This window comes from Falco peregrinus, chromosome 9 (assembly GCF_023634155.1).
Source record: "Falco peregrinus isolate bFalPer1 chromosome 9, bFalPer1.pri, whole genome shotgun sequence".
In the NCBI taxonomy this organism is placed as follows: domain Eukaryota; kingdom Metazoa; phylum Chordata; class Aves; order Falconiformes; family Falconidae; genus Falco; species Falco peregrinus.
Genome location: NC_073729.1, coordinates 24,592,395 through 24,717,467, shown reverse-complemented (window position 1 = coordinate 24,717,467; position 125,073 = coordinate 24,592,395). Strand labels below are relative to the sequence as shown.

The 125,073-nt window shown below is 45.2% G+C and overlaps 3 protein-coding genes across 8 annotated transcripts; all 3 read left to right on the top strand.

Annotated features, from left to right (window-relative positions):
* The first annotated feature begins 10,031 nt into the window (after positions 1–10,031).
* ARFGAP1 (ADP ribosylation factor GTPase activating protein 1) lies at positions 10,032–35,069 on the top strand. 5 transcript variants are annotated; one of them, XM_027790139.2, is made up of 14 exons: positions 10,032–10,421; positions 13,935–13,998; positions 14,917–15,026; positions 16,570–16,741; positions 17,958–18,058; positions 18,806–18,892; positions 19,588–19,684; positions 22,408–22,464; positions 23,428–23,460; positions 24,824–24,853; positions 26,735–26,791; positions 28,791–28,850; positions 30,041–30,117; positions 30,584–35,069. In XM_027790139.2, the coding sequence occupies exons 2-14, from the start codon at positions 13,939–13,941 to the stop codon at positions 30,939–30,941; spliced, it is 1,299 nt and encodes a 432-aa protein (XP_027645940.2). In that variant the 5' UTR covers positions 10,032–10,421; positions 13,935–13,938; the 3' UTR covers positions 30,942–35,069. The 5 variants fall into 5 exon arrangements, with proteins under 5 accessions (XP_027645940.2, XP_013156692.2, XP_013156691.2 ...); XM_013301238.3 differs by lacking the exon at positions 24,824–24,853 and having other exon boundaries at positions 10,033–10,421; XM_013301237.3 differs by lacking the exon at positions 24,824–24,853 and having other exon boundaries at positions 10,034–10,421; positions 18,803–18,892.
* Positions 35,070–45,831: 10,762 nt separating this feature from the next.
* Positions 45,832–63,353, top strand: LOC101919090 (DEP domain-containing mTOR-interacting protein-like). Of its 2 annotated transcripts, none has more exons than XM_005239864.4 (9): positions 45,832–46,161; positions 53,787–53,965; positions 57,081–57,204; positions 58,469–58,647; positions 59,256–59,441; positions 59,811–59,951; positions 60,275–60,345; positions 61,798–61,902; positions 63,082–63,353. In XM_005239864.4, exons 1-9 carry the CDS (start codon positions 46,076–46,078, stop codon positions 63,205–63,207), a joined length of 1,197 nt encoding a protein of 398 aa, XP_005239921.2. In that variant the 5' UTR covers positions 45,832–46,075; the 3' UTR covers positions 63,208–63,353. The 2 variants fall into 2 exon arrangements, with proteins under 2 accessions (XP_005239921.2, XP_055670450.1); XM_055814475.1 differs by lacking the exon at positions 45,832–46,161 and adding an exon at positions 52,136–52,329.
* A 2,525-nt stretch (positions 63,354–65,878) lies between these two features.
* On the top strand, positions 65,879–118,825 carry COL20A1 (collagen type XX alpha 1 chain). The gene is made up of 40 exons (XM_027790337.2): positions 65,879–66,093; positions 69,591–69,675; positions 72,178–72,288; positions 74,032–74,175; positions 74,406–74,564; positions 75,510–75,707; positions 76,945–77,100; positions 77,810–77,929; positions 78,089–78,253; positions 79,783–79,947; positions 81,298–81,470; positions 82,132–82,261; positions 82,763–82,908; positions 84,241–84,364; positions 84,843–84,982; positions 85,588–85,717; positions 86,242–86,384; positions 87,483–87,615; positions 93,892–94,034; positions 94,666–94,795; positions 95,094–95,150; positions 97,996–98,034; positions 99,964–100,102; positions 101,822–101,964; positions 102,346–102,455; positions 103,222–103,380; positions 105,382–105,459; positions 106,171–106,257; positions 108,647–108,700; positions 109,680–109,775; positions 110,295–110,348; positions 110,695–110,748; positions 111,093–111,146; positions 112,626–112,697; positions 113,403–113,438; positions 114,762–114,828; positions 115,394–115,582; positions 116,929–117,006; positions 117,811–117,966; positions 118,465–118,825. Exons 2-40 carry the CDS (start codon positions 69,603–69,605, stop codon positions 118,476–118,478), a joined length of 4,419 nt encoding a protein of 1,472 aa, XP_027646138.2. The 5' UTR covers positions 65,879–66,093; positions 69,591–69,602; the 3' UTR covers positions 118,479–118,825.
* The last annotated feature ends 6,248 nt before the right edge of the window (positions 118,826–125,073 follow it).

Sequence of the window (125,073 nt, the reverse complement as noted above, 5' to 3'; positions counted from 1 at the left end):
TCAAAGCTTAGAATAAACCCAAAATACAGCGGTTCTTCCCATAAAAATTGTCAGAGCACGTGCACGTGGCAGACAAACTCAGAAAGGGGGATAAGACAAGGAATTCTTTAAGCACACACATTTGTGGGTATTTTAAAGTATACTACCCAGGCTTGTGAATGAATCACAGCTGACTAGCGGCAGAGGGATGTAGGAGAGCATCTCTCTTCCAAGAAAGGCTTCTACCTGAGCACCATCTGTGAGCCACTCACCACACCCTGCATCTGTAGAAGAGCAATTGTGGATAGCAGAGCAAATCCACGAGCACACAACCACCTCCTTTACATGCCTGAGTCCTTCCCATTCCCTCCCTCCAGAAGGAGAACCCAGGTCCCGAAGCGGTGGGGTCACATCAGCCTCCCTGCCGCATACATTTCTGCTCGGCCCGGGGAGCGGGTCACGCATCGCGCACTGTGATCCGGACAGACTTGCTGCTAAGCTCAACACAACAGGATAAGAAGCTTTGGGAGAGACTCATCTGATGACGATGTTGACTGTTTGCAATCTCCAGTCACTCCAATGCCTGCACCACAGTTTGCTCTGTTACTCTCGGGCTGCTCGTTCATACTCTGAAGCAAGTTAGGGTTTTGCTTCTGCCTCCAAAGCAGGGTGCGACCTCGTACCGTGGGTGACAAGATCCACTTTTCTGTTAAATAAGCCACACTCCTTCTTACAGTGGTGTGAGAAGGAGATGGTAGCTGAAATGATAAAACCACTATCATTTTTCTCAAAGCAAGCATTGCCTGACTATACCCCAAGGAAGCAGGATTAGTCCTAAAGTGCTATGAATGTTAAAACCCTTACATTAACATTATTGTTATTCAAATCAGCCACAGGGAGAAACAGAACAAACAAACAAGCAAACTCTGAATAACTGAAATGAGGAGACAGATTCTGAATTAGTAACAAATCCTACTGGTTTTAAATGGTCAAGTACATTGATTATCTGACTTGTGCACTGTGCACAACCAGGGCATCAATTAATGCAGTCACATACTATGAAACACATTTTATTACAGGTGAAAGGCATACACCCAGAGAAGAAACTGATTTATTTCACCCAGAAAACTGTGGACTGAAGAAGCTTTGGCAGTATTTTATTCCCAGGAAGGTAGGCTTTGGATGGTGGAGGCAAGAGGCACGCAGACCAGTTCACTCTTAAATAACCGCAGATGAAACGTTCCTTACAAACTGCACAGGGAGGCCTCACTCTGCACTGTTGGGTCAGGCAGCCTGACACCAGAATTACAAGTGGAGCTCAAGTCTGCGGGAAGCAGGCTGGGGTTAGGCTCCTTTGTGTTCCGTGCTCTGGGAACAGCTGCTGGGAACAGTGGGGGAAAGGTGGGGTTGCAGCCGTGCGGGCTGGTACCTGGCCTTTGTGCCATTTCTTCAGGTTCCTTGTATCTCTTGTATTGCCTCCTGCTTCTAAAAATCTCCAGTTAGCGTAGCTATTCTCCAACTCAGTTGTACTACAAAGAAGACGTCGTGTGAAACAGCAAAAGGTACTGCTGCTGAAATATTAAGTTTGACATAAACAGGAATTTTTCCACCTGCACTTTTATCTTGAGTAGAAAGGAACCATGTGTTGGCTGGGACTCCACCTGCCTCTGAAAGAAAACATACTGACCCTCCTTAGCTTATTAAGAAGAGTGAAACCACAGGGATAATGTAACCTGTATTTCAAAGGGAGACTTAAAACTCTCAGAGCCTGATGTTATAATCTTCATTCATATGATTTCTTATCTGCGTTGGTATAGCAGGTGGCCTGGACACAGAGGGGACCTGCCTTCAAGCATCCAAGTCCCTCACTGGGTTTAGCGGGGCTTCTCACGTGTTAAAAGTTGGATACTTGCTTCAGTGCTGTGGTCTCCAGCCTCTTTTGATTATGGACACCAGTGGAAGTGCACTGAGTTTGAATCTCAACAGGTTTGGGTTTTGGGTTACTCTTTGCAGGCCAGTTGAAGTGTCTCCTACAGACCTCCAGAAAATCCTTTATTTGTGTGAAAATGAAATATTAATTTAGTTGAATTTGGACCCAAGTGAATAAAACACAGAGAACTTAGATCCTGCGTTTATTCAGTTAGCAGGTGGATGAACAAGGCACCACGGGGTGAGGCAGCCCAGAGGCTGTCAAAACACAGCGCCATTGCTGATGTGTGGCGTACCACCAGTGATTCCCCAAGTGCCACTATACAGTGGCACTTGCCTTGGCACAGCCACAGCAGCCACCAGCATCTCCTAAAAATTGTGCAAAGTCCTGACCATGTGAATCCCTGCAAGAGTGCTTGCAGGACCACACACCCATCCCGAGAGTTTAACTCGTAAAACCAACTACAATCTTAAAAATTAGCAAAAAAGAAAAGAACTGCTCGGTATCCTGAATTTTTTACTTCCTGGAGTATAACCTCATCCTCAGCTTTTGAACAGGCAAAATGTTGCTTCAAGAGTCCTGTCTGGATGTCAAGAAGGATTTCTCTTGATTAAGGGTTTCGGATGGGGTCCAAGGGATTCTCAGCAGGGATATTGATCTCTGATGTGTGCACACAGATCAAGGCAATTGCAGGCAGCTCTATCCCCCCCTCTACCAGAGAGCAATCAGGAGAAGACCAAGAAAAGAGAACTGGTCAAGCAGTCATTACTGCAGTCCTCTCGAAATGCTGTGCCGCAGGTATGTTTAAACGATCCTAGTTGTTTCCTTTTTCCTCCTTTAATTCCTGGGGATGCCCCTCCACTTTAAGATCCTGACACACATGCTGGTCACATCCTGACTTCATGGAGGGAAGGAAATCCAGTTGGGAATCATCCTCAGGTTCATGTGATGCTCCGGAGACTGAATGTCCCTGTTCTCAGCCAGTGCTTCAATCAGGAACCTCTTCCCACCCCAGTGTGTTGTGCTGAGGGGGCTGCATGGATCCAGCTGCAGTGCTAGGGGAGAGCAACCTGAGACAATGGGACCTTGTTATTTTTGTACCGGGCTGATTACATCCAAATTACTTCAAGAAGTGACAGATTTACTTCAGAAGAAATAAAGAAATAAAGTTAGCAAGCTTGAAACAAAGCAGCAGTAGCTTACCAGAGCTTGTTATCTCTCATATCTGCAGCCTCCTCACTCTGACAGATCAAGATGAGCAATAGAGGCTAAAAGTATTAGCTGGGGACACGTTTCTTCACAGCCCAAACCCTGTAATTGTCACAGCCGCTGAAAGCTATGGATGGTCTTACATCCCACGATACATGTGGGGTGCATTAGTCTGCTCAGTTCATTTACATTCACTTCCTCTCCTTCTTAATAACCTCATCTGGCTCACAGTGCCTTTACAGACATCTGATCAAACGCAGTGGTGTCAGAGTACTACTCCAACCTCACCAACGCCACCTCCAAAAGGCAAAATGTGCCTATGCCAGTGCTTTATGGCCTCAGGAGCTACTCAGCCAGCCCGCTCCCCTCCTTCAGGGCAGGCAGCAGCCTTCCCAAGGTGGCATGGCACACCATATTTCTCTATCACAAATGAGAAGCAAAACCTGCTGCCAGTTGTCTGACCGATGGCAGCTTTCCACTGCGCCAGCAGTATTTCGCAAGGGACACATTGAAAATGCTCAATTGGAAAGTCTTCACCTAAGAGATGGGTGAGCTGTGAAGCTTCCTGCTGCAGGACACTGCGGATGCTTAAAACGTATAAAGGTACAACTGGATTAGGAGAAATCACCTTCCTGGGTGGGAGGAGGAAAGGGCACTAGCCTCTGCCCTGTCTCCTCAGAAGAGTAACATTGGCTGCAGTGACAGGACCTAAGTGCTGGCGAGCAGAGGTTCTCGCTCTCTAATATTCCCATGTCTCTTACTGAAGACCTTTTACAGAGCAAAGGATTACAACTAGAAAGAGAGAGAGAGATATCATGAAAAAAGGGCAAGAGCTTTTGACCTTCTAATTTTAAACTTGTAATTTTTAAAACCTCCCATTATCCTGGGGTAATAACTAGAGAGTTGTTCCAGAGCTCAGCTGCTCTGGGACTGGAGCCAGCTGAAGCCAAGACTATCAAAGCAGAAGACCTGAGAGGTGGCAATAGCACAGACATGTCTTCCTTCTCTCCAGAGGGACCAGAGAGGCAGAGAAGCCCAAACTGAGCAGCACCATAGTGGTTCAACCTCAGCAGGCGATGCCTGAAGGAACCACGCTCTGCTCTTCCCTTCCTTTCACTGCCTCACAGAGAAAAACAGCCCCGTGAGAGCAAAGCACAATGTTTTAAAAATCATTCTCATCACTACACAAGAAAGGAAACAATCTCAATGACTTTTGTGCTTTGAAATGGTTCCCCAGAAGCCCAGGGCAATCTGTAAAACTCATCAGGACTGGTGTGTGAAATCTGTCATTTTGTCTCTGATCCCTGTGAAGTCTTGGATGTTGGGGTGGGAAGGGGGGGGGCAGCTCCTAATCAGGCTTCTTTGCATTTCGACACCACCATCATCTACATTCTGCATTTGTAATTCCCTAATATTAACTTGCTCAGCTGCACAACAAATTCACAAAAATCACTCTTTGATGAGCAAGTGGAGGATGGCAGAGGTGGAAGGCAGATTCACTAAGCTCATCGGTATGTCAGAATAATAGCAAGGTGAACAATTTGTCCACATCTAGCTGATACATCTACCTCGTTTGTACGATCAAGGGCTTGAACAAAGGAAACAAGACTAGTATTGTTCCTCCCCTGGATCAAACACATAGGCACCCATTTACCACCACAGTGTGGAGTCAAGGTTCAAATTCACTTTTACAGCTTTACTAAGATGCCTTGACAATTCTGCCATAACATCCCACAGCAGCCTTTCAAATAACCTTTTTCTACGTCTCCGTGACTATAAAGGAAAAACATCGAGACAGAAACACCCTGCAAGCTGCCAGCATTTGTGTTAGTCTGATGGGGTGCCTTGTGCCACGGACCACCTCTCACCGGAGCCGCAGCACTGAAGAACCTCCCTTGTTCACTGCAATTCCCAGCCTGTCTTTTCTACAACCTGGAGACTGAGAACATGAAACAACTACTGAACTACTTTGGGAAGAGCTGCTCAAACTAGGGTCATAGCAGCTCTGGGGATGGCATGTCAGCGTTCCCAGGTAAACAGCGCAGATGCTTTCATAGGTGCAGCCTTGGGTGGAGAGGGGGGAGTGCCCAAAGGGTTAATTCACGCAGGAAAAGCAAGCTGTCACAGCTGACACCCCAGCATCTCAGCCCATGCAATCCGAGTAGCTGGCATGATGGCAGCCACATTTCCAGCTGCAATTTCACTAGGCAGTGTGACCAAGAAGTAATTCAACGCAGCTGCCAAGGTCCCTGGGTATTGATACCAAGTGATTATTCAACGTTTCCATGCAACAGTTGCATTTCTCAAATGATATGACAAAAAAAGAGCCTAAAGGGTGAGAGCAGTCTCCAGCTTTGGGCAGTGGTTTAGGGTGCTCGTTCCGACAAGCTCCTTCCCCCTTTGCTTAGGAATCATTTTCTCCTCTCAAGATGATTGGGAACTTCCCCAAGCCAGTTTAACAAGTCTCATGTGATACGACAGAGAAGAAATCACTAACAAGTTTCTTTCAGAGTGTCTTTTGAAGGGCATCTACAGCAAGCGTGTGCACGAGCGTATGGTGTCAGGAGCTGGCATATGAGTCCTGCCCCAAGGTAGGTGTGAAACCTGCAGTCCAAAGCTATTGACACACATGCATACACAAAACAGAGCTGCTGTTCAACCATGTTTTCAGTCTTTCCAATCCCAGCCAGTGAGAGCTAATATGTATTAAGAAGTCAGCAGTGTCAGGTGCCACCAGGCTGAAGGAGCATTTTTTACACACATTTACTTTAGAAAGACTTAATTGCCTTGGAAATAAGCCACTTGAACCAGCCTCCCAAAGTTCATTCTGAATATCCAGAGAGCAGGTACAGGCAGCTAGCAGCACTGCCAGGCTTTTTCATCCTGCCCGGACCATGCTAGATGGCCATTTCGATTGACAGTGATACAAACCGTGATGTGACACCCACGTATGTGACATTAACACAAAATCAAAGCTGTGCCTAGTAATAGCTGCTTGCTAAACAAAAGCTTTTGCTTTCCTATTTGCGGTTTTAATATCAAGAGGTAAAGGTTCCTGCTGTCTCATTGAAAACTTTCCAAATTCTGTCTCATTCCTGAAATGAAAAATGAAAAATGAAAAAACAAGTGCACAGGGAGTCAGTCTGATGGGGGTCTCTAAATACAAGCACCTGCTTAAGCTCTTCTTCATGTCTAGCTATGAGGTGCAGAAACATCATGAAAGGATGTCTTAGCAACCTGATTGATAGTAGAAATGCATGCATTATGGTGCACTCCCAGCTGCCCAGAGGAGCAGTGAGCTCAAATCAAAAGTGAATTTCCTGTAAATATGCAGTGGAAGGGTAAGAGCTGATTACTCTCCTGATCATGTCTGTGCTTTGAAGAGCTGGAGGTGAAATGCGGTGCCAGCGGTTGTGGCATGCAATCCACAGCGCAGGCAGGACTCCTTGTTTTAGCTGTGGGACAGAACTCCTGCCTGTGCTCCAGCTTCTCTTCCCTGACCAGCAGCAGGGCTGTACTGGTAATTAAATGAAGTTACAGACTTTGCCAATGTCGAGTTAACTAAGGAAATGTATCCCAAAAGCCCTTATACATGGATTTCTCAGCTTTAAATGAAGGGCAAAGAAACGTTCCCTTGTACAATGAGAGGGAAGTGATTATTTTATTCAGTGCACGTGGCATTTCTATAACCTAATGGCAATATTCATTGTTGCTGGGGAAGGTTGCGATGCTGTGGCTGCCAAATGCAATGAACACCAATAGCCCTGAATGCTATAATTAATAAAAAATTGATCTTATTTATTCAGCATAATAAATAATAATCAAAGCCAAACATTTAATAACAACTGATGTTTCATCCCATGGCAGAAAATATTTCACATATTACTTTTGTAATATTTTTTTAATATGACATAATGTTAGTAGGAATGAGCTGCTGTCAAGATTTACAAAAATAAGACACCTCTCCAAAGTCACACTGAGTTCTCAAGCCCATTGAGCTGAAAATGAGACCAGGCCTTTGGTGGCTCAGGTGACAACCTGCTTACAGTTCACAGGGTGCTACTCAGAGCATGCAACACGCAGAAGTACCAAAAAACCCTCCAAGAAAAGGGTGTTATCACATTCCCATGAATTAACGAGACTACTCATGGAGCTAAAAGGGCTGAGTTCGGGGTTTTATTATTATTAACACATTTATAGTTACATAAGTCATATGTAATGGCAGCGCAGAACTTGAACGGTGACATTTATCATGCAAACAGGTCTATTCCTTGCTCCTCGCTCTTCAGATTTATTAAATAAGATTTATCTAACTAGGGTATCTACGTTTCTTTTTGCTCCCCCTCAATTTCAGCATTGTGACATCCTGCACATTACTCTGATATAGTGGCTAATCTCAGGTGTGTTGGGAGGGAAAAGGCAATAAAAATCTATGGCTTCTCAGTCCACCACTGCTGCTAGTACCGAGTATTGTATTCAGCCCACATAGGTGTTAATAAACAAGTCGAAACAGGGGTTTGATGTTTTTCTTTTTTCTTTAATATTTGAAGCTCATGCTATCAGCTCTTTTAGAAAATAGTTTTTCAGGGTTTTTTTGTGCAATTTAAACTGAGTAATAATGATACTTCATTTATGTCAGGGACTGCAATATTTAATAGCCAAAATCAAGTATTATTAATAGATCAGAAAGGGGATGGGAAGTCTGTAAGAGGAATAAGTGAAAATAAATGCTCTTTGTTGTTCCAGGGATTATTTTTTTTTAACCTAAGTTTCAAAGCTATCATTCAAAACCCTTGAATTACAAGCAAAATTGTACACCGGGCAGGTTATCTTCATAAGCTTTCACCTGCTATTAGTTTTCTTCACTGTAATTATGATGCACGTTTATGAGCTCTTTGCAGAATTGGGCTCTAGTTGTTTTCTGTGCTCTCAAATCAGACTACCCGTTAAAAGTTTGAGTATTATCCTTTTGCAGCCAAGTAAAATTATTTCTATCTGAAAAATCTCAACATGGAAAACAGCTCAAGGAGACTCTGCCTGCCTTGTACTTTATTATGTTATCCTGTAATTTGTTCCTTATCACCACATTTCATATGTGCTTGACAGTGGGCATAACAATTATAACAATGGCAATTGTGCTAAAAGTATTTGTAATTTAGTTTCAAGCCAGACTCAGTTCATAACTAGAGGAAGGGAAGAAGCAGAGAGCACAATGCAGGATGCCTTTGTAAATGTTTCCTGTTGGCATTATCTATTATCTTAGAATAGATATTTGTCACACATTGCAGAGATGGGACGAGAGCTATGCACCCATCCCAAATTCCGGGAACAGTGCAAACTGGACTTGCCAGGGAATGGCGTGCATTTATTTGCTTGCTAAGAAGGCAAATGTCTGTGGCTTCCCTTCCTTCATTCCTACTGAAAAACAGATGGTCCCATCCTGCAGCCCTCACTCACATAGGTAAGTCTTTACTGCTCACTGTAGCACATCACAGGTTAAAGATGACTCCCGGTTCAGGGCAAACTGCAACAGTATTACTATAGTGCAATTACTACTAAGCACAAAACAGTGCTTCATTGGTGATAGTGATTCTGATCCCAGGAAAACAAACCTGCCACTGCAAGAGTTCACTGCCCAGACAAAATGTGAACATGCATATCTGGTGAATTAAGACCACGGGAGGCATCAAGCTCCCAGCCCTACACCACAACAGATGAAAAGCATTGCCCAACACTGCTCCTGAGGCTGTGAGCACAAGTATCGAGTGTGCACTGAACGTGTGGCCTTCCAGACCCGCTGCAGAGCCACCACCGACGCCAGTCACCCGACTATCTACAAATGATATGTGAAAACCTAAGATTAATATTCTCATTAGGCCCTACAAAACAACATTTCAGATTAATATTCTCATTAGACCCTGTAATATAGCATCTATATAATGGGCACCTTGTTGCCCATTAGTTCATGTTTACCAGAAAATAATGGTGCTTATCAGAAGAGACCACTTTCTCCTCAACTGGAATTGCAAATTAAAGCAGAATTTGCTTTGTATTTTGCACCCCTCCCTTTGTCCTTCTAATTGCGCACATTTAAGGGCCCATTATTTTCTCCTCGAAGCAAGGAGGCTATGGATGCAGCTACCTTTAATAATAATGAAAAAGGCTCCTTCTAATCTCTCCTGCGCCGATAGTAACAGCCTACTTATTAAGTACGAAGGCCAGACCAGGAGTCGCACTGAAGTGAGCAGCGCATTGTCTCTGAGGGGTTCATATGTAAACGTTAAAGCATTGCTCTGTGTCTACAGTTTATGACTAAAAAGGAAAAGAAAAAAAAAAGCCCTCTCCCGACACATGCCTCCAAGCACCACCGAGCAACTCCAGCCCCCCCCCCCCCGCCTTCGGTGGTCTCTGGGGAGCAGCGGGGGAACTGCCCTCCCCACGCGGCTCCGGAGGCTCACCCCGGCCCCTCACCCTGCCCTCCGGGCCTGGGCCCGACGCCTGGGCAGCCCCGAGCCCACGGGAGCCGCCGGGAAGCGCCGCCGCGGCTCGGTACAGCCCGATTCCCTCAGGGGCGGCCTCCCCTCAGAGCCGAGCCACCGAGCGGGTGCCCGTTCGGAACTAACGCCAGCGCCGCGTACGCCCAAGTTCGCTCTAAAGCTGAACCACGGTTTTGCTTGGCTGAAACAAATCAATGCATCCTCCGTTAGAAAATAAAAAAGTTGGATAATTCAATGCCCCGCGCGCCGGCTCCCCGCGCAGACCGCCGGCCGGGCCGCGCCGCAGCGGGTTAAGGCGCGCACCCACAGTGCCTCGCGGCCCTGCAACGTCGGGCCGCGGCGGGGGCGGCGGCTGCGCCGTGAGGCGCCGGGCGGGACCGGGGCTGGCGGTGCCGCGTCAGGAGCCGCCGGTGCGTTACCGGCCCTTCGGGCTGCGGCCCGCTCCGCCGGGGCGGCCCCGCTGCCGTTACCCCCCGGGTCGCTCCCCAGCGTGACGGGGCAGCACGGCCGAGCTGGCGGCGCTTGGGCCCCCTGGGCTGTCACACGGGCCGGGCCCCGGGGGCAGGCGGGAGGTGCCGGCGCCTGGCTGGCGGCGCGGGGGGGAGGCCTCGACTTCCCCTCACGACGGTCTTCCCCTCCCCTTTATTTATCTATCTCTTCATATTATTTTTGTCTAGAAAGGAGAGGCCAGGGTGCTCGCCGGGAGCCCGGCCATGTTCTGAGGGAGGCTTGGGGATTCAGCTGGGACCCCGGTGCCGCAGGTGTGCGTGAAGAAGTCGCTCTCCGGGTCTCCTGTGAGGCTCCAGGTAAGGTGGCTGCGCCTCTCGGCGCACACGGCGGCACGGCTTTAAAAGTGGGCAGCGGCCCCAGTGCGGTGTTGGAAAGCGAGCCTCGCCTGCCGGGTGCGGGGCTGGCGGCCGGGGGTGCGGAGCGTTCCCTCAGCTGGGGAGGCCTCGGTGGCCGTGCGGCCCTGGGGAGACCCGCAGGGAGCCCTCGGACCGCCAGGGCGTGTGGGCCACGTCACCGCTTCATCATTGTATACAGAACTGCAAAGCTCTTTACACCTGTGTGAATTTGCTGCTGCATCAGAGGAACAAAGTCCAGTTATTGCTCATTTCCACCTGAAAGTGGTGCCGCTTCTGCCTTTTTTGCTTGCTTTTAGCAAGCGAAAGTTTCCTAACGTGGAAGCTCATATGCTGCATATCAAGTTTTTGTTCTGGAAATAGCATGCTTGGGAAGTAGGAGTGTGAGATTGGTCTTTGTGAAGCTCTTGAAACCCTGGGTTCAAAATATTCATATTCTTCAATTAAAATTTATTCCTAAACTAAACATTTTCTTTATTGCTTCAGTCCATTTACATCAGATCAAAACAATGCGTATTTATTTATGGTGTCTGCACAGTTGATACTTCGGTATTTACTCATGAAGATTAAACAGCGTGGTGGCTACGTGCCCTGTCAGCTACTGGGGCTCAGCTTTTTTTGCATGGTGAACAATGATAATTTGATTGCTGAAAACTTTGTGGGCAAATATAGTTGAAAATAGACTAGACATCTCTAAGCTTTCCAAGACATAACATCTTTAGAGTGTGACTTTTTTTGTTGCCCCCGCTTCCCATGTTTCCAGTTGCTTTGGTGGATAAGCTGGCGGCCTTAGTTGCTTCTTCCTTGTCCTGGGCGATGCGGTGTGGATGAAGCTCTGTCTTTCCACTAGACATGATAGTGGTATGATTAGGGAACTTGCTGCTTCTGGAATGTGTGTATGTTCAGGTTGCATTTGGCCAAAGTCTTTTATTTTAAAGTTTTTATCGAAAAAAGCGGTTATGGCAGACCTAAGGGCAATTGCTTCCTCTGTTGACTTGAGTTGCAGATCTGAAACTCGTGCTGTATGTAAATGCTTGTAGGGTGTATGTTGTAGGATGGATGTCTCTTTCTGCTCTGTGGAAAATTCCTGACTCATGCAGAATTGGAGTGGGAAGAGGCTTTCCTGTTCAGCTCCAGCAATTTTTGCCATTGAGGCTGGAAGGCCTTCACATATATTCTGCTTCTGTTCGTTATTCTGAATGAAAACCTGGGGAAAAAAAGAGGGAAAAAGTGGTAAAGGAAGGCTAGTGGCAAGGGGAATGAGCAGTAAGCCAAAGAGAGGGACATTGTTAACCGGTACAAGAAGTTGCTGAGGAAATCCAGCCCTGAGGAGAGGGAGCTGGCATGCAAAGAAAATGTAACAAAAATGGCAGAGAGGAAGGCCCAAAGTCTGCACAATTGTCTGCCTGGCTGTTACTGCTAATTTATTAATTTCTGTACTGTGGAAGAATTTTTCCTTATGTTGCTAGTGAAAAATAGTGGAATTGAAGATGTGGACTTTATGTAAATGTGTTTATGATCTCCGTTTAAGATACGAGCGAATGTGTTTTAGGTATAGTGTTAACTCCCTCCTCCTGCAGGAGGAAGTTATGTAAAATGTTGCTATTGGAATACTATGGGAGAAAGTGTGTTTCATTATACAAAGGGTCACTTGCCACACTTTTGCTTTGCTTTTCTGAAAGTTACACAATTTCTATTTATAGATAAAGATAATTCTCTTCAGTTTTAATTTGATGCAGGATGACTGGAAGATTTTACTCACCATTAATTACAGTAACCTTTTCAGTCTAACCCACTTTTTTTTCACAACTTACCTGTTTTTTGTAATACATATTAATTAAGAATGAAAGGTAGCATATTCTAAATGTCAGTGAAAACCTTGTCCCTTAAATTACACAGAACTAAGTATTTGTCAACGAGATATTTATGAAGCAAGTAGTGCTTTAAAGGCAGTGAGTTCTGCCACAATTAACTTCTACTTTTAACAGTGATAATATGTAGGTACAATGTTGAACTTCTTTCGGAATCATGTTGTCTTAGCTGGTGGTGCAAATAATTGTATTTCTTGTACCGCTGTGGTTGCGGTTCCCAGGAAGGCTGTTCTGCTTTAGAGATGTCTAAGAAATTGACGTTGCTGCATTCATACAAATTTAATGTTTCCTTGCCTGTGGCATTTTTTCCTTTTAAAATAGCCTTCCTTTTCTAATTAAAGATATGTTCTCCCTCCATCTCCTACTGGCTTGCAGCAATTGTACATAATGCTCAATCTTTACCTTCTAAAATTATTGCAAGATTGTTAATCCTATTGATAATTGAAGGGCTTATAACTGTTTAGTCAAATAGCATAGTGAACAAGTGTCAAAGACTTGCGTAAAAGAATTTCTGCCTTTCAGACAAGTATTTGATGAAAACATGGACCTGTTTTTTTTGCTTTGTATCTTCACAGACCAATAAGCTTGACATGTAATAGTTGGTGCTGTTTCTAATGAGTTTGGTGACTTCTCTGTCTTCTGTTACATCTTAGAATTTAGTTTTCTGGAGTAGAAATGAAAAGATGGACTGGACATAAAAAGGAAGAAGATACATTGTGTAAAGTTAATTTAAATATCATAGTACCAACTTAGTTGGAAGTATCAATTCATTTTTTACCTACATTGCAGTCTTATGCTGCATCCTACGCTATATTTCTTTTAATCGTGAGCATTGTGTACTTTCAGTTTTTCCAGGATGTGTACTGTGTGTGAATCACATTTTTTTCTCTTAATGTAACTTTTACCTGTAGCTTGACACTGTTCCCTGCTGCTGCGTTTCATGCTTTGTAAAAATTAAAGAGTAAAGATGATGTGGTCTGCCAATGAGATGTGACCGTCGGGATTAGAATGCTATTTTATGTAAAAGGTCCCAATAATTGCCTTATTTTCTTTGAATTCGATTTACAAGCAAATTTCAATCTTTCTGGAAAATCATAATTTTCCTGCATCTTCTAGTAAAAAGCTCCTTTAGCAATGTGTTCAGCACTTTGAAGTGTAGGGGGTTCTATTTTTTGCTTAGGTCTCTAGTTGTGTGCATGTCATTCCATGTAATCATGCATGATTATAAAGTGCTTTCAGAAATGGTAGTGGGAGCCACATCAAGTAAGAGACTGTTTTCATACCACATACGCCATGGAAGGGTTTCCATGTTTTTCACCCCCTGCCCCCTTTTCAGCTATGGCTGAATTGCACCTTTCCTGTGGATGATTTAAGATGACTAAACGCCTCAAAACTTACAAAGTAAATGGAAAAGTAAGGTGATGGGTTTGGTGATGTTTTGTTTGTTTGTTTTTCTCCTGCAGTTGGTTGTGATTGAGTGGTTTAGATTGCAAGCTCTTTCTCATAGAGATATACTTGTAAGGTACTGAACGTCTTGCCGATATCAAATCCTTGAATATGACTTTTTTTTTTTCTTCTTTTGTAGAATCATGGCAAGTCCAAGAACAAGGAAAGTTCTCAAGGAAGTCAGAGCAGAAGATGAGAACAATGTGAGAAAATTATAATCTTCTTTAGATTAGTTGCATAGACTTGAATTTTCTTTTTACCTAACCCAGATATATGTTGTGGTCTACTACAGCTGTCATCTTTATAGCACTAGGATGGCTAATTAATGACAGCGTATAAATTTGGCTATCTCATATTTGTGTTAGTTCCCGTAACTTTTATTCATTTACGTATTATAATACATTGCTGTGTATTTAGCATGAGTCTTTCAGGAGTTGTACTAACACTGTAACCCCTGGAGTCTACTAAACAAGTGAGTCTTGGGCACAGCTTAACTAAAACTGTCTTTTTGTGGTAACTTGATTATATGCTACCTTAAATGTGGTAGCACATGGACAGGTTCAGCTTTATTTATATCGATGCATTAAACCTTGAATGGTGATTCCAGTCATAAGCACTTAAGTTGTTGCACTGTATGAGCAATAAAGCTATTTAAACAGAGATTTTTCTTTAAGATCTGCTATCATTTACTGCCAAACTGTAGTATGACTGAATAAACGTTCCAAACTTTAAGTGCTGCATCTTTATTTTGCCAAGGAAATCTCAGGAATTCAGTTTGGTTACTTTCTCCTCCTACAAGGCAATATGGAAATGAAATCAAGTTTGCTCATTAATTTCAATTTGCTCATCTGTATTTTCTCACTGGTTTTTGGTAGCTGGTACACTGATTTTTATAATCCGAGTCAGGCAAGTTAACGAGTATTTTTTTCCATGCAGCATAAATATTTATTTGAAGGGAGCTTATGCTGTCAGGGGAGGTGTTTCCAAACACTGAAAACTCTCCCTTCTGAAATTATTTTCTGTGTGTAACGTCTTCATGATTTGACTTTTTGAGCTGTACTGTGAAAACTTCATGAACAAGTGATGGCTGAGTGCTAGAGATAATTGTTTTTCTCTCGCAGGTCTGTTTTGAATGTGGTGCGTTTAACCCCCAGTGGGTGAGTGTGACCTACGGAATTTGGATCTGCCTTGAGTGCTCAGGAAAACACCGAGGCTTGGGAGTTCACCTCAGGTCAGCCTTTCAAGCAGACTATGGACTGAGTTGGGTTACCCCAGGGTGATTTATGAGCTGTGAACAGCATGTATTGTTTTGGAAGGGTATAGAATGTCTCAAATCTGACATTTCACTGGCAGTTTTGCTTCATACTCCTCCCCAAAGCAAGCTTTACTCTCTATGCCTTGTCTGTAATTAGTCAGGGTGTGTGCTGCATCAGTGTGGTGATGTTGTGCCCAGTTCTAGAAAGCAATGTCTCCAGCTACATCCTGAGGTTGTGTGGTGGTGTTTGGTAATACTGCAGTAGTCCTTGCACTCTATTCTTGTAACCTTGTATAAACTTCATTGATGAAAACTAGAGTAGCACTAGAGCAGCTTGAGAGTCAACCAAAGAAAGTCACAGTATGCTTACAGGATGGTTCTGTAGTGTATGCAACTGTGTAAGACACTTTATTCTGTTTGGGATATTAATTTTTTTAAAATATAAGTGATCGGGTTTGCTTTTTTCCAAGAAACATACTCAACTGAGATGGGAATCTATGGAATAAGAACTGCTATGTGTTTCAGGGACTCACTGTGTATATGTTGTGTGCATGTATATATAACGGGGGCAGAACATGGGGTAGTTACTGCAATGATAAAGGTGGAGAAAGTCCAGGAGGGAAATGGCCAAAGCAAGGACGTCATTCGGAAGTACATGCTTTGCTTTTCAAAGAGTGATTTGAAACTCATTAGTGAATAGAAATTGCGTAGGAAATGAGAGTTTGGAACTATTCTGTATGTTACATAAAAGAAAAAAATTAAATTACTGATGTGAGGATATGATGAAGGGTATTTCTTTAGGGACAAAAAGAAAGAAATCAGTCAAGATACAAGTTTTAAAGAGCCTTCTTGATGATGATGATGTCTCACTTTTTTTTTGCCCCTGTGACCTTGTATTTAACAACAGGGCACTGTTTGTTTTTTTGTGGGTTTTTTTTTGTTTGGGTTTTTTTTTTTAATATTGTTTAATGAACAGTAGCAAGAATTTATGGCTCAAAGCAGAGCTGAGGTGCTGACTGCAGTCAGAAATGCCCTGGGATGAGGTCAGGTTAAAAGGGTTGGCTATTTCAGGCAGTGAGCTGTCACTACTTGAGGGTTGTTGTGAGCAGAAGCATGGAGTGGGACAGGAGATGTCCTAACAGGTCACTTAAGTGTAACTGTGAGAACACAGGAAAAGAAAATTGCACAGTGAAGAAGTGTGAGAAAAGTTTCTTTAATATAGTGGGTTAGATTAATTTCTGGACTTGAAGAAAGCTGTTTTTTCTGTCACTTGACTTCTGTTGACTGTCTTCTCTAAGTGCCAATAAATGGCATGATTTTAGCTTATTTCAATGAGGATCTGACCACTTTCTTGTAATGATGTATCTGTACTTAGAGAGTGTTCTCTAACACGTTTATACTCCCAATGCTTGAGATAGATTGTAATAAGGTGGGAATAGGGTTTTTGTCCTTGCTGATATAGCAGGAAATTATAGCAAGTTGTGATTTTAATTTTGTTAAACCCTCCGCTGTGTTTCAGTTTTGTACGTTCTGTAACCATGGACAAATGGAAGGATATTGAGCTGGAGAAAATGAAGGCTGGAGGTAATAGCAAATTTCGAGAGTTCTTAGAGTCTCAAGATGACTATGATCCCTGCTGGACAATGCAAGAAAAGTACAACAGCAAAGCTGCAGCTCTTTTTAGGGATCAGGTAAGTTACAGTTATGTGGCTGTGTGCTCATCCCCTACCCTCTGAAAGTATCAAAGTACTTTGTAAACAGTTGTTCTTGAAGTGGGGGCTGGCAGGGAAGTGAGTAGCGTAGTAACCCTTTGAACCACTGCAGTGGTTCTTGAAAGGGGTAAGTCTTAGGGTGCTTCTTCCCAATTCTTGTAAGAGTTTTCATTAGAAACTTCCTCCTCTGCATTTGGTTGAGGTGACTCAGATTTTCACTGCTACAGTTTGTCGCAACTATTTAGTCAGTGGAGCTGTCGCAGTCCACAGTAGACAGTTTACTACTTCAGCAGTACAGTTTTAGCTGAAATGACTGTTGATCAATCTGTTGTGGATGCAGTAAACAAAATGGTAGATTAATTTGCCAAACACTAGCAGGCCTATAAACAAGTCAGTAATGGTAATGGCATTATCATTTTGTGGAGGTTTGGAATTTCCAGAAATGAAATAACAAACAACTTGAACTCAGGAGCTTAGAGACTTACAAAGATACTGTATTTTTATGCTGACGCTGCCATGGAAGGGGTAAGAAGGTACATTCTGTGCTCACTGGGATATTCATGCAGCTTTGAAGTTTGTTGTGAGTTGTCTCTTTGCATCTTTAGAAGTTGCTAGGAATAGGAGATGGTTGGCTGAAGTGGACTATCATGATGATAGCGAAGAAGTTATAAGTTGTGTGCTGTAGGCCTTTTAGTGTGTGAAACAGGGAACTGTAGGATTTCTGGGGCAAGGCCTTCGGAAATTTATATTAACTTGCTGAAGTTATGACTTGGTTGGGGGAAGAGTATGGGGTGAAGAGATGAAGTTCAGGTCCTTTGTTTGAAGAAGGCAGAGAGCTTTTAAATTCTGTGCGTGTGTTTTAGCTGCCCTATGCCAGAGTATAAATCCACCTCTTTCTATTGCTCCATTATTCTGTCATTAGTGCTTATATCTCTTAATTAATCTAGTCTTTTCAAACCAGATTTGCCTGTTTGAAGAAGTTTGAAGAACTGCCAGAAATAAAATCAGTGTTCAATTCAACTTTGCTAGCCTAAGATTCAGAAAAAAAATGGCTTTATTGTGGAAACAAATTAATTGATCTATGCAGCTGGCAGCAGATTGGGAGAAATGACTTGTCCTCACTTTACAGGATCTGTGTATAACTTGCATGAAAACTTTGACCTAGGATTCTTGATTATTTTCCTACCTCTTCTAGGTAGCTACCGTAGCTGAAGGCAAGGAGTGGTCCATTGAAACTTCTCCTGCCAGGAACTGGACCCCACCTCAGCCTAAAATGTCCCTCTCTTCAACTCATCGGTATGTATTTTTGTTATCTGATGTTGATCTGTCTGCAGCAGGATCAAAGCCTGATGTTCTAGCGTCTTCTGGTTTTGTTCTGTTGATGGTGATGTCTGAACAAGCATTTCTTTTGCTGAAATTCAGGAATATGAGGTAGCAGGGTTCTGTAGTAACTCCCGCCGCCTCCTCCACCTGAACCTTAAACCATGGCAGAGACAAGTGAGCAAGAGCGGAGAACAAGCCACGCTGCTTTTATCTCAGCTTGTAATACACCTTGGACTAGTCATTGTGTCAATCACACGTAGTGTGTCACAGCCTTACCTTAACTACAGTGCTCTTCCAGTTAGTGATTGAATGCCAGGGAAGAAACAAACTTTTTCTGTGTGGTGGTAATTACTCACAGGGGTGTCGAAGCTGGACTGCAGCAGTTCTGTTTTTCTGCTTTTGCATGCAGTGTTTATTAGTCTTTCCACTAAAGAATCAAGTTAACTGAAAAAGCGTAAATCAAGAGAACAAGCACTTCATTCCTAGTTGTCATCTGGCAAGTTCAGGAGCTAGCTATAGCCTGCATAGCATTGTTGGGGTCTGCTGTTGCTTTATTCATTCAATACTCCAGTGGCTTTTAGTGGTTGCATTAGAGTTCCCTGCTTGATAGATAAAAGAAATAATCAATTTTGCACCTGTATTATGATGATATACGTCAGGCTGCACTGCTGAGCTAGTGGGTTTTGCTTTACGCAGTTCAATTCTTAAATCTTTCAGTAGTTCTGCTGGACAATCTCAGACTGCAACTGCCTCTTCAGACAAGGCTTTTGAAGACTGGTTAAATGATGATGTCAGCTCCTACCAAGGGTAATGCAGTATTTATTTTTGAGTGCCTGGCCCCCTAGCATAACAAAGGCTTGGATGTTATACTACAGCTACACAACTGTGATCCTGATTAACTAGTTAAGTTACATCTTGTTTATTATTAAAAATATATTTTATTTTTATATACATATATAAAAACACATGATAAGGGATAAGATGAAGAAGGTACCTTTTAAGCATTTGCATAGCAAAAATGTTTGAATAGCATTGAAGAAAGAGCTTGTAGCTCAAAATGTTGCTGTGGTGGGCTCCAAACGATGGAATTTTTAGTGCATATAGTATTTTATAGTGATATGAGTTAAACAGGGGTTTTTATAAAGCTAACACTGTTTTCTTCTTTCTTTTTCCCATTTTCATGTATTGCTTTATTAGGATTTACTCAGACTTCTGATATCAGTGATCTGTTAAACATGGAGAATCATTAAGACCGTATCAGCTTTAATAGGGGACATTTTAATTTGCAAGGATTCCCCAGTGGATCCTTGTTGGTGTTATGTCTTTATTAAGTGAGTGGTTTTGTATTTCGGGTGCTGGCTGCTTTAGGACTTTTTTTTTTTTTCTGGGTGTATTTTAAAGTCCGTTAAATAATTGTCATTTTTTTATGTTTGTCAGGTTTTTTAATGGTTTTAATGAACACATGCAAATACAGATGCTGTTTATTCATTTTCTTGTGGTAGTGGCCAAGAGAACCGCTACGTGGGGTTTGGAAACACAGTAAACCCTCCAAAAAAAGAGGATGACTTCCTGAATAATGCTATGTCTTCACTGTACTCGGTAAGAAATCATGTCAAACTTTCTGTGACCTGAATTACCGTTTTCTTCTTTTCTATCCCCTGTTGTGGGAGAATGTAAGTGGAGAAGAGAAACTAAAGACTGCAGGTAGATAGACACATGCAGGGTATTGGTTGTATTCTCAAAGAGTGAAGAAGATACTGGTGGACTTCCAAAGGCAAAATGAAGGGAGAAACTTGAGAAAAACTGAGGAATTATGTCTGGTATCAGCTCATAGAAATAAGGAAATGAGAATATAGGAATGGATTAAGAACTAATACTGACAGGGCTTGGAGAAAAACAAAAGAGAAATAATTACCTGTTGGGAACAGCAGTTAGGCTGCTAATGCTCTAAATGGATTAGCCATATTAGCGTGTTCAGTGGAAAACAACTGAAGTGTGTGTGTATAAGGGTGCCAGAAGCCCTGAGCAGTGATGAAAACATTTGAAATACTTGTGACAGGTTGTGAAAAGATAGCAGCATATGGTTGAGCAGTTGTCATGATTAAAGTATAGATAGTGAAAGATGCGTTGTTGAAGGAAAATGGGAATAAAGTTGGAGGCTGTGAGGGACAGACACATTGGTGCTTTGATAGGCTGCAAAGTAACAGTGCTGAATAATATTTGGGATTTCAAGTCACGCTGAAGTAGAGTAAGGTTTTCTACCAGGTTTAGCAGCCAGTAGTCTTCTGTAGGTCCTCATTGGTCTAAATATCCATACCAGGTTCCATTGTTTGGTTGGTTTTTTTTGTTTGGTGTTTGTGGTTTTGTTTTGTTTTGTTTTGTTTTTTTTTTTTTAAACATAATAATTTCAGTAGAACAGAATAGAAAAAGGTAATGCCTGAATCTTTGAAGAGCGTTCCAGGTGATCCCACAGGGTGCTTAGTATAGGTCTGCTGAATATTTTCTAGGTATGTCATAGGTTGTAGGCCAGAGCTCGTATTAAAAGCCACATCTGTAATGTATTGCAGATGTGCTAAGACAGCGAAGGAGAGGTGGCACTCTGTTGTCCGGGTTACTGTCAAGCTTTATTTGAATACATGATGTCATTGAAACCTGTGATTAAAATGCCCTCTTGTGACCACAGATACATACTGCAGTGCAATTTAAAGTCGTTTATTATAGTGAAACTGAATATTTGCATGCATATTCATCCTGGTGAGGAAACCAATTTTCCTTCCACAGTGTATGACTGTTTTTCCCCACACATGCTACATTTATGTACATACATTATTTTCTGCTGTTACATATCGGAAGGAGCGTTTTCTGTAGAATTCACACCAACAACGCTATCCAACTTGTTCTGTAAAGAGCAGATGTAATTGCAGTTTAAGTTTGTCTGGAGCCTCTTGAGACTATTCTTGACAGAAAAACTACAAGACACATCACTTTTGCCTTTTTTGCAGTTGGTGATGTAGTCATCTTCCAGTGTTTCAGCATAGGACAAGAAGGGCAATTAATGAAGAGATTTGAAAAGGATAGGCAGAAAATTGTTTGCTTTTTTAAAAAGACGTTTCCTCAACCTAAATATGTGGTGTAGTCAAATGAAATAGAAGGGGTAATGAGAAAAAGATTCTACAATTTACAACCTTTGTATGGAAATCTACCCAAAAGGTAACATATTACCTATATATACCAAAGTATCCACGCGTTAAACAGAACTTCTACACTTGAATGGAAATCAAATTGATAAAAGGCAGTGGTAGACATGGATATTAACCTTGCATTCATAATGCTACATTTAAAAGATTCTGTACCACAGTTTAAAATTAGGTGGCGATGATCTGCAAAGAAAAAACCTTGTATCTGTTTCTTCATTCATTATTATATACAAGGAAAACCACAGATATATTAAAGGTTGTTTCTGGTTTTTATCCATTAAAGTAGGGTGGGTTTTTTTCCCCACTTCTTTTACTGGGCAGATTCTGGATAAATGAGTTAAAAGAACTAAAATCTAAACAGTAGTGAAGTGGGTTTTAATGATTTTGTTTAAAAAAAAATAATTATTACAACCACTCTCCTGCTCTACTTTTTAGCTAGTTTTTTTAATCAGTATCTGGCAAATCAGTAGTTAGAAGAAAACTTTTCGGATGCATTACAGAAAACTTTTTAAGAAATAGCTAATGGTTTTCAGATGCTCCAAGAATCAGTGAGGAAATAATTAAGATTTCTTTTGTTTTTAAGGATAAAATTTGCAGGGAACAAGCAGGTTGAAGCTTTATTATGAAGTGGAAAACTGCTGAATAGGCATTTTGTGTATTGCTGCCTCATATTTTTGAGCACCGATTCTTCTTTTCAGCTTTTCCAGGAATACATTTTAGCTGCTCATTGATGTGGTTCTTTTGGTTTTGTTTTTTTTCCCCATCCTGTTGAAGCACCACTATCTGCTTACTAAGGTTTTAATGTCGTCTTTTTTTTTTTTTTTTTTCTTGAGGGGGAGAGGGGAGGGATTTTTTTTTTTTCATATATCCATTTTTAGTAGAATAACATCTAAAGCACTCAGGTTTGTTAAAATTGCAGGTGTTTGGACACAAATAATGGAAGTTCATCACTACATTAGTTAAATGAGAAACTGATTTTTGCTTTTATTAGCACGTAGTTCTTGTGACTACAGGACAAGCTATATGGGAGGACATTTTGACTTAATTTAACATGTAATACTGAACACGTGGTTGTTCATTAGTGTTATTCACACATAGCTTGTGACATTCTCGCTTTCTTTAAAGGGATGGAGCAGTTTTACGACTGGAGCAAGCAAAATTGCCTCAGCTGCTAAAGAGGGTGTAAGTAAACAAAATGTATTTCAGTGTAATTCTTGTAAACTCAAAGGTTCTGTTAGTGTTCTAATAGTGATGTATCTTTAAAAAATATTACCAAGACAAACTAAATTCTGCTCTTTGTGTATCCTTGCCTATAAAATGGATGCATACTGAATGCAGATCTCTGCCTTGACTATTTCTTATGTTTCTGGATGGACACTTTGTAAATTTGTCCACTGGACGTAAGCATCAAGAAACAGCTCAAAAAGAATTTTTATTATAAAGCAGAAATTTTGGTCTGTGCCAAATAAGATAACATTGCATTCTTCAGCAGGAATTTAATACCAAGTTACAAACTGCTGATGGTTTTATAATTTTTCTTTCCTTCTGACTTCTCTCTAACTACAGCATTTTGGTCAGTTTAAATAGAAAGCTTGGTGGGCAGAGGTTGTGCCCAGAGGGACACTGTGGGAAAAACAGGCATGGTCTTCATGCTCTGCATGTTCTGCAGATTTGCACACATAGATGACAATCATTCAACTAACTGTAGACTAAACCCAGAGGAAATAAAAATTTATTATGTTTTACGTAGATGATGGTGGAAACATTTTTTGTGGAAATAATGCATTACAACTTTTTTCAGCTTTGCTTAGTATTCTTCCAAACATTTATGAGTGTAACAGTTCTCTTTTACTTTGGGTGACATTATGAGAGACAAAAATACTGATAATCATCCACATTAGCCCACCAAGGTCTAGTCTATATTGACCCTTTCTTCCCCTGGCTGTAAGTTGAGAAAGACTGATGCTTCCCCAGAGCAATCTGGAATGCCAAAGGTGGTGAATATGGATATTCTCTGTTCACTGTCAAGTTCTGGCAAAGGTCCTTTCTTCTTGGAGAGGATCACACATTCGGAAACGCTGCATGAATTTAAAAATCAAAAGTTTTATTCGTAATAAGCTTGAATGCATTTGCTTCTTTTCACAGGCTAGCAGGTTTGGATCCCAAGCAAGTCAAAAGGTGATTATAGATTTAGCTCTGTCTTATTGACTGTAATTGGCTCGAAATGTCATGTATTTGCCTGCACCAACTGATTTAGACTTGATCAACAACAGACCAGTGTGTTTTTCCTTCATAGTGCACATAGTAATTTTTAGGTTCTAGCTTTTATTTCCATGGGAATTGCAGTCAACTGCAGTGATCAAATTAAGCAAGAAATAAAACAGTGGTACTCAGCTGTGTGTAACTGTTGGGTGTATTGGAGAGACAGTAGAATGAAATGCTTTAATTCATGCGTGCTGGCAAACTTAAAATACCCTTATTTTATTTTTGTGAACCTTAAATATGGTCTATCTTGAAGTAGTTTTCTTGGCAATATAATGTAATGCAAGCAATCTTTCCATTACTAAACACTAATAAGATATTACAAATGTGGACTGCTTGATACTGTTATTAAATTAACCTGTTTGTGTGTATTTAAGTAAGCAGCAATTGCAAAAGCATTTCTTCTTTCAAACTAGGGTTAAACAGAGACAGTCAGACCTGAATTACACAGAGCTCTGACATAAGCAAGATCTGTTTGCATGGAGAAGTTTTAAATTCAAATGTAAAAATGTGAAAAATAATAGGATGCTCAATGTGCCGAAGTTCTGAGTGAGAGGGGGCTTATGTATATTAATACATGGTATAGGGAGTGTTACTTCGAACTACAACTCTTTTTGTATGTGTAACATTAACCTCGCATGTGTAGGATGGTATTGCTCAAAACAAATGCAGAACTGCAGGTGTTGCTGTTCAGACGGATGTATGCAGTAGGATTTTAATATTCCAAATAGCAAGCCAAACTTCTGCATGTTTTGCAACACAAATGTCTTGTTAAAGCACCCAAACTTGCTACTTAGAAGCTTGAAGGTATCTGCTGCTTGGCTTATGAAAGAAAAACTTAAATGTTACACAAGTCTTCCTCTTTCACTCCTTCCAGCAGTTTGCCTTTTAGAAAACTGTTCTCTTTTTTTTTTTTTTTTTGGTATTATTATCAAATGTAAATATAATACTAAATGTAAAAGCTCATCACATCTACTGACGAGGACCACAGCAACATGGGGCTCTAGAGTCTAAGCTGTGTTACTGAAGCTTAAATTTTGTTCCTGAAACATCTCATCCTTGGCTCTGTAGAACAGATTTAACATCTTTTTGAGTAATATGTTGTTTGAAAATATATTTGGTGTCCAGTGACCAAACATATTCACTGTTTGTCTTGTCAGTAGATGTTAAAACTAGAAAAGGTTCATGCTACTTAACTTGCCTGAAAAAATGCTGCCAATTTTTTGCTAAAAGCTGCTTCTACCTTCCTTGCTCTTTCTCTTTTGCTGTCTGGGTAAAGTTTTGGGGCTACAAGCAGCAGCCAGAGCCGGTAACACCCTCACATATATTCTTGTGCATGGACTCCTTGTCACTATTCGTGCTGAATATGTGCATTTGCTCTTGAGCTGTCTTTTCTTTATTTTGCCTTAAGTCAAATCTGTTTAGAATAATGTTGTGTGTTTCATATGGTAGTATTTCTTCAAATCTGCTTAAAATAGGTTAAATTGGATAGAGGTATCCAAGCTCAGTGATCTCAGAAAATACTCTGTACTTTTGTCCATGCTCTTTGTAATCACAAATTGCAGGATTTCTGTTTGCATGTCTGATTCGGGAATGCAGCATACCAAGAACTACCCTGGGGTGGTGTTGGAAGGCAGACTGTAACAAATGCCCCATCGTGTAGGGTTTGTAATGGTACTTAGGATGTTATCCCAAATTTGACAACAGTAAAGAGGAAGAAGTGATTCAGATGGAAACGCAATTGTACCCAAATCTTTCTTTCCCATATTTACAAAATTATGTGGTTGAGTGAATGGGGTAACACAAGAATTCTTCCGAATTCTAGCAGTGATTCCACTTAGCATAGTTCAACTGTAAGTCGTAGTGTATTACAGTCTTTATTATATAACATAAACAGTTTTCCAGGTTTAATAGACTCTGAAGGATTTTTTCAAACATGTAAAATCTACTTTCTTGTTTTTCTTAAACACTTTCTAGCCTCACTTCTAATGATAACAAGCCTTATGTGATTTGATTCACATTTCTTACTAGGTGGAAATGGGGTTACCTTTTTGCCTTTGTCTTCTCAAATAACTTGCACTGGTAAGGAGTGGAAGTATTGGAGATAATGGTGGTTGGGTAGAGGGGAGATGCGAGCAGAGCTGTGGCGAAGGGGAAGGCTTGTTACGCACTTGGGAGTCTGTGGAGGAAGGATGTTCAGGGTGCCCCATCCCCAGGAAACACATGAATGAAGGAAGACTCACAGCCTAACCAATGTTAGCAGTAAGATATAAACTCTTAGGAAATTAAAAGTCATTAGTCTCTGCTAATGTTTAGGAATAATGCTTGTCTGGCAAGTGTATTGGCCCTTTTGGATTAATTGGGCTAATTCAGAAGGTAGTCAGTATAATGTGGCAATTCTGAAGAAAAGTTCAAGTCAATCAAGGCTTATTATGGTGGTAGGGAAAGGAATGATTTCAAATGAAACCTTTGCAAACCCTCTGTCCTTGTGAATACTGTCTTATGAAAGTAATTTTGTGATTTGTACTGTAGGCTTGCATTTTTGTAAGATGCCTCTGAAGTACAATATCCTTACGCATTTTGTTCTGGATTGGAATAGATTTCTGAAGTTCTTTATTTTCTCTCCCTGCAAACTTGGAGCTTTGAAAAAGATCACAAAAATCTCTCGCAGCTTTGGCTCTTGTGTATTGCTTAGAAACAATTGGGCTGTTACTAATAGATGACAGTACCAGCATTACAAGACAGAAGAATTGGTGAAAAATTGGCCAAAAAGATCTAATTCTACATGCAATTCCATTTCTAAGGAAAAATAAGGGTGAATGAAGTCTGTTCTTCCAAATATTCAGCTGCAGGCATTAGCCAGGTCCCATCTTCTAGGCTGTTGCTGGTTGAACCATTGCTTCTGCTTCCAGTGCAAGGTCAGACTTTGCTTGGGCTCTGGGCATCTTCAATGACCTATTGCCATTTGTATCTGTTTTTAATTTATTTAATGTTTTCTGCAGCACTGTGCTGTGTGTGCTTTTCAGCTCATTCTGCTAAGCTTAAGGCTTCACGTGTTTTTGGAGATACTGCTGAGAAATGAGCCTGCAGAAGATGTTGGCTGTGTTTTTTGGGTTTTGTTTTTTCTTGTTTTTATTTTTTATCCAAAGGAAAATATGACTGACTTTGTTTTTGTTTTGCTTTTAAATAGGCATCAGAGTTAGGTCAGACATTAAATGAAAATGTTCTCAAACCTGCACAAGAAAAGGTAACTTTGGAACTAGTTAAATTACTTGCAGAGCATGGTTATGCTGACTTAGGGAGGGATTGTTTCTTCCTGCCAAAATTGCTCAGTTTGTCAGTGCGTCCTTCTGGTTTTTCATACATGAACACAATAGCTAAAGGGAAACATCGAATAATTCAAAGCTAGTATGTTAGGAAAGAAATAAAATATGAGGGTAATTTCCCTCCACCGATCTTTCTCATGTCCACAAGGGTCTTTTTACATTCTTCCCTGTTAGATACTATTTTGTAGATTTCATGCTTTCAATAATGGAAGATGGGACAAGATGAAAACGCACTCTAAACGAATCTGAAAATCAGTTACTAAAAAGAAATATATTAGCAGTAGCATCTTTGAGTGTTAATTTCATAGTGTTTTACCCATCTGGCTGCCAGCATTGTTTTGATTCAGCTAAGCATCTTTGAGCCACTGTAGTTCATCTGCTGCCTCATCAGGGGCAGTAGAATTCAGGATAAAGCAGATGTTTTAAGATGAATGGGGACAGTTTGTCAATAAAAGTAACACATTCCTGCAACCTTTATTTGGTATTTGTTCAGGATACTCTGATAGTCAGTTGAAACCAAGTTCTGCATGCATTCAGACGAAAAGTGTGCCAGTAACATTCTGATTAACTGTTCTAGGTAATGTGTTGTTTCTAGGAAAATAGTTTGAAGCAGATTTTCACCTTCCCTTTAGAATTGTTAGTGACCAAAAATGTGTGGCTAAGGGCACTTCCAGCAGCAGTTGGAAGAAAGCGCACGTGCTGACCTTGGTCAATACACATAATCGCTGGTGGGCATGTGAAAAAAGAAGGCAGTCCTCTGAAGTGACTGGTGATCACGGATACTACAAATTTTAGTCAAAGATTCTCCCTAGTGTGCACCCTGTTGCTTTCCTGTTTCATATGTTTTAAGGAAAATGTGCTTTTACAGCTTCCCCATTTGGCATGTGTTTGTTCTCTGCTTCTCGAATTTTGGATCAGCTCCAAAATTTTGATGAAGTCTTTTCTGAGAATGTGGTGCTTTACTTCCCTGTATACCTTTCCCCAAAATATATTGGTATTGATAAAGCAGACTACTTTTATTTTCATAAGAGAACCAATGCCACCACAAAATGGATTAATTTTCAATTTGAAAAGAATGTTTTTAATCACATTACAAAATAATATCTCTTGCGTTACCTTTATTAATTCAATGTTCTTTCCATAGCAGTTCAAATCACAAGCAAAGACACTAATTGGTTTCCTAGTCCCTAGAATTATCCACAGCTCATTTCAGAGTGCTTACATGCCTTATTTTCAGGGTTATTTTTAGGGTGTATTTCCTTGAGCTGATTTTTACTTTTTTAGGGCAATTTAATGAGGAGCGTTGCATTCTATATTAAAAAAAAGAAGTCTATTTACCTTATGATGTTGCACTGTTAGTTTTAAATAAGTTACTTTCTGAAGTAAGTATTCAGTGATCACTGCTTGCCACATACATGGTTATATGAAGTCATTGGCTTTGGAACAGTATTTTCATTATTTTTACTGAGTATTAATTGATGAAAGGCACCAGTTGTATTCTGGTTGTCCAACGTTTAAAGCCCCTTTAATATTGAAATAAGTATATATAAAGGACAGATAATAGTTCTGATCAGTTTTAATCTCCAAACTAAATCTTTTTATATTGTAAAATATATTCATAAAATGTCGTATTTTCAGGTTTTTTTTTGTACTGGTGTTTTTATGCTCAGCATTAGTGTAATGATTTCTTCCTCAAAACTGTATATGTATCAGTAGAAAGTTTCCACAAACTTCAAAGGATTGAGGTTCGCTGCATTATAGATCAGTGGACTTTATATGTCATTTTCTTAACTTGGTTAGTTTTGACTTAAGTATATTTTTATTCACTTTCAGTTTAGTTTGTTGTTTGGTTTTTTTTTTCCTACACTTTTTGTTTTTCAGTAATTCTTTGACTAATTACCAATACTTTGATTCACGTAGGTGAAAGAGGGGAAAATATTTGAGGAGGTCACCGTGGGGGTATCACAGTTGGCCAGCAAGGTATGAAGTGGCCTGCCTGTCTTAAAGGAGGCCAAACAGTAAGCCAGTCTCCATATTCTTATGAAAAGTTTGTAGTGAAACAAAACCACAATGTGGCTTTTAGTCTCTGCTTGCATTGAATACAGAAATTTTGGAAGTGTAATTTTCAGCGTGCAGTGCTTCTGTTGGGTTATCAAAAAGCTAATCGAGTGTGATGTCGTCCTCGTAATAGTTTCATCGAGGGCATGATGCAGTTAGGCAGCCCGTGTCCCAAACACAAAAAGAAAATGTCTGCTAGAGAATATGGAGACAGCTTGTGTACAGTTGTATGGTTAAACTTACTGATGTTCTGTACCTTTTTTCTTTGTCTTTTGCTGTCATTGCTTGGTAATGGGGTAAGTGCTGTCTGCAACTGCTCAGTACAGAATTCTTGCACAATCTAATACCAATTTTGATAACTTCTACGGTGTTACCTTGGAGGGTCTGTCATTCTAGCTCTGTGAGAGTGAGCACTGGAAGCTCTATCACGTACTAGTTCAGTTTCTTAAATGTTGGGATTATTTGAATAAAATAAGTAATGTTACCTGTTCTGTTTAGACCCTGGCAACTTGGAAGTCTGAATTCTGAGATCATCTTCCTTATCTGTGACTTAGAATGGTAACTTCTGTGGGTGATACTTCAGAATTTGTGTTTCTAATCCAATGCCAGTCATTATAACAACCTCCAAAGGATTCTCCTCGCAATCATGTTTATTCTAGAACTCAACTTTTGGCCTGTTTTACACGGGCAGTGAAATAATACTACTGAAATGGGGTGAGAGTAGTTTTGCAGAACAGTGTAAATATTAAATACTAGTTATATGAATCATAACATCAAAGAATCAGTGCTGTCATTAGGCTTAATTTTATGTAAGGAGTAATTCCAGCGTTTTTGTTACGGAAGTCTAGGAGAGAATTCAAAAGCTGTTATTGATAACGGTAAGTGAAAGAACTAAACTTGACCTACTTTCACATCTTCCAGCAGCATGATGGTGTCAAATGTTTGTTCTTTCCATCAACCATGTCAAAAATACGAATAAGTTGTGAGTGAAATTTTCTGGTTAAATGTGTTCTCTTTATCTGAGCAAGTAGAGGAATGTGTTGTGGCTCTTGCTGTTGGACTTGGAAAAGGTGTTGGTTCAGCCCAAATGAATGGGGTGTCTTCTTCTCTAGGTTCAGGGAGTTGGAAGTAAGGGATGGCGAGATGTCACCACTTTTTTTTCTGGGAAACCAGATGATAATTCTGAAAGGTATTTTTTTGTTATTGGTTTCTGTGTCTCTTTAAATGCATAATTTTATCTCCTGTGTGTTCTATGCAGTATAGTAGTAGCAGGTAATTTTTAAATATAGAGAAATTATTCTGTCTTTGCTAGTAGTCCTCCTGTATGTAGTACAGGAGGAATTCAGTTTAAGTATTTATGATAGTTGTTAAACTGAGAGTAAGATAGTGTGTGGCACCTTGATTTTAAAATTATTCCAGGTGCATACCCCCTTGCCCTGGGCCTATTAGTACTTAAGGTTCTTAAGAAAAATCTATGAATTGGAATATAAGTTTGTGCTATTTGGAGCAATATATTTATTTCTCCTGCCTTTATCTGCAGTTTTTGTTTAAACAAAGGCAGTAGTGTTATAGTTTCTTTTGTTTGTGATCATTTGTTTTTGTTTCTTGTAACTAATTTATTTCTAACTTTTTTTCTTTTTCCCCCCACCCTATAGAAGACCAGCTGAAGGAGACAGCTACCAGAACAGTGGAGGGGAGGGCTACCAGAACAATGCTGTAGATCAAAGCTTCTGGGAGACCTTTGGCAACTCAGATCCACCAAAAGCTCATAAATCTCCAAGCAGTGAGAGCTGGACCTATGTGGACAATTCCACAGAGAAGAAGAGCTCTGATAGCTGGGACGTGTGGGGCTCGGGAACAGTCTCCAACAACAAGAACAGTAACAGCGACAGCTGGGAAAATTGGGAGACCAACTGGGAAAACACAGGAGGGGAGAGCAAGACCAGAAAACCTCCTAAGGCAACAAAAAAGGCATCTTCAGCTGATGATGGGTGGGATAACCAGAACTGGTAGAACTCTTGTTAACTCTGTTTTGCACAGCTAGGGAGGGGAGGCTATGCTGGCTGATAGAGGGGAGAAAGTTTTACACGCAACTGGAGTATCGTGATTGACCTTACTGATCTGTTACTTTTGTGCTTCCCATTCGTTCTTCTATCCCAGTTTAGGAAAAAAAAGAAAAAGGCATCAGAATCTTTTATTACATAAAGGTGGCTCTCCCTTTTTTAAAGATCGTGATAACTGCATTCTCCTTGCACTATTGAAACTGACTACAGTGACTTTCTTAACATGAGTGTTCAAAGGAAAAAAAAATCAGTGCAAGCACACTTTCATGGCTCAACCTTGCATGTGTAGGTTAATAGGTATTCATCCAGTCCTCATACAATTTGAGATGACTAGAGGTGTTTAATGCAAACAAAGGACAGGGTGTGTCTTGAAAGGACAGCTATTAAATGAGCAAACTGCAGTTGAATAGATCCAGTTCAAATGCCTTATGGATTGCGCTGACCATATTATGTCTGGCAATTCAAGATGTTTTTTAAGATACTGTTTTATTAGAGTTTTGTTTTTAAACGTTAAGATTTTTTTTTTTTTGTCTTTTACAACTTATATTCTCCCCTTAGAATTATAAGGAATCTAGAGCTAGGTAATTATTTGTGTAAACTTAGTTTTGACCTGAGCTGTGATGGGATATCTAGAATGGCTCTACTTGCCCTTCCTGCTTAATGGGTTAAGAGTTAGCACAGTGCATCTCTCATACACAAAAGACAAAGTTGTGGCAATCTCCTTCCTTACCTATGCCCTTCTCCCAGTCTGAGTATTTTATATAGTCTGTTTTTATTCTGTCTTTTTTCCTTTTACCCATCTATTTTATCTGTTCTGATAAAAATGAAATCTTTCTGTTGCTTATGGCCTTTTGGATATGTTTGGCAACTTGGCAGTGAAACAAATTTATAAAAAAGATTCCAGTAAGAAAAAGTGGGTGGAAAATATGAGAACGTTTTGGAGAGGCTGGCAGCAAGCCCCTTTCAAGATAAGTAGATGTCTGGATTTAATAGTAAAATTTAAATTAAGCAGATGTTTTCCAAATGAATCTTTAATATGTCAGGCTGTATTTCTGTTTCTGTCATGTATCCCTCCCCATTTTCTTTCTGGATCTTGTTAAAGAAACACTATTTCGGAAACTTTAGAAACTCCTTGTCAGCATTAAGGAATGGAATAGAAGATTCATTTATGTCTCAGTTTTGACCCAACAAATTGCTTTGCATGACACAAACTGTAACTTCTACAGAAGAACTGTGACTTTAAAAACAAAGGTGTCCTTTGTATCCCATTGTATTTTTGAGGTTGGGTTGCAAATGTACACTTGGCCTGAAAACAATCAGCTCGCTTGAAAACTTCGAATCATGATGTTGTCATGTAGTCTGCTTTGCTACCAGCATGGAGTTCTTTACTGTAAATCTTCATACATACCTAAAAAGCCTTTTCTTTTTAAAATTAGTTCAAGCAAACAACTGACCTAAGTTACCTTAAATAATGCCTCTTCACGGAGGTTTTTGAGCTCGTAGTAATATAAAGATGTTAAAAAGGAAGGAAAATCATGAATCACGTCAAAAGTAGCAGATATTAAAGGCGGCTTAAGTCAGCATAGAAGTAGCTCTGTTTATAGCCCGATTCTGTATTTCTATTAGTAGGATCTTTCAGATGGTGAACAAAATATTTTTCTAGTCTTCTCTCACCCTGTCCTGCAAGAGTTGGGATTTCTTTTTTCACCTTGCTTCTCCTGACAGTGTGGTCTCTGAAGCTCATGCAGCAGGACCCGTTGCTGCTCGCAACCCAAGCACTACTTAGGCTGAGCCATCCAGGGCGCCCGAGGCATTCTTGCGGGCATGCTGACCCTTTGGAAGTGCAGAAGGCACGAGACATCTTGGTTTACAATGCTGCTTGCGGTACTGTTGGCGGACGTTTACAGCCTGACTGTAAAACGAGGATTTTTGTTCTGCTTTTTCTCCAGTTCCAAGTATACCTTTGTCATAGCTCAATTGCATGTCAAGCGTAACTTTGTATTTTTATGCATACACCTCTGTTGCCTACTTGTCACTTGTCTGCTGCCCGTACGAAACTGTAATGCATGTACCGTGAGGGCGGTGCCGTGTGGTGTGTGTGAAGTGGCACTGCCCCGTCCGTGACTAACGGGTAGTCTTTGTGAAGTGTTGCAGTAGCGGTGACGGCAAAACGCGCCCGATGGGTTGCACTGTCTTGACTGCTGGTGTCTGTCCAGAGTGATGTGAAGCTGATTGAGCTTCCTGTGTACAAATTTATTACAGTTTCTCCTTCATAAACCTCCTGAAATAGCTCATAGCAGGATAAACTTTATTTCAGTCCATTCAATCAACAGTATTGTGATGTGTACACGTACGTTTTCCTCAGCTGTGTGGTTTGCCTAGGAGAAAACTGGTTTATTTATATATCACTTGCAGCTACGATTGGCATGAGCCATTTGTTTTTTCTTCTGGTTTTATTTTTGTATCTCTTCAAACTTTGTTATAAATTAAACTCAACAGCCAGAGCCCTACTCAGGCAGAAGCTTTGCATAGTGATTTTTCTTCTGGTTGAGGAGATGGTGGCAGAACAGTTGCCGTCTCTCTTTTTGCAGTGCAGTAGAGATACAACAAAATGCTACAACTCCCAGAAAGGTGTTACTGGAAGATAGTAAAACCTAATATAATGGCAGAAAGCGTAACTGCAGCCACAAAACTAGTATACCAACCGGTCCTGGTTTGACAGGGAAATTACTTTTCTTATAATGACTTGTCTGAATCTATAAATATTTTGCCATGTCTTCCAGAGGAGAGGATGAAATGAAGACATTTTCTTTTGCAAAGCCTCTGTTTTATTGGATTTTACTTTTTTGGGGGGTAGGTGGCTGGGAAGTTTCTGCCATTGGGAGAAATGCATCCAGTGAAGTTGTGTGTGTGGAACGAGTGTTTATGATTTAGATGCTCTTTTTAATCCCCCCTTCTCTTCCCAAATCTTCTTCTTTGTTTCCGTTGGCCTGATCCCGAGCACTGTGACTGGGGGCATTGCGTGCGGTCTGCTGGAGCTGGGGCCACCTATCTAAGTGGGGGTACGGCCAGGAATCCGAGTGAACGCGAGGTTTGGCAAGGTGTCAGTGGCACCATGTGCTTCGTCTGTTTGCTGGATGACCAGGGCTCCGCTTTCCTTTCACTCCCACACCACATTAACATTTTTATGTTGTACAAGCCAAGTGCCAGGAGAGAGCACAGTAGATGAAATGACTGCTGCAACAATTGGACGTTACAATGTTTAGTTTAAATTTCCTGGTGTTTCGAACTCTTTTATTTCTTTGTATGGCTTCAGGTTTGGAAAATAGAGAGCAGCTGGATTCCTACAGGTAGTCTGGTATAAGAAAAACTTGAAGACATTCAAGCTATGTGCCACTTGCAAAAGAGTGAAAGTCTTGGGGAATGTTCCCAAACCAGGAAACTAATCCTAGGAGTTAGGAATTATTTTAAAATGTTTCATTTGTGATTTGAAACCTGTTAATAATTATTACATTTCAAGAACTGCTTGTCCAGCTCTCCCTTATGGTTGATACCTCAAGGATAATGCTGCTGCTTTTATTTTCCAGGCCAGACTGTAACATTCCATAGGTTCATGATGTATTTATCAGTGTAATGATCTGTGCAATAATTTAAGAAGTGTAGGTAAAACCTCTGTTGTTTAAACCAGGATACATTTAAAGATACAGTGGTCCTCTCGGAGAATGGCAGTCTACCAAGGTATTTCACTTCTCACCTTACTTTGGCAATATTAATGATCCTGTGAAGAAAGGTTTGGGTAATCAGTGATTTAAACAGAAATGAAGAGACATTTTTATGTCCGTTATTAGAGTTTGATTGTTAGGCTTAGTGACCTCTAGTAGAGCCCTCTCTCGTTTTCATGCCAGCAGAAACGCTCAGTATGGAGTACTGTATCTTTAATTTTCCTGACGTGTTTTTTGTGAAGTTCACAGGAATGGCAATTTCAGTGAACACTATTCCTTGTTCTGTAGAGTGGTACCGGACTTGAACTGCAGTGTCATCTTTTAAAGAGCATTACAATAAAGCAAAGAGATATGGAGCAGAATGGTGTTTAGCCCTTTTTCAGGAGACTTAACTTCAAACCCACGTGCATTAGCACAGCTTATGTGACCTTTTGAACGGTTAGTTCTTACTGTGGTTAGCGTCACAGAGTGAACGCAAACCAGGGTGCTTCATAATTAAGAAAGTAGGGGAGTGTTGTTTCAGTATGAGCATAAAATTATCATGTTGGAGGAGAGTAACTGGCACTAATGATAACACATATATTCATGCTGTTAGTTATTAATGTGCTGGTGTCACACGTATTCTTCACTGCCGGTAGTGGAGAAAAGAAGCTGCCAGTGTTGATGACAGAGCCAAAACCAGGTGTATCATCTCTATATTTCATTGGAGTTTCATCATCTACCTTTAAATGCTAATTTAAGATCCGTTTGAATTAGGAACAGTCTTAAGACAATATTGGTTGCCTCTTACTTAAAGAGAATTATAAAATAGAAATCAAAGTGGTTGCAAATAGATGGATGTATTCTGAGATTTTTATTAGCTTATCTACAAAGGCACTTATCACAGGAGAAAAAAAACTTTCAAAGCAGTTTTCCAAGAAGTGAGATTCCTCAGACGAGTCCTTCAGCTGGTGGTGAATCTTCACATTTGGATTCCAGTTTCCTTCGTTAGCCAGAGTGCCACGTGAGTACTCCAGATGATTAATGACTGCACTGAGCTTTATGTAAATTTAAATTATCTTGTATTATGTCCTTGGTTGGCAGGACTGAATCCTGCTTGCATTGTAAAAGCAATGTAATTGTTTTTCACACCAAAAGGTGGACGTTTGGGTTGGGTAACGTCACTGGTATTACTCCACTGATACCCTTTGTCCATTCTTGCCCTAACACCCTGTGTTCAGGGCTGCTCTGTGAGCTGGATGCAAAGTTTTCAGGTGGGATGACTTCCAAGTAAACAGGCTCTGCTCGTTCTGGAGGGAGGTTTTTGGCCCTGTGTTCTGACAGCATCTGGAGGCCAGTGATCTCAGGATGTACGAAACTCCCCAGAAAGCAGTAATGTGTGTCGTGAATTTCAAGCTGAGTGCAATCAGCAAAAGCTGATAGAAAAAGTGGAGTCTGTAGACCAGAAAATATCATAGCCCTTGACTTGAGGGAGAACAGATCACTACTACAGTTACGATGCCCCACTGGCTTCTGCTGGGTGAACATTTCTTTGTCCCTTGGCAGCTGGCAGCCTGGCGCTCTGATCCCACTAACGAGCTGGTGCAGTTGAAGCTGTTTTGCCGTTCTATAGATGTTCGCGTACATTCCGTAGCAGACGCAGGCTCAGAAGATGGCTGCCTGGCTTTCCCGGGGTTCACAGCTCACTGACTTTAAGGAACCCAACATCTGTCCCTCTGAGGTGCCTGAGCAGGCAGCGGGGACGCGGTGTGTCCTGGTTTCCCTTCTCGTGCACTCCACCTACTCCAGCAGGTCCATCACCGGCGCTCTGCCTTTCACAATACGCTTCTGGCTCCCTCGGGAGCTGCTGCCCACCATCGCCTTCCCCAAGCTCCACGAGCTCAGAGCAGTGCGCGGGTACCCCAGTACCAAGCGGGCATCGGGACAGGGTGAAGGCTGTTCCCCTCCGCTCTGCCAAAGGCTGGTGGGATGTGGCCGCTGGGTGAAATCTGGGAGTCCTGTAAGGCAGGTGAAGTGGAGCTGGGCTGCCCTGTTGGGAAGCTGTAAACCCTGAAGCTTGTGCAGCATGATCGTTCATCATCTGTAAAGGCACGAATCTGCACGGAGGCCAAGCCGTGCTCCGGCCTTGGCTCTGGCTGTTTGTGCTCTGTCAGCCAGAAGCTCCATCTCATCAGTACTGTGGGAAAAGAGAGGTTAGCCTCCTCTTCTCAGCAAGTCGCCAACGCTAAATTTAGGCAAGGTGAAACCGCTGTGTTTTTCTGTCCTCAGCTTTGCCTCCCATCTCTGAGTTTCACCAACACTGCCACAGCGGCAATGTTTAAACTGGCTAAAAATGGAAGAGATGAAATAAATACTGAAAAGACCTCCTAGAAGAAGCCTACTTGTACTTGCAATTGCTGAGAACAAGTGGGAGAGAGTCTCTCTGGTGGGGCTGATTACAAGGACAGCCAAGAATACAGCTGTGTTCTACCTTGCCAGGATCATGAGCACTGCTCCAGCAGGAAAATCCAGTGCTATCAGCTCTTCACAGTTTGTAAACCAGTTTTTTGTCTTCCCCTTCAAGCTCTGCCAAAGTGTGCTCCCTCTCGAGAGGTGGTTCTGCATTGCTGAGGCTGTTCAGTTTTACAGGAGATAAATCGGCTTCTGCCAGGAGATACAGAAAGGCTGGAGTGTGTCTTTGTGGAAAAAAAAAAAAAAAAAAACAATTTCCATTTCTGATTGAAGTGCTGCTGCATAGTATGGCAGTTCTTCACTGGATTGCTCAACTTGCCTTAAATACAAGGGTTTGACTACCTCGGGCAAAACCCACTTGTACATAGATTTTTTTTTTTCCTACTCTGCTGACATGGATGGTTAATAAATGTAAATTGAGGTGCCAGGCTATATAAAGGCTGTTGTGATCAAGGTCAAACTAGGAATTTGCTTTGCTGAAACCTTTCCCTGTTTATTGCATAGAGGCTTGTTACAGTTCAAGAGTGAATTGCTATTTCAACTCTGTGTTCACAAATTTCCTATTGACTCCAGCCATCGGCTGTCTCTTTTGGGGTGTATCACGATGCAATACACTGGATTTGAATTACAAATCCATCTCAACAGGGCTTAACCCTTCAACTCAAGCTCCCCGGTGTTACTGCAGTACAGGAGCACATCTGAATCTAAGACTGCCTGCAGGTCTCAAACTTCTTCCCCACGCCAAGGTGTGTCTCTAAGATAGTTATGTAACTTGGTATGGAGCAGAAAGCATATCAAAGAAGTGGAATGAACACTTCTTGTGTAACCTAGGCTGCTAGTGATAGCCCAGCTAGTTACATTAAACCTCTGCAGAACAGATTTATCTGTCTCCATATCTGTTAAATGTCTGCCCTCTCCGTGATGGTTATGAAGGACTTCTTTATTCACCTGTAAAAGGCCATGTACACCCTGGGCTTTGCCCATAGTGCAGTCCCGAGGGTCACCTGCCTTTCTCCAGTTGTGACCCATCTCCTTCCAGCACCCGCAAGGCACTGGAGGTGAAACGGCTCAGCCCTGGTTGGCTGCTGCTGCCAGTGGACCAGGAGGTGTGACAATAAAACTGAAGCTGATGTGTTCTGATGAATTATGGCTGAGCATCCATGCCAGTGGGAAGCACTTGTGCTGTGAGTAGCTGCTTCATGGCACCAGCTTAGGACCACTAAACCTTCCTTGGGCTGTTGACCATTTGCTTGTGTAATCTTAACACAAGCAGGGCTCTGCAGCGTGCGTTCCTTGGGCTGAAACTCCTCTGGATCAGTCCCAGTGCAAATCCTCTCTCACACTGGTTGTAACGAAGGAAGGACCGGGGCAGTGTACCAGCTCACGTGGAAGATGCTCTCTGGGAGCTTGTGGTCAGAGGGATGCTGCTGGTGAAAAGCCTCACTTCTTCCTTCCTTCCTCTAGAGGGGATTGTGTTACTGTGTGTGGCTGTTGGAGGAACACCTAGCTCAAGTGAGGTTTGACTAGCTTGGATGCAGGATGAGAAATGTGTTCCTGCTCGTGTATCTGCTTACCCGAAGCTGCAGCCTGCCCTCTGCCTTTGACTTCTGTGCTATCAAGCCTACATGATGCAAATTCCTCTCCTCCAACCACACGCAGGGACTCCTTTTGATTGTACTTGCTGCCTTGGGATTTCTGTGCTCCCTTCTCTGTGGCTGAGTGCACCAGGCTGACTGGAGCTCAGGCTGTTAAAGCTCAGGCTGTAACAAACACCAGGTTCTAGGCTGTTATGAGAACCCTCATTACCCTGGCCCGCGGCTGTTAAAGCAGCGCAACAGCCCTTTGTAACAAGGGAGCAACAAAGCCGTGGTACAGAGCTAGGACAGAGCTGTCCTGGTACAGGGGTGGCACAGCTGGGACAGGGCTGTGCTCTCCGTCGCTCCTGGTACAGGGGTGGCACAGCAACAGCCAGCAGTCTCTTCAGTGGATCATGGCAGGATTACCCTTCCCCTGCCAGAAGGGGTTCCTTCGGCTGCATTCAGTTGTAGGCTAGTTGTAATTAATGTGTTCCTATTACAGCATGAGACTGGAGACTTTCCCACCTCTGAAGCTTGAGGGTTTCTTCTCTGGGAGAAATGTGGGACTAGAAGTGGCGACTGCATGCCCCATGCAGTGCCTGATGTGGCCCTGGCCCAGGTGAGGGTTTCCAGACCGTGCCAGAGAGCAGCTCTGCAGTCTGCTCCTCCTGGAGCCTTTGTGGAGCCGGACCAGCGGAGGTGCATCTCGCAGACCCCGGAGAAGGGACCGGGAAGTCTCTGTGTCCCTCTCCGAACAATCTGCAACACCTGACTGTGATCTTAAAAATGCATTGAAGAGCCTCACCCTGCGGGCAAACTCACTGGCCCGCTTGGATGTCTCACACCCAAGCAGCAGTATGGGAGCAGAAAGGACTATTCCAGGTTTTTTTGTTTCTTCTAATAATTAACAATTTTGATATTATAATATTGACAATTAATAATTAATGTTTCTTCTAATCCCTGTTGAGGAATGAAGAGATGAAGATGATGTAGGTTCCATGTCTTGTTGCATAAGAGCGTTTCTTTTGCTGTTCTTTGTTCTTTTGTTTTCAATGAAAACTTTTATTAGTTCATTATGAAGGTAAGTGTTTGGTGGTGTTCTCATTAAAGCTGCAGGTCCTGAAGCAATGTAATTGTGGGAAAATTTAATTTTTTTGGCTTTTGGTTTTTTGTTTTGTTGTTTTCTTGTTTGGTTCTTTTTTTGGTTTTGGTTTGGATTTGTTTTAATTTTTTTTTTTCTTTTTGCAAGCTAAAGTTTTATTCTTTTGTATAGTTTTGTAGTTTTGTAGTTTTTTTTCTTTTGTATAGTTTTGTAGTTTTGTAGGTTTTTTTCTTTTGTATAGTTTTGTAGTCTTGGAGAACCATGACTGAACTGTGATTGTTTAAAGTTTTAAGGGAAACACAGTTCCCCTTATTTGCTGTTTTGAAGCCAGCCAGATTATTTTGAATTATGTTTGATTGCTCGGGGTTAGCAGTCCTTCTTTTCTGTGGAGAGAAGCAATATATATTGCTCTAACATCCAAATTTATTTTCTGGAACAAAATGAAGGACACTCAATGACATGAGAGCTCCGGCTTAGATTTATAACTTGCTAATGAGAAATTGCTGAATAACATGCTCATTTTCTGCCACTAGAAGGTAATAAATCTTCTCCAACTACTTGGGCTCGCAGAATGCTGCTGTCCAGTCTCGTTATCAGCTTCCAACACCAAAACGAAGGAGTGTCTGTGGAGCAGCACGCTTCCCTGGTGCCCAGCCATCTCGGCTGGCTGGCTGGCTGGCTTTAACGGCTATGAGACCGTTCCCCTGGGTGCTGTTGGGTGGGAGGTCTCCATGCAAGATGCCCCCACTATTGCTGATGTGCTATTTCAAGTGGGGTTTTTTGGGTTTGGATTATTTTTTTTTTTTAATGGAGGTGTTTGCTGTGCGGTGGCCTCCAGCATCTGCTGTGGCCCCGACATCAATGAGTTAAGCAGCAAATAGCCCCGGGGGTGGATTTCGAGCTTTGCAGCCAAATATGAGCTTTTTTTTTTTTTTTTCCTGAAAGGCTGGCTCCCGAACAATGCCCTACCCTCTGCTGCCCAGCCCAGCTGGCCGGGCTCCAGCCCAGGTGAACACACCTTGCTGGGGACCAGGAGTCACCCCTGGGGAAGGTGGCCTCAGGCAAGAAGAGCTCGCTGTGCCTGACCTGGGGAGGGCTTTCTTGCTCAAACGAAACACAGGCCCTGCAAAATCAGGGATTTTACTGCGCTGGTGTTGGCTGTGAACTTCTTTTTTCTTTTTCTCCCCACCCCACCCCTCCCCAGGCTGAATCAGAATCAGCATGTGGGGCAAGAGCCGATGGCCACTGGCCAGCTGCGGGCTGCTGGCATCGTGCGGCTGGCTCGGGGCAGGGAAAATCAGAATCTCAGCCTGTTGCCAGGCTCTCCTGCCCTGCACAGGAGACTTCTCCAGCTCTTCGCTTGCCTGCTTGGAATGGGGACCCTGAGCTGCTGGGGGGGGGACAAAATTTAGGCAAAGGACTAGGGCAGCTGGTGCACTCGTTGACAGGGGTGACTCGCCGTGTCCTCTGCTGCAGAAAAGGAGTGCTTTACAAACAGTATTTTACCTTTTGACAGCTTGTGCATTTATAATGTAAAAACAAACTCACCTAATTCCCTCCTGTCTCTCCCTCAGCCCTGCTTGGGGAAAAAGAAGAAAAAAAATAAATTAGCGGGTGCTGAACCTTCTACTTGACATTGTAACAATGTCAGGAGCTGAACACCAAGATCCCTGGCTGTACCTAGAGGTGCTTTGATCTCTTCTGAACACTTAGTAAGGCAAACTACTTGCTAATCTGTTGATGCAGAAACGTTCGGATGCTGGAGTTCCTCGGGAAGGGAGCCCTGGACGAGGTGGCTCTGCAGTGCTGTGTGCACGTTCGGTGCAGCCCTGGACTCCGAAGCCGTACCATGAATGGCGCTTTTCATTTGTAGATCTAGCTGATAACTAATCAAATCTAATTAATCCCTCCGTGTATGGGGAGTGGGGGAGACATGTCTAGGGTTTGTTTTTCCCAGCCCTGAAATACTGTCAGCTCCAGGATGGAGTTAACGGCTTGCTCGGGGTGTATGCCCTTTGGTGACCAAATGCTGCGGGGGGAAGGTGCCAGACCTGCGGCAGGATACCCCTGAGGTCGGGGAAGAGCTGGGTGCTGCAATTCTCTGAATTGATGAGATGCTCTTCCTACTAAATGCCACTGTAAAACCCCAAGGTTGTGGCATTCAGACTGCTGTGCTGTTGGAGAGCAGAAGTTTCTCTGTGTCTAGACCCTCCCTCTGATGTGGACCAGTAGCAGATGCCATGGAAAGAGGATACAAAATGGTGAGAAACCTTGTCATTAACATATTCTCGCAGCTTCCAGCAATGAAGACAGAAATAAGTACCTGGATTACCATGTTCAATACCAAGAGCTGTCCTTCATGAGTTTACCTAATCCCTTTTTTAATCCGTTTAGATTTTGAAGCTTAATATCCAGTGGTGATAAATCACACAATTTAATTTTATGCTGGTGAAGGGGAAAAAAAAATCCTACAGTTTGCCTGCTGACTCATTTCACGAGCTTGGCCCTGATCCTTGGGAGACATAGTCACCTTCTCTGTAACAGTTGTAATTTTACAGTGGTCCTCTGTCCTCTCATGAGAAAGTTTAGCCCATCGAGCTGCCCGTCAGGCCCACAGCAGCTTTCCAAGCACAACTCCACCATCCTCAGCAGACCTGGAGATTGCTGGCTGCTGCGCCTTCCTCTGCTCTCATAACTGAGTACTCTCAGGGCTTGGGAAGGGGAGATAATGTATTTTTAGTAACTTCTCTTCCTTGTTTTTGAGGCTTAAGTAGAAACATTAATGTCTAATTTAAAGGGTACATTTTACAGGTTATTTATGGAAGCAATAAGCTTTTTTCCTCCTGTGTTTTTTAATGAAAGAAGCTGGCAGGAGCTGAAATCCTTTACCTTGTTACTATAACAGCAAAATATTCACTCTCAGGCTTGGAGCTTCACTTGAAATACTCTTTTTCATTTATTTTTTTAAGGAAGACATTTAATATCCAGTGAATAAAACATCAGCAGTTCCTCCCTAGTTGAAGTAAAGAACACTCAACCCAGAAAAAAAGCAAAGGGGGAGCGGCTGGTCTCTTGTGCACCTCCACCGTGAGAGGACATGGTCGTGGGACCAGCCAGAGCAGCAGCTGAATCCTCTCAACCCATTACGCTGATAATGAGGTGACATTAACCTTACATCGTTCTGCTTTTAGCTCTGTGCTAGTGTTTCTACCATCCAAAGCAGCCCCATGCACACCGTGAGTGCAGGAGAGCAGCCGCCTCCAGGTGCTGTTGTGGGCAAACTCCGAGTTTGCCACGGGCTAGGAGGAAGGATGAGGTCTGTGGTGGCTTCCAGGTTGGATGGCCTGGGGGAGGATGGATGAGAGTCAGACTTCAGCTTTGAGGATGAGCGCAGTGCTCATCGCCCTGCTGTGTGCTGGTGGGGTGCAGGAGCCGGCTGCCTGCACTGGGATGCGCTGGGCAGGTTTTGGGGGAGCTCTCCCCCCCGCACACAGCCACGTTACGGATGGGGATGCTGCAGCAGTGGGCAGGGATGAGCCCTGCCTGCCCCCAGAGCACCTTAAAAGCCCTTTTGCTGAGACTGGCACAGACACAGAGGCATCAGTGACATCCAAGTGGATTCCAGGAAAGGTTCTGAGAGCTGCCCTGGGGCTGCTGGCTGAGCCTGCCTGTGTGCACAAGGGGGGCCTGTTTTCTTGCATTTATGGCATGGTGTGATCAGCAGGACGTGGGAGAGAGTACGCTCTAGGAGAGCCTGGATACAAGAAGCCTTGTTGGTGCAGCCCATCACTGCTGCTCTCTGTGCATCCAGGTTGCAGCAGCTGTTTGGCTTGGACAGCAGCGCTAAGACTGAGATTTGTTCAGCCCCGCTAGCTACAGCTCTGCTGCTCCTTCATCAGCAGAGCCAGCAGTGATGCTGGCCAGAGGACCAACATACCTCTAGCTACAGCCATGACTTTACCCTGAGTCGCTTGTTCTTCCTTGCTCTGTCCCCATCTCTGCATGTGCAGAAACATCTTCTCCCACCTTCTCTCCCGCTGCTCAGGCTGTGCTTTGTACTTGGCTACGTGGAGATGGGCAGTGCACACCCTGAATGCTTGCTCAGGGGTATGAATGTCTCTCCTGGTGTCAGGTGCCAGTCCTACCTGGGTCGGCAATGGTACCCTCTGTGGGAGGGCCTGTGCTTGCATTCTGATCGCCAAAAAGGATGTGGACGTGATGGAACAAATTGTGCAAATCAGTGAAAGCCTGATGTAGGGCTGTGTTATGGGGCAGAAAACCCAGAGGGTACCAGATGGAGTCAACCAAGTTTGCAGCCATCCAAGTAGGGAGAACGTGGCTGCCAGATGGGGAGATGAACCCCACTTACACCCATCAGCAAAGTGATTCTGCAGACTGCACCCTGAGGAACGAGTTGTGTGGCACGGACTCAACCCTTGCAAAGGTGTGCCTTGGCACCCACAGGACAGCAGACACAAGAGCTGAGTCTCTCCTGGGGTGGTATGAAAATCCTCTCCTGACTTTGCAAGAACTAGCAGTATTTGCCAGTGACAGTATCAACAGTGGGGTGTTACTGGGCTCAGCACCCCAGCCAGGACTCCAAAGAGCTTGCAAGGTACCTGTTTTCCCCTTGAAAGGCTTCAGCATCCATCTTTTAGGAATCCAGGAGCCCAGGGATCACCATCTCACTTCTTAAGACTTGGTGGCAAAAGTGTTTCAATAACTTGCTTTTGGGAGAGAGGTCCCAGAGGGTACGGACACGGGGGCACAGGTGGCCCAGGGCCAGCACAGCCAGGACGGCAGGCAGGCTGCAAAAGCTGGCCCTCCCCGCTCGCATGCCGTCCTGCCACCACGGGCAGCGAGCGGTGGTTTAGGACACTGAGCTCGTTCGGGAGTGCCAAGACTGCGTGGTCCCACGTGCCAGCTTGCTGCTCCTCCGGGACAGGAGGCACACAGGCTTCCCTTTGAGTTGGGACCTCGGCCCGGCCGCTGCGTGCTGTGCTTCTTTAAATGCCAAACTGAGCTTGTTTGGTGTCGTGTTATGGCAAGGGGGGTGTAAGCCTGGAGGGGTCTGCTTGTGCTGATGGAGGTACTGGCTAACTAGCTGCTGGCTGATGAATTGCTGCTAAAGAGGATGTAATTAAAGACAGCATTTAGTTTACTGCTGCTTTATTAGACTTCACACTGAATCAGAATCTTAACTGATACTAGTTCCTTCCCACCCCTCACCCCCATCTTCTCCACGTTCTCTTTTGGTGGGTTTCCCCCTGTTTTGTGTTTCTGAGGTCTGGTCCTCCATGCCAGCCAGTACTTTTCACTCCTTTAACTAATGGAAATACAAATGCACATGCATCTGATGGTAACAATGGATGTCATTAACCATCTCCACATCCCAGTTCCTCTGCTTATTTCTCTGCTGAATGCTATTGCTTTCAGGTCAGCTCTGGCCTGCTAGTCAAAATGTATCACACCAAATACCTCAAGTGATGGAAACGGCTGGTAGCAGCTGCGGCAGGTACCAGTGCCCGGAGGTCCGTTTCAAATGCTGTAGCTAGTAGCACCATACAGGCAAACAGCTTGGCATCAACAGAGTCCCAGACTCATCAGTGCCAGCTCTTGCTAATTACAGCCCGTGCTTCTCCAGCCAACCTCTGTGATGGCTGCTACAACGAGGAATGACTCAAGCTGCTCTAAGCCCGGTTTTTAGCAAGCGTTGGCCGTGGTGTTGGATGCATCTGGTTCTGGGGAGAGGTGGGAAGCCCTTGGGGAAGAGGATGAGAACAAGCCTCATGGCTTGCACCGGGGACTGGCACGTCGTGAACCCTTCATAGAGAACTTCAGCAGAAGGAAGTACTTTGTCCGTCTTATTGCTGATCAAACCACTCCTCCTGCAGCCTGTGTGTGCCTGCTGGAGTCAGCTGCGCAAAGCACGGGGGAAGGACACGGTCCCCAGCCTGCTGGAAAGGGACCTGCCACCTTCCCGGCTCCCAGCCGGAGCCCGGCTGGAGGCAGCGGGTGGGAAGCCCCAGAGCCGGGCTCAGCCGGCAGAGGCTCCTCCTCCGGAGGCTCCGGGGCAGGGGAGGAGGGAGCCGGAGCCGGCAGCTCAGGCTGCCCCCTGCCCCCTGCCAGCCGGTTGGGGACCGCGCTGCGGCGGCATCTCCTCACCCCGCATCCCACGGGATGTGCGGGGCCGCGGGCGCATCTGCCCGGCGCCGCCCGCCTGCAGCCCAGCATGGAGAGCCTGAGCAACAGCCTGAAGAAGAAAGCCACGGAGCAGCATTACAGGGCAGAGGTGATGATTGCTGGAGAGCAACTGAGGTAGGAGGTGATGGGGCCCTCCTCCAGGCTGGGGCAGGGCTGTACCTGGGGCTCTGGACTGTACCCTGTTAGCAGGAGGTGCAAAGTTTTACCCCTGAGCGAGCTCTTTCCCACCCAGCTAGTGTCCCCCACTCCCCAGTACCTGCTGATCCTTCCTTCGCTTCACCACTGGTGAACTAGATCCCTTCCCATATCACCTTGTCCTGCTGCTCCTCCCTGGGCATCTCCTGCCCTTCACCTCCCGGTGCCGGGCAGGGGTGTGTGTGTATGTTGGAGGTGCTTTGAGAAGGCAACAGGGTCTTTCTGCTCCTTTTGCATCTTCCCCCAAGTGCAGAGCCTGATGCGGTGACGCCGAGCAGCCTCCCCAGGGTTCCTGGTCCCTGGCTGGATGGGGACAGCACCACCTCCGAGGTGTTCGGACTTTTGAGGATGATTTGAGAGGTCACCTCATGGGTGCCAAGCACCCGAATTGTTTTGCACAGCAACATGTAGGATCTTCCCTCTCTGGAAAGTCACTTTTGGGAACTACCGCTGGTTTTCAGTCCCAGTCCTTGAGTAGCTTCTCAGTTTGTTTTTCTTATGAAGCCAGAAATATATTCTCCTATGCAAGAAAACCTCTGTAGTGGAGAAATCATGTTCCCTGTGTATCTGGGGTCAGAACCCTCCCTCCCCTCCCTGTCCCCCTTGCCCTCCACCTTCCCTTGCTTCTAAACATGCTAGTGTAGGCTTTTCTAGTTCTTGAGTAGAGTTTGCTTGTTTGTACCTGGAGCCCTTCTGTTTTGTTTTGAAATGTGGGTGGAAAATAGGAAATATATCCTGGAATAATGTAAAGAGTCCGGAGCCCAAGTGTGCTAGTATCAGATTCCTAAAACCCACTCTGTTGTCCATTCTCTGTGAGTCACATTAGCTTTTAGCTTTATTACTTGTACTGGATCAAGGATTGATAATTTCCAACTGAGGATTAGGGCCCCATCTTGAAAACACAGCCAACGTCCAAGTGGCTGGATTTTAAATGATGATTAGCCATGTTTCCAGTCTATTGTCTTTCACAAATATTACTGTCCTAGCTCCAGAAATTAAATCTTTTCCTTAGGTAGTGACTGGGGGAGCTGCTGTTGGGGGTGGAGGCTGCACCAACCATTCTGCCTTTGCAGGATTTGCAGTCCACGCTGTAAGCGAGGCTTTGAAAATGAGCTTAACTTTCTTACAGGCAAAAGCAGCCACTGACCTGAATGACTTGCCTCATTTCAATAACTCAGTGCAAGAGATGTAAAATTATGACTTTTTCCATCCCATGGGCAGGGTAGGCCTATTCATATTTATATTTCCAGTATTTTACTCGTCTGGAGTGATGGAGGTTTAAAATGAGTCCTATAGCCTGGGCCAAAGGAAGGAGTCAGATATTCAGAGAGAAAATAAAATAATCAAGCCATGTGCTAATATTGTGATTGGGTCCATGTGCCAGGGGAATGAAGTGGCTTATGCTCTTCTGAAAACCAGAAATACCAATTCATTTTTTCCTCCCAATATTTGTATGGAAACTTTACTCCTTATTGTCAGTGTGAATGTACCCTGAGCCTTTAAAAATGATGCTAAAAGCCTGAAGGGAGGCAAGGTTCATGCAGGGAGAGAGTATCTTTCCATTAGCACAACTGGGATGCAGTTGAATGGGAAACCCAAAATGGATGCAGTCTTGGGGTGCTGTCTTTTTCTGCTCCCCCCGCTCCGTAGCTGAAGTGCCTTGGAGTTTTCTGGTTAAGGTTAGGGAGCTCCCTAAACCTGAGAGTTTTCAGACCAAACCCATCACAGCAGGTTGCAATCACGAACTGCTTGCTCCTGTTCAGGTTGCTACCCCAGGCGCAGGTTATCCCTGCTGGAAGGGGTGACAGGAGGGGCAGGAATCACATATAAGTAGAGGGACAAGGTGAGAGCTCTCACCTCGGGAGCTGGCGCGTGCTACACCCGTGATCCTGGGAGACACGCTGTTTTGCAGATGCTGCGGCACAGGGAGCAGACCCAATCTGCCTCTGGGCAGCCTCAACTGCTTCAAGCCCCTGACCTGCTCTTGAAATGCTGGAGCTCTTTGTTGCACGGACAAGAGCAGGTGGATTTCATGCAGCAGGGTTGTTCTCCTTCAGCTGGGTTGTGAGTAATGGGTCGAAACGCTAAGGAGGGACAGCAGAGTACCAGCCCTCACAGTGATGGAGACGTGGGTCCTTTCGCTGCTGGCTTAGCACCAGCAGTTGCATCCTTCTGCTTGGGGCTGGGCAGGAGCCTGTTCCCAGTGCAGAAGGACTGGAAGGAGCTGCTGGCCAGCACGGGGTGTAAAACTCAGGGAAGAGGGTGATGGGATGGTCACCAACCTGGAGCTGGGCTCCTCCTTCCCCTGCAGCCTATCTGGCTGAAAGGAGAATGGAGTGGTGCAGAGCAGAACACACCGAGTGCTCGAGTCTGCCACTTGTATTTTGGGGATCTTACAGCCTGCCAGGTACGGAGTTGGTGGTATGAATCCTCCCGGGGCCTGGATGCCCGGTAGGTAGCAATGGGGAAACTGAGGCAAAGAAGCTGGATGCTGTCTCAGCGAGAGCAGATGAGGCAGGGCTAGCTCAATGTCTGTGTTGTGCTCCCTGGCTTTTCCCCACGTGAGGAATAAAGCAGCATGTAAAGGAGCCTCTCGGTCTGCCCTGACTCTGTAAGCCTCCATCAGCAAATAACGTTGCTGTGTCTACACAAAATCTCAAACATTTGTTTTTCCCTGTTCTCCACTTCCTGCCCTGCCTCCCCACTATTGCATTTAATCAAACAAACCTTTGCTCCATCTTAACAGTTCTTTGGCTTCCCAGCGAGTTTGTAAATCCCTCCGAGTTTGGTTTGGCCAGAGGGATGAGTCTGTTCAGTGTCAGGATGTGTTTCCCAGCCAGAAATAGCTGCACAGGCGAGGGGTGAGGGAATGCTGTGTGGGGATGGCTGGGAACAAACCAGATCCTAAAGGAATTGAGGGGAGACTGGCTGCTGTGCTTCAGGCTGTCTGTCTGCCAGGGTCCTCCTGCTTCCATGGGGATGCTAGCCCATGGAAGGGGAAGAGGAGTTTTGGGGCTTGAGTCTCTCCCCGTCAAAAAGATGAAGATAATTTCTGCTGATATCTTGGTCTTGGGTCTGAGAGAGCTGCTGTTGCTGTCTCAGCTCCTTCCTCACGGCTCCCGCTGTCGTTCTTTTTGTTTCAGACATACAAACCTGCATGAAAACCCCACTAGTTTTCCCTGGGTGTTGTGTGTTCCTGGGTGGCATTCTGTAAGAGAGGCCCAATTAGTCATTTCTAATTGCAACAAATGGCTTATCTGCACAGAGATATTCTGGAACAACTACCAGGCTTTGGATTCACACCCTGCTGTAATCTGAGTTTCTCAAGTACAGACAAGCCCTCCTGTGCTTTCTTCTGGGTGTTCCTCATGGTCAAGTGAACCAGCTGTTCTCTAATAACTCTGTTAAGCTGCATTAATCACTTTAAAATGTAAAATATACTTAGTAAATTTATGTCTCGGGTAGAAAAAGTGAGAAGAGAAAGAAAGTTCTCTTCTAATGAAGAACAAAACAGTGATTTCAGCCACTGTATGAAATTTTCAAACTTGCTGGGTGTTTTATTTAGATACTCAAATTGACTCTGTTAAATAAAGTGCTCATGCTTTGATGCTCTGGAAATGGGGCTCACTTAAAGGTCTGTAGCTGAACATGCCAAAATTTGTATTTCTGGCCAGAAATCTTGGGTCCACAGGAGGTTTGATGATTCTCTATTGACCCTGGGTCTCTTGAAGTGGGGATGTCTTCCTGGAGGAGTTGTGGGACACTGCTTGATGTGGCAGTCACCAGGTGAATGTTATTTGGAAGATGAGACTACATGATCAGAATGACCTTAAAAAGCCTATTACTAAATTTTCAGCACTGGTGAAAGTGAGGACTGGGAAGTAGGCTTGTGCTTGCCAGGATTTCTTTTTGAGATTGAAGTCTTGTTTTCCTAGACATACATTTAAATACAAGTAGAAAAATAAAACATCTCTGCACCGCTATGGGCTGCGACAGGCATGCAAAGCTCTCCCCTCTGCCCCCTGAACTTACTGGTGCTTTTGCAGACTGGGGGTGCAGCAAACTGGGTTTTGCCTAGCCTGTTTGCAGCAGTTGTTTTGCCTGAATGTGCCTCTCCAGCAGCTATTTTGCAGATCTGCTGTTGTGGTTGTTGCTGTCTTTTACTGAGCACTTAGTTGTTTGTTTGTTGGGTTTTTTAGTTGTTATTGGGTTTTTTTTTGATAGGAACAGAAAAGATCCTTTCGGTGATGCATCATTCCAGGGCCATTTGTTTATGCTTAACTGCTATGGGAATGTGAACTTGAGTTGATATCCTTGAGAGATCCACCTTGGCATTTGGGATGCTCAAGGTCTGTTTAAGTGGGTGGGGGTGATGGAGAGCAGCACAGGGAGACATTCCCACTCCGCACAGGCACGTGTGGGTACTGGGTGCAGAATGACTGTCACTTTGACACATGACAACTATGACACAATAAAAATAGTGATTTTTCCAATACAGGAAAGCCCTTTGCTTCAGCAAATGCCCTAATTCAGACTTGGTTCTGAAATTTCATGAAATGTGAATGCGCTGAAGTAACCAAGAGAGGATCTCCTGGGTTTGCTCTCCAGCAGTGGACGTCCATAACGCTGCTGGGACAACACGGGGCTGCCAGAGGAGCAGGGAAGTTGTGCTTGTAAAAGCTGAAGTGACTTGAACTCTTGATTCCCCTAGAGGTTTGTGGGTTGTTGGTTGGGGTTTTTTTGGGTTTTTTTTTTTGTTTCTTCCCTTCTATTTGCACTGCTGTGGATCTCCCTTTCAACAAGGTTACACAGGATGAATAATGATGCCTTTGTAGTGACCTTGTCAAAGAAACAATTCGGTTACCTAACACAGTCTACTCAAAGCAGCGTACCAAGTGCCAAGCCAGGAGTGTTTAATAAGGGTTGATTCTCATGTTCCAGCAAGCATTTTATCCTTGTGTTGTTCTGTGCTTTTCTTTTTTTTTTTTTTTCTTTTTTTCCCCCCCCCCCCTTTTGAAGAGGTAATGTGTACACGGGACAGGTTTTGGCATCTAGAAAACTCATAATTTTGTATTATACATCCATCCTTAATACTTTTTTATGTAGAAGCATGATTATAAACCACTCACAGTTTCACTGACTTTGTTTTTGCAACATCATATGCGGGCTGGTTTCTGGAGAGTGTCAGCTGAGCCGTTCAGAGGCGCAGTGGGTGTGATGTCCTTGTCTGCCTGAAGGACAAAATTTATCTCCTTGTAGTTGATGGGAAACAGTAAACAAGAGGAAAGTGAAAAGACCACCAGGACACTTGAGCTGTGCATCTTCCACTGCCCTGGGTCTGCAGGCAAGAGGGCAAACTTGTCACAACCTTAAAACAGCCCATGAGGGTCCAAGATGCTGCTGCTCCAGAGGTGCTTAAATACCACTTCATTCCTGTCCTAGCAATTGTGCCCGACGGAATAGTTTCAAAATATGTGTGTGTGTGTGTATATATATATTAAATCCTAGGTTTTAGTAGTATTGTTTACTGAAAATCTTTTTTCTTTTCTCCTTCCCCCAGGACCCGTGTACTTTCTGCAGTACTCTGAAATGTGATAAAAATAGACCTAGAAGGGAAATAATATTCTCCCAGCCAGTTTCTAGTCAAGCCTTGTTTGATTATGGTCTGTGTGTTATTGTGGGTGAAGGAGTGTGTGTATATATGTGTGTCTATATATGTGTGTGTGTGTATGAGTGTATATATATAGCCTTTATAGGCTCCTGCAGACTGTTGATAGCGATAGAATACTCTTGGTACATTTCTTATCTCTGCCAAACACACCTCTAAAGTGGCATCCCACTTGCTGATTATAAAGAAAGAATATAAAAAATGACTGACTGTCTTCTCCTGTAGCAGAGGGATGTTGGGTGGGGAGCCTCTCCGTTTGCTGACTCTGTCTGGTTGCATTTTGACAGTGAACTGTGAAATAAAGGAAGGGAAAATGCTAAAAACTCTAAAACCAGCAGGCAGCTGTCTGTGGGCTTTCTCTTCAGGTAAAACCCATACGCAGGGCAACTGCTGGTCACGCGTGGGAAGGAGCCTTCCAGGTAAAGGGAGTAAAACGCCGCGTATAGACCCCAGTATGTGAGGGAGGGCTCCAGAGGCAAGGCCAGGAGCTGGTTCTGCACGAGCCTTTGGGTCAGTGTTTCAGTTACCAGGAAGCTCTGACAATATCTGTTAAGAATTATATCGGCTCACAGTAGCCTTAACATTAATTACAACAATCAATTACTCATTCTTCACCCAATAAAAGGTTTTATCTTAAGACTTTTGAGACTCTGGTATTTGTAAATCCTACAATATAGGATAATCCATTATTATCTAAGAGATTTTTAGGATATTTAAAACTTCTTGTATGGTGCCTGAAACTGTTGTCCAATGTGCTGTGTCGTACGCATACCTGCTTCAAAAAGAACAAAAGAACTTGAAGCACGGAATAAAGAAAGGCTGCAGTGATTAATGCCGTTGTAAAATATATTGGCCCAAGGCAAAACGAGGAGTTGAAATGAATAATTTGAAACCAGAAACATCCTGGAGTTACAGAGGAGTTATTTAATTAATATCTCTGAGTCTGCTGCATGCACGGGGCGTTTTCCAAGGTTAGTATTTTGGGAACAGTCATGGCTACAGGGCAAAGGTTTGGCTCCCGGACAGATCTCCTGCCAAGTTGAGTTGGCTTTGGCTGGAACACATAAGATCTCTGTAGCTTGCTCGGTTGTTAAGGCCCTTTTAAAAAGTCAAAGCCGTACTCACCTGAGTAACCTTCATCCAGGTGTATCTTTCTGTTGGAGTCACAGGCTGGCTGTCACGTCAGGGTTTGCAGCATAGGGCGGTTGTTGTTTTGGTAAACTCTGTCCCAATCTATCCCAGTTTGAACCAGAAAATGTCAGGGCTGTTGTCCGCTGCTGTGGAATGGTAGGTACATGGATTAGTAGGTAGTGCATGGGATCAGCTGGCACTCGTCTCTTAGACACACGCGGGAGAAAGGAGTGCTCCCATCGCTGCTCCCGTTGCTGCTCCCATTGCTGCTCCCACCCCGAGCTATGACTAAGACTTTGTCCTGGGGGCAGCTACATTCCTGCTTTCATGGTTATTGGGAAGAACTAGACACAAAATCATGCCAAGATGACAAATCTATGTACTACTATTCCCCACCCCCTCCCTGGGTTTTGGCCCTTCTTCACAAGCTTCAGTTAGCTGCTGTGTATTTTTTAGAGGCTTGCTTAGAACAAAAAGACACGTATGGCTCAGACTAAGTCTGGTGCAGGCAATTACATAATCTGTGTAGTGATAAGGAGGCAAGAAGGGGATGAGGGAGAGGCTCCCTAGGATTAACTGATGCAGTTTTGCAAAGCCAAGAGGTTTGGTCGAATTTATAAGGCGCTGGGTGCTTGCCAGAAGTCCCAAATCATCCTTGGTTTCTCCAGGCTGGGCAGATGCTGGGCTATTGGACCCAAGTTCCCCTGTAACGCCAGCTCTGCTCAATGGCTGGGTTTCTCTCTAGGCTTCGCCTCCACGATGGGAAGCTCATTAAGGACCGACGTTACCATCTCCAAACGTACCCAAACTGCTTCGTGGCGAAGGAGCTCACAGACTGGCTGATCGACCACAAAGAAGCACCAGACCGAGAGACGGGCATCCGCCTCATGCAGAAGCTAATGGACCATTACATCATCCATCACGGTGTGTGGGTTTCTCTGCTGCCCGCGGAGCTTCCCTGGGGAGGGGCTCCATGTCTGGTCACCGTGTGTGTCCATCAGCCTGGGATATGGCAACGTGGTCAGGTCCCTGCTCACGACCCTCCTGTGGGCGAGGGCTCCTGGAGAAGCTGGGAGGTGATGGGCAGGCAAGAGGCTGTGTGGGGCTGTGTGAAGCTGCATTGCTTTGGGGGATGGGCCAGGTCCCTGCCCACAGACAGACCAGCATCTGAGGTGTCTTTATTCAAAAGCAAGTTGAGGAATGCCTGACCTGTATTGCCCTGCAGCAACTGCATTGGCAGCCAGTGGTGGATATTTTTACAGAAGGTGGTCTAGCTCATGTTTGTGTCATGCAGAAGTGGAAGTTGAATTATAGCACAGGCTTCGCATCTGCAGGAAAATTCTTTTTTTCTTACCGTAAGAACCCAGCACTCCTCAGTTTTCCCCATCCATGCTGAGGTGAGACAAGTAGGGGTGTGGAGCCCACATCACTTGAAGTGGGAAGTAATCCAGTACCTGTAAATGGGGCTGAAGCAGTCCTGTAGGAATGTCTCCTTTGGGATTTAAGTGTGTGATGCCATTTCAAAGGCTTGTCCATGGAACCTGTTAAAAGGAAAAATAATAATAATAATACTCCCCCCCCCCCCCCAAACGAAAAAAAACAACGAAAGGAGAGGAGTCAGGGGAAAGCAGCTTGATGCTTCAAGTATTCAGGCTTTTTTCTCTTTAAAAATTATTTGGAACTTTCAGCAGTGTTTGGATTAGCTCAGGTCATGTGGTGTGGCCTGTGCCTGTCCCGGAGCTTCAGAGCAATCCCCGAGGACCAGCCCTCGGTCCCGCTACAACAGCGGGAAATCCATGCTTCAGACCGGTGAAGAGCTGCTCCTCTCTGGGATTTCGAGGCCCAAACAGAATCAAAATCCCTGGATGACCAACCAGCCTCGGACGGTGCAGCCCTCGGTGGGAATTGCTGCTGACCCGTGGCTGAGCTCTGGTGCTCCCAAGTCCCTGGGACACGGGCGGTGGTAGCCTGGCACTGGGTGGCAGCTTGTCACCAGAGGATGCAGCTGAGGAGCCAGAAGCAGATGGCAAACACACCAAACCCAGCCCTCTCTTCCCCCCTCTCCTCCAGGGTCCAGAAATAGCTGCCTTTGACCACTGCAATGCAAACACTCTCTGTCGCCATCTGCTACTTGCTGAGGTTAATGCCCTTTACATTAAGCTGCCTTGAACAAAAATAAACTGCTGCTGTGCTTTATCACGAAAGCATAAAGCTGAAGCAGTGAGTTCTCAGTTAACCATTAACACTTAAAACTGATTATTTTTTCCATCTGTCCAGCCAACGGTTTCAAATAAATCCATTTAAATTAAACCTGGGCAGTACTGGATACCAGTGCTGTTTTGATTGCTTATCACGGACACATCCCTTCTGCTTCTGCGGTAATTCCTGGCAGGACACAGTAGTTGACTCTCCAACTTGCCTTGTGACCACGAATTTCTGTTAGTCCTGTGGAAACAGGACTGCCAGCTACCGCAGCACCGTGCAAAGTGCTTTGCAAGAGGCTGTCCCAGTTCTTCCCCTTTTCTCCACTGGGATCCAGGAGACAGTAATTATCTCATGGAGATCATTGTCTGCGCTGCCTCTTAAGGGTCTGATGTGGTTTGAGCCGTTATTCTGTTACGTGCTGGAAGCAGATTGAAATTGGTCTTCAAACAGCAAAAACACTTAGGTTTTCCATGGGCGCAGCCTTCTAAGGTTTTGCGCTTAATTCCCAATTGCAATGTCGTCTGAATCATTGCTCCTTGGAGTTAAGAAGATGCAAACTTTTGCCTTTTAAAACAACCTTCCAGACCTGCCTTCTTGCTTGGTGAGTCATGGGCTTCAGCATCCCGATTTCGCACCCAGACAGCCACTCAGGAGGAACGATGAACCTGAGATAGGCTGGCAGTTTATAGCATTTTGCTGCTCGCCAAAAGGGGGTGAAGCTTTGCCAGTCTGCTCAGAATGAACAAGTGTTAACATTTTCACAAGAAGTATTTTGTGTTTTTTGAATTTCACTTTACATTACTTTAGCGAGGAAATCTTTGTGGGTATTTTTTTTCATTTTTCTTTGTTTTTCCAGGCATATTCTTTACTCTTTTATTTATTTATTTATTTATTATTTTTTTTTTATTGATGAAGTTTCTCCTTCTTGCTTCAAACAGATGGACCTGAAGAAAGGCAGGCTGACTAATTTAAGAGCTGGACTGTGATGTTTTGGGGGCTGTTTTTGTTGGTTTGGTTTGTGGTTTTGGCTTTTATTGACTTGTAGTCTAGGAATCTGTTTCAGGCAAGCTTATCTCAAAGTTGTATCCCAAATATTTACCTGCTAAATGTTGCATGCACTTAACGGCCATGCATTTACAGACTCTGTGCTTATCCCCAAGGTTAAACAGAGGCTTTTCATACAGATTTGATTATTCCAGTTGTATGCATCTAGCTCTGAAGAAAAATTTCTCTCTTGAGGTCAGTTTGCCATGCAAATGTATTGAGCAGGGTTGGCACAAAAGGGTGTGGAAAAGTTGGTGGCATTATATGTTTTGGCTAACAAGTAATTTTGGCAGGGACAGAGGTGATTTTATAGCATTTTTGGATGAAGCGAGGGTTGGGTTTTTTTGCTCCTGTCCTCCAAGTCTACTTACATGTGGCTATGTCTTTCTTAAAAAGACTGATTGAGACAATTCTGTTTGTTCTCTTTTAGTCTAAAGCAAAGCATCACCATTTAAATTAAATTAAAAAAAATATCCTTGTTTGTTCTAATTAACATTTTAGTGTCTGGATCAAAATGTGGATGCAAACTCAGGCTTTCCCCTGTCTGTTCAGTGGGACTGACCTCTCCCAGCAGCACGGGCTGTAGGCACTCACAAGCAGCTCATATGGGGACCGAAGGCTCAGCTTCTGGTTGCTCCGTGATATGAGGGGCATAGAGAAGGACATCACATGCAGCCCCCAGAGCTTTTAACCTCGAATTATACCCTGCCGAGTCTGTGCAGCTCTGTCTGTCCCTTACGGACCGACAGCTGCCTGCAGCACTGACATCCCTGCTCTGAACCCCTTCCAGTCTGCGACGAGCACTCGGACTACAAGGATGCCAAGCTGCTGTATCGCTTCCGCAAGGATGATGGGACCTTCCCTCTCAGCAAGGATGTGAAGGTGTTCATGAGAGGCCAGAGTCTTTACGAGAAGTACGTAAGTCCTTCCCCTGCAAAACAGCTCTCTGCATGGGGCGCTGGGACTGAGCTTGGCTGGCTGTGCTTGCTGATGATGCTCTACGGCTGGGAGCCACCCCTACAGCTGCCTTTTCTCTGCCTTCTCGGTACCCCATGCTGTAGCACTGGGAAATGCTGTTTCCTGAGCCGTGTCGCAGCTGCAGGACAACTGGCTTCTTTGGGGCTGGGGCAGAAGTTGTACTCAGAACCTATGGATGCTTTCAGGGGCTCCAACCCAACTGTGGGTTCTGGGGTCCAGCCTGGGGAAGTGCTAGAGTGCTATCTGCAGTGTGAGTGCTCCTGGGATGGGCACAATGGCTGTTCCCAGCAGACCCCCAGCCTCCCTGCGTGAGCTGCTTCCATCAGCACTGCTAGGACTAACTTGCCACCAAAATCAGCAGGGTATAGCACCCTCAGGGCCCCCAGGGACCTGGATCCCGCCACCTCACTTAGCCTATCTGCAAAATCTGTAACAGAAAAACTAATTCTCAGACAGTAAGGAAAACTCCTTCCACCTTCAAGTGTTTAGTTTTCTTTGTCTTTATTAGTTCTGGTTCTAAATCCAAGCCGTCTAGCCGGGCATCTCATGAGTCATTTTCTTAGACTGGCTTCAGCCACAGACCAAGCTCCGGACCTGGTTCCTTTAGCATCCTCCTCACATCACGTCTGCCCTCAGACCCTGGCAATCAGATCCACAACCTGGCACTGAGGGAGAAGTCCTTCAGGCAGGCACGCGGTGATTTCGGATGTCTCCCTGTCCCTCTGGCAGATGCACATCCCTTCTACTTCGCTTCTGCTGGGCGGTGGTGGCCAGCGAGAGCATCCAGCGTGTCTCACAGCCGAGCCCGCTGCACCCTCTCGTGGAGACACTGGATTTAGCTCTCCCATGTTGCAAACTGAGTATGTGTTTACGAACAGACACCTTCTCCATCAGTTCGGACTGCCTGCCATTTGTTGCACGCACCGGCTGCTTGCTTGGCTTTCATCTGCGGTCTTTAGCTGAGGCTGCAGCTGAACTGGTTTTGCTGAAGCTGCTTCCTCTGCTGTCACAAGGATTTACAAAGCTGCCTGACTGCGGCACTGCGTTTCTCCCTTTCTTCCCACTGCTCCCAGGCAGCAGTGTTTTGGCTTTAACGCTTTACCCGCTTCTCTTGGCCTTGCTCCTTGCTTTGGCCGGCAGCAGCCCGCGGGGCCGGCAGGGCTGTGCAGCGTCACGGAGCTTGTCCCACCTCTGTGCCAGGCTGGTGAGCGTGGAAGGGTCAATTCTGAAGGTGAGAGAGGAGAATTCAGTCAAGTACCAGAGGACTTTCCTGGGCTGTGAAATGATCGACTGGCTTGTTCAGGAGGGAGAAGTAGAGAACCGAAAGGAAGCGGTGGAGCTGGGCCGGGCGCTGCTGGAGCATGGGATCATTCAGCATGGTGAGCGAGGGTGGAAAGCAAGAGATAAGCATAGCTGTCAAGGCTGTGCTAAGAACAAATCCCCATTCATGTCATGCAACAAGTGCTGGTCAAGTGCCCACTTGGAGATGGCAACGGGGCCTTTTAGTTCTATGTTTGGAGCTGGTGACCTTTGAAATTGGAGCAATCTTCCACCACCCACAAAGGCTTTGAGCTGAAATCTGAGCTATTGGTCTTCAGTTCTTCAAAGCCTCCGGCTGCAGGAGTGGGATGCACCCCTGGGTTTGGAGGGCTGGGTTGCGAGGACGTAATGTTCAGCCCGGCTTGGCTGGAGATCATAACCATCTGCAGGAATTAAGCTTTCAATTCCGAAGGCGGGGAATCCTCTGAATGGCTTGGGACAGGGGCAGGTGGAGGGCTGAGGCTCGGTGGTGCACCTCTGGGAGATGACATCTCTCGGGGAGGTGGCCCTGCTGGTCCTCCTTCCCTGCAAGGAGCATTCTCAAACAGTCAGAAAAACTGCAGCAGAACACACAGACGTTAAAAGAAATTCATCTGGGTCCCTTGGTATATTTGCTATGTATTTTTCACACCTCCTCAGCCTCTCCCTTCTCCCTGCTCTCTCCTAGTCTCCAATAGGCATCACTTCTTTGACAGTGACATCCTCTACCAATTCTGGATCAACTTTCGACGGAGGCGCCGTCTCACAGAGTTACTCAATGAGAACTCTTCTCGCACCCTCTCCGAGAGCCCGGACAGCCCCTTCTGTCTTCGCAAGCTCAACCCGGAGCCAGGCAACACCAGCTTTCTCTCTGGTAACTGTGGATGTATTTGTAGAGGGGTATGAAAGCAGGGGTTACGTTACCAGAGTACCTCAGAGCCGAGGGTGCTGCTCCAGCAGAGTGTAGGGTGTTTGTTCCTCCAGGGTTCCCATGGAGTGACCACCTATCCCACTGGTTTGTGGTAGATGTCCCGATGCAGCAACAGTCTTTATCACAGCTCCCCATCTAGGGAAAATAACTCAGCTTACCATCAACTCAGCTCTTGATCTTTCTTCGAAGCTATTAAATGCCATCTTCAGTGCATGCTCACCTTTCAGGTGTGGGCCAGGCTGGTGGAGGATGTTTGTTATTTTAAACTAGTCTGTTCCTTCCTTGGGTAATTGTTATTTCTGCCTCTTTCAGTCCAAACCAACAAGGAGATCAAAATCGTCTCAGCGGTTCGAAGGAGCAGCATCACTTCCCTCGCTGGAAACTCCAACCCCTACTTCAGCACTGCTCCTACGTTGGTATTCCCTCCTGTGGCTGAATGCAACCCCAAATCAGGTCTGGGCTTCTGCATTGGCCTGCTGTTGCACAGGACAGAGCTGTCCCTTCAGGGCAGGGGCTAGCTTGAGCCTCAGGTCCAAACCCAGCCCCTCTCGGCTTGGGGACTTGCGAGAGGCTCAGCCTCACCTCTGAGGCTTCATTTGAAAAGTTGTGCAAGTGTTTTGAAAAACATTGAGGTGCATGTAACGATTTCTCTGTGTGGTAACTGTGCTGGTTCTAACATCTGCTCTCCAGCCCATGGTAATCCCCAGGCTGCCTCGTTAGGCACTTTGCTGCATGAAACCCTTGGTTCTGACAGGATCTGTCGCCTTCTGCCCTAGTGTTAAAGAGACCCGTCACCAATGAAGAGCTCCTGTCCCCTGGGGCCCCCTACATCAAGAAAACACTGACTGTAAGTGACCCTGGCGAACGGTACTGCTAACCCAACGGCAGCGAGCGCGCTGCCTGCTCTTAGATAACTCTGCCTGCTGCTCTGGCCGCTTTGCGGTGAAACTTTGGGTGCATGTCACATCATCTCTTTCTCACTGAGCCTCAGTGGGTTGGTGCCTTCAGATATTCTTGTGGGTGAAAATGTGCGCAGCCCCTGCTTCAGTTTGATGTATATCAAAGGGCTAGATCAGGAAAGCGAATGTTTCCTGGACAGAAAACCTTCCATTTATGTCGCATCCAGCTCCATGCAAACTGTAGAATCGGTGAAGGCTGGTGACAATTGAGACTGACACTCGTCCTCTGTGTCACACAGGGTGGTGTGCAGCTTCATGCATCTTTCAGGCTCCTGCTGCAGCTTAGACATGTTGACATGATCCATCAGCATCTGACAGAGCATCGCTGAACAGGGAACATCCAAGGGCCACTCTTGCCTTTCTTATAATGGGCTTTTTCATGGATAAAACAGAGACAGTGCAAAATCTCCACGATGCTGCAGACAACCTGAGTTTTGAGATTTTACTTTTCTAGTTATTTCTAAAGCTGTAGGACTAGTCAAGGCAGGGCTGGTGGGTGCTGGGTGGGAATGTTGCAAGACAGTTCCTGCCCTGCGGAGCTTATTGTGCTTGTTTATTTTTGTGAAAAACTTCTCAGCCCTTTCCTGCCTGCCTTTGAAATGGGGAATCTCACAGCGGCCAGTTTAGGAAGCATGAAAGCTGTCTTGCCATACTGGTTTGACACAGGTGGGATTACAGAGGAGCTGTGGATCAGGTTCTCAAATTAACTGTGCTGTAGAAATTGGTGGGAATGAGCAAGAAAAATAAAGCTGGTGATTAGTGTGGCATGTTTGAGGACATGCCGTTCATTCTCCTCCTGAATGCTCTTGCCCTGCCCTTCAACTCTGCCAGCCTGGGCCCTTCATGGCTCATTTCCTTCTGCTTAGCTGTGCAGTTGCTGTTATTTATTTATATGGGTAATGCACAAAGTCCTTTGGGAATTCCTTTTCTCTTTTAGTCACATCAGATGGCCACAGTATCACAGCAAACTGCTCTGACAGACCAAGATCAGAGTGGGGAACAATGAAGAGTGGCTACTTCCACCCTAGAAATGCTCTCCTGGGTCAAGGAAAGGGCACCACACGCGTGCTCTGGAAATGTTCTCAACGTGTTCTTGGTGCATGCCTTGCACTTCAGCTTCATGCTGCCTGTGCTTGACTCTTCTGCACTTGCTCACAGGGACTATTAATCAGAAAGCAGCTTTGCAGAGGGCAATTAATCTGTGGTGCTGTGTCCCACTTGATGCACAGCCCTTTCCTACCCACTGCAGATCAGGAGCAAAGCTCTCCATCTCGCTAGGAACTGTTGCATGTTCTCTATCCAGTCCCTTAGTTCTTAAAAACCTTTTTTTCTGCTTGTAGATTGTGGGGGATGCGGTGGGCTGGGGGTTTGTGGTCCGAGGAGGAAGACCTTGCCACATCCAGGCAGTGGACCCAGGAGGACCCGCTGCTGCTGCAGGGATGAAGGTACTTCTCACTCTTGGTGACTGAACAGGAGGCAGAAGTTCTGTTCTGCTTGAGCCTTTTGAACTGAACACATCCTCTGTGACAATCCCACCTCCTGCAGTGGAGATCAATCCAATGGAGTCGGTGTGTGGAGCTCTGGCAGTGCCATGAGAGGTGGAGGGAGGGATGCTCTCTGCAGGCAGAGCGCCCTGTGTGTGGCTGCATGGTGGCACGTTTGCCTTTTGCCAGGGCAGCACAGGGGCTGTGGGCAGCTAAAACTTAAAAAAAACTGTCAAAATGAAACTGTCCCTATGGCAGACTTTGGAGCTGTTGAAACTGTTTGAGCTACTAAAAAGAAAAAACAGCAGAGAATTCCCAGTTCAGTCCAGTAAGTATATATAACCCCGGTGAAGCAGGGAAGGAGCAGACCCTTGCAATGCATTTTGTGTTTCTCTGCTATTAACAGTGTAGTTGTGTGTGGAACTGTCCTCCACCTACATGAAAGCTTAATAACCTCAGACTGATGCCTTGATTTTATTCATCAAGTAACTTCCAGTATTTCCAGCTCAGGTGAAATGAACTGAGGGCTTGAAACTCATTTTATACCCAGGCATGTACGGGGTTTGTGTGTAGTGCTTTAGGCGTGAGCGAAAGGAATGTTGAGTTTCACAGTTCCCTATGAAAACCCCAGCAGCAAGGGAATAATTTCTACAAGCTGATATAAGTCTAAAGTCAGATGGATATTTGAAATAATGGGATTCTTCAGAGGCAGAGTGTGACTCCTTGTTTGCTTCAGGCAGGATTGGAAGGGGATAGATGAATTTGTTTCATTTACTCAAGAGCCCAGTTAATTTCTCCTTACCTAATCTCATTTGCTACCAGATTGCTAGATGTTAATATTGTGCCTCATTTCCATCTGTGAAATGAACCACTGCTCATAAATTAATCTTTTTTTTTCTTTTTTTTTTTTTTTTCTTTTCTCTGTTAGCTCACAGTCTAAATCCCTTTGGTCCCTTTTTTATGATATAGTGATTGTAGCACAGTGATTATTAATGTAGCTTATGGAGTGGTAATGCTTTAGGGTTTGCAGAATTTTGTAGCAAGTTATTTGCAATTGCAGCTTCTGGCTGTAGTCAGTCACAGGTAGAAGTTGCCATGAAGACGTCAACCGAAGGTTACCTGCCCCTCCTCTCCTTGCAGGTGTGCCAGTTTGTTTTCTCAGTGAATGGTATGTATGTTTTGCATCTGGACTACCAGACCATCAGCAGCCTCATCATGACAGGGCCACGAACTCTTGTGCTGGAAGTCATGGAAGCCATTGAATGAGTGAAGTCTCATCCCACTGCTGTCTGGAAAGGCAGGGCGCTCCGTGGGCAGGGATGGACTGTTGGGGGGACCAAGCCTGACCATTCACTGTGAAATGTTAGCCAGGCATTTAATATATTTTCAAATAAATACATTCTAATGGGCAAGTCTCGGATTTTGATGTTGTTGAAATATTTGGCTCTACCTCATCTTGAGAGGGTCTAAGCTCTTGCAGCTCTTTTTTAACGCCAGTGGGAGAGTTCAGCACATCGTGAAACCAAGCTTTAGAACAGGTCTAAGGTGGTACAGCTGGTACAGCTGTTAAGCAGCAAGAAGTTTGATACCAAGCAAGTGAGTACGTCTGAGCTCCCCTGAGTTGTCTGCAGTCTACCAAGAACACAACGTGCTTTCCAGATGGTCCCATAAGCCATGCCATCGACTGTCAAGAAAATAAGGGAATGAATACAACAATGTATGCTTCCTTGTAGGGAGAGTACAAGGCTCCTTCTACTCTTTGGCTTGGCCACGCTCACAGCCAGGGCTGGTTGCTCTTCCCGGCTGTTTCCTGAAGAGGTGAGGCTCCCACCATTGTGCTTTTTGTGCCCCCAGCTCCTCGTAATGCTTAAATCCATTAAGCAGCTTCACCTCGGCATGGAGCCAGGCAAAGGTCCCAAACATCCTAGGCTGCTGCCAGCCTAGTGACAGGAGGCAGCAGGGGCAAGGGGAGCCTAAGCAGTGTCTGTCCAAAAGGAAATGTGTCCCAGCCTGAGCGTGGCTCTGGGAGGGACGAGAAATGGGCGAGATCCACCAGCATCCAGCCCCCCGGACCCTGCTGCTCCCAGGGTGATTGCGTTTGCAGGCAATGCAGAATATTCATACTCAGACTACTCCGAAAGTGAATTAAATTTAGAATAACAGGTAACAACAAGAAAGTGGGGAGTTTTCTTGCTTTCCAGTTCACAGAGCATCCTGCGTGTGATCCACCTGCAATGCTGTGCATACAGGAGGGTGATTTCCAGCACTCTTGCTTAGGGCAGGTCCTTCAGTGCAGCTCTTTTGTCCACCCACCAAGTCTTTAAAAAAAAACCCCAAAAAACCCCATACCAAACAACAACAAAAAGTAATTTTGATTTGTGTTAAAGTGGGAGCTGAATTTCTTGGAAAATCTGGTGTCAGCTGTATATTAGGTATTGCATTACTGCTGTCTGTCTCTTTTTTCCCTCGGTAGAAAGGGATGTGTGCTCCCCCAGCACTGGTGCAGAGGTGATCAGACTACTTGGAGCACAGCGTTCCTGGGACATGGTCCAAACAAGATGTTTGCATTGATAATCCACCGGGGTCCTCCCAGCCCCTAAGTGAAACCAGACAGGTTTTTAAGCTGTTTGTCAATATGCTTACAGTTGTTATTGCCAGCTATCCAGTGCACAAGCGAAGCAGCACCCATCTGCCTTTTTGCTTTTTAAATTCTGTTTTGTGTGGCTGTTCGGGGAGGGCTTGGGTGCCTGTGCTGGCTCCAGGGTTCAACCCAGAGCCCTGGGCTTGAACTGAAGTCCAAGCCAGGAGACTGCAGCCTTGTGTGGGCACCTTGGGAAAGGTGGGCCAGAAAGCAACAGCCTGAACATAAGCACTGGAAACAGCTCCAGAGTTTTCTGAGGTAAACAGGGCATGAATTTTAGCTCTGGATCTGAATTCCCTGCAAGTGAAATACAGGAGATCTGTGCTCTTCCCTTTCTCACCTTCTCTGAGCTTCAAATTGTAGCAAATCTGAGCAACTACTGACATCCGGTAGGAATTACAGGAGAGGTAATTTGTGGTGTTTACATACAGGGCAGCGACAACCTCCTCTCCACAGGGTACCAAATGCTCCATGTTTTGCTTTAATGAGATTTAAGTGCTTCATTTGGGTGTTATCCTTTGTGCTGTATATAGTGATGCTTTTAAATACTTACTAGATTACAAAACAAACCTGCAGTGAACTACCAAATGTTTGTTTATTGTGCAAAATATTTGAAAACTATGATTATGTGGGGTTTTTTTTCATCTAACTTTCAAATGTCTCTGTGTTTCCCATCAAATGGCAATTGCAAGTTTCTTGCAGCTCATCCTGTTGCAGTGGGGACTGATGTTGACGATCCCTGGAGATGCAGCTGAAAATTTGCCCTCCATTCGCAATGAGAAATGCCGCTGTCAGTTGTTCCATCCTGGCAGTGAGGACAAAATCTTCCAGGAAAGGTTCTGGCGTGAAGCTGGATGGCTCTTCCAGGCGCTCCCAGGGCCAGGGACCACATACCGGTGGAGGTCAGGGCTGTGTCCCACAGCTGGGAAGTCTGCAGCACCATTGAGCTCCAGTTCATGATTCAGCCTCTGGCCTTGCAAAACTTACAGATGTGCTTAATTTCCTTAAACAAATGCAATGCAATTTGCTTTCAGTGCAAACGCCGGGCTCTCAAAAATATTTAATGGGATGTGAATGGGGCTGGACTGACTTCATCCCTGGGAGTCTGACAGTGGGCGGGAGCCACAACTTGTTGCTGCGCTCTAGGAAATCAGTGTGCAGCTTCCTAGACATATATTTAGTATTTAGTTAGCAAAACCACTAAAAAAACCCTATTTACTGTTTTTCATAGAAGGAGTCTCTTGCTTTTTGTGCATGCTTTATTTAGCTGCACGTAGGAGCCAAGCAGTGCTCTCTGCTGCGTGGTGAGAGGGAGGTGGGGGAGCCGCTGTCCCTCTCCCCCTGCTCTCCCTCCCCTTCTTTATCCCTCCTGACGTCTGGGAATTGAAATCTCTGATCACGCTGAGGAACAGATGAGGCGCCAGGGCTGCTTCTCCCCCAATTTAAGAATGTAGCTGGATTCATCGCACCTCCCAGGCTGACTCCAGGGAAAACCGTGCCGCTCTGCAGAGGTCTGTGGTTCATTCCTTTTCAGGGCTCGGTTTGCGGGGATGCCGAGGAGGGGCTGTGTGGTTTTGGGGCACGTGTGGGTATTGGAAGAGCTGTGAACTTCTGCAGGGTTTTGCTCTCTGGGAAACTTGGAGCTAGTGCAGCTCAGCCTGGGCAGCACTGCTGATGCTGCACAGGGCTGGCAGGTCTCATCCTCTTATGGTGAAGTAGCTTCAAGACTTGCGTTCACTGCAGGTTGGGTCTAAATATTGCTGGGACTGATTTAGCAATTCTTTTGGAGTGATGGCTGTGAGAAATGCAATTTGTTTGATGGTTTGGTTTTTCATTCCTCTGTTTTGTGGTTAACAGTACACAAGTTGCTTGTGGAAATTGTTACTAGAGAGGACAGTACTTGGAGGGGTTTGTTTGCCATGGCAGCTGTCTGGGTGGGTTTTTCCCACCTGGAGGTGTGGAGTGGGGCTGTACCACCAGCTGTGGGGAGCTGCAAAGGCTCAGCCTAGAAGTGAAACTTGTGCCTTACTTTTTTGAAGCTGCTGCTGGAATAACTGTGAGTTTTTGTTCAGTAGTGGCACTGAAACACAGATTTCCAGGAGAAAATAGAAAACAGCTGATGAAGTGGTTTTTTTTTTAGTCTGTTTTAGGTGCTTTAGCTAGCAAAGTACTCGGAGCATGGGGCAGATCTGCTCCCTGCACTGGCTGCCGCGGGCAGGTGGCTGGTTCCTGCCACAGGGCTGTCCCGGCTGTGCGGTGACATTGCTCCTGCCAGCCCTCCTGCATGGAGGCGGGGATGACCTCTGGGATGAGCAAATCTCCCTGAACTGTGGCAATAATTCACAGTGCCCCCGAACCCCCACTTTTAGTTACGCTGATGTAACTATGCGGCAGTTTTTGATTTTTTTTAATATATATTTTTTTCTATAATTAAAGCGTTTTAAAATTTCCTGTACAAATAAGGGGATCCCTGACTGCCTTAACCTCCAAATCCCCTCTGAACATGCAGCTGGGGCAAGCGGGAAGTAGTGTGTCATCCCCCCCGACCCTTTTTCCAGGCCCTGGAAATACTCACCACATGCTGCATGTGTTGCTGGCTCCAAATTCCTTCCTTGGATGAGTAATGGGAGAGAGAGATCGGCGTGCCAGAGGCTCCCTGCCCGCCAGCAGGCTGATGTCACTGTGGTCCCCTCAGTCCCAGGGTCCACAGCTCAGCCTGTCTGGCTGGTGGCACCAGTGAGGGCAGAAATGGGTGGGAAGCGACCTCAGAGGCCCAGGGTGAGGGCTTGGGGTCCAGCAGACAACCTGTAGAGAAGGAGCTCAGCAAGGTGGGGGAAAGAGAGCTCCTCCAGCCGTGTATCTTCCACCACTTCAAACAGGTGCATTTGTTACTCCTGCTTTACCGCTAGGAAAATGACAGTTGGAGAAGAGGCAAAATAGCGATGGGTTTGCCTCTTGAGCTTGGAAGAAGAGCTGAAGTCCCTGTTCCTTGTTTTAGTCGCAGTAAAGATCCACACCCTGGGGACTTACTGAATTTTTATATATATATATATATATATATATATATATATATATATATATATATATATTTAATTATAAATGAAAGGTTAACACTGAACTCGTCCTTACTGGCACATAAGGGTGGGAGCTCTCGGCTGAATCAGACCCTAGTTCAGTGCAGGCTGGAGAAGCCCGTGTATTCCTTTCACTGGGCTTTGCATCCCATATAACCCTGGTTAACATAAAAAGATCATACACAATCCAGTGGTTTTGCCAGAGTTTGACATCCCGTTGGCCAGCAGAGCCACGGGGAAGCTGCAAGGAAATCAAGAGCAGTTTGGGTGGCATTGCAAAATGCCACAGATGAACTTTTGGTTTGGGGAATTTTTCAAAAATGCAGACTTTTTGCTGTTGTTTGGTAGACGTACCTCTGCAGCCAGGGCAGGCTTGGCTTTTCTGGAGGTGGCAGTCAGATTCTGAAAACCCACCTGTAAAATGTTTGCTCTTTTTTATAAGCAATGACTTCATTTTATTAGCTGGAAAAAAAGCACAAGTGTTTCCCATGGCTAAGGGCTTTAGTTACACTGCAGTTGTTCTGTATAACCTGATCTTCAATCAAAAAGATAAATAAATCACAGACTGAGTTAACATCTCCCTGTTATAACTTGCATATTTTTCCATTCGTTCTTACAGCATTTAGAACTGATTTAAACCCCAGGAGATCATGGCTGGGTCACTCATGTGCATATTTATTTTTCCTTGAAATTGCTAAAAAGCTGACGTATTTGAAGGGAAATAGGCATTTGCCAGGAGCTTCTAAATACCTGTCCATCACAATGAATAGAAGTGAAATGTCACTGCAGACAGCAGTGGAGGAAACCTGTGTATGGTCTGGTTCTGCCAAAAGCAATAAGGCTGAAATACGTAGCACAAAAATGACAGATGCCAATGATGCGTTGCAAAAGGCCAACAGTGTATGTTTAAAACCTGGTGTCTTGAGACTGAGACGAGGGAGAGGCACTGTTTCCATCAGGAGGGTTCTATGCTGAGCTGACATTTCCAACCCAAACTCAACAAAACTGAAAGCCAGGCCAGCAGAGATAGCTGAAGGTACTGGAGGTCCGTGGGCTGTAGGCTGGCTGGCTGTAGCCAGCCGGTTTTGTCAACGCTGCAGAAGTTACTTCTAAGCCAAACTGACCCTCTGCCATGATTAAGTCTGTAGCTGCATCTGTTTACAGTCTGTTCAGGTGAACAAGTTCAAACAGGACTATCCCAGCAAGTCCTGAATGCAGCTTCTCGGGAACTCCACCGTGAAATAAGAAATAAACCCCTCGGTTCTGAACGGCTGACATATAAACTGACCTACCCCTCCTGCAGCATAACTGCTTTATCACAGCGACTACAGGGTCATTACATCTGCGGTGTAAGGAGTCTGTCTGCCAAAGAATGCTCCTCTGAATGCTTTCCCCCTCATGATCAGTGTGTGCCTTGCGGGGACATGAGAAAGGTGCTGTGCGTTTGTATACCTATGTTGATTTTGGTCATGATAATTGGAATTCATTACTTGTATGCTTTAAATGAGAAGTTGTTCTGGAATCTATGTCTAGCCAGTGATTCGGCCAGTGTTGCCTGTTTCCACGGTCAGAGCAGAGCCCAGCAGCTGTTGTACCACTGTTGAGCCCATCCTACCGAGGGAGCAGTGCCCATCCCCAGGACCAAGCACGCTGAAAGCAAACAAAGCCTACTCCCCGTCAGGTTTCTAAACACAGTTTAGTACTAGTCCAAGGCATTGAACAGCTGTATTGGAGAGACCAAGAATATAAAAGAATATCTAGGAATTGTAGGAAAATTCATATGTGCTTCTCCATCCATCCTTCCAGTGCTGTCGGTGTGGCATAGAGCTATAGATCTCAGCTTGTGGTCCCTGAACTAAGAGTGCAAAAATCTGGGTTTTGACATGATGAAATGTAACATTTACTTCTCCTTCCTGATGTTTGCCCTCTTGTAGGTCCTGGTCACTATGCTGATCCACACTTGTTTCTTTTTTGCCTGCCTGCCTGTGGCGAGCCATGTCTGGGGACGAGTGGGCCAAGGTAAGGAGCCCGCCTGCCTTGCTCTGGGCCATTCCCGGTGGCTCGGCTGTCACCTGGGTTCACCCAGCCCATGCCAGAGCCCTTCCTGCAGCAGTGGCACCGCATGGGAGGGACATTCCTGCTCACACGCAGGATTTCAGGGGGATGCTGTGCGCTGGTGTCTGTTGGTGAAGCTCCAGACAGCCTGTTCGCACACACGAAGAGCAATGGGAGGTCAGGGGACCCATGTGGGGGGAGAAGCTCGATCCCTCCCCACCCTGCCAAGCCTGTGCTCATCACTGGCAGCAGCTCAGCGTGCCGCTCCCTCGCACCGGGGCTGCATTTCAGCCTGTGTCAGCAATGAAGGGTGTTTGTGTGATCTGCAAATGGAGCTTGAAATCAGGAAGCAAAAGGGCGTTGCTTCTGTTAGTCACTGCCTTTGTCCTGTGCCTTGAAACTTTGGATGTATCGATGATCTGTGGTGCGACATCTGGAGAAAAAAGCACATAAGGTGCATTCCTCCTGTAACCTATAGCATGCCCATAGTGCCATAAATGAGCAGAAAATACCGACAGCACCTCACCATAGCCTTTCTGGTGTTGGATTGCATTTGTATTCCATTTGAGCCTTCTGTGGAAGCGGTCAGCACAAATGTTTCTAGAGTGGTGATGGCACTTCAGAGTTTGGACAAACGTGTCTCCATGCTGTGTATCTTCCAGACCAGCCTCTGCAGCTAAATCTGGGCTTAACTCCCTATCAGCCGGAAAGCAAGGTCACAGCATGAAACAGTGCACATCCAACACAGGGCAGGGGAACAGTGGAGCTTTCATGGTACCGGGGTTCATTTGCATCCAGCACATAATGGTGCTTTAGAGGATGCTGTCCTCATCTGTCTGGGGACATTCTTGCCTTTTTAGCTTCTGGGCTCCTAGAGTGATTTCTTGAGGAGCTGGACCACACTCGGCCAAAAGAAGACAGCTTCATGTTTAATCTAAGTATGAATTCCCCTTATTGTTCAATGATCTTTTACCATTTCTTTTAGGCATGATTCTGGGATTTGATTTTGCCCCTCACCCTTCTTCCCCACGTTTTCTTTCTTCCCCTTCAGATTTGCCAGGGGTTAGATGTGAATCTCAGCTTTGTTTCCCCAAAATAGTTATCTGCTTGTTGGGCAGCCTGCAGGAAGTTTCTGCAAGGAAAGGTTAAGGCACAGATGTTGGGCTGAGATTAGCAAGTCCTCACTGCCAGCTCTCACTGCTTTCCTGGGCTGTGACTTCAGGGCAAAGATGTCAGGAGATGTCTGGACATCATGTGAAAACAGATTAGGGACCTGAGGAGTCCTGAGCAACACAGTTTGCCAGCACTTAGCCAGACACTCCAGGTCACCCTAAGCTTTTTTTGTGAGTAATGGTAAAGGGAAAGAGATTGGTAGCAACTACAAATGACGGGGGCATTTGAGTGCAGATGCTTCTAGTGCACAGGCGAAGAACGCACTCACTCATTGCAAATTAGGGCAGCCTGCTGGAAAGGCAGCTATAGGTGCAGTGTCAGGAAGGAGGGGAAATAAATCTGCTGAGTTGCCATCCTATATCCAGTCAAGTGAAAAAGTATCATATGGTGACATCTGCACGACAGTACAGCTATGTTTTACCAAGGAATCATTGATTCAAATAGTGACACATGAGTTCAGACATCTAGCTGGGGTTTAAAAGATATCTGTGAAATCTGGAGATGATAAGAGAATGTGCTCTTTCTTCTTTTTACTTCCTTGTCTGATACTATTTTTTTCCTCAGGATCTGTCATTTAGTTTTCTGCTCCCTGCAGCAAACTGATACAAGCTGGTACCCATGAGTTACGGTGCTGCCAGGAACAGTTATTTACACTTTATCAGGTTTTCTTTCTTTTTATTCTTTTTTTAATTTTTTTTTTTAATTTTTTTTTTCATTCTAAACCCAGCTGGTCCTTGGAGCTGCCTCTGAAATGGTCTTTCTGCAGAAGTATGGGATCCATCAGCTGGGGAATGTCTATTTCTCAGCAGCCCAAGTCCACTGAGGAGCTTCACTGAGCCCTTTGGGCTGTTTTCTGCCCTCCCGTTTCAGATGTTGGCACTAAACACACTTGCTGAAACAGAACAGTCTGCATGACATCTTCCAGGAGAGTCCTCCAAGATGCAAGGGGTGCAGAGAAAGCCTTCACCAATACGGGCAGGCTGTTTTCCCTGTTTGCAGCAATGTATATGGAGGTCTCATTTGAGCACCTGAGAAACTCCTGTTCATGTAGGGTGGAGGCTACAGGTTTGCAGTGACCTGTGGAGGGTTTCCTGGCAGAGGTGCTGGGGGATTGCAGGAGCTGCTGTGCAGCGTCAGGGGCTGCTGAGGACTTGCACGAGATGGTGAAGGTTTCCTCTACACTGCAACCATTCCCATGTCTGTAGAGGAGGTGGCATCTGTGGTGTCTGGTGGGTGCATGTATGGAGGGAAGAACTGCATCCATAACAGCACGGATCATCTTCTCCTCCCCAGGGTCAGGCCGGCTTAAACTCACTGTCCTTTCAGAAGACAGGCTCCAAATGAAATGGAAAGAGACAGAAGGGAACATCAATGGCTACAAAGTTCGGGTGAAGCCCATGGCAGGTATGTGCTGGTGCGCTGGACAACAGAACCAGCAGAGGTTTACGTATGAGTGAAGGACTGAGCTCCACGTTGTGACTGGTGGACAACAGGACTTTGGTGAGAGCATTACTTAGAACTTAAGGTGACAGGGATAAGGCAGAGAAAATTATCCTCTGGTTGTTCTGCTTGCAAGTGATTACCTAGGTCAAAACTTTCCATCGAGCTGTACACACAGTGCAGACAAGAAGTCTTTCAGGTCACCAGGAGAGCAGTCTGTAGTGCCACATCGCTGCAGGCACAGTCCCCCTGTCACTCGCTCACAAGAGAGAGATGGAATCCAGCTCTCATTATCCTACGGGAAAGGCTTAGCCAGAGAATGTTGCTCTTTGGAATTGCGTGAGAAAAAAGATGAGGAAAGGTTCATTGTCTGGTTCTTCTGTGGGAGCTCCCAGCTCTTCCCCCACCAGCAGGAACATGGGAGTGGAATTCCTTGACCCCATGTGTGGCAGAGCTCAGCCCCCTTAGCTCTCTACCCCAGCCCAGCTACAGCTTCCCTGACTTTTGACAACGAACCTGGTGGTGTTGGAAGGACATGATGTCCCTTGGTGGGGAGCGATGGTTGGAGGCAACCTTAGCCCTGGCTGGCATTTGGGTTTCAGTCTCTGCTGCTCTCCCAGCAAGCTGGAGAAGGGAGCTGCCAGGCAAGAGTGCATGCGGCACAGCTCTTGTGATCGTCCACCCGCTTTTAGCTTAGCCCCCACCTGTTTCCCGAGCTGGAGCAGGAGGTTTCTCATTCCTTCCCTGCCCTGCTCCTCCCCTGGTCTCAGCTCAGTAGAGCCATGAGCATCCCGGGAATGCAGGGAATCCCCGCCAGCACGCCCTGCACGTGCCTGAGGCTTTCCCTCTTAGCAGGCTGGGAGCTCCATCTCCAGCCCTAGGCATGAGCTTAGGGATGCCGGGGTCAGAAACACATCCGTCTCCATAATTTCAAGCCCGTAGACCTTTCCTAATCAGAGGGGTTTATGAGCTGGTTTGCCTCTCTCCGTTCTGTGCAGTGCAGAGAGCACAGTGCAGCAACTGGCTGCTGCTTTGCAGAGCTGCCTGGCTCCACCTGCTCACTGCAGTGCCAGTGCAGAAATCACCCAGTTCTTGGCTGGTCAAGGCATCACAGACCCAGGGCAGGTCCCAACACCGTGGGACATGGCTGGAGGGGTCTGGAGGCAGTGCTGACCCCAGAAATGAGCTGTCTCTTCCCAGAGAGCAGCTGCCCCTGGAGAGAGACAGGGCTTGCAGGGACAGCACAGCAAGAGTGGCTGGGATGAGTCCCGCATGCCAGTGATGATCCCAGAGACACCAAGCCACTGCCTCATTTTGTCACGTACGACCTCAAGCACATCAGTTGGTTGGATGTTTTTATACGCAGTATTTACTAACAATTGCCAAGTCTTTATCCTCTGAAGACTGACTGACTTTCCACTCAGCAACTCCTTGAGAAGTTGGTGAGAGCTGCACTAATGCTGGGCGCAAACTGGTTTTCCATTTTGGGCATGCATCAGGGATTTTAAAAAAAAAATATCCTAAACGTTCTCAACATTGGATCAGGAAAAAAAGCGAAAATCAGAGATCCACAAAATTTAAAAAAAGAAGTAAGAGTTGACTGAGGTCCCTAGGCAGACATTCCCGGCATTTCAGCGGTGCTTTTGCTACTGTCAGCTTAAATTTAAGCTCTAACAGGCTCTGAACTGTGGCTTCATCCCACCTCAGGGGACTCGGAGCAAGAAGTCATGCTGAAAACCAAGACTCCCAAAGCCACAGTGGGGGGGCTGAGCCCTACCAAGGAATATACACTGCAGGTCTACGTGCTCAACGGTTCCCAGGAAGCCCTGTTTGCCAAGAGGAAATTTGTGAGTAAGTAGTGTGTGTTACGTTTTACTATTCAGAGACCTCCTAAGGCTCTTGGAGATGTGGCTCCTCGGAGTTCTGGCATATGCCCTGCAGGCTCTGTGGCAATCACAGAGCCTGCTACTATTTTCATTGGAAGGTTAGAAAGGGTGATGGTGAAGAGCCAGGGGAGGAAGGGTGGACTGTGACTCACAGACCTGTCTAGATGACTTTCTCTGTTTTTGGTTTTCCTACAGTAGAGGAACTAAAAAATGCATCCCAGACTAGAAATAATCGAAGAAACTCAGGAGCTGCATCAGGAAAGAATCTCACCTCTTGGGGGAACTCAACAGCTGAGCACAGTGGGGTGGCAGAGGCCACCCCACCACCCCTGAACGCCCTCTTGACACAGCCAGGTGGGTTCAGTGACTGCCCTGGAGTCATGTTGGGTTGATTTTGAGCTGTGGTCTCTTCCATGCTCCCGTGGTTGGAGCATTAAGCACAGCTGTCCCTAAAACGACTCCCACCCTCTCCCTGCTCCCTTCATCAGGGCCGTTCCCTCAGTGAGGCATGCTAGCCCAGTCTTAGTGCTTGCATGCAGTTCTTGACTACAAAAACACAGTGAGCAACCTAAAAATACTTGCCCCTCCTGCCAGTCAACCTGAAATAGCACATCTGTGCATTCCCAGGGCTAACAGGTATTCAGATTCAGCAGGTACAGTCAACTGAGAGCCAATCCTTCGAGAACCAGCTGAGCACTGGGGTTAATGGTGCTTGACCTCCTCGGCTTGGTGTGCCAAGGCTGGCTGCAGAGAGTCTGCCAGAAGGTGTGAGCCCTCCCCTGTGGCTGAGGACTGTATATAACTGCATAGATTCTCACGTATCTGGCAAAAAGGTTTGCATGAGTTCAAAAGGCAGTTACGTGTGCTGATGGAAGAAAGATCCATCAGGGCCATATTGCAAAAAGGCTTGCACTAGCTCAGGGTGTTTCCGAGTCACAGATTGCTGAGGTCTGGAGAGTACAGTGGGTAACAGGTGTCACGGTATGTGTTCCCAGATTTGTATTTTATAAACATTCATTATATTTCATCATTAAAGATAATGGGAAGGACAAATTTTTGATGTGATCCACTACTAACATTATTATTAACTCATGAGCCCGCATGCAGCCCTCTCAGAGAAGCATGAATGAAGATTGTCTCCTTCATCTAACTACTGCTTTGCATAAAGCTTGTAGGACTTTTATCCTCCCTGAGCCCCCTGTACTTCTGTCAAATGTGGCTTAAATCAGTTGACGAGCAGAGCAGGTTGCATGGGATGACACAGCTAGGGACAAGGGGATTTTTCTCTTTGGAGCACAGCAAAGGACAGAGCTGAAACAAAAAGGCAGAAGGGGAACCAGCCAAAGGCCTCAGGAGAAACAAGAAACCAGCCCGGTGTGGAGGCCAGTGTGACAGAAGCAACACCAACAACCACGAAATCGTCCCAGCGCACTCCTGGAAATTCAGAGCGACAATCTCTAGGAAAAGAAAAAGCGACAAAGGATTCACTGAGGCGAGGTGAGAGGGCTTTCAGACATGTCTTGCTGCTTCTTCCCTACTGTTTTCCCTAACACTTGTTGAATACAAGCTTTCCATCCCACCTGTCACCAAGATTTTCAGGAGTACAGCACTGCTGATAGTGCCTTCCATTGCTAGGCTGCGCTTTGGGGAACTGTCAAGGATCACTGGGAGTTCTGTAGAACATCACTGATTTTAAGGCAAACTGAAGCTAGGCTAAAAATTCCTTCCAGATGATGTAACTTATCACATTCCCACTATTCTCTCTCTTCATGTTGCCACCCCCTCCTGCTTCAGACAGATCCATGTAAGAGTTTGTATTCTTGAACAGACCCCTTCCACCCATGGGCCTTTCCAAGCCTTCAGAAGGGGAGGAGAGCATCAGTGATGTTCATTATTCAACCTGCTCCACCTTCTGGACTTGTTCTTCATGTTTCATAGATAACTGATCCACCATGGTCCTTCAGATTCGTCAGTTGAGACTATGGCAGGGCAGGTGGCTCTCAGAACTGTTGAAATGGCGGGAATGAGATTGGCAAGAGCATCCTCTTTTGGTCCCTTGAGGCCAGCAGGAATCTGTGACTGTGAAAAGAGATAGGGTAGTAACTTCTCTGAGTCCACTGAATCTTGATGGGATACCTATTTCCTTCCACCAAAGATGGAAAATCCCCCATCTGAAAAATATTCAAGGAAGATGCATCCAGTGAGCAACATGTCCCATCTTATCCTCTGTTAAGCTGCAGGCCTGGGGTGGGGAGAAAGGCAGGGCTTGAGTATCTGTGATGCCAGCAGGTTTTTACAGAGAGATTGGATTTAATATAAAGCCATGAAATAATTAGAGCCCACAGGGGATCTCGTGATGGAACGGAATTAAGCAATCACCTGCAATTCTTGGAGACATAGGCTAAATACAAGGGAAGCTCTGGGCTGGGGCTGAGATGTAATGGAGCTGACAGCTTGCAGAGAGTGGTGCTTGGGTTAGGTACAGCCTCCTGACAGCTTTAACCCGTTCTTTGCAGAAATGCAGCTGTGCACCACTCAGTTTCTTGGTACTGAGAGGGGTTATCCTTAGCCATGTGGTTTTCCCAAGGTGCTGGGATGCATCAGGCTGGCAGATGGTCCAATTTACCATCCAGACAAGTCCTTACACTGCAGATTTGCTTCTTGTCTTAAAACCGAAGCAGTTTGTCCTCCTTTACAATTGGTTTTCTCAATATGAGATCTTTCTCCCCTCCAGGTTCCCAGTTCCAGTGTGACACATCTGCGATGATTGATATTGTCCTGCTTGTGGATGGATCCTGGAGCATCGGACGCAGCAATTTCAAGCTGATTAAGGAGTTCCTGAGCAATTTGATTTCCCCATTCAGTATTGACCAAGACAAGATAAGAGTAGGTAGGACACTTTGCTGTTTCCTGACCTTGGGAAGCCCGTGTTTCAAGGGGTCATGGTCTCTCTTCCTGTGGTTATGTGCCCCTCTGAGGAGCTTTTATTCCTTTAGAGTGCGGTCCGTGCTTGCTGTTCATGACAGCTTTGCCCGTCTGGTAGCAAGCTCTGGCCTCTAGTGGCTGTAAGCAACAGCTGCACAGTCAACAGCGGCGATGGCTTCTGTCGACGCCGAGATATTTGGGATCTGCTGCCTGCCTCTGAGGTGATGCTCGGCCTCCGCAGCAGGTGCAGGCAGATGCAGTGGCAAAGCTGCACTGGAGCTGCTCTGAGCTTAGCTCAGAATGGTGCTGCTGCCGGTTCTGAGTGGTGCTGATACTGGCCAGGCTGTACGTGAAAAAGGACAGTGTAAATCCTTCCACCTCCTTGTAGCCAACCGGTCTGACCCCAATTAACATTGAGACCTTATCAAATAGTTCAGAGCATCATCACAGGGTAAGTACCACTGTACCAGTGGGGTCTGGGGCATCATCTTGCTGCCTGCATGACAAGGACCATGCAGAGAAGTGGACTTAGAAGCCAAATCTGCTCACCTCCTCTCCCTTTCATTATTTTGTGCCATCCTCCCATGGCAAGCCTGACACTGCCTCCCCAAAGGGTTTCTGCCCTTGCAGCTTACCTTGGCTTGCATGATGCTGATCGCTCTTGTCTTCCCCAGGGCTGTCCCAGTACAGCAGTGATCCCCGCACGGAGTGGGATCTGAGTGCTTACTCTACGAGGGACCAGGTGCTGGAAGCCGTGAGGAGTTTGAGGTACAAGGGCGGCAACACCTTTACAGGTAACTCCATCTTGCAGGTGTCTGTTAAAATACCTGTTTGGCTGCAGCAGAGGAAGCTGTTCCCATGGGATGACATCTCTGTGGGGGCAGAGACAAGAGTAAAGGCGGTGGGGTTGTCTGCGAGGCTGTAGCACAGCCCCCGTCTCTGCTCCTCTCCAGGTCTGGCTCTCACCCACGTCCTGGAGCAGAATCTGAAACCGGCTGCTGGTGCCCGGCTGGAGGCTGAGAAGTTGGTAATACTCCTGACTGATGGAAAATCCCAGGATGATGCCAACCTGGCTGCTCAGACCTTGAAAAACCTGGGCATAGAGATATTTGCCATTGGTAAGATCACAGCCATTGACAAGCTGTAGGACAAAGCCAACCTACTTTTGATCTTCACATTGAAGGTTATGTTTCCTCAACTTTCATAGAAGCATCTTGAAGCTGCAAAACTGAGGTAGTGGGTAAGACCTCATTGCTTTGTGACTAGGATGGAAATTAACTTTTTATTCAGCACAGGCAATGTCTTAAAAGGGTATTTTGTTTCTTTAGCAAAAACATTCATTCACACGAGAGATTTCACACCTTCCATCTATAAGACATTTGTGAGCCTCAGAGACCTGTGCCATCAGAACAATATTCTCAGCTGTGGAATTAGGCAAGAGAATATTGTATTGGGGAGGGCAGGAGACCTTCTTTGTAATTACTGCCTCTCACAACTTTCCATTTCTCTGAATAATAACATTGCCTGTTCTTCACTATCCAGTGGCAATAATGAAACACAAAATGGCCTTGAGCAGCAATGTCCTTGATAACTACACGGCTCTGCTAGAGACTAATACACGAGCAATAAAAGTTGCATAGAAAACTCTCCTAACATTGCGGTCCCCAAAACTTTAAGTGCTAATTTATGTTGGGAACACATGAGCAAGGTTTTATTGTGTAGGGTTATGTAGCTAAGTGGCTGGCACTGTGATTCCTCCCATGGACGTGTGCTGTGCAGCACAACAGGCTGACAGCTGTGTGCCTGAAATCGCTGGGAGAGCTGATCCTGGCTGGGGTCTTTGCCTTTCCTCTCTGGTTAGAGAAAGATCATCCTGTTTGGTCTTTAGACATCAGGGCCTGAGTGTTAATCTCAATAGCACCTTGGCTCTCCCTGCAGAGCAAGAGGAAGGGAGGCTCGCAAAGCTGTTGGGGTAGTGGTCTTGGACTTGAGCAACCAGGTGGGATCCCTGCCTGGCGATGGTGCTGCTTGGGCAATGTTAGGGCAGCCCTGAGCCTAGCACTGGGAAGCAAAATAGGTTGTGTGCTGTAGAGCTTGCTCTGCAGAGGGTTAACGAGGGGATGGAGGATGCTCTGTGATGGTGAAGTTCTGCTAAATAAACGGTCTGCTTCTTGCTCATCCCTGACTCTCCTGAAATGCAATGTGATGTTCTGATGAATAATAGACTCTCTGTGGGGAGTGCTGGCACCTCATAAATGCAAAATTGTTGTTTATTCATTCCTTCCTTCCCCCATTTATGCAACTGCCTCTTAGGGTGAAAATTATTTGCCTTCCTGGTAGCAAAGCCTGCGAGCATGAGGAGGCAGAGAAACAGAACGAGGACTCACTGGACTGTCTCCAGGCCACTAAAGACATTCTTAGCCCATGAAGTTGAAAGCCCTTCCCAGGCTGGACTAAGGCTGTGGCTGCAGGAAAGTCCAAGGTCATTCTCAGACACCAGCCCCCTACTGGAATGACTGGGAGGCTCTGCCTGGAGAGCAGGATGACGATGGACCCATCCTGCCCATAAACCAACACCACAGAGGCAGGAGGCAGGAGCTGCTCTCCCTGGGATGTTTCTCACTCTCATTCTCTGCTGTGGTTGCAGGGGTGAAGAACGCGGATGAGGCAGAGCTGAAGCAGGTGGCCTCGGAGCCGCTGGAGCTCACTGTGTATAACGTGCTGGATTTCCCACTGCTGAGCTCTCTGGTTGGCAGGCTCACCCAGGTCCTGTGCACCAGGATCAAAGAGAAGAGCAACAAGGAAAACACAGGTGAAGTGAAACCTCAGGGAGGGCTGAGCTTCCTTCTGCTCGCCATGCACTTTCCTTGCCATCAGGACTGACCCTTTCTCATACCTTTCCTTCTATGCGCTCCACCACCTCACTTTCCTCCTCCAGTGCTGACCTACTTGCTCAGCCCTCTTTCTGCCTGACAATGGTCCTTGCCCTGTCAACAAGTTGGCCGGTTTCTCCTGTCATCATTGTCTTCTACAAGACCCTCTGGATGCAGTTCTGCTCTCACTCCACTGCAGACTCCCTGCTGTCTCTAACAAGTCACAGAGAGATGTTACCTGTAGATGTTTGCATTCTGATGCTCTTGGTTTAGTTACTTGCTTCCAGCCTGTGAGCCAATACAGGCAGCAGCCCTTCCTACCAGGGGTCTGGATAACTCTTAATGGACATCATCACCTAATGACAATAACTACCATAGCAAGGAAGAGGGGATGTCTTTCCCCTCTTCCATTATCATATAGATATATATGATAAATGCATTGTAACCGTCTTTTCTGAGTTTCTTCCGACCAAAAGGACGCAGAAAAAGAGCTAATTTGAGAATGCATTAGGGAGAGTGTACAGAAGAAACATTGGAGGTAGGAAGAGGAGATGATAAAATGCCTAAGCACATTATTTTTCTCCACACTTTACTTTAAATGATGGATCTCCAAGACACTTTCAAGTTAAAACCAAACAGCCTATTTCTTTCCTTTGCTGGAGTGCAGCTTGTATGATGAACAAAAGAGTAAAGAACCACTCCAGATGTTAGCTTAGATCCTCAGGAGAAATATCGTGCACATATTTCCAGCATATTTCCGTCTCTCTCTGCTCAAAGATTGGCCTAAGGAGAATGGGAAAATCCAACTTTCAAGCATACTTTTATTTTAATGCTGTGGAGAACAATTCATATAAATAAATTGATTACTCCTTATTAATTTGTACTTGTTCGATATAATTAGACATTTTTCAAAGGTGCAGATTAGGCTGAAGAAAGATGAGCTGCTCAGAAAAGAAACCAAAATAACTTCTGCTTGTTCATTTTGACAGATTTTTGTGACCGAGTGAAGCTAGGTCATCTTTTGGATACATGCAAAAATGCAGATTTGTGTTGAAAAAATATTCCCAGCACCCTGCAAAATATACAGCCTGTTCTCTATGGAGTATTTATGTTCTCTGTATGCCCAGTTCTAAAATATTTGTTTCAGAGTAGTTTGGACAGTTTCTATACTCTATAGGGAAGGAGATTGTAACTTCATTTGAAAAATGTCACTCATATTTATGAGCTGGAAAGTACATTTGGTGTGAGAAGTTTGAATGTAGGAAAGTAACTGTGTTTTTAATTCCTAGGCAGCGCTGTGACAGATATCCCTGCGAACACAGGTCCCCAGCTGAGCCCAACTGACCTTAAAATATCAGCTGTGACCTCTAAGAGCATGCACTTGACCTGGAGTCCTCCTGTGAGACCACCAAAGAAATACCGCATTGTGTATTATCCATCGAAGGGTGGTGTCCCCAAAGAGGTGAGAGACCTTTCCCTGGTCGTCTGGGGCTGCAGCATCTTCCAGGTGGTGGCTGGGAATTTAAGTAGGCTTGAGGAGAGAAAAAGATGAGGTAGAGGTACAGTTCTTGTGGGATATCAGCTAAAGCCAGGGATGAAATTAAATGCACAAGTGTAAATGTGATCAGCTGATAGGATGAAAAGACAGAAGAAGAAATGGGATAAACATCAGCTTGCCAGAAACACTGGAAGCCATGCTGCATCAGTTTTTTGCTTTTGCAGTGCTATTCCCTCCCTAAAGCATCTGTTTTGACTCAAAAAGGATGCTCAGGTACACAGAGCTGTCCAAGGATGCTCATCTGGGATGGATATGACTTAGAAAAGCAAATCCAGATTCTTGATGGATTTCCACTGATTTCAGTGAGAGCATGATTAGGGTCTTGTGCTTGGTATTTGCACAGACCCCAGCCTTAGAGGAGAACAGAAATGCTTATTGCCTCTTACCTCTCTATTTTGGGGAGATGCTAGCTTGCACAAAATGCAGAGGACAACTGGACTTCATGTTTCTGGGCACAGATCTGCCACAAAGAAGCCATGGTTGCTAGGGAAGGGCAGTTCAGCCATTCCATTGCTGAAGGCTGGCTAGCATCTCTCTGCCTTGACAGCCCTTTTTGTGCTTTCAGGTGGTTTTAGATGGAGCAGTCTCCTCTCTGCAGCTCTCCAATTTGACCTCGCACACGGAGTATCTGGTCTCGGTGTTTCCTATTTATGACACAGCTGTTGGGGATGGGCTGAGAGGCGTCACCTCCACACGTAAGTCGTGAGTAGAGAGAATTATGCCGATGCATGGTTATAATAGGTAAACTAATTTTGTTCTTTGCAACCATCTCAGACTGGAGCCTGACATTGTATTTTTCACCCTTCCTCAAGTTCAGTCTGTTTACAGCTATCTCCATCTGTGAAGATGTTCAGAACTTGACCAGACAAGACCCTGAGCAACCTGCTCTTTGAGCTGCAGGTTGAACAGAGACCTTCAGGGTCCCTTTCCACCTATGTAATTCTGCAAAGTAGACCACTGACATGCCATTAACACACCATGCTAGAAATATCTTACAGCTCTTTGCTGTTTTTTTATCCTTGGGCTCCAAAGGAGTTAAACCTATTCTCTGTGAAGTGGTGGCTCCACAGTGTTAGATGTGGGCTAGATGCCCACCAGCTTGCAGTAGCTGATGCAAAGCCAGGTGTTCTCTGGGGTTTGAGCTGTTGCAGACATCATATGCTGAAGAGATCTTTCTGCCTTGTTTTTCCTTTCAGTGCCTTTGTCTTCCCCTCGGTCCCTGCGCGTCTCTGAGCTGAGCCACAACAGTATCAGGCTGAGCTGGAAGGCAGCCCAGGGAGCCACGCAGTACCTGGTGCTCTGCTCCGCAGCACCCAATGGAGCAGAGGACTATACAACAGAGGTAAAGTTCATGGGAATAATGATAATATAATTTTTTCTCTGTGTGGGCTGAGTTTAGTTCTAGCTCTAACCTTTGTGAATTGGTATCGTGTGTTTGAAAAAAAAAAAAAGTGTCAACATTATTGCCAGTGACATCTTTCATGGAAAATTATTTTTTTTATACCATATCTCAAAGCGATTTATAACCGTGAAGGTTTCACATGGGCAATTAAGGAGTAGGGAGAAAACTCATTGCTTCATGGGGCCCTGGAAATCCAGGCACTGAACTCATATCTTTGCAGCCCCAGGTGTAATTGCTGTATCCTTGAGGCTGTACATAAATGTCTTCACTGTGTTCATCTTAAACTGTTAATGGAACCTTTGTTAGGGCTGTTTTTGTTGACCTCGAAAAACAAACTGACGACACCGCATAAGAATGAAACAATGTTTGATGAATGGAAAATCCTTAAAAACACCGAAGAACCTTTTTTTCATGTGTGCATTTTAATGAGTTATCTGGAGTACTTGTAGGCTGAGGAAATTAATTAAAAAGAAAAAAAAGGCGGAGGCGGGGGGGGTGGGTGGGAACATGTATTGCCTCTGTGTCTCAGATTCCCCCCCTGAATGCACAGCAACAGCAGCAATTGCAGGATCATTCTTAAAACAGGGCAATTCATGTTTATACTCTGCTTTCAGTGCATAATTGTGTGGGTTTTTTTAAGATTCAGAACATTTGAAGAGAGACCAACATACAAAGTTGTATTTTAGCATATTAAAACATTTCGGCAGTTACCTGACCTACCCACTGTAAGAGTGCAATGCTCCAGGGCTACAGGATATCCACAAAACCGGCATTAAAATGTTCCCAGGCTTTTATACAACTGTGGTCCATTGCGTGCAGACTCCTGAAAGTCTCTGGGTGTTTCTGCAGTGAGCAGACTGAAGGAGGAGAGCTGTGGCTGTGCTGCATTAGGGGCAGGTGGCAGCAAGCCGGCTGCGATCGGCAGGCAGCTCTTCTGCAGGAGCTTTCCATGTGTCCGAGCAAAGTGGGGTCACACCTCGCGTGCCCCCTGATCCAACCCAGAACAGCAGCAGCGTTTCTGTATAAGAGACTTACACCTCTGCAGACCAGGGTAGCAGAAGGTGATGAGTACCTGGCTGTCCCCTGAGAAGAAAGGAAGAGCACTGACCGCTGCAGAGCACCTACCCAAGTGGTGACATCCCAAAGGAGACAAGTCCCCTTAGCGTAACCAAAGGGTCCTTGGCCTGTGTCTCTGTACAGTCTTGTCCTGTTGAGTGCACTGGCAGGTACCCTGGAGCTGAAGGCTACCCCAAACTATCTCTCTGTTGACAGGTGAAGGTGGTCCAGCCTGAGGTCCTGCTGGATGGGCTGTCACCCAGCACGGAGTACTCTGTCGCAGTGTACGCGATGTACGGGGAAGATGCGAGTGATCCAGCCAGCATCCAGGAAACCACCCGTAAGTGCTGCTGCTGCTTACTGAGTTGTTACTAAACACTTAAGGCAGGAGAGACTTGTTCAGTGAGGTGCTTCCCATATTGTGCGTGTAGCTTGTAAACACCCTGTCTCTTCCCTGCCTGATCTTAAGCGAATATTTGTCCCTGAGGGGATCTCTAATTATGTGGTGAGCTGTGAAAAAGGAGTGATTTTCCCCTGGTAAAAAAGGACTTCTGAAAGAGTTGTTCCCTCAGACCTTTGTTGTCAGGGGATAAAAAGGGGAATTATTTGGCTATTTCTTCACCCAAAGCCCAGGTAGGCTTTGATGACCTCCTAGAGGCAAGTATGGTAGTGGTACAAAGAGAGTATCTTCCCAGCATGGTGAATGAGTCTCTGGGTTCAAGGTGGGGGTCATCTAAGAGCAGCAGGAGGCAAATGGTGGCATTGCCATTGTGCAGCCTGTGAAAGCTCGGAGTGCTGTCACTAAACTGTTGTTGCAGTGGCCTTGAGTCCTCCCAGATACCTGAGCTTCTCCGAGCTCAGCCATGCATCTGTTCGAGTCAGCTGGGAAGCTGCGTCTTCAGCCGTGAAAGCTCACCACCTCACCTACGTTTCTAGCAGGGGCAGCAACACTGGGGAGGTGAGTCCTCAAGGGATTGGTGGAAGGAAAAGAAACTTGGAAGGTCAGGCACTGCCTTGTTTTCCTTCAGCTGCACGGTTTAGGGAGACCTTATCCGCTGGTATTGTTTTAGCTCTGCTTTTGATGCAGTTGCTACCCAATGTGCTAAACCCTCTGCAGCTGTACCCATGCTTCTCTTCAAACCATAGCATAGTTTGGGTTGGAAGGGACCTTTAAAGGTCATCTAGTCCAGCTCCCCTGCAATGAGCAGGGACATCTTCAACTAGATCAGGTTGCTCAGAGACCCGTCCCACCTGACCTGATGTTTCCAGGAATGGGGCATTGACCACCTCTCTGGGCACCCTGTGCCAGTGTCTCACCACCCTTATTGTAAAAAATTTCTTCCTTATATCTAGTCTGAATCAAGCCTCTTTTAGTTTAAAAACATACCCCTTGTCCTATAGCTACAGGCCCTTGTAAAAAGTGTGTCCCCATCTTTCCTAGAAACCCCATGTAAGTATCGAAAGGCTGCAGTAAGGTCTCCCTGGAGCCTTCTCTTCTCCAGGCTGAACAACCCCAACTCTCTCAGCCCTTCTGACAACACTCACACAACTCCTCCACTGCAGGTGGAGGTTCCTGGCACTGCAACATCCACTGTCCTGAGACCTTTGTCTTCCCTCACCCAATACTTCATCAGTGTCAGATCTACGTATGATGAAGGGGACTCCTTTCCAATTACCGGCAACGTTACCACCTGTAAGTAGGGAATGAAAATGCTTTTGGTCCCAGTACAAGGTGACAAAATTGATGTGTGTCTGAACTGGGATGTTTTGAGGACTGGTCCCAACAGCTCACAACCCAAGCCCTTGCATAAAACCTGAATGACTATTGTTTTGTGTGTGTGGAGTACGTTCAACTGTGTTCTGTTGAAAATGAGGTGGAAGGAATAAAGAAAGGAAGCAAATGAAGAAAAAGCATGATGTATCACCAACCTCTGTGTCCTTGAGAGCCCTCCTAGCCTTCTCCCCTTTACAATACCCGTGTGATACATGTCCTCTCCCCAAATGAGATAATCTTTCTTAATTAGGGTTTTAAAAATAATTTACCTGTCTCTGTCCTGATGGCTGTTGGCATATGGGTCTGAAGAAGTGAAAGACTGGCTGGTCTCAGACATCTGCCTGGTCGATGTTTTGCTCCCTGACCATCTGCTCCCCACCTTGGTTCTGACAAGGCGCTGTCAATGCCCTCGCTTCAGCTCCTTCTCCTTCTGCCTCCCTCAGTAAAGGTCCCCCCGCCGCGTGCACTGAAAGTTACCGAGCTCTCTGGGAACAGCCTTCGCCTGCAGTGGGAAGCTGTTGCTGCCTCCGATGTGGTTGTCTATCAGATCAGATGGAGCACAGTCAGTGGAGAGAAGCCTCAGGAGGTACGGATCCACACGCAGCTCTGGGGGAGGCTGGCCTGGCCTCGTGCCTACATGATGGCTCTGAACTCAGTGGCATAGGTCGGTGTAAAGCTATTCAGGTTAATGCCCTCGAGCAATTAAGCAGTTCGGCACCCAGCTGAAGGAGCCTGTAGAATAAGACAAGGTCTGTCCTGGGTCTGGCTCTGTTCAGTGGAGCAGTCACCTTGAGTGCTGGAAGCAGGAGGGACAGCAAGCCAGAGTCCTACAGGCTCTAGGAAGATTGCAGAAGTGTTCTGGAAAATCTCAAGGATGAAATTCAATAGGGACAAGCAGAAAGTATTAAGCTTAGGCAGGAATAATTAACTACAGGTATACAGGATGTAGAACAAATAGCTAAGAAGCAATTCGGTAGAAAAAGATCTGGGGTTGCAGAGAATCACCAGCCCACAATGTCAAGTTGTTGTGAAAAAAGACAAAGATAACACTCAAGTATTTATAGCCAGAGGCATTGAACCTCCAAGACAGGTGAAACAACTTCTGCTTTCCTCCGTGCCGGTGAGCACTGACTACTTTTGGGATACTGCTCGTCAATGAGGTCAATGATGAACACAGGGAGGAGAATGACCAGAGGCAGAGCTGGTGCTGGAGGGGCAGGGGTGGACCTCTGCCTTTGCAAGCCCCTATTTTCAGTACAAATGCAAACAGCTGTTTATACAGTGGTTTAAATAAACGAGTCTGTCCTGCAGTACTTCACACCTGGGCTGGAATAGGGGTGCACTGGGGCTTCCAACCTCAGCACACCTAAAAGCTGGAAACTGGGCAAAGGGATTTCATGCCCCAGGCAGGTGGGCTGCCCTGTGTCAGGGCACTGCACTGGGGGACTGAAGTAGCTGCTGAATATAACTGGGTTGCAATGCACGGGCATCTAGTCTGCATTAACCAGGGCTGGAATTTTGCCTTTGCTTAGACGTGTGCAACCCACAACAGTAGATTTTGTCCCCAAAGCCCAGTGCTAACTCATTTGTGCCTACAGGCGATCTGTGAGCCAGATGCTTGGATGGCATGAGCTAGCTTAGGGATGCCTGGGAACTCGACTGACTCATTTCTTCCCTTCTGCAGCTCTCCATCGCTGGAAATGTGGCAACTGCTGTCCTGCCAGGCTTGCAGAAGAACACTGACTATAAAATATCCATCTGGGCCTATTACAAAGATGGTGCTCGAAGTGACACGGTTTCTGTTCAACACCGGACCAGTAAGTGATCAGTGCTCACTGTCTACAGCCTAGGGATAATAAACAAGGCACAGGATGCCTCAGACGCCATCACAGACCAGCAGCTCAGATCTGGTTATCTCCAGCTCTGAAATCCCAAATCTGAATGTCTGAAAGGAGTTAGAGATATTTAGCCACCTTCTTAAAGTGTTCTGAATTTGTCCAGAGAAAAACAGCTTGGGCAAACACAAGCAGGCTGGTGCATCTTATAGGTATCTGATACCCTTGCAACATGCTTCATGCAGAATACATTAATTTCTCCTCCCCTGCTTCTGTGCAATGGATTGATGCAAATGAATTGGCTTTCTGTTGGGTGTTCAGCTGAACGTGACACTGTGCTGCCTAACAAATGTTTCTTGTTAGTGAAATATTGTTTTTAATGAGGGTGAGGATTACTTCAGCTACATCATTGCTGAGCTGTGCTTCATCTGAGGGACACTTACAAAAATGAGAGAAAATCCTGCAGGCAGCCTCTGCCTTGGAAGCATTATTTAAATCTTGCTTTCTATAGGCAGGGTATAAGGTTAAAATGTGGCACTCCCAGAGGTCCTCTTAATTAGTATTCCCTGTATAATGGCTTTGTTGGCAGTGAGTGGAACACAATTCATTCAACAGCGGAGTCCTCCTCTATCTCTCAGCCTCCTTCACAGAATAATCTCGTTTAGGCTGGTGTTGAGCTGATGAAGCTCAGAGTAAATGGTGATCTTGGAATAAGAAGCTCAGGTTTTATTAATAATGACTAATAATAGCATTTGTTTATAGAGAGCTACTTTTGGCAAGTACCAGAAGCCGCATACTGACCAAAAAAAAAAAGCGGGGGGGGGGGGGCATCCTACAGGTATATAATGATAAAAGGACAATTAGAGCTGTTTAGAGGCTTCAGAAAATCAATGGCTGTTTTAGGCCATGAATTACAAAATGTCAGAGGAGCTCCTCACCCCCCGTGAACGACCTTCTTAGGCATATTTGGACAAGCCGGTCCTTGCTGGTGTTGGCACCCCGCTGGGACATGGAAGGCAATTTGACTTCTGCTTGTCAGCTGCTGTCCTTGTCAAAGGAACAAGGATGCCTGAGGGATGTCAGACTTTTCCTTACTGCATGAAGAAAGCAAAGCACTCAAAGAAGTCGAGTGTGCAGCTGGGCAGCCAAACCGGAGCCTCAGTGCCTGGGTGCTGCTGGTGGGTTTGCATGAGCAGTCAGGACAGTGCCACACACTCCTCAGGGCCAATATTTGCATGTGCAATCGATGTCTTTGATGGTGATTCTCTCTTTTTAATGTTTAAAGTGAGACGTGGCGCAGGAGAAAGGATAGGTGGTGGTTTCCAGGAGGCGGTGCTGATACCAGACAGTTCAGAGGAAACTTGTAGACTCCAGGAAATGGAATAAGGCTTGTACAATGGATGTATGGGAAGATGTGGCACTAGGCAGGACTCTGAGAAATTCTGAGATGTGGTTATACTTCAAGCCTTTATTGTTTCAAGCAAAAGCTACCATCTTGTACTGTGTAATGATGCATTGTTAGGGTGTCCAACAAGGTCAATCTATGTGTCAGAGCTGGTGAATGGTAACTCCTCCAGCTAGAGCAGAACAATCTCTTATATTATCTGGCAATCTTCAGACCCTTGGTTTGATTTTTTGAGCCTGCTTCACTCTAATTTTCATTATAAAATGAAATTCTGGGGGCTGAAACACCAATGAAAGCTACCTGGTTCTCCTCAGGTCGGTAGACTCCGGGTTGCAACCTGGAGAATAGCAGCAATAAGGCTGTGCTGAACAAAAACAAAAGTATGTGTTAGAGGAGGTTGAGAACGGCTTTTCTTTTCATCACTGGTTTTCCCTTTTTCTTTCCTGGCAACATCCCCTTACATAGGAATAGGTCAAGACATGTAAGTTTTCTTAAAAACATCTCAGTAGAATTTGCAAGAATCACTGAAGTTTAAGGGCAGCGGCTGAAGTGAAAGTCAGCAGGAAGCACTGGTAACACAAGCTTCTGTCCCTGTCCTTCGTCCTCCTTGGAATACTTTCTTCTTTGAAGGTTAAGGGAAAAAAATGCCAGGTCAGAGCGATGGTCTTTGCACGCTGTTTTTGTGAAATGGAACCATGCTCCTCCCTGGGGCAAGGCGAGAACAACGGGTTCATTTTATTCAGGACCACTGATCCTTCTCGCCCCACCTGAAACACCCATTGACCCTGCAGACACCAGGCCCTCACAGACAACAGGTCATCGGAAACATCATCCTCTTATAAAACCCAAAACCATTTGTCACTGTGATGTGTCATTTGGGCTTGGGATGAGGTTTCTCCTCTTCCTGGTAGGAAGAAAATTTTCTTTCAAAGTTATGGATGAGATTTATCCCCGAAGACTTTATGAACTCAAAAGAGCTGAACAGCTTTAGCTGGAAAAGGAACAGAAGTTGGAGACAGTGGTTATGGTCCAGGTCCCATCTTATCTGCTTATCTAGCTCAGCACTTGGTGTATAAGTAATGGTGTACTTACGTATTCAGAGAGAGGAAGAGGAGGTAAAAATTAATTTTGAGGTTAAGATGTGCAGCTGGAAAAACTCAGGTCCTCAGTCTTTTTTTTTTAAATATTTGATTATTTAACTATTTATGTGGAGTGAGATTGTGGCAACACAAATAATCAAGATAGACAACTTAATTTCATTCCCACCACTAGTGCCAGGTGCTCTGGGTGTCCTTCTAGGAGAAGGGCACCCCTCCCTGCTGCTGTGCTAGTGAGGGAGGGCTGGCAGCTGCCTCTCTCCTTCCACGAGTCCAGTCCTTCCCTGCCACTGCCTTAGTTTTACATGAGTCCAAAATCCAAGCAAAATCTTGTGCAAAAGGGAGTGCTTTAGCTGTTGCAAAATGTGTGGAGCAACTGGAATGTTTTCAATTCTTAGTCTTGACTAGGGTGAAAAAAAAAAAATATTTTAGGTTTATTTTTCAGTAACCCAGTTAAGCAAACCTTTCTCTGCAGACTCACCAAGAGGCAGAGCAGAAACAAAAGCACACTGATGTCTTTCCCACGGATAACGAAATTGTTACCATGTGCTTATCCATGGTTCTGATGTTTCTTCTTGTCTCTCTGTTATAATTAGACTAAAGTCTCATTTGGGTTAAGAGCTCTCATTTCAGTACATTACTATAAATTGTCAAGTGTAACAAAGCCCTTATCCTTTACCAAAGGCTCTACGCAGCGATCATTTGTCATATTAATAAATAACCTTAGTGGTACTTCAAATGGTACAAGCCTTTCACGCAAGCCAGTGGGAGTGCAGAAGATGCTTTTTGGAAGAGGAAGCTTCTGGGTCACAGAGGTGTTGCTGAGCAGATCTTGGAAAATGCTGGGAGGGGTGGCCTTGGAAGATGCTGAAGGGGTGGCCTTGGAAGATGCTGAAGGGGTGGCCTTGGAAGATACTGGAAGGAGTGGCCTTGGAAGATGCTGGAAGGGGTGGCCTTGGAAGATGCTGGAAGGGGGTGGCCTTGGAAGATGCTGGAAGGGGTGGCTTTTTATCCTGCTGATCTCTTTTGTACTGAGGGGAAGTTCTTTCACCCAGGCTGAGGAAAAGGAGCTTTGTTATCTTACAAAGCAGTCACCTCTTTGTTCTGAAGGACAAGGATATTGGGGGTGTCTCTCTGCCACAGTGTTTCAGGACTGAGGCTCTGAGGCAGCAGTGATGTGAATGAGCATTGCAGGACCTGTTAGCCGCCCATGGTGACACAGGGACTCTCCCCACAGTAAAAGGGCTGTGACATGACTTGGGAACCTGGATGCAAGGGCAGCACTTCAAGGTGGATTTTATATGTAAAAGAATTTCAGCGGTTTAACAACTTATTCAAGCTGTCAGCTAAGATATGCTGTCACCATAAATGCTTAGGTATTGCTTACCATCCTTGCCCAGTTTAATTCAAATCTTACCCAGGAATTTAAAGTGAGGTCGTGTTGTGTCCCAGGTTCAGTGTGGGAATCGTGACATGTTCAGCCACCATATCCCAACTGTGTTTCTGAATCTCAATCTTCTGCTGACAGGGGCTTTTCCAGGCAGAGGCACAAATGGACCAGACTGCAGTAGGACAGCCCACACAGTCTGTTGGTCCATCAGAATAAGAACCACAGAGGTGGGGCCATGGAAGAAGTCCCTCAGCTTAGGCATGATGAGATAAAAAATAGTAAATATAGACTTGGGAAGATCATCTTCACAAATTTGGCAATGTTACCCCTCCCCATCTTTTCTATCTGCTCAGAAAGTGTCTCTTGGAAGTTTTTGTTACCAGGCCAGAGAACGCAAACGTGTCTCATCTCAGCTGGGCTGAGCCACCCTGGCTGACTTTGCACTGAAGTGGAGCAGAAGGTGCCGTTCCTCTAGCTAAGCTGTGCCAGCAGCATCTCCGGTCTGGGGCTGGTAACTGCCTTCAAGCTCTTCATCAATGAGCTCTTCCTAGCAGAGCATATATTGCAAATAAAAGGGATCGAAATGTGAGGGAGAAGCTTCAACCCATGGCAGCGAGGGGGAAAAAAATTACCTATATAATCATTGCAGATGAGTATTTTGATGGGGTGAACTCTAGGGTTTTACTCTCATTTGAAAATGTGCCTGTGATGCTGGTTAGACCCGAGAACGAGCAGGCTGGGATTCCTCCTATGGAGAAGCAGAGGTTCAAGAGGTAATTGAAGACACAGATGGTGTCCTCTGTGTCAGAGATGCTTCCATCCTCCTGGGCAGCTTCAAGAGGTGACCTTTCCCCTGGCTGTCAGATCCACGCCATCAAATTCTGCCAAGCCTGCGGGCTTTCCAGAATAAAACCAACTCAGAAGACTTTCCCTAACTTTCCCTTTAAAGTTCACTTAAGCAGTGTCTCCACTTGCCTCTGCTCAAGGAAATAGCCAGGGCAGCCAGCAAAGATGCAGATGTATAGCACAGCACTAATAATAGTGCTGTTGAAGTGACTTTACCTCCCACACTTATTTTCTTTTCCACTTTACCTTGTGATGATGCACAGGAAGAGCCTCCAGCCTGATTCAGCTGCTAGCAATCTTGGTTCAGCCTCGGGAAAAGTAAGCTTATTTTATACAGAAAAGAGAAGGAGGATCAATGAAGATGCAAATGATCTTCATGGAGCCTGTGCTCTAAGGTCACCCTAGACTTTGCTGGGTGGGCAGAAGAGCTTTACAGGTAAAACTGCAGAACGGAAATCTCCTAGCCTGGAGTGTGCCCTTGACTATCTTCAGGACTTGCCCATAATTTTTAGTTTCTTCTGAATAAATGCTTCCTTTTCTCTGTCCAAGACTTCTGTGCATTCACAGCAGCATGGGTTCAAGGCCAGACACATGCATTTATGCAGAGCAAGACACTGCTTGGAAACAAGCTCCGGGAATGGATGAGCCCATGGTCCTGAGCCCCTTGCTCAAACAGCGGATGGATTTGGCCCACTTTGCCTTTCTCATACTAACTCCCAGCCCCTGCTCAAAGAAATCACTCCAGCCTCTGTCACCAAGTTGTGTTTGCTACACAGTGGGACCCCAGGGAAAGAAACGCATTTGTATAATTAAAAATTGCTCAGCTTTGGTCTCTGGCAAACCCTCTCCTGACTGCCCATGGCTCAGACCATCACCTGCCTGGGATACATCCATACATCACCGTGCAGGACCAGCACAGGGAGTGTAGCTCAGGTAGCGTATGTGATCCCCTCCCTGAGGCTGTGGGTGGTGGTGTGAGAACTGCTAGACAAAACTGTCGTGGGGTGGCTGCTCTGGGGGTTTTAAGAATAATTTTACAATAGAAAGAAAAAGCTGGAAAATATTAGCAATTATGATGGGTTAACTTTGATGTGTGATCCAGGTTTAATTGGCAATAAAGCTGTTTTTCCAGTTCCTTGATAAAATTCAATTGCAGTTTGGGTCTGTGTGAAGGGCATGCTTTGGTGTTTGTCGGTCATGTATATCTCTTTCCTTTGTGCTTCCAGGACTCTTCTCCCCTTCCAAATTTTTTTTCCATGTCCAAGGATTCAAATTGCTGAATGCTTGAGTTGTACTGTGTTGTACTTGGGGAATCCTCATCCCTCCAGAATCTGTTTTCCCTCTTGCCTGGTGCCCAAGATGACTGCCTCTGCTCTTAGCACAGCACAGCCGAGCACTGTTCAGAGATGGGCTGGCTCTTAGCACAGCACAGCGTTCAGAGATGGGCTGGAAAGCACGTGGCCCATCGACAAGCATTACTGCCTGTCTTTTATGCTGTTCACCTTTAATCCCCGTTGCAGATTCCCGGAGCCCACCCACCAACCTCTTCATCGACTCTGAGACCCCCACCAGCCTCCAGGTCCACTGGACCCCCCCCGACGGCCGCATACAGCACTACAAAATCACTTACAGCCCTGTTTCGGATGCTGGTGCTCAGCAAACAGTAAGTCTCGGGCTCCTTTGTAGGTGACAGGTACTGGACCAGAAGGACATGGGGACAATTTTATGCCCACTCCACGCACTCCAGTAGCAGTTACCATAAGGATACTGGTTCACAGGACTACAAAAGCAAATCTCTTCCCTGACTTGCTGATGAGTTGCTTTGTGAAGAGGACCTCCAGGCTTCTTTGTGATTAAGATATTTGTGTCCATCAAAGCTGCTAATGCAGCTTTCTGCCCTCCTTGAACTGCCATGGGGAATTCTTGGAGGCAGAGGGATAGAGGATAAACCCACTGCCCCTCTGACTTATGGAGGTTAAATATTAACCTTTTAAACCTTAGATTTTATACTCAAACACAGAGTGTTATAATGCACTTCTGCATTTGTGTGGGGAATATTGGGGTCTTTACATAAGAAAATGCTCTTCCCCTGAACACGGCTGCTCTGCTGGCAATGCACAGCCAGGCTTCCTCGGCTTGCTCTTGCTGCTGCCTGAACCAGGGAGGGATGCTGCCCTGAGCCCTGCTGTCCCAGCACGTGCCACTAGAACCCCTCCACGTAACTCTGGGCTGTGAGTAAGAGCTATAACGGGAAGCCTGCCCAAATGCCGGGCTCTTTTTCCACCCTGCTATAGATCATGGCTTCTGGCAAAAGCAGCAGCGTGACCCTGCAGTCGCTGCAGCCTGATCGAGCCTACAAGGTGATTGTTTCTGCCATCCACTACACAGGAGAGAGTGAGACCACATCCACAACGGGACGGACGAGTAAGTGTATCAGTCAGAGTGTGCATGTTCTTCATAATCTTCCATCTATCAGTCTTGAGACAATGTCTATCAGACAGCAATGTCCTCGCTTGCACTGGGCTGTGGGCAAAGCCAGGGTTTTGCTCAGTGTGGTAGGCTACTAGCCTTGAAAAGGGAGAATCCTTTCCCAATTTCTCCACTCCTGTGCATTGTTGGCAATTCCAGGATGACTGGGAAGGGCTGGTGACCATCTGGGTCTCAAGGAAGGTGTCACGGTCCTGAAGAACAGAGCTCACACATGCATTGCTTTCTTTTTCAGCTCCTGTGTTGTCTAAATTACCTTCAATACGAGGATTCGTTCCATCTAAAACAGAGGGTAAATTACTTCCTATAAAGTCTTGCTTTTTATTTTTCTTCTTTTCACTAACAAATCGCACAGTGTGGGCTCTGCAGAGCCGGCAGGGGTGGGTATGTCATTCCTTGACAGATGCCTCTGGGGACTGTCCAAGGACAGCCAGAAACTACATAACTTCTTAAATCCAGACTCACTTAGTAAACAGAGTGGTAGTATTTTTAGAGGATTTCTGCACAACTTGAACCAAAATGGAGCAAAGGGAATGATTACATGTTTTAAATTAAAGTTCTCTGTAAAGTCCCTTATTAAATTTAATGAGCGTATGTTCTTATAACTGATATAAAGCATACTATGAAATGGATTAGTGAGAAATGTTGAATTAATAGGGTTATAAAAAATTATTAAGAAGTAAACATTAGAATACAGATATTGTGGCAGTGTTAGCTTTTCCTATTTTAAATTAGTCTAAACAAACCTCCAGTTTTAAAATATATTGAGGGAAGCCAAGAAGGAAAAATGAAACAGATTAGATGAGAAATTTTTAGTTTATACACAACACAGAACATATCAGACTAAGTTTTCAAGTGTGCTCTTGAGGAAATCTACAGGTGTTCAGACCACAGTGGAGAAGTCCCGCGAACTTTCAAGCAGAAAATGATCCTCCCGTAAGGCTGATGAGTCACCTTGCAGAATTCAATATAGCTGTTTGGCTATGAGAGCTGAAACGATAATAGAAGAAATATTGAATTCTGTATGTTCTATAAAGTAACTTATTTTGAAGAAGAAGTGGAGATGATACGTAATAATGTTGGGAGACCTGTTGAATGTGCAGTAGAAGACTCCAGCATTGACATGTACCTAAATTATTGAGAGAAATGGTTTGATGTTGCAGGAGTGAACATTTATTGTACACTGAATAGCTGTATTTTGCTGGGATTTGGGGAGATAAACACACACACACACACACACACACACACACACACACACACACACAGAGGAAAAAAAAAAAAAAAGAACAACAAGGCACAAGGCAGCAAGAGTCCTAGGCTGGAAAGTCTAGGAAAAAATCTTCAAAGCAGAACTGCAAACTGCCAGTGTCAGGGATTCTTACCCTGATTCTGATATGCTTCATCTAAGCTGAGCATTGCCAGATCAAAGAGCTGTGAGCAATCCCAGTGCCTCCAGCCTGGGACGGAGGTGAGAATTGCCAAGGATGTTGGCAAGAGGGACCCTGGGGTCTAGGCAAGGGTCAGAAGGAGCTCCCTGACTGCAGTGAGTCAGGTATCTGGTAAAGGGGAAGGTTTATAGTTTGCTTATATGACTGTGGGGGGATTTATTTTTATTTTCTACATCATGCTTCAATTCTGAGCAATGCCTCACCTTTGGAAAGCTGTTTGGTTTCTGGAAGGGGAAGGGAAAGAGCACTGTACAGCTTGGGGACATGAGTCAGCTCATCTTGGGTGCAGGACACTGCTCCACAGCCAGAGGCTGGTCAAGCTCAAAGAGATGGGTTTGAGACTGAAGCTTCCGTAACTGATTTCTTCACTGATTTCCATAGATCCCTTCAATAGTTTTATATCCAGTTCTACCGGAATTATGGTATGTATGTATAAAGCTATGCATCAGGTTGAATAATGGAATGATGGAGGTCGTGGCAACTTGTAGGCCTTTGTAGTTTAACTCCTGGCTTCAGCAGTCCTGTGTCCATCAAAGTCATAGGTCCGGGTGCCCTTTCTTTGTCTTGATCATGAAGAATGACATTGAAACTCCTAAGGACTTAGGAATCTCGGGTGCTTTGGGGAGGGTAGGTCACCCCCTTTAAATTTTGTACACATTTTACAGAAGTTAGTATGGAAAATTGGAAACCCTTCTTTTCTGATGAGATACAAAACGGCACTGATGCAAGGATAGCACTAGCAAGGCTGTAACAAAGCCTTCGTATAATGATCTGCTAGATTCTATTATACTGATGACCTAGAAAACCATTTATGAAATAGCCCATCTTGTCAAGTGTCCTTGATTTTCAGGGACGTTTCTCATTTTGCGTCAAGCATTCCCTTTGTCCCGGCTCCATCTGGCACCCATGGCCTGGGATACACATGGCAGCAGATAATTGAAAGTGATGTTTGTGCGCTGTTTTCTAAAACCCCCCTTACCTGAGCCTTTTAAATGGAGAGTGCTTATAGCCATGGCGCCTTGTGTTCCAGCTTCACATCCCAGCCTTTCCTCCTCTGGTTTTTCTTTCTGCCCTGTGGCATCTCAGAGGATTCATCAAGGGAATTTCTGAAAGGCAAACTGCAAAACTTTGCCAAAACTCTTTTTGTTCAAAAGAATTCAAAAGCCAGACTCTCAGGCTGAGATATATATTTTTGCTGTGTGCACTTTGAGTTTCAGGTACAAAATTCAGAACTGCAGATATCTATCTTTAATTACAACACCATTAAGGTGCATGTTGCAGTAAAAGCACTGTTTTCTTTTTTTAAAAAAAAAATTGTGTTTTGATGTCCATTTTTAAAGAGAAACTTGCAGAACATGACGCTCCTTTGTATTTTCATAGTGTAAGGTGCCAGGTGAGTTAGTTAAAAGAAAGCGATCATGAAGATGCTTGATGATGAAAGAGGGTATTTTTTGTTTTGCAATGGGCAAGCTGAAAAACAACCTTTATGTCTGCATGAACATAAATTCTCTTTCTCTCTCCATATATATAAAAACAAGGTTAAAGTCCAGGGTATGAATTAAACTGTAGAATATTCTTAAGTTTTGCTGTGTTTTTCCATTGCTCTGCTTAGAGGAGCTCTGTTAATTTTGCTTCCATAATCCCCTACTGTCTTTTCTTCCCTAACAGTTTTTTATTTTCTTCTCACAGCCTGCCCCACCATCAGCTCTACCAAAGGCTCCGTACGAGGTATGGTACCGTATCCAGCCCTGATGGTGCTGAGCTGTGAATGGGAAAACACTACCTGGTCTTGGCTTTTGAGAAATATGCAGGATCTGAGCAGGAGGGAAATGGTTTCCCTGTCTTAAGGGAAAGAGGAGAAGTCTGAGAACTGAAATAGGAAAACAGCCTTTATCAAGCAGAAGGATATTCTGCACTAACCAAATCAGTATGCCCCTGCTGTCACACCAGCTCATGCTCTGAGCTGTTAGTGCTTAACGCTGGGATTTTCACCAGTCTTAAGGAAGCTGTCTTCAAACAGCTGTGGAATTTCAAGAGGATTTCAATTCCTACCTCATATAGGCTCCTTAAGAAAAACTCCGTCTGTCCCCAGGATCACCTTAGCATCCTCTAGAGGAGGTGCAGATACCCAAGGTGCTCCCCGCAGTGTGGGCTTTGAGAAGGTAGCAGGTTACCGTTTCTCTTGCCTCTGCCCTAACAGCTGCTCACGCTGTTAGGGTTACTTTGAAAGCCATTACTTCTGCTTATAAAGTGCTACCATCTCCTTCCCAAAGAGCGCTGTGATATGGGTGAGAATGAGAAACTGGCTTCAGTTCTCAGCTCTGCCGTTACTCCATGGTTTGGTCACTTCATCTTTCCTCAGCTCCCACCCCAGACCTCGCAGCCTGTGGGATGTGCATCCCCCTGGCTCTCTGTGCTGTTGCCCTGTCCATGGATGCAGAAGCTAAAGCAATCAAATCATACAGCCACAACAAATGCTGACCTCTCCTTCTCCTTGACAAAGGTGGCAGGAGTAGCCCATTGCCTTAGCAGTTCACTGAAACCCTTACAAGGCAGATGCCCAATCTGGTAATAATACAATTATATTACAATATAGTTATAACTGTGACTCAAGCTTTATTCTCAGTCTTTACGATACAATATTTCCTGCATGTTCTAAAGAAAGTTCCAGTGCCAGAAGCTCCACAACAGATAAATGGTTCTCAAATAGGTCATTTCTTTTGGCAAACTCCCTAGTACTGTTGAAACTGGGGAAAAAAAAAAAAAACCAACAAAAAACCCTAACACCCCAGATCAACCCCCAGGCAAAACAAAAACTCAAGCCAAGAAACTGCAGAAAATTGTAAATGGTGAATAGGTGAGGGAATCCAGACTGAAAGCACCCTGTTGAAATAAAATTGTAGCCTTTCCATCTGCTAAAAAATGAGCTATTGCCTTCATCCCAGCCTGCTGCAAATTCAGATTAACTAAAAAAAGAATCCTAGTTGCAAGATCTTGTCATACTGAACAGAAAAATGAAATGAGAAAATGACTTGGAGCTTTAATGGTGAGCGGGGAGAGTGAGATGAAGCTGCATGAACCAAGCAGGCGATGTCAGAGATGTCAGGGGAGAATCTCTGCAGACCGCATAAGGCAGGTGACCCCTGGGTGTCTTGTGAAAACAGAGAGAAATAGAAATGCTTATATTTTAAAGTTCTTTCCTAATTTTTCTGACTCTTACATATAAGGCATTTCAGAGCAGAAGTAATTTTTTCTCCCTCCTAGTAATTACTGGACTGGCTCCATGTCTTGTGAAGATTTGCATCTGGTTGAAAAGGCGAAATTATTGGAGTAACTTCTTTCACATTTGTTTTTTCATTCTGAACGTTTGAAAACACAGTTGTGAAAGTCTCCATCTTTAGTCTGTTCTTCTCCAAGAGGAGAGGATTACAGCGAAGGTGTATGCAGGGTGCAGGCATGAACTGTTTTCCTTGGCTGCCACTTGTGGAGCACACTCCAGGTTTCTAGTGGGTTTGCACAGCCTTGATGGTGCCGTGTTGCTCTGGCGCTTTCTCCTATTGCCTTCTCCATGCTAGCTAGAGGCTAATTCTACCTGTTCTTCAATCACACTTCTCATTTCTAAACACTTATTTTTCTCTTTTTCTTTGTCTGCTCCAGGATTTGATATGATGGAGATTTTTGGCTTGGTAGAGAAGGAATATGCCTCCATTAAAGGCGTAGCCATGGAGCCCTTCATATTCAGTGGTTCCCGTACCTTCACCCTGTTCCGAGACACTCAGCTCACCCAGAGGACTAGGTGGGAGTGGAGCTGTGACCGGTGTCATCTCCATGGTCCGTCTCATGTGCACACATTAGCTATGCTCACAGCAGAGGAGTATCACTGATCTGTGGATGAATGGTGCAGCCCCACTGGCAACTTCAAAATGAAATGATAAAGTTGATGAGCTAAATCAGACCGTACTAGACTGAAAAGAACGCCAGAGAGTTTTTCCTTAATATATTAAGAAATGAACCTCTGACTTTCCTCAAGAGGAATTGTAACGTGCCACACAGAAGTTAAGGCGACACAGTAGGGTTATTCATTATATCTTTTGCACAGCCCCACATTTTCACAGCGAGGTTTTTCCTTTTTACCAAGTCACTTTTTCCAGCAGTTTTAGTTGCTGTGATGGGCATAAGGATCATGTCAGGTATAGACGCTGCACCATTCTTTAGGCATTCCATCCACAACCACATACACTTCAGTGATGGCAGTTTGAGGTCATATTTTCATCCTCAATCCCTTCTCCCAACATCTCTGGTGTGGAGACAGACCTGCTCTCTGCAGCTTGGTCTGTATTGATGAGAGGGCATAACCAGTAGCTCTGGGCTGTGACTTGACCCTGTTTCACTGAACACGAAGCTTCTCAGCAGGGTCCCAGGCGGGCCAGGCAGCTCCCATGACCTCATTCATTTTTTACAATGATAAATCAGGAATGATCTGACTCCTGACATTCAGTGCTACTTTGTTTAAAGCCTAATTACTGAGGCACTGGCTCAGTTTAATCTTAGTTAAAGAAGCAAATCTTCTTAAGAGTAAACAGAGTGGGAGAGATTCAGAGAACCCTTTGGTCTAAATACTCAGAAAATTATGGGCAAATCCTTTTGTTCAGCTTCTATATATGCCTTTCCAAGGACATTATTCCTTCAGAAACAGAGAGAGAAAGAAGAACCTGGCATTATTTATGAATCAGTCCTGAAAAGACGCTTGATGAGTTGTGTATACGCCCATGCAAATGTGTCCTGTTTCAGATTACAAATGTATTTCAGGCATAACCAATTTGACCTTCCTCATTGCCTTGTCTCCTCTCGCTGCTGCTCCTACCCAGGGTGCTTTGATGGGTCTGGCAGCGGCTGCGGAGGGAGCTGGGTTGTGCCAGCAGCTGCTGACCGGCATCGCTGCACAGTCACGAGTTCCAGCGCTCAGCCCAGGTTTTGCAGCTGGGATGCAGGGACCCAGAGGGGGCTTTCTGTGGGCTCTGAGCTTATTCCTGAAGGGCACGTACACTGATGTCTGCCAAGGCTTAAAGATTTACCCCATGAATACAGGAGAATTATTCCTCCTTCTTGAAGAGGAGACCTGGGGCAGTGTTTTGGAGCCTGGCAGGGATGTTTTGTAAGCTACACTGGGCTGTTTTGAAAAGCATCGAGGCTGCACCCACTGTGTCTTGGCTTTCCCCAAGGCAGCTCTGGCAGTGATGGACTGACACCAGCTGCTCCACCTGGGTATCCCCCCCAGCATGAGGGCAAGGCCCTTGAGGGCTCGTCACTCAGCACAGGCTTCAACAGCCTGAGGTGGGTGCACAGAATAGGGGTCAGGCTGTCTCCTGGCATATCCTGTTCAGCTCCTGGGGGTGAAGCTTTTCCAGGCCACCCTGCCCAAGAAACAAGATGGATGAGCCCTCTCTGTAGGATTTTGCTTGCTGGCTCTCGCTGCTTTAAGCTTCTGACCCTTGCTTGGCTTATCTCATTGCAGTGACGTCCACCTCTTTGCAATCCCACCTGAACACACCATCAGCATCCTCCTGCGCCTCCTGCCCGAGACCCCCAAGGAGCCCTTCGCTGTGTGGCAAATAACAGATGAGGACTTCCAGCCTCTCCTTGGCGTTAACCTTGACCGTAAGGTTTCTTGTTGAAGACATTGTATTAACATATTTTCATGTTTGTGTGAGCAGCAGAACTCCTTTCGGCATTCACTTGGCAAGTTCTAATGTTTTTGTTACACAGCAGCAGTTTTTCGGGAAGCTTTGTTTTGCTGCCAACCTTGCATTTTAAATACTGTCTGGTGCAATTAAAAGGGGTACTTTTATTTTTACTCTATTTGTAACATATTCAGTACTTTTACATATTCTTTTTCGTTCCCATTCTTTAGAAGGATTTCATTATAACATATAAAGTCTTTCACCATGTTTAAACCTATTTATTTACTATTGTTCATACGTGGGTGAAATCAATTCCTCTTTTAATTCTAAGCTGTTATTTGTCCTATTTTCCCTGTAGCCAGTAAGAAATCCTTGACCTATTTCAATCATGACTACAAGGCTGATTTGCAGGAAGTCTTCTTTGACCAGCAGGAAGTGAAGAAGATATTCTATGGGAGCTTCCATAAGGTCCTTATCAAGAGAGGGAGAAACATGGCTCACTATCTCACGCCAGTCTGAGAATATTATGCCATTGATGTGTTTTGCTCAGAGTGAGGAGTAATTATACAAATGCTTTGCATCCAGATTGCTAGGAAACTGGCAAACCTATTTGATATGCTGAAGTTTATAATTGTGAAGAATTAAGGTTCATCCCATGTTCAGAATATGATTTCCGTATGTTGATTGCTTCCCTTTCCCTCCCAAAACTCCAAAACTGAGGGGTTTTTTTAGGTCTTGATAACCAGGAAAACCTGAAAAATTAAACATTTTTTTTTTTTTAGAATTTGGGATTTTGGTGACCAGTTAGTGCTGGAAAGAAGGAATAATAAAATCTAGCCTTGTGAGAAAGCCACCTTATTGCTCATAACAGGGTGGGGTTTTGGCCACCTATGTCCTCAGAGCAAAGATATCCCACCCAAATGAGCATCAGGCATCTGCAGGCAGTTTCATTATTTAGCTAGATCTGAAAACTGAATTATTAAATACTACAACTCCAGAAAGGCTTCTCCCAAGGAGAGGTGAGGGCAACATCAGGGAAAAGTGCAGTGTTGCACAGCAGACACAGCACATACTGAAACTTATTCCTGAGCCCCCCTTGATCCATTTGCTCCCTAAAAACACCCCGCCAGTAACACCAGCAGTCTGGGAATTGGGCAGAAGGCATTACTGTCTTTAAAAGACCCCCTCATCTCGTCGCGGAGCTCCAACCCACCTCTTTCCACCTGCCGCCCAGGTGCACGTGGCTGTGAGCCACTTCAAGATCAAACTCTATCTGGACTGTAAGAAAATAGCAGAGAAACCTATCAACACTGTCGGCAGCATCTCCACCGCTGGCTTCATCATGCTGGGAAAGGTGACGAGGACCAGAGGACCCAGGAGCGGGTCTGCATCGGTGAGTCCCCAGTGGCTGGGGAGTGGAGGGGGGCTTAAATTTGGAGCTGGCTTGGGTGGGCAGATGGAGAGGAGTGCCATCTCACACCCTTCTGACTCTGAATTCCTCCAAATGCTGCTGTGACGCACAACCGTGCCCTGATTCCACTGATCTCCATGATTTTAATGAGCTTTCCTAGCATGCTGTTTCTCCCCCTCGCTTCCTACCTCTGTTTGAGGTCTGTGATCAGAGGCAGCAGCGTGAGCATGTTCCGGAGGTGCCTTCAGCTGGCTGCATCGTCTGGGGACCAGGGGAGCACAGATCCTGCGCTAAGATGCTGAAGCAGACAGAAGGGTTCCTTGCTTCTGCAAGGGAAGGTTGTGCACAGCAGCCCCCACCCAGTGATATCGGGAAATGCCAGAGACTGAAAGCAGAGCTGGATGCGCCTCCATCTCCAGCCTGTTTGGGATTGCCTATCTGCATGCAAATGACAGGGAAATAATCTTTACTATAGAGGCTCTTCATCAGCTGCTACTTGAAAAAAACCCAAGGAACCCAAACACTCGGTGCCAGCCTGGGGGTATTAGTGCATCACAGGAGCCCACTCCCTGCAAAAAGAGGAGTAAGGGGAAGCATGGGCTTGGTGTCATGCCCTGTGACAGCCCGGTGCATGGTCCAAAGGGCAAAGCCACCCAAGTATGGCATTGCCTGGCATTCTGTTGCTGTACTTAGTCCCTAAAACAAGTGTTAAATACCTGCAGAATAAGGGGCAAGTTCATTACTCGCAATGTGCCAGTGGGACTGTAGAAAATCCTTCACGACTTATGTGAAGCTTTTACTCCTTGGCTTTGCTTTTAGATCAAGAAGCCCAGGGGAAAGCAGTGCATCAGTTGATTTATGACTTCCCTTGCCTCAAAGCAGCACAGTAAAAACAGTTTGTCCCATATGCCTTCCCAGCTGCAAAGAGAGAAGCAGAGATCTGAGATATACTGGGAAAAAAGTGAACACTGGAATTGTCTGTAAGATATGAGGTCAGCTGTGTAGCAAACCAGGAGACAGTGGTATTCGAGCAGTATTCACTTATTTCCTGAATAAATTCTGTGTTAATTTGATCGCAAGCCTGGGGCAACAAGGCAGGAATCTGTGCTTTCCTTGTCCCCCCCAAACCCTCCCTGCTAGCAGCTTAGCTAGACAGAGCGAGCTAAATAATGAACAGCTTTGCGCCATCCCTGCTCCCACTGCCTTTCAAGCCCAGAAAAGTTTCATGTCTTCCATGGCTCTGCTGCCCTTGAGAAGGCAGAGTGTCTCAGTACTGGTTATGATGGAACCTTATTTAATTTAAGATATCTTTAAATGCCGCTTGATCTATGGGGCTCATCTATACCTGTATGCTGCTTGCCACACTGCCTGGACCGTACAGCTTGCTTGTTGTTAAATGCATGGAGAGGAAGGAAAAAAGATGAGAAATGGTGTCAAAGAAATAAAAAAAAAATCTGCCTCATAATTTTGGTTTGGCTTTGTGCAGCGTGTGCTCCTTTGTCAATCAGAATGGGCACATGTGGCAGTTGAGGGATGTGGTGAGAGACAGGTTGGGGTTTCTTGGGAGGGGATCACATCTGTCCTGGGAAATGCTGCTGCCACATTTACTGTTGTGTCCATGCCCCTAAGGGCAGCAAAGCAAAGTTTGCTTTCACATTTTGGTGATGCTGGAGCCCCATTACTTGAGAACCTGCCTGCTGCTGCAGGATTGTGAGTGCACCACAGACTTGGCTTTTGCTACTGTGAAGCTGCTGGCTGACTTGCTTAGCGAGACACAGAGACCTGAGGGCTTGTAAAACACCCTGTAGCCAGGGGTACCTTTCATCTTGTGGCTTTTTTGGGCACACTTATAGCTGGGATCACATGGAAGAGTCCTGTTAAACTATCACTGAAGATTATTTTTAGCACTTGAATGTCCTGAGATTTGGTGATGGACTGTGCATGCCGCTGCTACTTTCTTGTCAAACTCTCTTTTTCACCCAGTTCCAGCTGCAGTCTTTGCAGATCACTTGCAGCAGCGTGGGGGCAGAGGAAGACAGATGCTGTGATCTCCCTGCACTGGTAAGACACGAGGGACCACTCTGCTAACTGACATGAATTTGGGGGTGATGGAACAAGTCCATGGCACTGACATGACACTACAAAGACTCAAGAGGGAAACCATTCTTTTTTTCTTTTCTCTTGGGATTAACATCTGTGTGTTTCTTGGTGAAGTGAACAAAACTGTGTTTGCTTCAAAAGAAAACAGAACTCCAAACCCCGGTGCAGTGTATATTCTCATCTGTAACAGCAGCTCTGACAGTCCTACGGCTTTGCTGCCACCTCAGCCCTGTGCTGAGTCACAACATCCCCCTGCTCTTCCTTTCCTTTTCTTCTCAACACAGAAAGTTGCTTTGTGAGGTGTACAAATACTTAACAAGGAGAAAATTATCCTCCAGTATGTGTTATATAAATTTTAGGCAGGACTGGTTCATATATTTTTTGTCTAAACTTGTTATTTATTAATTATATTTTATTTATATTTATATATCTATTTTTATATATGTGTACTCATTATATATTTAGGTATAATAATATATATATAATTTATTAATTGTATATTAAACAGAAAAATAAAAGAATTGCTCACAAAATTCTCTCAGTGGAGTAGAGAAAAATTCTGCTTTTCTCCAACTGAAAGGCTGAATTTTGAAACACTGAAAATGTTACCTCTGATCCATCCTGTTCTTGCTACGCAGCTGCTCATGCCACTTGGGCTTGTTTTTGTTTCAGAGGGATGAGGACACCTGCCCTAGCTTAGCTCCCGCCTGCTCTTGTACGTCTGGCCGCCCGGGCTTGCCAGGACCTCCAGGGCCCCCTGTGAGTTCACCTTCCACGCAGCATGTTGCATGCACGGGTGTTGATTCATGTTGTTTGGGCATGGTAGGCATGAGGATAATGCCCCTGGGGTTCCGCAAAATTTTAGAATCAGAGAACCTTTTAGGCTGGAAAAGACCCTTAAGATCACCGAGCCCAACCGTTAACCCGGTGCCGCCAAGCCCACCACTAACCCGCGTCCCTGAGCGCCACATCTACGTGTCCTTTAACCCCCCCAGGGCTGGTGACTCCACCACGTCCCTGGGCAGCCTGTCCCAGTGCTGGGCCACCCTCTGGGGAAGGAATTTTCCCTAATATCCGACCTAAACCTCCCCTGGTGCAACTGGAGGCCGTTTGCTCTTGTCCTAGATGCCTCCTCGCGCAGGGCGAGGCTGAGAGGTGCCCTTCAGATTTCAGATGCTGATGAAATGGGGAGATGGCGAGGTGGCAACGCAACAGCTGCAGCTGGGAACAGGCTGAGCAGTTCCTGGTGCCACATTAATCCTCTTAGGAGAGGAGGACGGGTCACCCTTGGTGCCTGCAGAGATTTCATGGATTGGAGGCTCTGAAATTCTTTGTAAATGAAAAAAAAACCAACAACAAAAACCACCAAAACCAACCCACCACAAAACCTTCCTATCTGGTTTCTGTGTTAGGTAGGAGCCTTCTAACTGTTGGAAGGGGGGTGGGGAGATGGCAGTGAAAAGAGAAAGGGGAGACACTGCAATCCTGTCTGTCCACAAAGCTTTCTCCCTTTACAGTGAATGTGCCCTGCAAGAAAACCCTGAAGAAAAAGAGGGGCAAGTGATAACAGTCTTTAAGTATGTAACATGCTCAGGGATAAAAGGCAAATGCAATATTTTGCGCTATTCATCATGGACACAGGAGAGTCACCGTGGGCTTAAATTGCAGGAGAAAATATTCCAATCAAACACTAGGAAGCAGTTATCAAAAAAGTTTGCTTTTTGAAAGTTTTGGGGAAAAACATTTTATTTGCACAAGGCAGCTGAAGCCTGACAGCGTGTCCAGAGCACTCCATTTCAACAACTCCGGGAGCTTTTCTCCTGGAAAATAACCATTTAGTAAACATTGGCCTCCTTTCTCAAGTGCACAGGTTTCAGATCACCTCTTGCATTACTGTGGTTTAACCGTGAATTCAGTTCCACGCTTTGCAAGGAACAGTGCTTCATTGCCGAGTAATTATGTGCTCATTCTGGTGGAAGTTTAATTAACAGCACACTCCGCTATCACGGTTTGCTTCAATATCCTAAGTGCATAATTACCAGCTTGCATTGCCCCGTGGTTTAAACATCGCTGCAGTATAAGTCTTTAAAAAAAGCAGGACTCTCTTACGCATTAGAGAAATTACGGTTTTGACACATAACCTTACCCTCATGCCACTAAACCCTTGATAATTTGCTGCAGTCACAGGAGCACTCATTGCTATTTTTAAAACTCCAGTTAGCAGGGCTACGTCCCACCTTGTATTTATCACTGCCCTTAATGAGTGTTTTTTACCAGGTCCAGCTGACTTCTGAAATGAGCTTCTGGGCATTTCTGAATGCACCTTTCCCCAAGCTGCCTTCCTGTGCCTTTTAATTCAAACCCATCGTGTTTTTTAGATTCAAAAATAGCAGCTTCCAGATTAAGATCACATGATATTGGTTCATGCCAGAAGACTGGTTTCTTCTCTCCACCCAGCAGTTCTGCAGACGCAGAGCTAAGCCAGGTGTCCCCAGAGCTGGTGGCTGTCCCCCACCTCAGCACGGGTTTGTTCTCTTGGGACAAGAGCATAAAAGCCAGCGTAGTCCCAAAGGGCTGTGGATGGGAGCACCACTCCTTTTTCTTCTCAAATGTCTTCCCAGGCTCACACGTGATGTGTCTCGGCATGGATTCTCTGCGGGAGTTGGAGGGAGGAGGTTGAAACTGCAGCTTTCCCTGCTGGGGGCGAGTGCAGTGCACCCACTGCCCGTCACGGAGGGGCTGTGCTGTTCCTCCCTTCTCTTTTCTACATTTGCTGGGTGACTTGATTCATTTTCTTCTTGTCTCCATTTGCTGCGAGCTCTCTGGCACAGGAAACGTGTGTCACTTCTTCACTGGTGGTGAGGGCAGCGAGGTGCTGGCACAGGCTGCCCAGAGCAGCTGGGGGTGCCCCGTCCCTGGCAGGGTTCAGGGCCAGGCTGGACGGGGCTGGGGGCAACCTGGGCTGGTGGGAGGGGTCCCTGCCTGTGGAGCATGATGATTTCTAAGGTCCCTTCCAACCCAAACCATTCCATGGTTCTGTGATTCCCTGTGCATAGCCAAGTGCACCAGCTTCTGTCTCCTAGGCTCCTGGTTACACTGCAATAAAGGTGACAACATTCCTAATGGCAGCTTTGTGTCCTACTGGCAGGGCAGCCCTGGGAGAAGAGGACCACAAGGGGAGCAGGGGGAGCCAGGACCCAAGGTGAGTCCTGACACTCAGCACTACCTCTGGCTTTGTTTGCTTCAAGCTGCGCCAGAGTTACGATGCAGGAGTGCAGACTCCTCTGCTAGTGCAGCTGGATGTGTTCATTCCTGGTCTGGGCTGGACTCCTTAGGCTGGGGACTGTCTCACTGTGCCAAGCAGAGCCCGAACAGAGCTTTAAGGACTGATGCATTGAGGAGGATGGGTTCACTTATCATTAATTAAATGCTCAGTTGGGCTTTGGAAATTGAGATGATGAGCCTGATTACACTGAATTAATGCCATGTACGTGGTCAGCAATGTTCTCTGAAAGCAGCCTTGCTGGAAAATGGTCAGTCTTTGTGCTGTTCTGTGATTGTGGCTGCCAAGCCTCCAAACCAGACAGATTGGTGCTGCTCTGGGGCAGAGCAGAGTGAGGAGTGAAGCAGAGCAAGAACCACGCAAAACCTTCAGGAGCAGTCCTGAGGTGAGCATGAGGAATAGCCGGGTATGGATCCCCAAACCCTGGTCTGTAGCAAGCCCTGGTGCAAGCGTCTGATCAACACAGGGCAGAGCCAGACCAGCCCATTGGTCCCCTTCTTTGGGATAACATCTGGGAAAGCAGCATGGTTACAGGGGGAAGATGCTAGGGAAGGAATGAGAATGGACGCAGATCTCAGCTGTGGGTTAAAAGGAACATTCCCTTTTGCTCTCTGGCCACCTTGAATAATGGGAATGCCCTGCTGCTTGGGAAGGTGAATTGTGCTTTGCAAAGCACCTTCTGCAGCTTTGCTGTCTTCTCCTGTAAAAGATGCACCAAAACAGACCTAAAAGGCAAAGGCAGCTGAGGTTACTAAAGACCCCCTCACTGCCCTGGATGATGTCATCCTGAATCCTGCAGATGGTTCATGCTGACCCGGGTCATGCAGTGCAGCCCATGTGGAGAGCAGGCGCTAATTGCTTTCTTTCCTTATGTTTGATTTCTTGTCTTTGGCTTTAGGGTGAACCAGGCCCACCTGGACAAGTAGGGCCAGAGGGTCCTAGTGGCCAGCAAGGCTCTCCAGGTTCCCAAGGAATCACGGTTCAGGGTCCTGTGGTATGTGATCTCTTCCACTGCCTTTTTTTTTTTCTGTCACTTGCTCTTTGCAGTTAGAACATGTCTCAGAAGTGAGTGTCTCAATAAAGCCCCCAAAACGTATCTATGTGTTTACATCATCCTTGCTAACAGCTGGACAGCTGCACTAGGGAGAGATGGTCTTTTTTTTTTTTTTTTTTTTTCTTCATGCTGACAAACCCATGCATTTAGTCATTCTGGCAAAAGACTGCTTTTGTCCAGACTCTCCCTAATGAGCCTTTAATGAAAACAGCCCAGTGGAGTATTCAAGCATTTTTCTTTGCAATGATCGTCATTGCTTGGCAAGGAGCAGAGGTGGAGGCTGCTGCGTGCACGCCTGGGATGGCAGAATCCCCATGCACATGCTGTACATGGCTGTAAATTACCTTGTAGCACTGCAGAGAGCAGCAACAACCTAGGACGTGGATGTGGAGCAGGAGGATGTTGTTTGCCTTAAAGGGTGCTGCGGTGTGCCTAACTGTGCTTCTGTTCTAATCCAAGGGACCACCGGGAATTAAAGGAGAGAAAGGAGACACTGGAAGTCCTGGCATGCAGGTACTGGTAGACACCGTTCCTTCTAGTTGTTGAAGATATTTGCCCATTTTTCCCAGTAACTGCTTTGAGTGAGACTGAAAAGCCATAGAGTTATTACTGTTGCCTACTTGGAAACTGCCTTCTGTTTTGGAGTGTCCTCACTTTCCCCAGGGAAACTGAGTCAGTTGGTGCAAGAAAGACCTATCTGGAAGCTAGATATAATGGAATTAAAAGTGGGATAACAGCGATTGCTCTGTTTAACGAATAACTGTTTCCTCTTCCATCTTTTTCTGAAGTCCCCCGTTACAAGATGAATTAGGGCAATGACAATCAGATACCAACTTCACCCAGCAATTCTGATTTACAGGGCATTCCTGGTGCGCAGGGAGTTCCGGGCAAGGATGGTCTTCAAGGTGCAAAGGTAAAGTACCTTTCCTCTGAGTTTTCATGCATGGGTGCCTAAAATCCTGCTGTGATCATACCAGCAGAGACCTGAAACATTCAGTTCTCCTAATGCACTCAGTGCATAAATGAATAGTCTTTTCACAAAGTCAGCGGGATTAGGGAGAAAAAAATATTAATGTGGCCATCTTAGGTTTGGCCAGATTTGACCAGGTGCCACCCTCCTTGCCTGCTTGGCAGATGCATTTTTTTACCCATTCCTAGCAGGCTTCTGTTAACAGCAGCACATGGAAAAAACACCTTACTGCTTACTAGGTCCCTTTGAATCCTCTCGTTAATAAATGACTGGATTTGGCTTTGCAGGGGGTGAGGGGACTAGAAGGCACAGCTGGGCCTCCAGGACCTCCTGGACCAAGGGTGAGTACTCGCTGTGCTGTGTATCGAAATCTCTTCCTCAGCAGGGGCTTGTGGTTTCTGCTAACTAGCTGTCACCCAGAGGGGCGAGGGCAAAACCCCTTCTTGAGGCATCACAGGGAATTCCTGGCACATTGTCCAGATGTCCCCTTTCCCTGCCACTGTCAGGGCAAGAAGAAAAAGCTTGGCTGCTTCTAGCAATTTCTGGGGAAGCTTTGACCCAGCAAGAGGCTGCTTGTTCTTCTATTTTTGCTTTTCTGGTGCTACTGTTTATCATCTGTTGGTTGAATTTGAGGTATCTGGGCTTGTTGGACTGAGATCAGCAGGAGCTGCAGGATGCAGGCAAGTGTGAAAGGTTTCTCCCCACACCATTTTCAGGATTTGCAGCCAGGGCTCTATGTAGATAAATGTATTTGCACTCTGTTGTGCCCAGGAAGGCAGAACCTTAACATTTGTTGATTTACATCCATCTGCTAATCCAAATGCATCACAGCCCCTTCCAAGCTCTGTGAAACATGAGCTTCACGTGGGAAGATGAAACAAATTTGCTTTGAGGTGTTGGGTGGTGGATCTGGTAGTTACTGATGCTTGCTGCTGAACTATAGGGAATTTGGCAATCCTGAATAGTGTAAGATGGAGATTGCTCACTGCTGTCTTTGCATTAGACCCCACGGTAGTTGGGCTGAAGTTAGGTATTTATGGCAGCTGAGGTTGAGTTCGGCTTGTCACTTTGACTTGCTCATCCTGGGAAGATGTGGAGCTGCCAGGGATGAACCTCAGCTTTCTAAACGTGAGGAAATCACTGTAGCCTTCAGAGCAGGCTTTGAAAGCTGCACTGGTGCTGCCTTGAAGATTTCCTTCATTTTTGCTGATCAGAAGAGTTGCTAATCTCCATTGAACTTAAACATAATAGCTGGAAAGTTATAAAAAGCATTTCTACTGGTGGTTTTTGGCTTATTTTTTCTTCCCTTCATGGCTCCAAAGGACACAGAAACGTCACAAAGAGGAGCTGACCAAAGAAGGCACTTCCCATTCTCTAAGCTGTTGTTGTGAAGTATTAGAGGAAAACACAGGTCTTAAACGAAAAAGAAAGCAACAGCATGGTATTAGGAGGCTGAAGAAAAGGGTGATGCTCTAAGCTATGTCTAAATCTGAATATGTAATGAAGGTTTTAAAGCCTGTAGGGTAAAAATCACATTGCAGTTTGTTGGGAAAACTCAGCTTTTCTGTCTTGACTATAATTAAGACAGTAATAGGAAATGATGTGAACATGACTCATACATGATATACTCTTAACATTGGACTCATGGCTGGACGAGGTACTGACACAAACCTTAAGGCTCCAATGCCCTTCCTAGAGTCCTCTAAACAAAAGCTGCTGGTGCCCCTGGAGCTGAAGGGAGATGTCAGCCTTGAACAGAAAAAGAAGAAAGTTAGGAAGTTACTGGAGTTTTATCTGTGTCTTGTAATTACTGTCTGCAGGGTTTCCAAGGAGTGACAGGCTCCCGAGGCAGCAGCGGAGAGAAGGGACCTCCAGGTGACGTTGGGCCAACAGTAAGTTTCTGCTTTCGGGCCTCAAAGAAGGTCAAGATGTGAAATAATGGAGTGGAAAAAAGCTGTTCCTACAGCAGTTCTCCCTCAGAACTTTTTTTCACAATTTTTCTCCCTCAGAAAATTTTATTCACAATCATCCTTCTTAATAAGATGTCTGGATATGCAAAGCCCAGGCCACTTAGCTGATGATAAAGCATTCAACAAATCCCACCTCCCCTTGCTCTCTGTAGATTCACAAGCTACACAAAACCCAACATGCCAACAAAGTTCTAGTGTAAGATTCTAGAGTAAAGCAAGAGAGTCCATTCTGAGCTGGAGTCCTGAGCACTGGGCTCCTAGGGGCAGCTGCAGGTCTAGATGTCACAGTTATTTCTTCTTCTCAGATGTTAAAAGCCACCTGCTATGTTGGGAAATCTGTTCTAAGATTGCAGTTGAGGAATTTCTGCATCCCCATTGATAGTGCTTTATGCCACTGTTCCAGAAGCTGCTTTATTATTATTTTTTCTTACAAAAGAGACCAAAAGATTCCTATCAGCTTGAAGCTCTTCTAGTCACTGTCATGAGGTCAAGGAAACGATCAGTTTGGGAAACAAACTTCGTGCTCCATGTCCCACTAATGTCACCCACATCCCCATGGATTATTTTTTTTTCTCTCCTTTTCCTTTCCCTAGTCTTTTCTTTTTTTTCTCTTTTATTTCCTTATAGGGGTTGCCAGGTCCAAAAGGAGAAAGAGGAGAGAAAGTAAGTTTTTTCTGGTACTAACCAACAGTTTCACAGTATCCCACACTAAAAAAAAACAAAACCAAAAAATGGATGTGGTAATCTGCTTGCAAGTTACGCTTACAAATACAAACCGGACCTTTCTAGTGTTGAGTAACTTCGTGTACCTGTAACTTGTTGCCTTTCCACTCACCAGCACTGGCTACGCCGGTGGGATGTAAAGAAGGCTGCAGCAGTCAGGAGTTCCTTAGTATCAATTGTAGCAATGAAGAAGAAATACCAGCTGAAAATCCATTCTTTGCTGAGACTTGGCTTCACAGAGTTGTTCTTTTTTTAATGTAGTGCATGAGGGGAGACTCGTTGGTAACGGTCCCCTGGTATGGCCCAGCACAGAGCCTTTGAAGGCAGGAGAACCACGCTGCCTGTGAAGGTTATTTTGTTGTGAGAAGTTGTTCTCATCCTGTCTTTTGGTTAAAAACAAACCCCGTGTCTTTCCAGGTGTCCGAGTGCTTTGCCAAGATTAATTTATGTGAATTAGGCTTCAGCCAGGGGTGAGGTGCTTCTGTCTCAAGTTAATGCCTTGGTTTATAATTATTAACAACATTCTCCCTCCATTTCTTTTTCTATACTTTTTTTTTTTTTTTTTTGCAGTGGAACTTTAATTTTTCCCCTGTCTTGAGTGTTGTGCTAAGCTTTTTTTTTTTTAAGTCTGGGTAATCTGCACAGTGATCCAGCCAGAAATGTATATTTTATAAACATTTTTGGAAGGGTGCAGTGTGTTAGTTATGAAATTTCACAGCTACAGTCGATGTTTATTTCTAAGCAGCTTTTTGCATTTTTATCACTTTTCCATACTTCACTAAAACTTTTTAAAGGACCACTAATATATGATTTATTCAGAATATTGTAATGGTAAGAATCAATATTCATAAAAGATTTAAACAAAGATAGGATGTTGTAGTATCTGATCATATTAGATATTTTACATATCACAGAACACTGAGCTACAGACTTAGCATCCTTTTTGATAAAATTTGAGAGTGAAATTTACTCTCCCTTTCTTGGTAGCTTTGGTAATTATTGAGATTCAATCTGGGCTTTTTGATGTGCAGGAGAAAAGCAATTATTGATGTTTCCCAATTTCAATTTTATGGCTTCAGAGCTTTGTGATAAATAAATAAAGTTGCATTTCACAGTTATTAATGTCTCTGAAACTCAAGCTGAGGAAAAGAATGGGTAGAAAGCTATCATGTATTATGTTATCGATCCTTTCTAAAATGTATTAATACTTCCTTTTTCTTTTTTTTTTTTTTTTTTTTAATTTAAAAAACTGTTTCACTTTAGGGGGAACCACAGTCCTTGGCCACAATTTACCAGCTTGTTAGCCAGGCTTGTGAGCGTATGATCCAAAGTGAGTATAAGCAGCCCAGCTCCCGAGGGGGCTCACACCCCCCCAGCAGTGGTGAACAACACCAGAGGGGAGACAGTATGAAGCTGTGGTGACCCAGGGAGCTTCTCCGCCCTGTGCCGTGCGGAGCACCATGCAGAGCAGATGTCCCATCACAGGCTGTCAGGGCGATGCTGGTTTTATTGGGTGGCATCAGCACAGAGACCTAGGAAACCCTCTTGCACATTGCAAAGATGCCTTTATTTCTTAAATGGAAAAGTTTGAAGCTAATTTGAAAGAAATTATTCTTTTGGTGATTTGTGCCGATTCCTCCTGAGGCAGGGTGCTTTTGGGAAAGCCCTGTGCTGTGATGCACGAAGAGAAGCGGCGTTTCGCCCAGGGTCAGGCAGCAAAGTCATGACTCAGCTGCCCATCTTCTTCTTCAGCCTCTGGGTTTCTCAGTTTGGATTGACAGCTTTTTAGCACTAGCTGATCATTCTAAATACCTTTTCAAACAACATCCTTTGATTTTGTCTCTTTTCTGAAGCTCCCAACCAAGGAACCATTCTTTTCTGTCTTGCCTTCCTAGCTCATGTGTTGAAATTTGACTCATTCATTCATGAACATGCCAGGAAGCCAGTTCCTGTTTGGGAAGAAAGGTTAAAACCTGGAGAACCAGGACCACCAGGTCCTCCAGGTCCCCCTGGAAGCAATGGAGAAAGAGGAGAAAATGGCATTCCTGGGCAGCCAGGCAAAGATGGATATCCTGGAGAAAGAGGTATGGGCAGAAGCGTTCATAAGCATTTTTTACTATAACCTTGATACTTTAACTAAACATTGTAGTGCCTCAAGCAGTACTGTAAAGATAACCCATGATATTATCTCATTTCATTGTTATTTCCTTTTGGACTTCTGTCTTCTAGGAAGAGAAACGCAAGTCAAACAGCTCAAAGAGAAGGGAGAAGACAGAAGCAGCTCTGTCTTCTTCTGTCTTCTGTTGCAAGCTCTGCTTTGAGAGGAAGGCCAGTTTGCTAGGATGTGTAGGTTTTGGGGAATAGAGAGTTTAATTTTACAGGGCAGGAGGTTTTCCCTATGGAAAGGCAAAAGAAACAGCCATTTTCACAGGATGAAGGCATGGTGGTGGAACAGATCACCTCTGGGCAGAAATGACGAGTCTTGGAAAACACTGAAGGGAAGGCATGAGGCAGCTGAAGCATTATTGAAAGTGGAAGTAGGTTTCTGGAGCAGTAGTTTGAACAACAAAAGCCTCACACATGACTAAAGAAATAGATTAATGTAATCTCAGAAAGCGGCATCAGTCATTGCACATGAATGAGTGAATGGTGGGAATATGTTTTGCTTGGTTTTGCAGACATTTCTCAGTGGCTCAAGTAATTGTCTGTCAAAATAAAATGAAAAACATTGGTTTCAGCAGTGTCCTAACACCTCTAAGTGACTAGAGATCTTCTGTTTAACATCCTAGTCTGGCACTGTTCAGTCATAGCTGGTATCTGCAAAGCTTATCAAAATGTCACCTTTAAGAGAAAACGGAAGGAACAACCTGCAGATGTTTCCAGTCTGTCCAGTAAGGAGATGGGAGAAGACAGGTCTCACTGAAAAACAAACTTAAGGACATGGCTGATTGAAATACTTTAATCTCAAAAATACGAAAAATGGTATTTTCTCAAAAAGCACCTGTTGCTCTGAGACACACTGGCTTTGTGAACAATTTCATACAAAACCAGAAATCCTGATATACCAGCACCAGTCAAAGAGATGGCTCAGCTTTGTGACTTGTCTGATCCATGTGAAGGGCGTAGGGGTGGACCTCGCACCCAGGCCAAAGCACTGACACCAGCACTATGAATTTCTCTGCAAAAAAACTGTTTTCACCCATATCAGGCTGCAGATCAATGCTAGTTGGAGCCCTGTTGATCATGGGCAAATCACTACCCTGGAAAAGAGAGTAGGTGCCCAGACAGAGTTAAAGGAAATAGATATTTCTCTGCACGGCCAAGGGCTTTGACTCCAACATCTAAGAGCCTGTTGGGGAGGCTGCAGGAGCATTAATTCAGGGTGAAATGCAAAATGCCATGAAGTGACACCTCTCTTTTCTGTCACCAGGTGCCCCAGGGCCCAAAGGAGAAAAAGGGATGTCTGGAGCCAGTGAGGAAGGGATCCAAGGTCCCAGAGGCAGAACAGGTAGAGTGAATATAACCTCTTCACATTACCCCAGCGGTGCCATGCGGTGCTCACCAGCTGTCAGATTCAAAGTATCATTCAGCCTGAGGACCACTGTGGTAGGGCAGACTGACCTTCCCACTGATGGCAGCATCCTGGATGGTTCCTCTCTGCAAAGATGTAAGAGACTGCTCCAGGCAGTTTCTTCCCTCTGGTACCCAATCCTAGGTAATGATGTATTTTAATGACCTGCAGCATATCCAGGGAGTTTTAGTTTTGCTGCCTTTTTGCATGCAAGACCAGATGCTCAGGGGATAGAAGCTCTGAAAATTCAGCTCATGACACACAAGGGTTTTTGAGTAATGTTAGGATTTGGTGTATTCCTCCATCCTGATCCCTGTTACTTGGAATCAGTGGGAGGTTTGCCACTGACGTAAGCAGGCACTATCAAAAGAGTGAGGTCAAACATATTCTTCTATATTTAATTTTTTATAGTTGGGATGTAAAGACAAAAAAAAACAACAATGACTCTGGGATGGATCTTGGGGTTAGGGTGATTTTCTGCACTGACGTGTAGGTGGACTTCGGATTCTCATAACCAGGCTCCATTTTTAGCCAAGCTGGGCACCCTTAAGGTCAAGAATAAGCCTTCTAGTTACTGGGATTCAGAAAAGGTTTTCCAACTGGCACACCCTATTTTTTACCAAAATGAGGAAAAAATACTCAGAAAATTAACCACCATGTAGGATGGAAAAAATATACATGAAGTATTACACTGCAGCAGCTAAACTAGATGTGCTACAGCTTACAGTGCTTCTTCTTCAGGCCCACCAGGAGAAGTTGTGCTGGGGAAACCAGGTCCGAAGGGTTACCCTGGGAATGCTGGTCCTCAAGGTTTTCCTGGTGTCAGAGGACAGCCTGGGCAGTCTGGATATCCAGGAGGCTGTGATATCTCTGGATGTTATGGGGCAGGCAGAAGAGGTAAGTCCCAGCTATCTCAGTATAAAAGTGATGATTTTGCAGCTCATTTCTGGTTACTTCTCTTAAGCCAGGCAGAGACCTTCGCTCATCCTTCAGGCACTGTCAGTCCTGCAAGAGCCCCCTTTGCAAAGCAATCAGGATGATTCATGTGCAATTCATATGGATAAATGCCAGTTCAATCGACTGCTCTTTAGCTGCCCTCTATAGATTAACACATAACTGCAGCAGCTGTCGATCAGGTGGGGTGATCGTGGGGCCATCTTCAGTTCTTAATGTCCCCAGCCATATTGCCATGGTGGACAGAGAGGAGCAATATCTTAGTTAATACACACACATTCCATGGAGGCTCAGTTGTACAAAGTCCTGGGCGATGAAGAAAATCACTGGCACTGAATAAAATACTTACAAGGGAAAGCGTTAATTCTGTGCCATTCCTTCTCAGTACTCGACACTGATTTATTCATTTGCTCAATGGCCTCATCTCCTTTCCACACACAGATTTCATCCCCTGATGGCTGGTGCGGAGGCAGCTGAAGACATTGCTTTGCTCTGGAAATCTCTGGGTGGAAGCTCCATGCACTCCAAGAGAAGCAGCAACCTGAACACCAAATGTGTTGTCTGTGTTTTTTTAATGCCCCATCATTTCATTATGGACGAGTCATTCAAACACCGAAGGCACCGACCCAGCCAGTGTTCAGATGACTCATCTGTCTGTTTTTCAGCCCTGGACATCTGCAGTGTTCAAACTCACATTGCGTGTCCCACAGCAAGACAAAGACACAGTCAGAGGTGCAGGTTGACAGACTTGTAAGAAAAAGAATGTATTGAAATGCTCAGAAAATAACAGATAATTTTTGTCCATTTGTCTGCTTGTTGTTTATTTTTTGTCACTTGTTATTCTGGGTCCCCAACACAGAGAAAAACAGCACCTCATGGCCAAAGATGCAAATCTACTGGAGCAAAACTGCATTTTTCTGTTGGCTGCCAAGGTAACAAAGTCTAGCACCTTTCTGACTGTTTCTGCTTTTGGCAAAATGCTGATGGCTCCCTTGAGGGGTATTATGTACACATGCACCGCAGACAGCGTGATAACCTTCCCATAATGTGACAAACCCCACCATTTAGCCTTGCTCTCTGGGGCTCGGTAGCTGTCAAGCAAAGCCTTAGATCAGACACAGCACACTTGTGTACTGAGAGGAGCTGGAGATTAACCTGCCCACCTTGTCCATCTCTTCCTCCTGCAGTCTGAGTAGCTACTTTACATTTTAGCAGGTAGAATACTGAATAGCTCTGAGCCTGACTTTTAACTGTATGACATGGAGGTAATTGTGTTGTTACAGCCCATTCCTTGCATAAGCCATAGTCTAATATGTACCCACAAAAACCCATACAGATACTGATAAAAATGTACTTCCTCTTTTGCAACCCCTGCTTCAGGTTACACTGCTTGTAAACTGTCCCTGCTTCCAAAAGAATTGTTTGTGAACTGTCATTTAAACTGGGAGCAAAAAAAAAAAAAAGTTCATTTTTTTCAAAAGCAGAATGAAGCAAAAAGTTTCAGTACAGATTTTTCAAAGATGGTAAGAGGCAAAAAATGGAGCATCATGTATATTCTAGTGCACTTAGCTCGGAAGTGCAATTTCTGCAGCTACATGCAGACAGGTAGCTCAGTATTCATACGGCTATAGCCAACCTTTGAAAGCTTAACAGCAAATACATCCACATTTATAAAGTAGATTGTCATATAAATACCAAAAAGAAAGAGGTCTACCTTAAGAAAATTAGGTTGTTTAGACAAGGAAACCAAATATTATTTCTTCTTGTCATTATGGAAAAATCCTATAGAATTAAGAAATTTTGCTAAAGGAATATTTGAACACATCAGGCTTGTATGGGAGTCATCCTACAATAAGTCACATAAAAACATGATTACTGCTTCCCATAAGTATTTAAAGTAATCTTTGGCTTAACGTACATTCATTCTCTAGAAACTCCCAAGAATGAATGTTTTCAGTATGACATACATTCCCTTTGGAAAAGATAGGAAAATGCATAGAAATACCACCCTAATAAAAATAACATTTCTGTTCAATTTGGAGTTGCCTTGACATATAAAATAGAAATCTTTCTAGCTTAGATGAAGTGTTGCTGCAGACAAAGCTCCAGCCAGAAGAAGGACAGGTCAGAGGAGCTGAAGCATACAGCCCCCTGGGAGCACGCTGCTCAGAAGGGATGTGCTCACACCCTGCACACGTGTTATGGAGTTGGGGGTGTTTCCATTTATACAAGTCAAAGAGCTTTTGATCCGTGTTTTTCCTGTTCTCTAAAAAAAAATGAAAACATTCTGAAAAGAAACCTACCAAACCTGCATTAAGTTGCATTCAGAATGGTTCTGCCTTAAGCACTGGATGAAAGGCGGTGGCTGAGATACCTGGCAGGTGCAAGGCAGCGGGCAGGGAAGGTGAGCAGGCAGGAGTACCCCGCACCGCAGAACCTACACCTGCTCCCGTGAAGCGCTCAGGGACCGGGAAGGTAAGCAGTTTGAGGTGGAACATCTGCATTTCCCAGGTAATTCTGCTTCCTTTCTGATTTAAATCATTGCAGCCAAATTCCCAGTCCTGAACTTGCTGTTCTGCCGGTTCAAACCTTTAAAAGTAACTGCAGGTGATTTGAAATACAGCTCCTTTATTTTTCTTTATCAACTGTTTTTGAAAGTTGCCAATACCACCTCACTGCCTGCCTTGGGATTTAACCTGGTAGATTTTCACATGACATTTGCTTTTGTCTGATTATTTCAGTTACAACATGAAGGGTTGGACTTGAACAAAATTGGGTGCCAGAAAGGCTTATTGATTAAGAGACAGACAACCTGAACAAACAACTTGTCCATTTATGTTCCTAAACTTTGTCCATGAGTGGTTTTGTTTCTTTGAAATCATGGATATTTAGTCCACCTAGAATCACACCGCACACGTGCAAGCGGTTTGTAACCTATTACTTGAAGCCAAGGAGAGTTTCTGCTGAGAGATTTCAGGTGCTGAGAGTGTCCTAACCCAGCAGGGAATGCTGCATGCTATGGAACAGCAAAAAAGAAAAGATTTTAGAAGCTGGAAAAACACAGCAGCCATAAAGGTGGAGGTGCAGGGAGACCCTGCCCAGCCAACACTGCCGTTCCCTCCTCTGCCAGTGAGTACCGAATCCAGCCATTTGTGGATAGGATTATCCCAAACTCTTTGCTGAACACAACCTGTTGGTTTCCCTCTTGTGCTGTTTTTTAGCATGCTTTGTGCTTTTCTGGCCCCATTCAGCACTTTTAGTGCAAACTGTGGTTAAGAACAGTGTCATTCAATAGCAACGTCATTTGAAAATTTTTCTTGCAGCTTTCCTTAGTAGGGACCTTGTTCTCAAAGCTTTAATTGCTACAAATGAAAGTTTGGATATTCTTTTTTCTGGATTTAAACCTGTTTTCTTGATAAATGTGAATTAACCACAGTGCATAAATTTAACATGTCCTTGTGAAATCCCTCACGTTCCTATAATTTCTTCCCCTTTGCAGGCTAATGCCTTTTCTGTCCTTATGCAAGTTCTTTGTCCTGATTTGCTCGTTCTTATTACTGCCCTTAAGTGATCTGTGTCATAGAGACTTTCTTTTCCACAGTGTCTCATATGACATCACCTCTTCAGTTTCCTTAAAATTTCTATCCTCCAGTCCTTAAATTGGGATAACTGGGTTTTTGTACCCCTGCAAAGTCCAACTGGTGTGGTGCAGCTGGATTTTGGCAGAGGCTGAGGGCCTTTCAGAGACAGATTATATTTTTGCTACAAGCACCACTTTAAGGCATTACATTGATCTCGGGAGTAAGATACAAGAAGCACAGGGGACTAATCATCAACACTGCTAACAAGCAGTTCCGACAAGGCTTTCTCCAGGGCTCTACAGCTTAGCTTGACCAGATTTAGAGGGCTGGAAACAAGGGGGGGGATTCCTGGGTGGGGATGGAAGGTCTCATAAATGGACATTGCTGCGGGGTGTGGGGGGGTGAGCCCATAGGGGCTATCAAGGCAGGTGGGGCTGTTGTAGGGGGATTTTCCTTAGCGCTGCATGTGAACCTTACATCTCACACGTGCAGCTTTCTGCCTGCCTGTCTCTGCACAAGTGGATTTCCTCAAGTTCAGTTTGTTGATAAAGGTCCAGAGAGACACTTATCCAAAAGGGAGGTGATACAAACTATGCAGATTAGCTCATTGGAGAATGAGATGATATGGTGGAAGAGAGCCCTGAAAATACTGGGGGAACGGGGATTGTATAGATCACCCCAGCAGCCAGCTGCAGCTAAAATACCCTGCATGCCCTATGGCTGGAAAGATGACCCGAAGTGAGCATTAGGGAACCAGAACGGTGGAGAGAAAAACAGAGAAACGGTCAGAATTTGTCACAGCACCCTCCAAACTAGCCAGCTGTAACAAGGTCTTTTACCATCTCATACCAACATACTCTTCATGCCAGTCCCTCTGCTGCCTTCTCCTGGTCTCTCCTCATCCTGGGCACTCATTCTCTGTCCTCTCTTCTCCTTCCTCCTCTCTTCCTCGGCTGCTCTCTCCCCCTTGGCTGCCCAACCTCTTAACAGAACAGCCACAGCTGCACCTTATCTACATCAGCCACCCCCCCACCCCCCACCCCTCTGCCCCTGAAGCCAGCCCACAGTTGTATATTATCAATGTTAATTAACCCAGATTCATCCCTCTACAATTACCCCCTTTTTCTTCTTTCACATTTCATGCCTTATATTTTTAATAATCATTACAACCTTTTTACAAATAAACTTTTCATACAGTCCTTTATAACTCCTCTATAGGAATCGAGGTTGTTACAGTCAGGTTTCTATGCCTTTGCTCTTCCATTCATGGCCAATAGAGCTGTACTGGAGGGAAAGCATGAAACACTGTGGTGAGGATCCAATCTCTACAATTAAAACAGAAAAGATCAGCATCTGTGTCTGCTTTCTGTCTTTAGGGTCTTTGGGCTTAGTTTTGTACTCCCAGATCTTGCAAACCAGTTACTTTGCTCTGGGTCTCTTCCAAGGCAGTTTTAGACTTCCTGCTGTATCCCAGCCTTGCTTCCTCACTCTTCTGATGTCAGCTTGTTCAGTCAAGTCCTGGGAATCAGTTCTGAGCTGGGAACATCGCAAATGTTAACAGCCTGGCTGCATACATTCTTCTGGAGTCTTTCATATGCTAAACCCCTCTCTTTGTGTTTCATGGGTTTGGAATAGCAGAATTATTCATTATTCTACAGTTATATTCTGGTTCATGTCTCATTTTTATTCCAGTTTCTAATCATTGAATCCTATGGAGGGATAGCATCCTCCTTAACCACCTCCAAGATGGAATAACCTGTCTAAGAATGAGCAGTAGGTGTTGATTCCTATTTTCTCCCCTTAGATTTTACAAGGAGGCACATCAGAAGCAGGCCAGACCTTATTTGAACTTTAAACTGCGGAACTATTAATGCCACGTGAGAAGAAATGAAGTTGCCACCGTATGAAGAATGTTACGATGTTAGCAAAACAGAGGGTGCCAGTGACCTGCTTCAGAGCAGCTTCTCCCCAAATGCCCGTGACATCTTTGTAACTGGTTTCAGCTGCCACTTCTCAGCTTGTCCTGCCAAACCCTGTGATCCCACAGTGATGCTGGCTCCTCAGGGACACAGCCACATCCTTAGCACTTCTAATCACACCTGATATCTTTTATGTGCTAATGGAGCAGATGCATGTGGCTCTTTCCTCCTCCTGCATGGCAGGGCAGTTGTGCCAGGGGCTGCACTGCAGTTTCATGTCCTTGCCAGGTGGTCCTGCTCTGTTGCTGTCTCAGTGCCACGCTTCCCCTGAGATGCTACAGTTCATGCTGTGTGCACTGGCAATAACTTTTTGCAGAAAACGTGGAGATCTGAGACACGCCCTTTGCTGTGAATAAAGCACAGCCTGTGCCTGCTGTATTTCCCAATATGCCACCTTAAACATTTGACTCATAGACATGTCCTTAAACACTTATCAGTTCTCCTGCTACCCCCAAATCATTTCTTTCTGCCAGGTGGGGGCACTGCATGTCCCCACCCCTGCTCTGCTGTGGGCTGCTGCCCAAGCCCACATTTGCTGGGAGATGTGAGCAGAGACTCGAGCAGCTGCTGGCTCTCCAGCCTAGCTTGGAAAGTGTCTACAGTTTTATTGCTAAAAATGTGCATGCATAGCCAAGCCTCCCACCTGCTCCATTGCTATCCGTGTTTGTGGGTTCGGGAGAAGGAGGAGGTTGCAGTGGGAGCTCTGAACAGCCATCGGTGGTCATGGCTGTGGTCTGGTGATGTGATGCCCCTGACCCAGAAATGCCCAGGGTCAGGAATCTTCGCACTTTCATGATTATTTTATTGGTGCACTCAAAATTCAAAAAGGCGCTGGAGAGAGTTCAGGCCACCTCCGTGAGCCCAGCCTGCCTGCAGCACGGACCGTAAGCCAGCCCTGCCGCCATCCCCCCCCCAACCCCCGTGGCATGCAGCCCTGCGATGCAGACTGCAGCTGCGTTGGTACATTTATGCACTAGACCTTGAAGATGTATGACTGTTTGTTTTCCTTTCATTGCCATAAGCAAACTCACTGACTGTGAAAAGGGATAAATTAGCATCTCCAAAGACTGAGTCTCTCTTTATTCTGAAAACAAGCAAAGAAGAGCAGCAGCTCTGGCTCCCTCATCCTCCCTCCCCGTGCTGTGCCAGCACAGCTCTTCATGGATCTGGCCCAAACCATGGTTACTCCAGGTTTTTATAAGCTGTACAGATTTTAAGCACTTGGCTGAGTCTGTGAACACAGAGGTCAGTTGTAGCTTCTTAAATGAGGCCAAACAGGCTGATCACTGCATTGATTTTATCCTGTACTGTTTGGACTGAATGCAGTAACTTGTATTTCAAAGAAGTCTCTTTAAACCATATTGTTTCAGTTCCAGCATTACTGTCACAAGCCTGTGCAGCTCTGTGCTCCTCACCGAGCCATGTGGCACAAGCAAGCTTTATATGCCAGGCTACAGCATAGGAATGCCACACGTCCCACCTGGGCTCTC

Excerpts from the sequence above, each read along its gene's own strand:
- ARFGAP1 (XM_027790139.2), top strand. The coding sequence starts at position 13,939 with ATGGCAAGTCCAAGAACAAGGAAAGTTCTCAAGGAAGTCAGAGCAGAA. Across the intron at positions 19,685-22,407 it reads CTATGTCTTCACTGTACTCG|GGATGGAGCAGTTTTACGAC; the intron begins GTAAGAAATCAT and ends CTTTCTTTAAAG. Across the intron at positions 24,854-26,734 it reads ACAAGCAGCAGCCAGAGCCG|GCATCAGAGTTAGGTCAGAC; the intron begins GTAACACCCTCA and ends GCTTTTAAATAG.
- LOC101919090 (XM_005239864.4), top strand. The coding sequence starts at position 46,076 with ATGGAGAGCCTGAGCAACAGCCTGAAGAAGAAAGCCACGGAGCAGCAT. Across the intron at positions 53,966-57,080 it reads CCATTACATCATCCATCACG|TCTGCGACGAGCACTCGGAC; the intron begins GTGTGTGGGTTT and ends AACCCCTTCCAG. Across the intron at positions 61,903-63,081 it reads CTGCTGCTGCAGGGATGAAG|GTGTGCCAGTTTGTTTTCTC; the intron begins GTACTTCTCACT and ends CTCTCCTTGCAG.
- COL20A1 (XM_027790337.2), top strand. The coding sequence starts at position 69,603 with ATGCTGATCCACACTTGTTTCTTTTTTGCCTGCCTGCCTGTGGCGAGC. Across the intron at positions 82,909-84,240 it reads CAGAGGACTATACAACAGAG|GTGAAGGTGGTCCAGCCTGA; the intron begins GTAAAGTTCATG and ends CTCTGTTGACAG. Across the intron at positions 100,103-101,821 it reads CAGCTCACCCAGAGGACTAG|TGACGTCCACCTCTTTGCAA; the intron begins GTGGGAGTGGAG and ends ATCTCATTGCAG.